Source organism: Dermacentor albipictus, unplaced genomic scaffold (genome assembly GCF_038994185.2).
Source record: "Dermacentor albipictus isolate Rhodes 1998 colony unplaced genomic scaffold, USDA_Dalb.pri_finalv2 scaffold_106, whole genome shotgun sequence".
NCBI lineage: Eukaryota > Metazoa > Arthropoda > Arachnida > Ixodida > Ixodidae > Dermacentor > Dermacentor albipictus.
Genome location: NW_027225660.1, coordinates 21,578 through 165,756, shown reverse-complemented (window position 1 = coordinate 165,756; position 144,179 = coordinate 21,578). Strand labels below are relative to the sequence as shown.

The 144,179-nt window shown below is 47.9% G+C and overlaps 1 protein-coding gene and 1 long non-coding RNA gene across 2 annotated transcripts; one reads left to right on the top strand and one right to left on the bottom strand.

Moving 5' to 3' along the window:
• Window positions 1-49,094: 49,094 nt before the first annotated feature.
• Window positions 49,095-60,146, top strand: LOC139053379 (uncharacterized). The gene is made up of 3 exons (XM_070530389.1): window positions 49,095-49,993; window positions 51,606-52,527; window positions 59,784-60,146. The coding sequence occupies exons 1-3, from the start codon at window positions 49,095-49,097 to the stop codon at window positions 60,144-60,146; spliced, it is 2,184 nt and encodes a 727-aa protein (XP_070386490.1).
• Window positions 60,147-65,577: 5,431 nt separating this feature from the next.
• Window positions 65,578-142,584, bottom strand: LOC139053378 (uncharacterized). Its single transcript, XR_011510448.1, has 3 exons — window positions 142,440-142,584; window positions 105,277-105,416; window positions 65,578-66,256 (listed from the first exon to the last, which is right to left on the bottom strand). It is a non-coding gene; the product is annotated as an uncharacterized lncRNA (long non-coding RNA).
• Window positions 142,585-144,179: the final 1,595 nt, after the last annotated feature.

Here is a 144,179-nt window from a genome sequence, read left to right as displayed (position 1 = left end):
TTCACGGTGCAAACCGGACAACTCGGACGATGCCCTGGCCGCTTTGTTTTTTAATCTGGAGGTCCGGTCTTACGCTAGGCATGCTCTCGGCACCGCACCGACGTCGAGCTACCAGTAGAGTTTCAACGCGGTACATGGTACGAGTGTTTGCAGCAGCGCACGTCCGAGAGCTTTCTTTTTTTCGGGGGACTTTCCGGCACACGGCCACGCGCGCGACCCTTCCAAAACGTTTCTCGACTAATCCGTTAGTGCAGGGCGCATGCGCCGTCGCGCCATGAAAGAGACGGGTCCTTGAAGGGGACGAAGCGGAGCGACTGGTGGCGACTCTCTCTAACAATGGGCCTGTTCTGCCTAAAATTCCTTTGGACGTCCCATTGTCGACAGGACCGAGCCGGACTGGTGCTGACGTCAAACGCGGTGCTTTCTTCTTTCGTCGAAGCAGGAGGCTACATAAAACCGGGCTCCTCGGAAAGGGTCAGCAGATTTGTGGAATTCTGAAGGCTGCCAGTGGATTCGTCGTGGTTAGAGTGCGCTAGAATGGCACACTATAGTAGCGGTGCCCTGTGCCCCAGGGCTACTCAGTGCGACCCACGGAAATGGTTCGCCAGTTTCGTGTTACTTTGCCGGCACTAAGATAACCACTTCAGAAAAACGGGGTGGGGAGGTTGGATGGAGCGCCCGTTGTCTCGATGTAGGCAGGCGCTTCACACTCTGTCTTATCTTTTGAAGGTTATCAGTGGTTCTACTGGACAAGAGTTAACGAGAAGGAAAGTGTGCGTATAAGACCAGGCAGGGCACTGATAGCGCTAGTTGTGTATTTGCGATACACCACCAGAAGTTCTTGCTGAAAGCTTCCGCAAGTGGTGCCTCTCTTTTTTGCAAGCAAGTTAGTCTCGCTCATCCACATTCACGGTCGACGCAGTAGGAGCAGCTAGTCTGACAGCACGAGGCCAAAAGAAGAGTTACTCTCCGTCATTTCGCTCTTGCTTGCCTGGAGTGAAGTGCGTGGATGTTATTTGAGCGTCGCACCGCCTATCAGGAACGACGCCACGTGCAGCTGTGCGAGACCACAACTCAAAGCATCCCGGCACTGTATAAGGTGAGTCAAAGAGTACGTGTTTTGTCGATGCCTTATATTATGGCAACAAATGTTAGGTTGAACTTACCTTTCTCAACGTTTTTTGGAGCGCTCGCGGAACAAGCGTGGATGAATGTTTGGCAAATCACGAAGCTAGTCGTCAGCATAATTGGTTTACCTTGTTAATAACAACTCGTATACACGTCCTTTGCTTCTTTTTTGGTTGTTGAGAGAGAGAGGTTAAACGTTGACGAACCGAAACGGCCGACAGTAGGTCGAACGCCATTGTAAAACTGTAGCGCTGTATGCCAGATCTTGCGTGCTTAAACCAAACATGACTGCATGCACAACATTTCAGCCACGACCGCTGAAAACACGAGTCTGTAATGGATTAGCGGTCGCTTTTCGTCCTCAGCGGTTGATGTCAATGAGGCGGATGTAAAATAACATTACCACAGTATTCACAAGGTCACGACTACCCTGTGCCAGGGTCAGGCGCAGCTGCTGCCTACGCCTTTGAAAACGGCATTTTCATTGCGGCGATTTTGTCCTAATATATGCTGAGAGAGGGGCAAAGCTTCGATAACGCTGACATACTTCAGCACAACTTGCATAAAGTTGGATGGGAACCAAAACACAGGTCGGGCTACTATAGTTGTGTTTTTTTGTAGTTGCTGCAGAACTGCTATAGAAAGGGGGCATATTCTCTTCCTATATTTGCGGTCATACATATAAAGACATATTTCAGTTGCATTGGGCACCTTATATAGTGGACGCGTTCAGAGATACTTTACTATACATGTCGGCATCCCCCTGCACACTTTGATATGTCCGATAATCACACGGAGGTATACCTTTTCTTAAGAATTCGATTATTTATGAGAACAACAGGATAATTAAAAAAAAGATTTGCAAATTTTAGCACTCACCTTGCTCCTGCTATTAGACTACTATACTGCTAAACGTTAGCACCGCTATCAAGGCGTTCGCTCGCAGTTGACAGTATAGAGTGATTTTGTTTGGCACCGTCTATGCCGCTAATTTACGTCTCACGAGAGCTGCTTGAGAAAGTTCATTACGAATGCAGGTTATTGTGTCAGGACCTGCAAAAGCAGCCGTCCTGCACTATAAAACTCCACTCCCAAAGGTGGCGCAACCAATCCTCGCTTCAAATGATGGGTGGAATGCACAGTGTCTATGCCTACATACCCTTGCTATTGACCCCTCTGTAGTCTCACTATTGGCTTTGTCACGCCCTTTTGATTCCAATATTTCAGCTTGCTGTGGTGCTCTTACGAGTTGCTCATGGCGCGCAGCTAAGGCGATTGCAGAAGCCATTACTCGCGACATTGCAACGCCGACGGGGCGGCCGTCTTCACGTATGATTTTCCATGGGTCAAGATGGCGACCGCGAAAGATTTTTGCAACTCGGTCGGCCATATTCGCATCAGGTGGGGGGGGGGGGGGGGCACAGCGCGTGCATACATGACATGAGGGCACAGCACGTGCATACATGACAATATATGACAGGGGCGAGCCGGAGATGAAAGGCGACACTAAAAACTAGTTTTCACCCCACCACGTCGAATGAGCACAATCACCTCTGGTGCCCCCTTGCCGACGCCACGTTCTGCCCTCAGAAGCATTGTAGAAACTGCAGCGCTTCCCTTTCTGCTAAGGTGCGAGTCCAGAGGGGACGTATGCAGATCTGTAAGGAGGAGAACAGGCAGTTCGGATACAAGTGAGGTGGGGGGGGGGGACTTCGGCGAGAAGGTAAGCAAAGCAAACATTACTACTATACCAACTGGATAACATTAGGGTCAAGGTACGGTACCGTACGTTCCTGCTATTTCTCAAAAATAAAAATAGAAATATGTCAAGCGGACAAGCTACGCAGCACGGGCAGAAGCAGGGCCGCATTATTTAAAGCGCACCGCAGAGTCCAGGCGACACCACGAACGCGGTCGACCGTCAAATCAACATAGCCGCCGCGGTAGCTTTGCGGCTATGGCATTACTAGAGGTCGTGGATTTGATCCCAAGCGAGGCAGCCACATTTACACGGGGGCGAAATGGAAAACGCCCGTGCGCTTAGATATCGGACACGTTAACGAACCTCACGGTGTCAAAATTACGCCTAGTCCGCCACTACGGCGTGCCTCATAATCCAATTGTGGTTTTGACACGTTCCAGCAACATAATCCAATTTAAGTTTAATACTTCTGCCACGACGCGATGTGCCATGCGAGGCAATGACTATGCTGAACCCTCTCAGAGGTAATGAAATATGGCGCACAACAACGCCTCAAGCAAACACCTCCCTTTGTGTGCTCTGTGTACTACGCAGACAAAAAGCAGTGGTGCCCGCAAGATAACGTTTAGTATCAACTCGTCCTTCTCGTGTGAGATTAAACGTTGAACAAATTAGGCTTTAGCCATCAATATCACCACTAATTATCTCATATCAAAGCATCCAGCACGGAATCCTTCGCTTACATCGATTGCAACAGGGCGTGGGCCCTACAAAATTTTTTGTCCTCTGTTTCTTTTTATTATTTTTAACTATGTTGCGAGTAAAAGTCGATCCGCCATTCCAAGTTGATGAGCCTAGAATTTACGCTTACGTGCTTTAGTACTGTGATATTCACCATGACAGCCGTCTACGTATGATAATACCTAAAACTTGTCGCACAATTTGCAGACGCTGAGTCTAGCACGAGCTGGAATCTCTTGCCTGTTACTTTGAATGATTGACTGTATGCAAATGACTTGTGCATATGGGTATCTGACTCGAGTACTGCAGCCATTCAGCAAAATCTACAAGCTCCACTAAAGCTAATTAATTTTTTTTTCGAAAGCAGGGGCATGATTATTTCACCCAAGAAGACTGCTGTGCTTCGTTTTAGGAGGATGTGCCTCAATAAGTTGGTAATGTTGTTAAAAGACATGTATTTTGCCCTAAGTGAAAACACACAAAACGAAGACACACAAAGACAACACGGTCGGCACTTCCCACTGATTTAATTTGGGCTGCGACCCCTTGCGGCGAAAAACGTGTCTTTCACCAATCACCAGCAAGGCCAACAAGCAGTTCCGTTGCAACATATTGGTAACGGTGTGTTGTAGTCGCATCTCCCGAGGCGCACGCGAGACACCTCTTGCGTAAGCGTTGGCAGCGAGCGGTTTTCCCGTTTCCTTAAATCAACGGTGAACTCGCGATGAACACCGGCGGCGTCGTATTTACAACCAGGGTTTAATGCTCCGGGTGCACATTGAGCGAAGTCGAGCGCAAGAAAGCGTTTGATTTCTTTTTGAGTCGCCGAGAGGCCAATGTTAATAGCGGCCGTGCAACGTCGACGTCTCCACACTTGAGCTGCCGAACTCATGCGTCAGCACCGCCGTCAACCACTGCGCACCTGGCTTCGCAATCCGGTGGTCAAACCAACATTCTCGATCAAATAGACGGATGGGCGGCCATTTTGTTCTTCTAAGTGGCCACTCCAGCACTGCTGTAAGACTGTCACTTCCAGTAGCACACTCGTTGGAAGTCGGTTGCGGCTCGGCACTACAAGTCTCCCACAAGGCGACCATGTCTGCTTACGGCATTGCGCAATTCACTTCAATGTATGGGGTGTGTAGTCTGAACATTGAGGACACGATTGAGACGTGTCAGTTTCTTGCGGCTCGTTGGAGGCTGTCGATCGTGTGCTCAAGTGCTTAATTTCCGCTTGTTTAGCAGAACCACCTCGTCACGCAGTGTTCTATCCGCAGTACCACTGCGATGCGGAAATGAAAAATCATTGTTTCAATTTGTCAGGTAGAAGCCTTCAACAGCGGTGGCACGCGATAGTGCGACGTACACGAGCCGCAGAGGCTGCCTCTTGCCTCTTATCCTAGTCGTGCATAACGTGGGATTTGTGGATGGTCATTGCATTGGCTTGTAAGATGGGAAAGCTGACCCTCTCGCAAGTAACGTTATCGTGCATGTACGAAGTTACGGTCACATTGCGCCTCTGTATGGGAACGCACGGTGGTCGTATTGCAGGCTGGCGCAGCCTAGCGCGTTTTGCGTTGGCCTTGGCGACGACACCCGCAGATGCACCGAGAAGCTCTCGAGTAACAGGCGTTGTGTGTTTTCGTTCTCGTTATTTCCTATGTAGCTTAGTACAGCCGACATTGCCGCCCACTAAGTCGTCTGTGTTGAGTGTTATAAAGGAACGTTTTGCAATGCTCAGTTTGAGTTCACTGGGCACAGAACACAGAGAGGCATGTCGTACATTCGCTCACTCCTTTACTGAAGAGAGCTGAAGAAAGCATTGCTCATTTGCAAAGGTTTCTCGCGGGGCGTTTTCTTGCCATCGTGTTACGTTAGGTGAACTGCCATGAGCGCCAGAAATTTCACTCGTTTGTTGACCAAGAATCACCCGTTTCTTGACTGCGTCGGACTGATTCGGTTGTACCCCTTCCCTACCTCCTCCCTGAGCAGTCGTTGTTGTCACGCGTGAACACGGAGGCAAGCGTGGCAGCCCCTGCAGTGCTACTGCAGGGTGGGGGAAGTCACGCCTAATTACGGCGTCCAGAGGGCATTGTGGATCCGCTCCGCCAAAGCGTTGTTGAAATCGCCTATCTTGCCTCCAGCTCTTCCCCCCCCCCTTCCCCCCCCCACCGCCTTCAACGCGGCGTGGAAGGCAGCACAGCAGCAGCAGTAGAAAAGATGAAGAGGCAAAAAAAAAAATCTTCAATTTAATACAGCGCTGTTGCGTCCCACATGCAGTACATGTATGAAAACAGAATGCGGCCAGATGGTTGATGAGCTGAATGGCATGCAGTCGTCCATTGTCTGCACTGCCCTACACCACCGTGTTGGTTCTAGCGATTCATGAATGGCTCTCTTGTCACGTTTTGCACGTCGAGGACAAAGTTAACTGTGTTAAAGGTCTCTTGAAGCAAACAACTAAGGCTGTCGGCATTGAATTGGGTAGAAGTTCTACGGCGCCATGCCATCAAAAAGAAAAGGACGGTAGTCTATTTCCTTTTTTTCAACACCCCTAGTACTACGAGAGTTATTGGTGCGCCGTATGACACTGTTTATGCAATTTAACAGCGACAGTAGTCGCGAATACACGTCCTTCGGCCAGCAGCATCAAGATGTAAGCAAGAGAGATTTAGCGAAGCTAGTGAATCAACAAAATAAAAAGTGCTTCTACGAATGAAATAAACAATGCGTTTAGCTTTTCTCGGCGTGTATTATTTCAGCACAATTTTAGTAGAAAAAAATACATATAGGAATTCTACATTCCGTGTGTGAAAGTGAAATACACCCGTTCTGGAGGAGGGCCCGATAAAGGACACCTGCCTAATGACTCTACAATTGTTTAGCCAGAACAACATACTTTCAAGAAAATGAAATCAATTTAAATGATGGGGTTTTGCGTGCCAAAACCTCGATCTGATAATGAGGCACGCCGTAGTGGGGCACTCCGAAATAATTTGGGCCCCCCGGGGGTTCGTTAACGTGCGCCCAAATCTAAGCACCGGGGTGTTTTGCCATATCGCAAGAAAATCAATGAAGCTGATGAATATGACATGCGTTATTCCACTATGTTTGTGTGCTTTATAAACTCCAACGAAACGGCATTGCATCGGGCTATTCTATGTCACGATTTATTGATTTATTACGCTTAACTGCTGCATATGGCGCAGCGTTTGATGGCATATACGCAGTAGTGAACAATCGGGAAGGCAAAATATTTAAATGTTAGGAGAATCACAACTGCCAGTAAAAATGACGAGCACTAATTCCATCAAACATGTCTGTGTCATTTAGAAGCAAGCATACGACGACATTATAAGTACAGGGACTCGCCGTGCGTGCTTTAATTGTTCGAGTAGCCGAAACAAGCTCACGCCGAGCATTTTAATTAGGCGGTCAGTAAATATTCATTGTCCTAAATGCTGCTTTCGTGGAGCCGGCATCATTCACATATGGGAAGAGAAACGAAGAACTCACGCGAAAAGCCGCGGCATTAAACAAAGAAATCTACCAGTATACCGCGTGCAAAGTGGGCAGCTTTGAAATTTCGAGGAAATGCAAACTCTACTTTTATCCTCTGACCAAGAATAGCCAAGAATGGGAGGTGTTGCAACCAGATTAACTACGCTGGAGTCTTTTTGAGCGTTGCATAGTTATACTGAAATAACACAATAGGGAAGTAACACGCACAAACACGCATACCGACACGAAGGCCGATACACGAGCTCGTACTTGCTTAGGCATGTTGGCAACCTTGGGTCCTATAACGTAAAACTATTCTAATCTGCTTTTATACGAATCTCCTGACGTCAAATCTACGTAACCAACGACGCAAGCAGCAGGCAGTGACCTGCAGCGTTGTCTGAAAAGGCCAATAAAGCGTTTGCATTTAGAAGGGGACTTTTGTTTGCCTTCGAAACGAACAACATTGCGTGCATTGAGTGGTTTTTCTTACCTTATTGGCTGACAAGAAGCGAGGAGTACGCTCAAGCAGAGTTGGTTTCGATGGGGCTGAGTCAGCGCCGTGAATATTTTGGAATAGTTTTATGTTATACCGTCCAAGGCCTCCACAGTATGCGAAAGAAAAATTTCTCGCCACCCCGGCACATCGCCTGTCGGTCACGCGATGTCACAAAACCGCGATAGATTCCCATCTGATTTGACGAGCGGAAGCTCATTATGCATGATTACACCGAAACATAACTTTTAACGTAAACTATTCCTTTCGGAACGGGGCAGCCTGCGGCTCTTCAGAATAACCGTATAAGGGCGCTGGTGCTGGCGTCCGCAATTGGTCCGCTTCCCCTTACTTAGCTTGCGATGGCTGGTTGAAAATCGCGGTGGAAGGCTAGGATTGGACTATAGGTTAGGAATGCCGCTAAAACGGATACTCAGCAAAGGGTTGGCAGTGCGATGCCGTACACGTGCCGAAAGGCTCGATAATGTTATACTGTCAAGCAAAAAGCTTTATTAAACGGAAATAAATCCACGCTCTCGGACAGATGCGAGTAGCCATTGCCTGAGCGCTTGGCGAGCAGCCATCTTCTATTCCTTTCGGAACGATGCAGTCTTCGGCTAATCATAAAACAAATTCAGCCATGTTCCGCATATTAATGTTTCTTTAACGCGGTCAGTTTTCGCGGTTTTATGGCGTTGCGTGGCGGACAGGCGAAGTGGGCGCTGCGCGAAAGGGATTTACCAATACCAGAGAACTAACGGCGAAATGGCGTCGAATGAGAAATGACGATTTTTCTTTCGTTCGGTGTAATCATGCATAATGAGCTTCCGCTCGTAATGTCAGATGGGAAGCTATCGCGGTTCTGTGACATCGCGTGACCGACAGGCGATGTGCCGGGGTGGCGAGAAATTTTTCTTTCGCATACTGTGGAGGCCTTGGGCGCTATAACATAAAACTATTCCAAACGTTTCTTTTCCAGTTCTGCAATCAGCCCTCGCGATTTGTCAGAACTTTTTTGGACTACCCCCACTTAACCTGGCTGTCACGCGACGTCACGTAAACCGTGATAGCTCCACATCTGATATGACCTGTACAAACTGATTATGCGTGATTTTGTCGAACAAAAGAAAAACAGTTCTGAATAGCTCGCACCCAAAGCCTTCTGAGTCATTAGTTTTTTCTGATTCGACCCCTTTTCGCCATTAGCCCTCGGCTATTGGTCAAAAGTTTTCGGGCTGCAACCACTTCACCTGCCTGTCACGCGACGTCACAAAACCGCAAAAACGCACGCACCAAGGTGACGTGTATACGCGAGAAAGATGCTGTAATATGCCAAACAAAACTGAATTTTATTCTGCAGAGCCGCAGGCTGCCCCTTTCCGAAAGGAATAAAAGATGTCTGCCACCGATCGCTCAGGCACTGGCGACTCGCACCTGCCAGAGAGCATGGGTTTAATTGCGTATAATAAAACTTCTTGCGTGGCCGTGTAACATTAGCGACTTTTAGCGTGTTCGCTAAATGTGGCGCTAGTGTCTACGGGGTCTCCCGTGAGCGTTGCCTCAAGCTACATGAGAAAGATGGGAAGTACAGGCTTCGGATTGACTTCTGTCTTTAGACTAGTGGAATTTGCTTGCGGCGCAGTAAACGAAGCTATGTCAATATTATGGCGCAAAATCTAATCTTACTTCTACAGCATCTTATATAATATGTACCATAAGTTACATAAACTTTGTATGACTTTGAGATGGAAGCACGGGTTACTCTGGTTTATAACATGGGCACACCAGGGTATGCATTCTTGTGCGATTCTGTTCGCGATTTAAAGCCAGAGAATAATTATTTGTTTATTTTTAGAACAGCAATAACAACCGTTCATGTACTTGCATAAAAATACTCATAAAGTATTTATGGAAATAAAAATGTTGCATTGTGAGAAAGTGTTGCGTCCTTGAGAGAAATGCTACAAGTGTCGTCTGCTACAACGCCTGCTCGCTGCCAACGCGACATTTTTCTCGCAGACGACAGACACTTGCGAACTCTCTCGCTCTATCGTAAAGCTGCCTCGGCTGTCACGATTGCGTCGGCTGTCACGAGGCTGCGTCCGCTGTCACGATTGTCACGTCTTCAAGAATTTAAGCCCATCTGCTGTAGTGCTAACTAGGACGCTGTGGCTTCATTTTATTTTATATTGACGCACCGCTTCCGAAGCGTTATGGCGTGGCGTAATATTTGCACTTACCCATTTTGAAACACTAGACAACAGCCAGGAAGCGGCAACCTTTCCTACCGCAAGTAAGTTTGTGTTCTCAAAGTCCTCAAACACGCATTTCAATAGCACATAGATGAGCAATGCCTAATAAAACCCTTAATAAAATTTGATTGTCAAGCCACTAGAATGTCGTCTATCAGCAGTGCCTTCTTTTTCCTATTCTGAAGTTTCATAAAGAACGTAACGCTACAGCGCCAACCTAACACACTTAAGAAACCAAGGTCCAGTCGATGAAAATGTGTTATTTCAATATTTGCGATACCGTCGCTTTGTCTTCAGGGCTTCGACACGCCCCCGCGACAGAAAAAGCGTCCCAGCCGCTGGCCCAGCGCGCTATCGCCACTTCCAGCGATATAACAAAGGAAGAGAGCTCTGCATTGCACTGTCATATTGCAGCTTATAGCAATTGCGCTCAGCGAAACCAAAACTGCCAAAAAATACTTGTAGGCTAGTTCGCCAGTCAACATAATGCAAATCCGTATCCTGTACTTCCCATCATTCCCATGATGGTTGAACGATCGCAGCGCCAGATTTCCCTCTAGTTCTTCTAATATGGAAATATGGAGCAAACGAAGCGTCTTGTTCTCCGAAGGGAGACAGCACTGGCAATTCAACGCAAACTTGAGGCCGTCGAGCGTGCCGTTGGGAAGGAGGCGATCGAGAATGCGGGCACCAAGGGCAACGTTTTTTCGTGGTTGTGGACTTTTAGGCATTCTATTGCGATAGCAATTATATGGACACTTCCGTATAAAGTCCAAGGGCGATGAAACCGTCGCCGCGTGCCGTATATGCTGTATGTGCGAGTGAAAGCGTGCGAAGCAGAGGCAGCGAACACGGTTCAATTTAGCACCTCGCGTGCGCCAGCGAGGAACGCGAGCCGGAAGCGTGCCCTCTCCTGACGCGCGCGAAGCACGGGGGTCAGAGAGCGTTCTCCGGCGGCTGCTAAGGTGCCTCGATGTCCTCCTCACTCGCCGCTCCATAGAGTGGAGACAACTGTGGCGTCTACTACGGCGTTGGGCACGCGAATGGCGGGCTCCGTAGATGGCGCCCTTGACAGAGGCCGTAGGGACGCGTTCCCGGCGCTCGTGTGTCTTGAAATCGATCTGCGATGTTTGCAGAGTGCGCAGAGTGCCGGTAGCTTGGTATGCGCTGTGCTTTCAACGTTTCGTTAGCGCAGAAGTGACTGATGCATGAAGATCAATTCGCTTGCTGCTGCCGCAATTCCTCACTCCAGTATTTTAACAGCTAGATTTCGCGCTCATGGAGCCAGATGTTCATGTTTATATGTCCGTGCATGCCCTAGTGCTTGTTAATTAAGATAAATCACGTTGACGGGCTTGTTGGTTTCCATCCATAATAGAATGTGCAAGCCCGACTGAACAACGACGTAAAAAGTAGTCGACACACAAAGAATGAGCTGTCTCTGGGTGTCTGCTTCTTTCTACGTCCTCGTTGAGCCAAGCTTACTTATTCTATCATTGTTATTTTCGTTAGTAAACGAATGTTTCAAGTTCATATACGGCTGCTAAAACTACTGTCCTTACTTCGTACAGCTATCCACTAATTTGCTATCATCGGTGCTTCTCCTTTCGGTCGAAACTACGACATTTTTTCAACCTTTGTGGGCGGCTTGGCGTACTTCGAACGTCAGGGCACTCGCCATGGCTTTGGCGGCGTGACACAAATTGTTCATCACATAGGCGAGTAGTAACATAACCCAATCTTCACAGCATTTCTTGCCTTTTAGCTAAATGGCCCAGGGTTGGGGATATCCTTTCTCTTCGTGGTCAAAACATGCTATACAACGGAAGTAACTTCCCTTGAGCGAAACGCGCTGGTCATCTTAAATTGTGAAGCAACAGTTTAGTCACTAAATCTTTTCAGCAACCATATTTTTCTTCTTCAATGCGCAGGTTCTACGTGACACGACTGACGGGCTGCGTTCAGCGGGCAGCACAGCGTTTCGCCAAACAAGTGGCCGGTGAAGCATGTCTGAATCCTCGCAAGCAGTCGTCACCAAACGTGCACCCCACAGGTTCAACACCGACTGGAATGGGCTGAACATTCCGTGTACCAAGAAGGATGGTGCCAGCTGCAGCTTAATGAAACACCGTCGTGATTTGAACAAGGTCCTTCTAGCAGCTTGCCTAGAGCTTGGGGAAGATGGGCGAGGAAAGAGCAGAGGTGCCGTCCTAATCGCGTGTGGTGCGGCATGCCTTTGCGGGTGCGCTGCATACGGCCCGGAGCAAGTCTCGCGCGAAACAAGGGCATTGAATCTCGCCGAGCATCTTCTCGCCGAGCATCGTTGCATCACAGCGATAAAATTCAAGGTCATTTGGATGGGTCGCGCTTCGATGCGGTCAGCGATAAATCGCAATCGCTTTTTGAAAAGCATTACCTTCTGCCCAGCACATACATTATCACCTCGCGACGACCCCATCTTGCTCGAAATGCTCAATCCTATCCCACAGCGTGGAAATGTCGCCTTGAATGTCAACGAGTCCGAGGAGGAATGGGGAGTCAACGTGGCCTTGCCTGGAAGGTCACTCGGCTTAGGCATGGATCATCTGACAGCACTCGACATGTCAGAGGTCCAAATGGCCGGTAATCAGGCGTGTTGGCTGATCCGGGAGCTCACTGAAAACAAGAGCATCACTGAACTCGGTGTCTCACAAGACGTGTTCCACTACCGCGACGAAGCCTCCAATGCGCTCTTCGCCAGATACCTCGCCAAAGAAGACTGCGCGCTCCGCAAACTGACTCTCAAATCGAGCATGTTTGACTACACAGGGTTGCCCCTCAGCGAAATCGTCGACGCAATCTGCAAGATGCATAGCCTTCAGGAACTCTACGCAGACATCGTCACGCCGGGCGAAGCATTGTAAGTAGAGCTTAGAATTGCATTACGAAGCGACGGCACACAAACAGGGCATCTCCCAGCACGTATTACGGGACTTTGGCTGCTTCGCGATGTAATGCCCAACTTGCCATATAAAAACATTTGAAGCGTCATATTTAGCGTCAAATGTAATTTAACGGACAGAACTTAACAGAATGCCTATATTATTATATTTCATGCGCTGTAGCGAGCTTTCGAATTATGGAGAATTCAGTGAACAAATCATGAATTGAATATTTGCCACAGAGATATTGTTTCTTTAAAGTAAAGATTTTTTGAGTTAAATTGGTCTTCATGGCTTGAAATAAAGGGGGACATGTTTTGCATTTCCCTGATGTCGAAGTAAGAATGGAAATTACATGCATATTAAGGCGTTTTACGTCACTGCGAGTTTAGTTATTTTCTTGGACTTTTTACTGTCATTTGTTATGATTGCCATTGGTGTCGTGTATCCAAGCTCCAGTTGTATTCGTCACTCTAGACGACAGCATTGAGTGGTCAATATTTAAAATTGAACTCCCTCCTAAATGGACACGAAAGCGTAATTTAAGTGAGTATGATTACCTATCGTTTTCAAATCATCGTTACTAATTGCGAGGTGAAATGATGAGCACCACCGGAGAAAAGGTCAAACTTGGTTGTGGTTGAATTTTGTGCCGGAAATTCAGCCCCTGATTTCAATGTGAATTCATGGATATGATTATGCTTCCTTTGTTCATTTACGCCGTTTTATTGAAGAGATGGTTGTCGAGATCTTGTGGATCCTATGGACTATAATGTGCAGGGTGTGTAACAATTTGAGATTTACAAATTCCCTGAGTTTTCGAGGTTATCCCTGAGCACCGTTGCGAAATTTCCTTTTGAGCCAGAACATTGCTTTATATCAAGACCGGCTGACACCATTTTCTCGATGCTGTCACTCTCTAGTATGCATTGTAAAGAACGGCGGGTTGCACAACAAGATTGTCACCTTGCCACCCGATTACGACAAGGGGTGCAAGACGCGCACCTCCCGCTCTCCGCCGCTGCAGCTGCGAGGCGTTCAAAGAAGCGACCTTTGCGCTGGAATCCGCCGCCTTTCTCCAGCCCGCTTCGACATTGTGACAAGACGAGTTTGGTGTGTGGACAATGATTCCAGAGTTCCTCAACGCGGCGCTGATCTGACACGCCTGAAGAAGCTACCGCGGGAACGTCTTATTTTTGCGCTCTCACGGTTCAGCATGTTGCAAAACAACGAGCGTCCCTCGAGCGGCGTCGATTTTCCGGAACGGCACCACCTTCAACGCCGTCGCTTGGGCTTCGGAATGTGTGTGCCTTTGTGTCTGAAAACTGGTCTTCAGAGCAGCTGCGAGTTGGTGGTGTGTAAACGAACAGCCGCCGCGTCGTAGGACCAGCGGATCGAGTGTATAAAAACTGTGGTTGTGCGATTGTTGGACACTTCTCTTGAGCAGTCATGTTAGACTGGTTCACTTCTCTCATGCAGTCCTGTTGGACTAATACTATTTTTCTCAAACAGTCATGTTAGACTGAGTTAATTTTCTGTAAATAAACCCCTTTTTCCTCGTTCTCGATGAGAAGCAGTTCTTCACTTCATCAACGATCTCAGCGTAAATAAGTTGGACGACGGCATGGGCCAGCTACCTTCGAATTCATGCCGTACTCCAATCTTGGCAAAGGACCACGGACGAAGGGATTGAGCCCCCAGTCCTGACAACTGGCTGACAGCGGTGAGATGGACTTTGCGACATGGTGCTGTATCTGTGGTGAGTGCTTGGTTTTTGCTTTGACTCTCTAGGCTTCATTTTGTGGTTGTTCTGTTTAGAACAGTAGGGAAGCTAGATTGTTGTGTGTTAGCTAGGTTGTGTTTTCCTAGCTAGATTTAGAGAGCAGAATCAAGGCAGTAAAGCAGCAGTCATGGAGTTAAGGACACTGCTGAGAGACGAGTTGTTGATTGTTGGTGAGGAACTGGGCCTAGATGTACGCAAGGAAATGCTCAAATCGGAATTATTGGAGCTAATTTCCAATCAGGCCAGTGAGCAAGATATTGAAATGGGATTGGAACTTCTCAAAAAGAGAGAGAAACGGGAAAAAGAAAGAGAAGAACGAGACAGAGAAAAACGAGAGAGAGAGGAACGCGATAAAGATCGCGAGATAACAAAAATGCAACTTGAACTTGAAAACAGACGTTTGGAGTTGTCTCAAGGAAGTGAAGGAGCTCTGGGTCGATCAAGTGAGGCAGAATCGTACCGCATGGACAGGCTATTAAAGCCATATGAGGTCGGGACCGACATAGGCTTGTTCCTAAGCAATTTTGAAAGGACTTGCGAAAAGATGAACTTCGGTCCGAGTACATGGCCACAGCGGTTGCTGTCTATGTTGCCGTGTGAGGCGGCGGAAGTAATCGCCAGATTGAGTGTGCAGGATGCATATGATTATGCGAAAGTTAAGGCTAGTCTCCTGAAGAAATACCGCCTTTCAGCCGAAGCTTTTCGGCAAAGGTTTAGGAGCACAGGCAAGAAAGATAGCGAGGGCTATCCGGAGTTTGCATATAGCTTAAAGGCCAACCTAGTCGAGTGGCTTAAAAGCGTGGAAGCATACGACAGCAGAGACATGATCATTGAATGCATGTGTCTAGAGCAGTTTTACAAAACCATCCCCCAAGCTGTGAAACTGTGGGTGCAAGACAGAGGTAATGTAAACACTGTGGAAAGGGCGGCTGAATTAGCCGAAGAGTACGCAACCCGTAGAAAGTTGAACGCCGAGGAGGGAAACTGGGACGGTCGAAATGGACCGCGGAAACCATTTCCGTTCAAAAAGGGTGCGCAAACTAGACGATCGAAGCCTGTAGACATGGCGGAAAAGCCCGCAGAAAAGAGCGAGGAGAAACTTAACGGAGAAACCGCACAAGAACAGAAAAGAAAGTTCGGATCTTTTAGACCAATTCGCTGTTACAAATGCCACAAACTGGGACATATAGCTGTAAACTGCGAGAAGCCAAGCGTAGTTTTTTCCTACGTGGAGGAAAAGGATGAGAATATGGAACTTTTAAGTCCATATCTCCACGACCTGCAAGTTAATGGAAAACCATGCCGAGTGCTAAGAGACAGTGCCGCCACGCTGGACATTGTCCATCCGTCTTACGTGATGGTAGAGGACTTCACCGGAGAAGTAGCATGGATAAAACAGGTTGTAGAAGAACACAGCGTGTGTCTGCCCATGGCCAAAGTCAAAATCAGTGGACCATTCGGGGAGCTAGAGACTGAGGCTGCAGTTTCCAAATTTTTGTCACTGCAGTATCCCTACATCTTTTCGAATCGTTCGAATCAGTTACTGCGTGACAGAGGGCTCAAACTGGGAGAGGGCATAGTACAGGCATTAACCAGAGGCCAAGCTCGTAAGATCGCGGCGCTTTCGGCTGAAAATGCTCAAGCTCCTCCAGCTGAAGCAGAAAAGGGGATAGCTTCAATACCCGAATCCGAGCTAGGCCCGACGGACAAAAGAACAGTTGAGGAGAGCCTGCCAGTTGACCAGCTCAATGAGAGCGTAGCACTAGAGTGTCAGAGTTCTAGCCTGCAGGAAGAGCATGCAGACGCGCTCCCAAGCGAGACAGGGTCGTTATTATCACCGGCCTCAAAGAACTTTGATCAACTCTTACGCGTGGATAGAGAGTCACTGGCAGCTGAGCAAAAGAATGATGAGAGCTTAGCTAAATTACGGGACACAGCTAAAGAAGGCATTGCTAGGCGCAACGTAACGATACATGAGAAAGGAGGATTGTTGTATCGGCATTACAGAGATCGAAAGGGTAGGATTTTAGATCAGTTAGTCATACCTACTAAGTATAGGGAGGACCTTTTGAGTCTTTGTCATGGAAATGGGTGGTCCGGCCACCTAGGCATAAACAAATCAAAGGAAAGATTGCTTATGGAATACTACTGGCCTGGCTGTTTCAAAGATGTAGAAAACTTTGTAAGATCATGCGACGCCTGCCAGCGTTCTGGTAAACCAGGAGAGACTTGGAAAGCCCCACTGAAGGTAGTGCCCTTAATAACAGAGCCTTTCAGACGACTTGTAATAGACACGGTAGGGCCTCTTCCAAAAACAAAATCAGGCTACAGGTACTTGTTTACCATGCTGTGTCCGGCTACCAAGTTTCCAGAAGCAATCCCTTTGAAAGAGCTCAGCTCCACTGAAGTAGTAGACGCGCTTTTGACAGTGTTTGCACGAGTTGGGTTTCCAGCCGAAATTCAGGCAGATCAAGGGTCAGTATTCACGAGCGCACTGACTTCCACATTCTTGCAAAAGTGCGGGGTAAAGTTAATACACAGTTCTGTCTATCACCCTCAGTCAAACAGTGTAGAGAGGTGGCATTCGGTGCTTAAGCGAGTTTTGCGTGCGCTCTGTTACGAGCACAAGGAGGACTGGGAGAACTGTCTGCCGGCAACTTTGTTTGCTTTGCGAACGGTTCCACATGAAGCGACAGGGTTCTCACCAGCAGAACTAGTGTATGGGAGGACACTCCGTTCTCCACTGAGAATGTTAAGAGAGATGTGGGAGGAAAGAGGGGAGAGTCCAACCGTGGTTGAATACGTGCTAAATTTACTGGAACGGCTAAGCGCAACCCAAGAACTAGTCGGAAAGAACATGGCACTAGCTCAAAAGAACGCCAAATTCTATTACGACAGGAATGCGAGGCTTCGTACGTTTAACGCCGGAGACCAGGTAATGATCCTCAAACCTTCAAGAAAGAACAAGCTTGAAGTTCACTGGGACGGGCCCGTTAAAGTGTTGCACAAACTTTCAGAAACTAACTATGCTTTGAGAATGCCCGGTCGCAGGAAGGAAGTGAGGATATATCACTGTAATTTGATGAAGCCGTATGTAGAGCGGAGCGGAGTCGTTAACTATACTGTCAAAGAGCCGGATGGCATTGGTACCAAGTTTAAGGAGGATAGGGCAACCTCCAACTCTGAAATCGGCCTAGAAGAAGTAGTAGAACACTCGGTAAGCTCGCATGCTCTAAGACCCGAGCAGCTAGATGAGCTAAAAGGGGTGTTAGGGGAATATCTCGACAGATTCAGCGATCGGCCGGGTAGAACCGAACTGATAACGCATGAAATTGAGCTGACCTCTGCCGAACCAGTAAGATCAAAACCTTACAGGGTGTCTCCAAGACAGAGAGAGATTATGGAGGCAGAGATACAGCGCATGCTAGAGTTGGGAGTTATTGAGCCCGCTGAGAGTGACTACACGTCACCGCTAATACTCGTAGAAACCCCTAACAAGGACCCTCGTCCGTGTGTTGACTACAGGAAGTTAAATGCGATCACTAGGGATCAGCTGTACCCGATACCCAACATTGAGGAACGAATTGAAAGAGTTAGCGCTGCTAAATACATTTCAACTATAGATCTCGTGCGGGGGTACTGGCAAGTTCCCCTTTCCGAAAGTGCCAGCCGCTATGCCGCATTCATCTCGCCTGTAGGCACTTTTCGCCCTCTCGCACTCAGCTTCGGGCTGAAGAACGCGCCGTTTAGCTTCTCTAAGTTAATGGATATTGTCCTAAAGGACTTGCAGGAGTTCGCCTTACCTTATCTTGATGATGTGGCCATTTTTTCGGACAGCTGGGAACAACACGTATCGCACCTCAAACAGGTGTTCTCACGGTTGAGGGAAGCCGGCTTAACGATGAAAGCGGAAAAGTGTAGGTTTGGTTGTTCGCAGGTTACTTATCTGGGCCATGTTGTTGGTCAGGGCATGAGACGGCCGGCTGAGCTGAAAATAGGTACGATTGGAGATTTTTCTCAGCCGCGCACGAAAACGGACGTTCGTTCATTTTTGGGACTTGTGGGGTACTATCAACGGTACATTCCGAATTACTCACAATTGGCAAGTCCATTAACAGACGCCCTCCGAAAGGGAGCACCGAGTAACGTACACTGGGATAAGGACAAAGAGAACGCTTTTCAAAGTTTGAAAACGCTATTGGTTTCTCGCCCTGTGCTTCGCGCGCCAGACTACACAAAGGAATTCATAGTTCAATGCGACGCAAGCGAAAGAGGTATGGGCGTGGTACTTAGTCAAGTCGGCGACGATAACGAGGAGCATCCTATCCTCTACGCCAGCCGTAAACTAAATGTAAGAGAGGAAGCCTACAGCGCTTCAGAGAAGGAATGCGCTTGTTTGGTTTGGGCCGCCCAGAAGTTGTCGTGTTACTTGTACGGAGCGAAGTTCATCTTCGAGACCGACCACTGTCCTCTGACGTGGCTCAATCAAATGTCACACAAAAACGGCCGCTTGCTCCGATGGAGCCTCACTCTCCAAGAGTACAACTTCTCCGTTAGATATAAGAAGGGAAAGTTGCATAGCAATGCGGATGGTTTGAGCAGGCTAATTTGAATTCTGCGTTTGAGGGTCCCGCCTAAATTTTAGGGTTACTAGTGTTAAATTTATTAAGCGAAGAAGATCCCCTCTCATTTAGCAGGATTCCCTCCATGATTGCTGAATTTGTCAGCAGGAATTTGCTTCAGAAATTGGCATAGTGAAATGCAGCATTTTTTTTGTTTCTGCACTTATGTTGTTGTTGTTTTTTTTGAAGCCTAGCGAGTCTAAAGTGAGAGCCAATGCACGTCATCTCGGCGCAGAGCCGTGTTGTGGGGTTCATTTTGCAGTTGCCTGTCCTTGTTGGATGTTTTGGGGCGGTGACATCAATGCACAAGTGGTCGCTGCGAGCCAAGACATCAATCCCCCCCCTGACCAGCAGCCGTTCTCTTCCTGCCTAGCGGTTGTCAGCGCTAGACAGTCGAGACTTTTGGGGCCATGGAGGCGCTGTAAAGAACGGCGGGTTGCACAACAAGATTGTCACCTTGCCACCCGATTACGACAAGGGGTGCAAGACGCGCACCTCCCGCTCTCCGCCGCTGCAGCTGCGAGGCGTTCAAAGAAGCGACCTTTGCGCTGGAATCCGCCGCCTTTCTCCAGCCCGCTTCGACATTGTGACAAGACGAGTTTGGTGTGTGGACAATGATTCCAGAGTTCCTCAACGCGGCGCTGATCTGACACGCCTGAAGAAGCTACCGCGGGAACGTCTTATTTTTGCGCTCTCACGGTTCAGCATGTTGCAAAACAACGAGCGTCCCTCGAGCGGCGTCGATTTTCCGGAACGGCACCACCTTCAACGCCGTCGCTTGGGCTTCGGAATGTGTGTGCCTTTGTGTCTGAAAACTGGTCTTCAGAGCAGCTGCGAGTTGGTGGTGTGTAAACGAACAGCCGCCGCGTCGTAGGACCAGCGGATCGAGTGTATAAAAACTGTGGTTGTGCGATTGTTGGACACACTTCTCTTGAGCAGTCATGTTAGACTGGTTCACTTCTCTCATGCAGTCCTGTTGGACTAATACTATTTTTCTCAAACAGTCATGTTAGACTGAGTTAATTTTCTGTAAATAAACCCCTTTTTCCTCGTTCTCGATGAGAAGCAGTTCTTCACTTCATCAACGATCTCAGCGTAAATAAGTTGGACGACGGCATGGGCCAGCTACCTTCGAATTCATGCCGTACTCCAATCTTGGCAAAGGACCACGGACGAAGGGATTGAGCCCCCAATCCTGACAGCATGTTAAAACAAAAAGTTGGCTTCATGCAGTTTGAATAATAAGGAGTAATATCTATATTATTTAAAAACAGGGCACACCGAAACAAATCGTAAAGCCCTTTCCAAATTGAGTGGAACATTTTCAAATACGAATGAACAGGAGACGCATGCCTAAGTAACTATTTTTGAATATGAGCTATTTCTATCAACTGATAGCAAGCGCATCGGTGAGAGGCCTGAACTTTGTCAGAACTAAGGTTGTCTCTGAGCAGCTGGAATGTCAACCTCAACTGTCCTGACATATTCTCAGCCCGTACACAATATCTCAGTGTTGGCTTTCCCTGCTTTAAGGAGTTTACTCTGGTTTGAATGAGGGACGTCTGCATCTCGGCTTCAGCCAACACTGTTTTTTGAGCTCAAGGTCCTTCAGAGGTGCGGCGGCACGCTTCCTTTCCCGTTAATTCCTTAGTGCGTTGGGCTTTTCTGTCCTCATCCTCCTTCTGTCACGCGTTTACCCCATGGATCACTTGAAGCACACTCTTGCGCAGTTGTACAGTCAACGTCCGATTTTTCGGATAGGGGCCGCAAAAATATCCGCAAAACCGGGCAGTCATAAAAGAATGAATGCATGTGTTTATTTGCAGTTAAGGGCTTAAACTGCCACAGGCACGTCCGCAAAATCTCTTAAGGCCTGCCAGTGCACTTATTAGATATATCAGTGCTCATACTGTGACAGGAGATGGGGGTGCGCGCACGCGTGTATAATTAAGGAAAACACACTGTGCCCCCTTACAATTGCCCCTTCCGACGCTTGTTATCCTTCACCGCGTAATACTGCTGTACTAAGGCAAAGCTAACCTTCAAAGACTAGCATTACACAACGCAGTGTGCTCTGCGAGCTTCGAAGCCAATCGCTGGGATTACAAAGGCGGAGTCTGTGCCATTGGTGACTGCGGCGAATTCTTTCAATGCAAAACACAGCACCGCACGCAAGAAGCTTAATACAGAAAGTAGAAGCACCAAGGCCTAACGTTGCTGCGGTGGTGGCTACCACGGATCTGCGTGCGAGAGTGCCGGTTCGAGGCGGCGAGATGATCAAAATGGCGGCGGTGGTTGCTTTGATTAACGCCATTTCAGACCTGCAGTCAGGGCAACATACATTGACTATAATGTAGTACGTGGTGGTGCCGTAAAACCGTGCGAATTCTGGGGCATGTTCTTAACATCGGGCGTCTGGAAAATCGGTCCTTAACCACTCAGACATTACCTCGTGCCGATGACACAGCATCAATGACGATTCGCTACAATTTCTCTGTTACTGGAGCCAGCATTAACACGACTTTCTTTCCCTTTCAATGAAATTACAGCTAATTTTCCCTGATAAAAGCAAAAAATTTCCTGAGTTTTCCCTGAGTATTTCGAGACTATTCAAGTTCTCTGAGAATTCCCGGGTTTTCCGGTTAGTAGAAACCCCGAATGTGGTCTTATTTCTTGAAACATAAATTATCTTCCATACATACAGATACTTCGATTTCAGTTTCTTGCACTGATTGTATTGGAGCTCTAAATAGCTTTGTACTTGAGGCATAATTCTTCAAGAAATATTCTTTTTTTTTTTCTCCACATGTGCTTCCAGCATGACTACGGTCACCCTCTTTACCGAAGTCATCACACGGAGTGCCATAATACGGCGGCTGAGGCTGCCTTCGACGTTATGCGAATGTCTTGCATCATCGTGGAATCCAAATCCCCAATTTCCGGATCCCCAAGCCGCGAGGTGCATGGAGTCCTTGTGCCAAGCCCTGCAGAAACAGAACTCGACGCTCAGCTGGCTCTGCATCGACATGCAGAATTTTGGAGAAGGAGAGTGCCACGCCTTCTTCCGTGCAGTTGCGGACAACAAGGCACTCAAGACGGTAGTCGTCGACACCTTGCCCTGCATCGATGGACTCGACAGAGTCTCTAGAACAATCCGGGAGCGGGGACTCGATGACCGCGTTGTCGTGAAGGGACACTGCGGGCACGACAACACAAGGCAGCTGCAGCAGTGCCCGCAAATCTGCAATGCAACCATCAATGCGGAAATTCCAATTGCCAACCTCCCACGCTCGATACTCCCATCTTTACGTGTTGTCAGTGGTTGCGATCAAATAACTTCGTTGCGGGTTGAATGCTTGAGATGCCAACGCAATGAATATTCCGCCTTGGCAGCGTATATAAGGGGCTCTACCGCACTCACTGAGGTAGACATATACCTGAATCCCACGTATGTTCTTTGGCCGAGCTCCGTCCTTCGGAATCTGGAGGGAGCACTGGTGTCAGCTGTCGCTTCTAACATCAAGCTGGTCAGAGTCAATCTCAAGGGTTTGCAGCTGTCCTACGACGACTTGAACGTGCTCGCGCGAGGCTTTAGCAGGAGCGTCAGCCTCACCGAATTTACTGTGACTCCTGCGTGCATCGTTTACAACTGGTCTGATGAAATGGGGTTCAACTGTTCTGTACACGTGGCCGAAGCGTTCCTCGAAGCAGCCGACTACAAGGACGGCGCGCTGGCGGACATCCAGGTATGACTCTGTACTATTTCTTTTTTTGTGTGTGTGTTCGCCAATACAAGGAAAGCGATAGCCTGCTAAAGACAGCACCCGTAGAGAACTGTCCGCATTCAATATTCCAGGAAAGTTACAAGACGGAACTCTTGATTTTCATTAACCTATTCCCTCATATACGCCAGCATTATCCATGATCTGCGCATATGTACACAGACTGATAACATTGCTTTGAAGACTATGAGTACTTACAAATTTATAAAGCTAAATACCGCCATAAAGGTAGGCTACAAGTAGGCGCAGACTAATGTGCCTATTATCCATGATTCACATGTTAGCTGAATGATTAAGTCGCCGGAGTTCCCTGTCGGATACCACGTGACACCTACGGAATTAATCTTGATGCCGATTAATCGGGAAGTAAGCATCGCTTGGTCGTTGACACATGGGTGGTGGCACACTGCGCGTTTCTTTGCCTGCACCTTTTAAACTAATGAAGTGCATCATTAAGTGTCCCACATGTATAGTATTCCCTCCGGCATTTGAAGAAATTGAACTTGCTTTTCGCCTTACGTTCGCGTTAAGTCTCTTGTTCGAGGTATGCGAGTCGAGCATGACCTTAGCACCAGAAAACGTTGCTGCGAGAGCGGTTAAGTACTCGAAACTGGCTGTGGCACAACGATTACTTTTTCTTTCGACGTCCCAAACCACCTCGTAATCCCCATCTTCACCATTTGCCTAAGCGCGAAGAATAAGAAAGTACTACGGATCTCCACAGCTGCCTATGCTGGAATGGGAACTCCGTGCCACAGGAGCAATGTACTTTGCAGAGTGTCGAACGCGCGAACCATTATATAGGAAATCACGGATCATCGGTGCAGGGTAATTAGTGCAGGGCTTCACGCTCCAAGTCGATTCTCAAAGGAGTGCGAAATGTTCATGCATTTCGTAGGCGAGAAGGACCAGCATTGCAGTGTGCGAGGATTACATTACGTGGGAATTGTAAAACAATGTGTTTTTGACAAGATGGAGGTGACCTTTTCGCGATGTTCCACGTTATCACGCTCGTGAAAACAGCGTCGGTGTCACAAAAGAGGCCTTACGTCCCAATGATCATGATAAGCACAATGCGTTGGCGGGCTAGTTGGGGCGAATCCATGAATACTTTGTTTAGCGCAAAACGACACACACAACGTCTTTCTTGTGTGTGTCGTTTTGCGCTAAACAAAGTATTCTTGGATGATGATAATCCTCAAACAGGGTACGTAACCACGATAGAAGATCCCCCGAAATTTAAGGTTGCTGCTGGAAAACAACCTGAATATGCATCGCCAAAGTCGATGCTCGACAGCGCCGTGTAAGCGTCAAACGTCGCACGCATATCTCGTAGGGCTGCACTCCATTATTTCACTTCTGGCATCAGTTGTAGTGAAAGATGTTGGCTCCAAACTCTACTTGAAAGGCTCAGGCGGGAACATCGCCGTAAGTCACCGAGACTTAAACCATGAAGCATTTTAACAGAGCAATGATTCATTCACCGGCGTCCTACATGCTGATACAAAAGCCGAATTAATGAACGATGGAAGGAGACTTCAAATTGGGTAGTCATTTTAAAAGCCACGCTGGGGAGACTAGACGTTGCAATAAGACTTTCTGCTCACGAACAAAGGAAATACGAACTGTGTACTTTTTCCACAAAAGAAATTGAAAAAATACGAGTCAACAAGCTTACCTCAAGTATATTTATATGCTAAGACGTTGAATGGTCGCGAAGAAAACAAAAAGTTACCATTAGCCTTTGCAATAATAATTGCGAATATAATGACCTGCAAAGCCGTACAGCCACAACCTCAGCATTACATATGCGTTGCGCGCGTAAAATATATATATATATATATATATATATATATATATATATATATATATATATATATATATATATATATATTATTTATTTATTCATTTATTTTGGTAATAAAGTTGGTGTACGCCGGGGTTGCATCGGCCTAATGTTTAGTTACACTACCAAGCTATCGTGTCAGCAGATCGTAGTTATCAGCTATAGTGCTTATGAACTACGGCTATCAAGGTGCGACAGCGCACTCGTCATTCACGTCGGATTCTTGCGTCAACTATACACATGCCAAAATTTTATGAAAGAATATATTACGTACATCGATGCAGTCAAGAAATCGGGAAATTGGCAAGCTACATTTGGAATCAGCTCGCACAGCGGTGATTGGAGATCGCTGGGAGAGGCCTTCGTCCTGTAGATGACGTAACAATGGACTGATGATGATGATTATGATGATGATGGTGATCTTCCTGCACCCACAATGGCGTTCACCTGTAATGTTTGTTTGCTCTATTTGAAATCCTGTGGTTGCACTGGATCGCGCTTAACTTCTAAATGTTCAAAATCACGTTGCGTAGACTTCATACCTGCAATCTGTGAGATTATTTCTGCAATGAAGCAAGCTATGCTGCGATCGAGACCTTCAAGTTCCTTATCGATTCCCACGCGCTATCCACTTCAGTCCCGTTTTTGCGTACACTACAGAAGTGCTTGGAACGTTTGACTTTTGCAGGCTTACATTTCTTTGGCTTTCCCAACCATGGCTCATCTCTGTACACGCAGGAAGTGGCCAGGAAGAACGCATCCGCCATCTCGGACGCTGCAGACTTCGTGCTGGGCGAACAAAATGGCGTCAAGGGTGCCCGCGCCATCGAGCTGATGTATGACCACCCGCGGCTCCTCGAAATGCTGATGGAAGGTGCTGACGTCACAAAGGCCGAGGCGAAGAAGAAGATCCGCAGCGCTCTGCTTCGCGTCCGCAGCAGTAGCATTGATGAATTTATGACAATGACAGGCGTCGTCAAGGGGGCGGTGCAGTGCCTGAGTCATCCCGGTGCCAGGAGGCTTCAGCTCACCGACATTGGCCACGACTGCTGGCTCCACATTCGAAGTTTCCTGAAGATAGCGGACATCCTGTCACGTTGAGCAGGTCCAGGTCAGTGAAAACAATCTAGCGGCTTTTCTTTTTTCGCCGTTTACATGGGTTCGGGGCTTGAAGGAGTAGCTCGTTTAACACAGTATGACGAAAGTGAATGTGGCTGTCTATAAACAAAAAATTAAAATACCACGAATGTTTCGTACTTTGCTGAAAAGGAATTCGGCAGTAATACTCCTGTCAAGCGGGCAAGTTAAGTGCACTTACAGGGAGTGCACTTCGGGACCTTGAGTCACACTTTAGGCAACGCGCTTCTTAACGGGAAAACAGGGTGCACTCGCAATAAAAAAAAATGGCGACAGTCTAAGAGCGCGTTTTTAAATACATAAATTAACAAGAGAAAGCTGCTAAAAAGCGATTGTTTTAAGTAGAATTATATATAAAAACAAACTTCATCTATTTGTGTCAACAAAAAACGAAGATGTTTTTATTATATGTGTGTTGCAAGTCAATGCTGGCCAAGACGAGTGCCTAGCCAATCCAAAACAACATGGCGGCGTGCGGCGACGCGGCAGTTGATCCTGCTCATGATCCTGCTAGAACAGAATATGAGTGAGTATATAAGAGCAAAGACGGCGAGTTCGATATTTAGCTACACTGCAAAACGCCACGCACATGGCTCAAAGGACGACCCGCGTTGTCAGCACGCTTTCACACCAAGATAAACACGAACTGAATGAACATGGCAGCGCCGCAGTGCCGCATCATTCTTGCGCCGTTAGTTGCGTATATGATAAATTCGTTTCCTTTTGTGCTGTTTCACTTCTCGCTAAACACAAATTATATTGTTAAAAGCTACTCAATAACTGAAATGAACTTTTGTGTCCTTTTTCTATGCATTACATTTTGCGTCGTTGAAAGCGTTAGTGGCGAGGCTAGGAGTTTGCTTGACACGTGTTGCAACGATGGCGGCGTCCCCATCTATCTTTGCTGACCCTGATTTCAGTCGTGAAAGAAAGCTTGTAGTGTAGTAGAGAAAGTGTTATACGTTTGTTACTAACTTATATTGTTCCTTTTTATTGCAATCATATGCAGCTTTATGTAGCTAATATGTTTCATGACTTTTAGGTTGTGCACATAGCTGCTGTTTTCATTTGTTATTGTTGTTAATTGTATGTACTTGATTGTATGCCCCCCTTACACAATCCCCAAGTAGGGGCCTTGTAAGGTATTTTACAAATAAAATAAATAAAATATATCTCTCTCACCCGATACTATGTGCAGCTGTTGTTTGAATTTGCATTGTGCACATCGGAGCGAGTGATTTGAGGCACTTATTAGGCGCTAGTGTCATGCAAAGTAATGTCCATGGTTTTATTGCGGTAATTCAATAAAGCGAACGTGCGTCTTGCAGCGTGTCGACCACCATGTTTTCTAGTTCCGAGACTATTCCTGTACTTTTGTATTACTCTGTCCGTAAAGCGTCAGCTGTCAGTGTTGTACGGTGCATTGTAATCGTTATGCCTGCTGAAAGTAAGAAATAATCCATGCGTGTTTCTGCAGTGGAGCCCCAGCTAGCATTTAGAGCTGGAATCATTTCGCCACACGCATTGAATGTGAGAGACTCCAGACGAGAACTCGAACCTATTTGAATTGAACGTGACGCAGTTTTGTTGATTTCCATCAACGGATTCTCATTCCCTTTTAAAGCATTGTATTTAAGTTACTTTTTATACCGGGGAAACGTTAAGTATACAGTACCCCGCACTCGACATAAACTGTAAGGTAGAGTTATAGTATCGCACTTATTACCTTGGTATGTAATGCCTCATCGACAGTCAGAAGGCGTTTCTTGAAATAGAAATGTAACAGTATGTATAAATCTGATCTCTAACCACGTGTTGATGCTACTGTGGTGGAACTCAACGGACACAATATGCTTCCCATACCGAAAACAGAAGTGATGTTAGGATTAGCCATGTATATAGATTGCCTAACTCCCTTACGATGACATGTTGACACAGCAGATGTTGACGGCATGTAAACGGGCGGCGTAGGGCAGTGAATGACTAGGCACAGTGACAATTTCTATTATTTTTACCTCCATAAAGTGAGCTTCATTCATGCAGAAACTACTCACCTTGTGTTAGCAGCAGAATGTCATAGCCACAGTGGCACGTCAATAAACAGAACAAGCTCGTTGTCGACAGATTTGTGTTTTTTGTTGCCTGTAAGAAAAGATTGCAATAAATGAGCGTGTCACGGCAAAGGGACTGTTTGTGGCCTTTTATTGAATACAGTGCATTCTGTTTATACTAGAAATGCAGAAATTTAACACTCCCAGGGTTAGTTTAGTACAGACACCCGAGATGGTAAATAGGAAAACGGCGCCGCCGTAGCTCAAATGGTAAGAGTATCGCTTGATCCACTTTCATGTCCATTGATTTATCATTTCTTTAATTGAATTAGTAAGTAAAAGAGATTTACCCTATGTCGTCCTTGGTGCCTTTGTATGTTGGTTTCTTATGATATGGTTAATAAATAAAATGGCTGTGGCTTAGCTAAGGTTAAGCCCAGGATGCGAAGCATACTAGCCTTTATTTTAGTTGTTCAACCACTGTTTAGCCTGGTTCAACCACTGTTTAGCCTGGTGAACTGCTGTTGCTTGGCTATATTTGGTTCGGTTAGACAAAGAAACAGCTCATGCGTTACTCTGCTTCGCCTTCAAGAGTGGAATGCGACAGCGTTCCCGTCGACCCGCCAAGGGATGTAAGACAATGGGCTACGGCGCAGCGACTACGCGCCCCGCATTGGACGCGGTGAGCGTCGAGCAACGCAGCGTTCGGCGCGGCAACGAAATGTGCGCCTGAGCAAGCGACGCACGTCTGAGCCTTAGAAACAGCTCGTTTCTAAGGCAATACCGCATTCACTAGAGGCGCTTTTGTACCGCTTTGAAGCATCGTACTCGTAGCTCAGTGGTAGCGTCTCCGTCTCACACTCCGGAGACCCTGGTTCGATTCCCACCCAGCCCATCTTGCAAGAGTTGAGCCAAAGCCACCTAGAAAATCAGTCTCTGTAGCACGCCGCAACCTTCGCTTCTCATTCCAACGAGCAGCTCTGTCTCCAGGAAGCATCTCACCTCGTGAGTGTCTAGCAGAGGCAAGCGCAGCTGCTTATATGACGCCGCGAGCGACGGCGTGAGTTGGAGCCCCGTTTCTCCTCTATCGTGACGTCACGGTGTCACGTGGTATTGAAGGCGACACCGCCGCGCCTGAGGACATAGAGTCTCTCACTACATTGCCTAGAGGGAAATCTGGCGCTGCTGCGCTGTGGTATGCATGGGAATGCCGGTATATTGTGGATTCGGATTGTCATCGTCCTCGTAGACACAGGACACCTTGAAGAAGCGCTTGGCAAGTACCATTCCGTCTGTCACAATGATTCATTTTTTACTTGAACAGCACGTGAAAAGCTGTTTTAGCTTTATTATTACGCGAAAACATGTTTTATTTAACTATGCGAACTTGTTATTGTGTGTACGACAACATGTTACGTAAAAAGTATCAGCGGGCCGCCAATGTTGGAAGACAGACGACAAGGTTCGCGCTCGCTTTGAAACAGTTGGTCGTCTGTTCTTGCTTTTCTTCGCTTGGTCATGCATCGTGGGTGAGTAAAGATGTAATATGCGTGAATGGCAACATTTTATTAAGATTTTACTTTGAGAACGCGTTATTGGCGTAGCCATATCCACGTTTTAGACGAAGCCTCTTACAACACCAGCCAACACGAGCCTCGCAGACACATATACCGTCATTCCCATGACGGCATGGTGCCCCCTTGAAACTGCCATAGACGGTGGCGCCAGATTACCCTCTAGGTGTTATAGTGAGAAACTCTATGCCTGAGGAGCTGGGTTGAGCTCTCGTAATATGCTTCGCATAAAATTGGCCCCCTCGGTTCCCTTTCTTCTCGTTGATTACATTACGAGGGTCTCAAAATCCGGCAACATTGATGCCTTGATTTAACTTGTGGGCGTTTATTGAACGGTTGCTGTCGCCCAAATAGATCATGGACTCGTGACGCCTGAGACAAAACGGATGTTCCAAATCCGACGCCTAGGTTCGTGAGTGGTGGCGCTGGCTAACACTCCCAGGGTGAGTTCTAGAAGTAAACAGCATTGAGTGAATGGTAAACCGGGGTCGCCGCAGTAGCTCAATTGGCAAGAGCATGGTAGGCGTGATGCGAGCATGTCGGCTCGTATATAACCTGCGGCCAGTTCATCACTTTCATTTCCATTAGTTTCTCATTGTTTTGATTATTAAGGGTGTAGTTGTCCCTACGTTGCTCTTGGTGTGCGTGTTTGTTTGCTTATGATATGGTCAACAAAATAGGGCCCCTCGGTTCCCTTTCTTCTGGTTATATATATATATATATATATATATATATATATATATATATATATATATATATATATATATATATATATATATATATATATATATATATATATATATATATATATATATATATATATGTATGTATAGACGTGAAGAAGAGGGAGGAGTGGTAGATTCCGGCAAGGACCCCCTCCCGAAATAAAGTTCTCGCTACGCCACTGCCTTCGTCACCGAGAGCCGCACTTGTCGTCGCCTTCCCACTAATGCCAGCGTGTCATCGTTATCGCACTCTGATATCCCTGTTTCCAGCAAGTTGAATCAGCACGACAAGATCGTCAAGGCATATCGCATTACCACTATGTGATTGGGCACTTAGTGCAGTAAGTTCACCGTTGCACTAAAACAACGGGTACCATAAAAATTCTTTGTCAGCCCCTTTAAATCAACGTTTTCAATCTTTTCAGAGCACTGTTGAGGCAACCGAATGAGTTTCGTAATATCGCAATTTCGAAGCGAGGGCCAAGCAATGAATGCGGTAGGCATGATTACACGAAGTACAATGTTCGTAGCTGTGCTGGCAGTATGAATTGGAGTAAACGTAAACAACATATGTAAAAATGAACTATCGCGTTAGACGACCTCTTTTTGAATGCTGCCATCGGACAATCTCATTTCATTTATTTTTTTAAATTTTATTTCATTATAAACTAAAGGCCCTCCGTTGGAAGGTATTACATAAGGGGGAAATGCAACATCGCTAAAGATAACATTTAACAGGGGACAACAATATGAAAAACAATATAAAAGTGAAAGCCAATGTCTTTCTTGGCGAACACCATTTTTCTGCATCGGGTATGTTTCAAATCACTTTTCCGGGTCGATCCGGAGGTAGGTCAAATCCGGGCTAAGAAAATTAGCTTAATTTTCAGGTTTCAGCTTTGTTATTTTTTCGCCCTCCTAAAATTTAAGTCTCATATGAGTTATGCATGCACTGTCGTTGTTTTGCTTCAAGGCATTTGTTTGTGGGCTGCCATTCTCAAAATTCTGAGGAATAACTTTGTCAAGAATGTAAACCCTGAAGTGAGCATCTCTCTGCCAGGGTCTGAGCATGCCTGATGGTGTCCTATTAAGGAAGGCATCAGGCTTCTCAGGTATCGGGTGAGAACAGCTGTGAAGATATTGTAGTCAACGTTGAAAAGCCTGATTGACCTCCATTCGTCTGGGCAAACAGAACATGGATCGTCCTTAAGAATCAGCACAATGCGACTGTCGCGAAAACTAGAAGAGTATTCAAGGTTCTCAAAGCAGCGGCTGATAACCGATACGAAAGTGGCACCAATATCTTCCCAGAACGTTGGATAAAACTGAACGGGTAACCCGTCCGGCCCTGGGGCCGAGCCACGCTTCATGGAAGATTGGGCTCCCTTCTATGTATCCGCTGATGGTCGTGCACAAAGACGGTCAGCTCCCTCAGGTGGAGGCTACGGCGGCCGCATTTCGATGGGGACGAAATGCCAAAACACCCGTGTACTTAGATTTAGGTGCACGTTAAATAATCCCAGGTGGTCGAAATTTCCGGAGTCCTCCACTACGGCGTGCCTCATAATCGGAGAGTGGTTTTGGCACTTACAACCATATAAATAAATTTTTTTACCTCAGGTGGAACCTGAGGCAGCCCACTAAGTATTGTACGAAATTCTCGAAAGTAAAAATCTATTTGCATACTCGTACGGGCCATGCTTTCGTAATGCGTTACAATGAGCGAGTAATCACACGAGGGAAAAGACGTAACACAATCTGCTCTTGCGGCTGCCGAACCGAATGCATTCGCCTGCCCAAAAAGCGAGTTTCTTGCAAACCGCAGAACTACAGGGTGTGCAAAAGGATTACGTCTGCATCGCCAAGCAGCAGCTGCCAAAGAGGACGCTGCGATGAGGTGTTGGAAGCGGCGCCGTAGCTCACGCTGCCATGACCGCATCAGCGGAGTCAGTTTATTGACCCTAAGGGCAATCAACTGGAGCTTCGTGCCAGTATCCGCCAGGTCTTCTGACAAACATCGTCTGAGTGCACGTCCGTTAACTGAACAATGCAGACGCCACTGCACCTTGAGCGCGTCCCATGACTCTGGGTCAGATCTAGAAATAGAGGCGTGCAAAACTCTTGACAAACAACAGCGCGAGTGCGCGTGTAGAAAGTGCATGTCTAGACGAGAAGAACTTGCTGATGAGAAAGTCGGGAAGACAGTTTCAAGCATAACTGGTCTGTGATTGGAAATATAAACAGGGGATGAAGGTAAAGTTGTCACATCAGATCGGGTGACATACTGCCCTAAAGTGCTTGGCACATACGTATGGTCTAACCTGCTTTACGACGCGCCGCGTCGCCACGTCCAGGCAGATCAAGAACCACGAAAAAGATGATGTGAATCCAGAAATGAAAATTGCTGTACGAGGGGACGCAACTCCCGTGCGTTCCAATCAGGGCAACACCAGGCCGGGGCCTTGCACATCTGCTCACGTGTCTAAGACGTAGTTAAAACCCCAAGAAGCACCACCTGATGACTAACCTGGATATACACGTCGAGATGACGAAAAAAATCAATGGACTTATGGCCTGCGCGGGTCCATATATGGACAAAATCCGTAACCTAAATGCAGATAATCCACAGTCAAATGCCGATATCCGCCCTGTCCCATCATAAGATACATGATGATCTCGCAAGCGAGTTCTGTTAAAAAGAATAATCCCGACTCCACTGGAGCGTGATGCCTTTAAGAAGAAAAAACAGTCAAAACTATGTACTCGCAATGCATTTGAAATGTTAACAGAGCAGATTGAATGGGTACAGTTCAACATAGGGCTCCTTGCTATCAGCAACATCTATGGCACAAGCGTTCTGTTGAATTTTTTGAAATGATGCATTTAAACGGACAAATATTTTTGGCGATAAGAGAGGAGAAGGCTATTTGTAGGCAGCAAACGTCACACCCTATTTCAAAGTCGCGAATTTAGATAATTTAATTTGTTTAAAGCACATTTCTCACCGCAGCTACTGCAACAATGTTCTACACTGGCGTCTTTGACCTCAAATTTCGCATCCCACTTTGTGAAGGGACTGAGAGCTGCCCGTAGTGTCTTGTGAGAAGTTGATGGAAATGAAATGACCGTGATTCAAAGTGATATAATCCTGTTCGCGATTAAGGTAGCAATTACAATTTTATAATCCGCTCGAGTTCCCTCTCATCGACGGTCGGCCGTCTTTCCGAGAAAGTATGCCTTCCAACAACTGGGAATCAACCATCGTGGGCGTCAGGCTCTTTCCACGTAAATAAGAGGCTCCGGATAGGAGCTATGCCGCTTCAAAGTATAACCTGGGGCCTGGCGGACCAACCAACTGAGCCATCTTTACGGCCAACATCCTGGGGTCACGAGTTCATATCACCGTTTTTTTCCTTTCTTTCATTTTTTTCTTTCTTTTCTTCTAGATTATCATTATAACAGGGAATTACATATCTTCGCCATGACCGTCAACAAGGGGACCCTCTTAATTTTTTTTCTTGATACACTTGTAATTTTCTTTCTTCTATTATTTATGGCAACTAACGTGCATGTCATAAGCTACCCGGTTTCTCCAGTTCAGTGCCATGTGTGCGGTTTAACCGAGCTCAGATAGGTCGGCCTTGACTGATCGAAGAAGGCATCACTGTAGGTTAAATGAGGCACACAACTGCCGTCTTCCTAGTGCTTAGGATCGCTGCCTTCCCAGAAAAAAAGTAGGTCAGTTACCTCCCCCCCCTCTCCCCCCCAACATTCCGTCCTTGTCATTAGCCCTAGTATAATCACGGTCCAAAGCTGTAGAAAGGGTGAAGACACCACCGAGAGCCGTCAAGGCCGCCTGCTTTGTGCGAATCTCAGCGCGATAGTGCGACTGAACATTCTGAATAGTCACCCGGAAACGCGGGTGTTCGGACGACAAGAGGCAAGCGGACGCGACGAGCGGATCATACGACACTCGGAGCCTCTTGGTAAGCGCTGAAAAACTTCCCTGTTTTATTTTTGCACACAAGTGTTAAGCGCTGTTCAAATCTAGCAAAAACGTATCGTGTACCTAGGCGCGGCCAAGTCCGCGTGCATGCGTAAGATACGGGAAACAAGAGACTACGGCAACCGAGAATTAACACTATGTCGTGCAACCTATAGCGATAAACAAAACCACGCAAAGGGCGGACAAATTAGCGCATCTCTTACGCATGAAGGGCCCTCTGGGCCATACTTGGCGGCGACAAGGTAGCCTAGCCGCCTACGGCATTATCTTATTGAGCTATGTCTTATGCTGGGTTGCGGTAGTCGGAAGTTCAAATCCGCCCCCTATTTCCTTTTCTGTCTTCTTTTTCTTTTTTTTAACGGTGGTGTATCTGCGTATGACATCCTCCACTGCACTACATCTGCAGGCTTGGAGTGGCGCCTGAAACCGGCGAAAGATGCCGAGAGCGAATGGGGCTATACTAATCAAGGTACAACCAAATTAGGAAGGCCGACTAAGCTTCAACAAAGACACTCCCTCACCAGAACACCAATTGGCCTACCTGGTGCAGTATTCGCCCACAACCTCCCTAACGAAATGATCTCCTCAATGAAATGGCCCTCAGTCCCCAGTGGCTGCGGAGCACCTGACCAACGCGGCGGTCAGACTTGCAACGCAGCAGAGGGTGCTAAGAATATCTTGGTCCGGACAGGTCGCCAATGGAAACTGACCCTTGCAACCTTTAACACCCGAACCCTCACGAGTGGGGCAAGCTTAGCAGTACTTTCTTCGAAGAACTATCAGACATTGTTGAGGATATAATCGGCCTTAGTGAGATAAGAAGACCTGGTGAGGCTTACTCATTGCAGAAGAACGGCCATGTCCTCTCCTATATATTTCTCCAGGATAAGAAGCAATACGGGGTGGGATTCCTTATCCATAAAGGCATAGCGGGCAACATTGACGAATTCCACAGCATCAACGATAGCGTAGCAGAAATCGTAATCAAACTCAACAGACATTTTCATTGTAGGAGGAAAGGGTACGCGGCGTGCATTTCCTTCTCTCTGGTTTGTACGATCCAGTGCGGCGCTGCTTGAAATTATTGCTTTTGCGTGCTGCGGAACGATTTCGAGAAGTTTTAGATCGTACTTGGCGAAATTTACGCAATGGCCGTTCATATAAGGTCGTCAGGGGAGCTTTTCGGCGCATCGGTAACTACAGTACGGGGAAATATCTCTTGGGGATCGCAAACATGTGACGCGCATTGTCGGCGGCGGTATGTGTATGTGTTGTGACCTGTTTTGCGTATATCGGTTTTGATTCAACTAAGATAACCGGCGTCTCTGTATTACCAGCATGAAATGGTAAACTGCTCACTATCTGATCGCTTGGCGTAAGGACTAAAACTAGATCGCCTGCTCGTGTAAGGCCAACCTAAGGCAACAATGAAACACCTAAGCGGCAGACGCAATCACATATTTGTGATACACCGGCGTCGTTCTCGCGACGATTCAACTCTAGTAGGCATGAAATCACTACATGTCTACGCTAGACTCCTGCATGAGGCCGATGGCGCTGTACAACACAGTGATCGTTACGGTTGGCGGACCAGCATGATACATATGAATAAGCTATGTGCTTTGGCATTGTCTTTTTGCCCTGTAATGCCATAATATCCGAGATGAATCCCATAAAAAGAATGCGATGGCTATTTTAAGGACAAAACAGATATGCCACTCTATGCACCCAGCAGTCGGTGAGTGCTGCATGGTTTCTAGGAACTACGTACGGACTCGAAGAAGCCATTAATGATGATTCGCGATCCACGAAACGCACAACCGAAGTGCACTCAACTTGGACGCAGGTGCACAAATGAACCGGCGAAAGCCCCGGGATCCTTTCAAAACGTTTTCAGCGCCGTGCGGCATGCGGCAGCACAGGAAAATAAAAAAGGCGGATTGCGACCCGGGTCAGCTGGTGGCGACTCTGTCTCTCTCACAATGGGCCGGTTCTGCGGAATATTCCTTTGGACGTCCCATCGTGGACCGGACGGGGCAGGTTCGGTGTTGATGTCAACGGCGTCGTTTGCTTCTTTCGTGGAAGTACAAGTCCAAGTTGGATAAAACCGGTCTCCAAGGCAAGGGTCAGCAGATCTGTGGAATTTCGCAGGCTGTCAATAGATTCGTCCTGGTGCTCTTTGGCCCCCGACTATTCAGTTCGACCCACGGAAGCGTTCGGCAGTTTCGTGGAACGTTACCGGCACAAAGGGCAACCACTTCAGAAGAACCGGGCGGGGAGAGTGGAGGGTGATTTTCTCCTTCCTTAGAATCACAATATACGTTTGTTATACAAAACCAGACGTCCTTGTTGAAAGTGTCCAAAAGTGGTGCCTCTCTTTTCGGCAAGCAATTTGGTCTCGCTCATCAACAGCTGCGCTCGACTCACTAGGAGCAGGCTAGCCTGATAGCACGAGGCCAAAGGAAGAGTTGCGCTCTGTCATTTCACTCTTGCTTGCCTGGAGTGAAGTGCGTGGATATCATTTCAGCGGTCGCATCGCCTATCAGGACCGACGCCACGTGCAGTCGTGCGGTACCACAATTCAAAGCATCCGGCACAGGTGAGTCTAGAACTCGAGTTTTGTGGATGTATTATCTTACGGCAGAAATTTCATGTCGAAATTATATTCTACAACGTTTTTTAAGCGCTCTCGCAACAAGCGTGGACCAATGCTTGGACGATGACGAAGCTAGTCGTCAACGGAAGCTGTTTACCTTGTTAATAAGAACTCGCATACACGGCCTTTGCTTCTTTTTGGGTTGTTGATAGAGAGAGAGAGATTAACCATTGACAAACCCAAACGGCCGACAGTTGGACGAACGTAGTTGTTCCTTAACGCAGTAAGGCAAAATTCTAGCTCTGTGTGCCAGATTTGCGCACTTAAACAAAACATAACTACATGCACAACATTTCAGCGACAACCGCTCAAAACACACCGAGTCCGTAATGGCGAGAGAGAGCGTAAACTTTATTTTAAAATCAGTAAGAATTTGAGTCCGACGTCTTTTTAGTAGGTCTGGGCACCCGCCACGGACGTGGTTCCGAGACCGTGTCTCGAAGCGGCTTCCTCGGCTCGCTGGATGGCCCAGAGTTGTGCTGTCAGCGGTAGAAGAGATGGAGGGGTGGGCACTACCCGATTGTTTGTTAAGTGCTGACATTCCTATAACATGTGATTAAGTGTGGCAACCTCACCACACGATGTGCATCTGTTTGTAGTGTATATGTCTGGATACATGGCGTGCATGAGTCTGGGGCTTCTGTAAGAATCCATTTGTAATTGTCTGAAGTGTACTGCTTGCGTCCTGTCTAACCTTGCGCAAGGGAATGGGTATACGCGTCTTTGTAACTGCTAGTGTAATACCGTAATGGCGAAGCAGTTGTTTTCTATCCTCCCTGGTTGATGCCAGTGAGGCGCATGTAAAATAACGTTAACACAATTTTGAGAAGGTCACTACTACGAGGGCCAGGCGCCGCTGTCGCCTAGGCCTTTGGAAACGGTATTTTCATTGCGGCGCTTTTGTTTCAATTGATGCCGGGAGAGGGGCAAAGCTTTGAAAATGTTGAAATATTTAAGCACACTTCCAAGTGATAAACATGGATGGGAATTAAAACACTGACGACGCACATAATCGTTTTCGCTGTTTCTCAAGGCAAGTCGGGCTGTTATAGTTGTGTTTATTAACGTTGCTGTAGAACTGCTACAGAAAGGGGGCATATTGTCTTCCTATATTTGCTGTCCTATGTATAGACATTTCAGTTGCATTGGGCACCTTATACAGTGGATGCATTGAGAAATACATTACTATATATGTCGGTATCCCCCTGTACACTTTGATATCTAATACAATCTCAGGTGGTATACCTTTTCTCGAGAAAACGGCTATTTGTGAGGACGACATGATAAATAAAAGAAATATTTGCAATTTGCACTATACTGCTGAAAGCTAGCCGCCTTTATGACGGCATGCGCTCGCCGTTGTGGGTATAGATTGACGGCATATCGTCTGTCCCTATACGGGAATTTGTTTAGCACCGTCTGCGCAGCTAATTTACGTCTAAAGTCAGCTGCGTGCGAAAGTTCTTTACGAATGCAGGTTATTGTGTCAGAACCTGCAAGAGCAGCCGTCCTGCAGTATAAAAATCCACGCCCTACGGTGTCGCAACCAGTCCTCGCTTCAAATGATAGGTGCAATGCACAGTGTGTGCGCCTGCGTATAGCTTCTGCAGACGCCTGCTTCCCACAGTTACAGGCCGCTTTGTAGTAAATTTATCGGCTTTGTCACGTCCTTACGATTCCAATGTCTCCGCTTGCTGTGGCGCTCTAACGAGCTGCTTCTGGCGCACAGCTAAGGATATTGCTGAAACCATTACTCGCGACATTGCAACGACGATGGTGTGGCCGGCTTCGTGCATGAATTTTCATGGGCCAAGAAGCGGCCGCGAAAAACTTTTGCAACTCGGTCAGCCAGATTAGGCTCTAAAGTCATGCGGGAAAGCCACACGCCTTGAGAATAGGAGCGCGCGGCGGAGAAGAAACGCGAAGTTAAAACTAGTTTTCCCCTGACCTCGCCGAATGTGCACAATGCTCTCTGGAGCTCCCTGTCCATCGCTACATTAGCCTCTTGACAGCTGTTTCTATGCGTGACTCACCTCAGAAGCATTGCCGAAACTGCAGCTGCAGCGCATTCCTTTCTACTAACGTGCGAGTCCGGAGGGGACGTAGTTACAACTGTAGAGAGGAGGAAGGAGAAGAGGCATTTCCCATACAAGGGAGGTGGGGGGGGGGAGGTTCTGAGAGAAGGCAAGCAAACCCTGCTACTATACGAACTGGATGAGCTTAGGTTCAATGTACGGTACAGTATGTTGCTACGATTTCTGAAAAATAAACACCTTGCAAATATCTCAAGCGGACAAATTACCCAGGGCGCAGAAGCAGAGCCGCATTAATTAAAGCGCACTGCAACGTCCAGGCAACACTAGCGAAGCAGTCGACCATGAAATGAACATTTCAACAAAGCCGCATTTCGTCGGGGGCGAAATAGAAAACGCACGTGCACTTAGATTTTGGGAGATCTTAAAGGACATTACAGTATAAAAATTAATCCGGAGTCTGCCACTAAGGCGTGCCTCCTAATCCAATTGTGGTTTTGGCACGTACAGCCACATGAACCAATTCAAGTTTAATACTTCTGCCACAATGCGATGTGCTATGCGAGGCAATGCGTGTACTCAACCCTGTCAGAGGTTATGAAATATGGCGCACAACAACGCCTCAAGCAAACACCTCTCCCTGTGTGTTCTGTCTACTAAGCAGTCAAACAGCAGAGGTGCACGCAAGGTAACGTTTGATACCAACTCATCAGTCTCGTGTTAGACTAAACTTCGCAAGCTCGCATACAGCGAAAACTTCATAGCAGACTCAGACGCGAAAGCCCGATTGCCGCCACTTCTTCGTGACTCTATCTCAGTCGCTCCAATACCTCGCAACATGCATGCAACATACCACAAAGACAGAAGACAAGCAAGAGTGAGAGCGCTGAGCAAGAAATACTCAAAGAACCCGAACACGAGATATACAGATGCGGCAAAATACCCAGGTAGAAGAGCTTACGCAATCACCGTGACCAACAATCAAGGGAAGGAGCTAATCGCTGCCACCATACCGGCCAGAAATCCAGAAACGGCGGAGGAAGTGGCCATCGTCCTCGGCATCGCCACATGCAAAGATACAGCAATCATCTTGAGCGACTCGCAAACGGCATGTAGAAACCTACGAAAAGGCCGCATTTCTGCCGCAGCAGTGAAGATTCTAAAAGAAATAACAAGACGCCAAGAACTACCCGACACCTACGTCGCATGGACCCCAGGCCACGAACACCTGGCAGGAAACGAAGCAGCACATGCTGCTGCCCGAGAGCATACCAGCCGGGATTTCCTGCCGCATGGTCTCCGGAAAGCGACGAGGGTGGAGGACATTCCCATCAACTACGCCGTAATATTGCAACATTACCGACTGGAAAGAAGACAATATCCTCCACCTGATCCAAAATTAACCAAGGAAGAAGCCACCGCCCTCCGCAGACTACAAACAAATACGTATGTACACGGAATTATCATGCACCGAATGCACCCCACCAAATTCTCATACCTATGCCGGTATTGTGACGTTCCAGACACGCTCCCACACATGGTGTTGGTGTGCCCGCACCGCGAGAAAAACAGTGATGATGATGCCTCAGAACCGCTACAAGCGATCGAAGAAACGTGGGAGGCAATGTTAAAGGCACAGAGCCTGAACGATAAGCGAAGTATGGTGGACCGGGCCCGGGCTGCAGCATTAGCCAACGGCTTTCTGGACTGAGAGAGACGCCCACCTAGGGCGAAGAAAGGACACTTTCTCGCTGTTTCTTAAAATAAACGTTCATTCCTCCTCCTCCTTTAGCCATCAACTTCGGCACTAAATATCGTCAATCAAAGCATCTAGTACGGAAGGCTTCGCATACATCTATTCCCACAGTGCGTGGGATAGCATAATGTTTACGTTCTCTTCATTTCTTTTCGTTATTTTTTAACTATGTGGCGAGTAAAAGTCGATAAGTCATTCGAAGTTGTCGAGCCTATACTTTACGCTTTCCTGCCTCAGTACTGTGATACTACCTATGATAGCAATCTACCTATGATAATACCCAAGAACTTGGGTTGTCGCACAATTGTCAGACGCTGAGAGTGTAGCACGAGCTAGAATCTCTTCCTGGCTACCTTAAATGATTCACCATGTGCAGTCGACTTGTGCATATCGGCATCTGATTCGAGTAGTCAGGACATTTAGCGAAATCTCCAAGCTGGCCTAATGCTAATTAATGGTACTTTTTAGAACCAGAGGCATACATATTTCACATGAGAAAACTGCTGTATTTCCTTTTACGAGGAAATGCCTCTATAAGTTGGTGATAGTGCGTTGTAGTCGCATTTCCCGAGGAACACACGGAATGCCTCTTGCATAAACGTTAGCAGCCAGCGGTTTTCACGTTTCCTCAAGTGAACGGTGAAATCGCGATGAACACCGGTGGCGTCGTATTTTCGCTGGTGCTTTCACAACCAGGGTTCAGTGCCCCGGGTGCATATTGAGCGAAGCCGAGCGCAAGGACGCGTTTGATTTCTTTTTGCGTCACCGAGAGGCCGGTGTTAACAGCGGCCAGTGCAACGTGGACACCCTCGCACTTGAGTTGCAGAACGCATGCGCCAGCAACGCCGTCACCCATTGCGCACCTGGCTTGGCAATGCGGTGGTCAGGACAACATTATCGGCCCAATGGACGAACGGGCGGCCATTTCCTTCTTGTATGTGGCCACTCCAGTGCACGTGACAGACTGTCGCTTCTGTAGCACACTCGCTGGAAGCCGGTTCCGGGTGGGCACTTCAAGTATCCGCCAAAGCGATGATGTCGGCTTTCGGCATTGCACAATCCAATTCAATGTCTGGGGCGTGTAGCCTGACCATTGAAGGACACGATTGAGACGTGTCAGTTTCTTGCGCCTTGTTGCAGCCTGTCGATCGAGTGATCAAGTGCATAATTTCCGCTTGTTTAGGAGAACCATCTCTCCACGCCGTGTTCCATCCGTAGTATGGCTGCGATGCTGAAATGAAAATTCATTGCTTCAATTTGTTAGGTAGAAGCCTTCAACAGCGGTGGCACGTGGTAGTGCGACGTACACGAGCCGCAGAGGCTGCCTCTTATCCTAGTCGTGCACAGCCTGTGATTTGTGGATGGGCATTGCATTGGCTTGCACGAGAGGAAAGGTGACCCTCTCGCAAGTAACGTTATCGCGCATGTACGAAGTTATTACGGTCACATTGCGCCTGCCTATGGGAACCCACTGGGGTCGTATTGCATGCTGGCGCACTCTAGCGTGTTTTGCCTTGGCCTTTGCGATGACACCCGCAGATGCACCCGGAAACTCTCTAGTCACATACGTTGTGGATAGTCGTTCTCGTAATTTCCTATGTAGCTTAGTACAGCCGGCTTTGCCGCGGACTAATTCGTCTTTGTTGAATGTTACAATGTATGTTTCCAAACGCTCAATTTGACTTCTCTCAGCACAGAACACGCAGCGGCATGTCGTTGATTCACTCACTCCTTTACTGAAGAGGGCTGAAGGAAGCATTGTTCATTTGCAAAGGTTTTTGGCGGCGCAATTTCTTGCCACAGTGTCACGTTAGATGAACTGCCATGAGCGCCAGAACTGTAAGGTCAATCACCCGTTTCTTGACTGCGTCGGTTTGACTGTGCCGGCCTGATTCAGTTGTACCCTTTCCCTACCTCCTCCCTGGGCAGTCGTTGCTGTCACGTGTGAACACGGAGGCAAACGCGGCAGCCCCTGCAATGCTTCTGCAGGGGGAGGGAGGGCACTCACACCTAATTACAGCGTCCAGAAGCCATTGTAGATCCGCTCTACCCAAACGTGGTAGACGTCGCCGATCTCTCCTCCCGCACCCCTGCCGTGAGCTTAACCTCCCCCCCCCCCCCGGCCTTGAACGCGGCGTGCAAGGCAGCACAGCAGCAGCAGTAGAAAAGAGGCAAAAAAAAGCTTGTTTTTCAAACAGCGCTATCGAGTCCCACATTCCTTGCCGTTAATGCATGAAAACAGAATACGGCCCAGGTGTATGACGAGCTGAATGACATACGGTCGTACAATTTCTTCATTGCCCTGCACCACCGTGTTTGTTCTCGCGATTCCAGTGTGGCTCTCTTGTCACGTTTTTCACGTCGGGGACAAAGTTAACCGTGTTATAGGTCTGTTCAAGCAGAAAACTAAGGCTGCCGGCATTGAATGGGACTTAACTTCTTCAGCGCCATGCTAAGACAAGAAAAAAACACTCTTTTATTACCTTTTTTTAACACCCGTAAGACAGCAAGAGTTATCGGTGCTTCGTATGACACTGTTTATGCAATTTAACCGCGACAGCACTTGCGGATACATATCTTTCGGCCAGCAGAAGCGAGAAGTAAGCCCGAGAGATTTTAGCGGAGCTACTCATAGAGCAGAAAATAAAGTGCTTCTACGAATGAAATAAAGAATGTGTTTAGGATTTCTCGGCGTGTATTATTTAAGCACAATTTTAACGCAATAGAAGAAATACATATAGGAATTCTACATTGCATGTGTGAATTCTGGAATAGGGCCCGATAATGGACACATGCCTACTGACCCTTAAATTGAATTATTGAATTATGGGATTTACCGTGCCAAAACCACTTTCTGATTATGCAGCACGCCGTAGTGGAAGACTCCGGAAATTTCGACCACCTGGGGCTCTTTAACGTGCACCTAAATCTAAGTACACCGGCGTTTTCGCATTTCGCCCCCATTGAAATGCGGCCGCCGTGGCCGGGATTCGGTGCCGCGACCTCGTGCTCAGCAGCCCAACACCATAGCCATTGGGGAACCACAGTGGGTGACCCTTAAATTGTTTAACCACCATAACATACCTTCAAGAAAATAAAATCAATTTAAATTAGGCGGTTTTACGTGCCAAAAACACGATCTGATTAAGGGGCACGCCATAGTACGGGACTCGGGAATAATTTGGGCCTCCTGGGGTTCTTTAACGTGCGCCTAAATTTAAGCACTGCGGCATATGGCGCAGCATTTGTTAGCATATACAGAGTAAGCGAACAATCTGGAAGGCAAAATATTTGAATGTTAGGAGAATCACAACTGCCGGTAAGAATGATGAGCAATATCTCCGTCAAACATGTCTGTGTCATTTGGAAGCACGTATAGGACGATATTATAAGTAGCGTGATTCTGTGTGCATGGTTTCTTGTTCGAGTACGCAAAACAAGCTCACTCGCGTTTTGATCATTCGATCAGTGAACAATCAGTGTCCTAAATGCTCCTTTCGTGGAGCCAACATCTTTCACATATGAGAAGAGAAACCAAGAGCTCATGCGAAAAGCCGCGACATTAATCAAAGAAGACTTCGCTTTAATATTCACCCAACTACGTTTTCTTTTAATTTGTTTGCAGTATACCAGCATACCGCGCGCAAAGTGAGCCGCTTACAAATTTCAGGGATACGCATACTCTACTTTTCTGGTGGGACCAGAAAGAGCGATTTCGGCCAAGAATAAAAAATGTTGCCACCAAAGTAATTGCGCTGATGCCCTCTTCAGCCTTTCATGGTTAAATAAAAATATCATAAAATATAAGCAACAAGCACAAACACGCGTCATAGTTTGGTTAGCTACCGCTACACAGATGTCGGCGTAATTTCGAGGCCGATACACGAGGTCGCACTTGCTTAGGCTTGTTGGCAACCTTGGGTCCTATAGCGTGCAACTATTCCAATTTGCTTTTATTCCAATCTCCTGACGTAAAATTTACGTAACCAATGACGTAAGCATCAGGCGGTGACCTGCAGCATTGTCTGAAAAGGCCAATCTAAAGTTTGTATATAGGAGCTCTTTTTCTTTTGTCTTCAAAACTAATAACATTGCCTGCATTGGGCGGTTTTTCTGATCTAATTGGCTGTCAAGAAGCGAGGAGTATGCTCAAGCAGAGAGGGTTTCGAAGGGGCCAAGCCAGCGCAGTGAATATAGATAACCACGTAAGGGCGCTGGAGTCCGCGATTGGTCCGATTCCCCTTACTTGTCTTGAGCTAGGTGGCTGGTCGAAAATCGCGGTGGCGTGCAACGGAAGGCTAGGATTGGACAATATTTTAAATATACCGCTAAAACAGATACTCAACAAACACTTGCCAATGCGATGCCGTATACGTAGCGAAAGTCTCAAAAATGTTGTACTATCAGCCAAAAAGATTTATTATGCGGAAATAAATCCACGCTCTTCGAAAGGTGCGAGTAGCCAGTGCCTGAGCGCTCGGCGCGCAGCCATCTTTTATTCCTTTCGGAACGGGGCAGTCTCCGGCTATTGAGAAAGCCAATTCAGTTTTCTTCTGCATATTAATGCATGTTTAACGCGGTCAGTTTTCGCGGTTTTATGACGTTGCGTGGCAGACAGGCAAAGTGGGCGCTGCGCCAAAGCGTTTGCACAATAGCAGACGGCTAACGGCAAAATGGCGTCGAATAAGAAATTATGATTTTTCATTCGTTCGGTGTAATCACCCATCATTAGCGTGCGCTCGTCATATCAGATGGGGAGCTATCGCGGTTTTGTGACGTCGCGTGACCGACAGGTGTCGTGAGAGTGGTCCGAAGATGACTTGACCAATGGTGGAAGGCTGACTGCACAATTTGAATGGAAACGTTTGCAATAGCTTTACGTTATAGCGTCGCTTATTGCGATCTTACTAGACTCCTGGTAGCTTTTCTCTCCGCTTCATCTACGCGGTCTAGATGCGTGTACCCCTGCTTATGAGGCTGGCGCAATGAATACCGGCCCAGTGGAATGAACGCTATAGCTGAACAATAAGACGCGCCGTTTCTTTTAAAACGTTCATAGACTGAGGCCAACGCTGTACGGTAGTGTTGCTTGGTTTTATACTGGAGGCAAAAAATATGTAAGTGTAGAATCAGCTCCGGTACTTATCTGAATGATGCGTACGCATTTCGTAGTAACGTCGTGGTGTTGCGTGGTCGTGCACTGGTGCGCTTAGTACAATCGCGAGAACAACCGCGAGAGAATCGCGAAAGGGACAAGCGTGGTTTCAACACCGAACTCTTGAGTGACACCCTGCACGAGAAGACGCAGGAGAGGCGAGTGTAGAAGCAATGTTCACTCGTGTTATGGAGAGCCCACAGGGGATGTGGACGTGTGGCGAACTGATGAGGGAGACGTAGGAAATGAAGAAAATGCATGCAGCTTAGCCTGGAACGTCGGCATGGCATCGTTCTCGTTGCTGCTTGAGTTTGGCAGCGTGTTGCTGTAGTGACCCGGTCTGCGCAACGTCGTTCATTTGTTTCTGGCGTAACCTGTGTTCACGCCGGTACTCTGCGTTCCTGGGTTTCCGTTCTTCTTCACTAAGTGGCTCCGCTCTTGTTGGCACCATTACGGTAAATGTGACAGCGCTACGGCGACAAGAACTGCCGCGGAATGCGGCGCCACGTGACTAATGAGGCAAGCAAACTACTGCAAGTGGTTGCTCAACAGTTCTGGTGCGTGACGGAATGTGCTCGTCACGTGATCACAGAGACACGCTCGTGCCGCTGATGGCGCGATCGTCGTGCCGGGTGCGTTTGTCGCGTTAGGTTACGTTGGCGGCGCCAGTGCGTCGAACCATCGGTCGCAGAATAGACGCAGTTGTTCTCGTCAACGTGCCGTAACGTGTGCGCGCGTTCACGCTACGTCGAAATATTTTTAGCCTTATAAAGGGCAACTCCGCTGTTTTCAAAACCAGATAAGACAGTTGTCATTTTCAAACGGTATTGACCATCCTGTCCCCGGTAGGGTGGTGCAATTTGCATACAAATTGAACAATATTATTAAGTAACCCTTAAATGAGATACCCAAACCGAAAGGGTTGTCTGCCTTGTGGAACGTCACGATGAGTCGATGACGCGAGATCATACACTACCGCAGTGTAAACACGCATGGCACAGTGTAAACGCGTGCTAGACACGCAATAGGCGTGGCGGTAACGACAAAGAAGCGGAGCTAATGGCTGATGATACTTCTTGATGACACAAGTAGATTCTGCAATTCTTCCGGACTAGACAGCGTCGATTTCAGGCAGCATTTCAACAACAGTGGCGGCGTAGTCTCTGACGTCGGACAAACAGGCTGGCTAGTAAAAAGACGTAACTAGAGAAATAATATTTGGGGTTTTACGTGCCAAAACGACTTTCTGATTATGAGGCACGCCGTAGTGGAGGACTCCGGAAATTTGGACCACCTGCATGGGGTTCTTTAACGTGCACCTAAATCTAAGCACACGGGTGTTTTCGCATTTCGCCCCCGTCGAAATGCGGCCGCCGTGGCCGGGATTCGATCCCGCGACCTCGTGCTCAGCAGCCCAACACCATAGCCACTGAGCAACCACGGCGGGTTAACTAGAGAATTAGCAACAAACATTTAAAGTTCATTTTCAGCACACCTAAATCTCTTGCAGCCTTACAGTTTGGCACCGGTCGATAACCAGAGTGCAAAATCGAGCGTATATTGGAGCTTTTATTAATATCAGTGGACACTGAGAAATCGCCAGAGTTGCCCTTTAAGGTTTTCCAACCGCCACTGCCGCAGCAGACGCAAAGGCCGACGCACGCATAGACACCACCGGCGACTGCCACGGCGAGGAGGAAGGGAAGGAGGGAATGCGCACACGAAGCGTCTTGCTCGGCGAAGCGCAGACAGCACTGGAGAGCGCACGCCAACCTGAGGCCGTCGAACGCGCGGTGGGTGACGACGCGAGAATGCGCGCACAAAGGCCAACGTCTTTTCGCGGTTGCGGCCTTCTAAGGGTTTTATTGCGACAGCAATTATATGGGCACTCCAGGCGCATAACTGCCGTAGCCCAGAGGTTCCGAATATAGTCCAAGGGCGATAAAACCGTCGCTGCGCGCCGTATGCTGTATGTGCGAACGAAAGCGTTCGAGGGTGAGCAGGCGAACGCGGTTCAATCCAGCACCTCGCGTGCGCCAGCGAGGAACGCGAGCCGGAAGCGTGCCCTCTCCTGATGCGCGCGATGCACGGGGGTCAGGCGAGGGAGGGGTGGCTGATCTCCGGCGGCTACTAGGGTGCGTCGATGTCCTCCTCACTCTCCGCTCTGAAGAGTGGAGACAACCGCGGCGTCTACTACGGCGTTAGTCACGTGAATGGCGAACGCCATAGTCGACGCCTTTGACGGAAGCCGTAGGGACGCGTTGCCGGCGCTCGTTTGTCTTGAAAGCGATCTGCGACGTAGCGCAAGTGGGCGCCTGCACGGGCCTCACCTTCAAAGCGATCTTTGATGTTTGTAGTTTGCGCGTAGTGCCGGTAGCTTGGTATGCGCTGTGCTTTCGACGTTTTGTTCCCGCTGGAAGCAACAGATGCATGAAGATAAATTCGTTTGCTGCTGCCCCGATCCCCACTCCAGCATTTTGACAGCGAGTTTCCGCGCTAATCGAGCGAGATGTGTACATGTTTACCTTTGCGCGCGTGACACCGTGCTTGTTAATTTAGATAAATCACGTTGACGGGCTTGTTGGATTCAAACCATGATAGAATGTGTAAGCGCGACTCAACAACGACGTAGAAAGCAGTCGACGCATAAAGACAGAGCTGCCTTTGGATGTCTGCTTCTTTCTACGTCCTCATTGAGTCAGGCTTACATATTCTGCCATTGTTATTTTCGACAGTGAGTGAATGTTTACAGTTTACATACGGTTGCTAAAACTACTATCCTTACCTGGTACAGCTATCCACTAATTTGCTATCGCAATCGGTGCTTCGCCTTTCGGACGAAACTGCGACATTTCTTTCAACCGTTGTGGGCGGCTTGGCGTACTTCGAACGTCAGCCCGTGGCTTTGGCGACGTGACACAAGTTGTTCATCACATAGGCGAATAGTAACATCGCCCAATCTTCGCAGCATTTCTTGCCTCTTACATAAATGGCCAATGGTTGGCGATATTATTTCCCTTTGGGGTCAAAACACGCTATACAACGCAACTAACATCCCTTGAGCGAAACGCGCTGCTCATCTTTAATAGGCAAGCACCTGTTTAGTCACTAAATCTTTGGCGCACCTTTTTTTTTGCTTCTACGCGCAGGTTCTACGTGAGACAACTGAAGTCTGCGTTCAGGTCTGCGTCTGCACAGCGTTTCGCCAACCAAGTGGCCGGTGAAGCATGTCTGAATTCTCGCAAGCTTTCGTCACCAAACGTGCACCCGACCGGGTCAGCATCGACTGGGACTCACTGAACATCCCGTGCACTAAGAAGGATGGTGCCAGCTGCAGCCTAATGAAACATCGTAATGATTTGAACCAAGTCTTTCGAGGTGCGTGCCTAGAGCTTGGGGAAGATAGGCGAGGAGAGAGCAGAGGTGCCGTCCTAATCGAGTGGGGCCAGGCACGCGCGTGCGCGTTCGCTCAACACGGCCCGGAGCAAGTCTCGCGCGAAGCGAGGGCACTGGATCTCCTCGAGCGTCTACTCGCCAAGCATCGCTGCATCACAGCGATAAAATTGAGCCCCATTTGGATTGGTCGTGCCTCGATGCGTTCAGCAATAAATCGCAATCGCTTCTTGAAAAGCATTACCATCTGCCAAACAATTATATCATCACCTAGCGATGACGGTATTTTCCTCGAAATGCTCAATCCTATTTCACAGCGTGGAAATGTGGCCCTCAAGGTCAACGAGGTTGACGAGGAACGGGCAGTCGACGTGACCATGCCTGGAAAGTCACTCGGCTTAGGCATGGATCATCTCACAACACTCGACATGTCAGATGTTCACATGACCGACACCCATGCACGTTGGCTGATCCGGGATCTTACTGAAAACAAGAGCATCACTGAACTCGGTGTCTCACACTGTGTGTTCGCCTATCGCGACGAAGCCTCCGACGCACTGTTCGCCAGATACCTCGCCAAAGAAGACTGCGCGCTGCGAAAACTGACTCTGAAATCGACTATTATTTACGGCAGACGGTTGCACCTGGCCCTGACGGAAATCATCGATGCACTCTGCAAGATGAATACTTTAGAGGAACTCAACGTAGTTATCGTCTTGGCGCCCGTAAGATTGTGAGTATTGCTTATAATTGCACCACGAACCGACGGTACACCAACAGGGCATCTCGAAGCACGTATTACGTGCTACGCAGCACGTATTCGCCCTGTAATGCCGAAAATGTCATTAGGAACATTAGAACTATCATATACTTAGTGTCAAATGTAATTTAATGGACGCAACTTAACGTAATGCCTATAATATTGTATTTCATGCGCTGTAGCTCGCTTTTGAATTGTGGAGAGTTCAGCGAACAAATCATTATTTGAATATTTGGCCCACAGACCGAGTTTATTTAGGATATCAGAGATTTCTTTCAGCAAAATCGGTCCTCATGGCTTCAAATAGAAGCGCACATGTTTAATACAGGGTGCTTCAGCAAACACTTTCAAAATTCTTTAGAAGTTGCCTGTAGCTGACAACAAAATTCTAGTTTATGAGCCGGTCTACTCGAAGTGGCGGAAACTATTTGCACAAAAGATTGAAATCCAAAATCCACTTATTAGGAATTCACTGATTATCTTTCTAGCCGAATATCTTATGAACCGTATTGCAATTTACAACTTGTAGCAGTGGACTTCGCAAGGCGGGTCCACTTGGACCGAATTCTCAGGACGACACCAGTTTCGAGATATAAATCGGAGAAATGAAAAAAATGCATTGCGGAGAAATGCATTTGGCATCCCAGTTACTTGTGTGCTTCAGTGCAAGAAACGACGTTTCCTTAAGAATTTAACTGGAATGCCAATGCGTGCCAATGACTGGTGTCATCTCGAAAATTCGTTCCAAGTGGTTGCGCTTTGCGAACTCCACGGCTAGAATTTGTAAATTGCACTGGGGGCCGAAAATTGTAATTAGTTAAAAACTTCATTAGTGAATTCTTATTACTTAGTCTGTCTTGCACCCCAATTTCTTGTGCAATTATTGTCCGCCGTAGACCAGCTCATGAACTAAAGCTGCGATATCTGCCAAAGGCATCGTTTAAATATATTTGAAAGTGTTCGCGTGAAACATCCTGCATCTCCTTCTTGTCGAACTACGATTGGAAATTACGCGCCTATGAACGCGATTTACGTCGCTCCGAGTTAGTTGTTTTCTTGGAATTTGTATTGTCATTAGTTGAGATTGCCATTGGTGTCGTGTATTCAAGCTCCTGTTTTATTCGTCACTCTAGGGGACAGCAGTGAATGGTCATTAGACAAAATTGAAGTTGCTCTTAAAGAAACACGAAAACGCTCTTTTAAGTGAGTAGAATTAGGTATCGTTTTCAATTGACTACTAGTAATTGCGAAGGGAAATGGTCAACACTGCCAGGGAAGAGGCCAAACTTGCTTCTAGTTGAATTTTGTGCCGGAACCTCAGCCCCTCATTTCGATATGGCCGCTTGGATATCAAATTCCTTTTATTTTAATTTACGCTGCTTCATTGACGCGATAGTTATCGACACCTTGTGGATCTTTTGGAATATAGCATGGTCCTCATTTGTTGAAACATAAGTTCTCTTCTACACCTTAAGAAACGTCGATTTCTGTTTCTTGTATTAGAATGCACTGGATCTCTCAAGAGCTTTTTACTTGAGGAATAATTTTTTAACAAATAGCTTTTTTTATCCCCATGTGTTTCCAGCATGAGCACGGTCACCCACATCGCCGAAGTCATCACACGGAGTGCCACACTACGGCGGCTGAGATTACCTTCAACGTATTGCGAATGTCTTGCGCATGAATTGGATGTATATATCCAGATTCCGGATCCCCAAGCCGAGAGGTGCATGGAGTCCTTGTGCCAAGCCCTGCAGAAACCGAACTCGACGCTCGGCCGGCTCTGCATCGACATGCGGACTTTCGGAGAAGCAGAGTGCCACGCCTTCTTCAATGCAGTCGCGAACAACAAGACACTGAAGACAGTGGTCGTCAACACCTTGCCCTGCATCGACGGACTCGACAGAGTCTCCAGAACTATCCGGGAGCGGGGACTCGATGACCGCGTTGTCGTCAAGGGACAACGTACGCACGGCAACACAAGGCAGCTGCAGCAATGCCCACAAATCTGCAATGCAACCATCAATACGCTGCTCCCAATCGCCAACATCCCGCACTCAATTATCCCATCTTTACGCGTTGTCAGTGGTTACCATCACATAACTTCACTGCAGGTTCATTGCTTTAGCTGCAAACCCAATGAATATTCCGCCTTGGCAGCATGTATAAGGGGCTCTACCGCGCTCACTGAAGTAGACATGCACCTGATTCCCACGCGTGTCCTTAAGACAAGCCCGGCGCTTCGGGAAGTGGAGGGAGAACTGGTGTCAGCTCTCGCTTCTAACATCAAGCTAGTCAGCGTCCACCTCATGGGCTTGCAGCTGACCTACGACGACTTGAACGTGCTCGCTCGAGGCGCTAGGAGGAGCCTCAGCCTCACCGAATTCATCATGAGTCCTGATTGCATCCTTTACAAGAGGTGTGATAGAGAGAGCTGTTCTGTACACGTGACCCAAGCGTCCCTCGAAGCATCCGAGCACACGGACGGCGCGCTGGCAGACATCCTGGTATGAATCTGCACTTTTTCTTTTTTTGTCTGTTCGCCATAACAAGGAAAGTGATAACCTACTAAAGACAGCGCCCGCAGAAGACTGTCCACATTGAATATTCTAGAAAAATTACTAGGTGGAACTCTTGATTGTCATTAGCATATTGCGTGATAAACGCGACCATTATCCATGATCTGCGCATGTGCACTGTGACAAATATGTCTGCTTAGAAGACAGTGAGTACTTCCAAATTTAGAAAGCGAAAAGCTGTCATTAAAGGTGTCTCAAGAATGCTCAACGCCACAAGAAGGCGTAGACAAATGTACCTATTATGCATGATTGACCCGTTAGCTGACTGATGAACTCGCCAGAGTGCCCCGCGGGATACTCCGTAAGACTTACGAAATTAATCTTGGTGCCGACTAGTCGTACAGTAAGCTTCGCTGGGTCGTTGACACATAGACTGCGACACACTGCGCCTTTCTTTGCCTGCAACTTTTAAACTAATGAAATGCATCGTTAAGTCTCCCACATGTTAAATAAACCTTCGATATTTCATGAAATTGAACTTGATTTTCCCCTTACGTTCACGTAAAGACGCTTACTCTAGCTATGCGAGTCGAGCATGACCGAACCACCAGAAAACGTTACTTCGCGAGAGTGGTCAAGTGCTCGAAGTTGGGTGCGGCAGTACGATTATTTTTGATGCGAAAAGCTTCGCTACGTTAGTCAACACCACGCTTCGCACGAGCCGGGCTATGTCGGAATTGGCTCCGATGGTGGATCCACACGACGGACGAAATCCCTCTTTTTCGCGACGGACTGCGCATCACGTGACTACGCGTTACGGATTTGTGCCGTCCGCGAGTCGTCCGCGACCCCCACGGATGGAAAATGCCGAGCTATTTTTCGCATCCGGATTTTGGGCGTCGAATATTGCGGATTTAGCCTAGCATGCTCTACAGTCTGGCAACAAGCGTGGCTTTGGGATCTTTCTGAAACAGCTTCATCGGTACTGACACTATTCGTGTCCAATTCGGACAAAACAACACCCATTGCGGCCAACCGTCGTTTCCTTTCGATCTCCATTTTCATTTAGAGTGAAAACACCTATGACAAAGTCTTTGTTACACCGATGGCGCCATCTAGAATGAGTAGAAACAAGCAATCATGTTAACTCACGGCCACTGAGATCCGCCCGGGCCGCCGCAACATCTTCGAGGCCATGTTCAGCCAATACAGCCACTCTAAGCCTACACGCCGAGAACCTGAGTATCGCTTTCGGAAACGGTGCCGCTCATCACAAATACATTGCTGTCGATGCTTCTGGACACAAATTTAAATCAAACACAATCCTCAGATTGAATGTTACGGGCCACACAGTGGACGACGACGACTTGACAGGTTCGAGGCGGACGGTAGTCGCTTCGGGCGTAGCCGCCATCTTTTTTTTTTCCGGCGCGGTCGTCTGCTCAGTCCGTCCGTCGTCTGGATGCGCTTCGCAGCAGGACGGGTGGCGGAATAAGCATCCGCGGCACAGATTTGCGCGGAGCCGTCCGTCGTGTGGATATGGTGTATTACGGGGAAGGTGGCCGCCGCGGGCTCCGTCACCTGACCTTTCGCCGCTGCCACTTGTGACGTCACGCTCGGCGCAGGTGGCCACTGCCGCGCTCTATGCGTCATCGTTTGACGTTCGCCGCAAGCGCGTGTTTATCGCGGACGCCGACTATATAACACCTTGCCAGAAAATAGGCCTCCGCATTGAACATGGAAGGACGAGAGAGTGATACCACCGATACAGAGAGCTGTGTTTATGGCTGTACCGAAATCGCAAGACAATGTGCCCAACAATGATGAATAAAGAAGTTTAATAATGCTGCATAACTTATGGTATATATATTTGATAAGCAATTTGCATAACTACACAAGGCACACGTATAGCATATCCATAAGTTAAACCGTACCGATCATACTGGAATCTTAACTCCGTGCCACTGGAGCAATGTATATTGCAGAGTCGAACGCGCTAACCACTAAGTAATCGCGGAACATCGATGCTGGATAATTAGCGCAAGACTTCACGCTGATTCGCCAAGAAGTGAAAAGGGGTTATGCATTTCGTAGGCGAGAAGGAGCAGCATTGCAGTGCACGAGGATCAGATTTCGGGGCATTGGAAAACAATGTGTTCTTGACAAGATGGCGGTGGTGTCCTTCTCGCGATTTTCCTCGTTATCATGCGCATGAAAATGGCAGCGGCGGCATAAAAGAGGCTCTACATGACAGTGATGATGATAAACTTCCCACAAGGTACACAACCACGATAGAAGATCCGCCGAAATTTAAGGTTGTTGGCGGAAAACAACCTGGATATGAATCGTCAAAGTCGATGCTCGACAGCGACGTCTGATCGTCAAATATCTCACGCATATCTCGTATTTCACTCCTGGCATCATTTGTTGTCAAAGATGTTTGTTGTCAAAGAAGCGTTTTATCAGCGCAACGATTCCTTCACCGGCCTCCTACATGCTGATCCAAACGCTGAATTAGTGAAACGATGGAAGGATTCTCCAAATTGACCATTCATTTAGAAAAACACACTGGGGTGACAAGACGTTGCACTAAGACTTTCTGCTAACGAACGAAGGAAATGCGAACTGTGCATGTTTTACACAAAACGAGTAAAAAAATACGTTATCTTATAGAAAAAAAACAATATATTTGCAGATAGCTCGAATTTAATGACATGTTCAGCGTCACGTAACACCTGATCTTAGGTGAGCAGGCACGTGGCTAATAAACTTTCGCACGCTACCTAATGAGATGAATGTTGGCAGATTCGAGACCCTCGACAATGGGCAAAAAAAAAGGATGTTAAACATCCGTACACAATAAGTCCCGCTGGCTAACACACCTATGGCCGTAGATCTAGTAAATATGGATAGCCAACTTAGTAACCAGATTGATAACCGTGGCTGTATAACAATTGGTAGTACAACGCCCGCGTAATGCTGGCGTTGTGGGTCCAGCTACCAACGGCGAAAAGTTACTGTTGCCACCGTTTTCATTTCCCTTTTTCTTGATTATTGTGCACAATTCAAAGGTTAATTTTCCCAATGCTTTCGCCTGCCTAATATATGTATGTATGTATATATATATATATATATATATATATATATATATATATATATATATATATATATATATATATATATATATATATAGTTGAATAAACGAAGGAGCACACTCACGAAAATTGCAGTTTTGATGTTTTAACGTTTCGGCCGTGGGACGGCCTTCGTCAGAATACACCTTTATGTTTGACATGGCTGCTTTTAAAATGCAGATATCGCTGTCGGTCAGTGGGCTTTCTGTAAAGATTTGTCGTCTAGTTACCATTGCTCAGAGATACCGAGACGTCAAGAAAGTTTATGCTGAGTGATGAATAGGAATGGGAAAAGGAAATGGACGGTACGGCGTTGTTAAAATCAGTAATGAAGGAAAGTAATGCAGCTTCACCATGGTGCCAAATTAAGAAAATGTCATCAATACATAACTAACCGCATTTTCGAATCTGGCACTTTTCCTCTATGTCTAAAGAAGGCTAAGCTTATTCCCGTATTTAAGAAAGGTGCCAAAGACCTAATTTCTAACTACAGACCAATAGCTATTCTTTCGTCTTTAAGTAAGATTATTGAGTATTTATTAGTTAAACGTTTAAATAACTACCTTGAAAAATTTAGTTTAATTAATCCCTGTCAGTTTGGTTTCCGTTCCGGTAGTTCTACTTGCTTAGCATTGCTCTCTTTAGCCGATTTTATTAAGAAATCTATAGACTGTGGTAAAGTCGTTGGCTCTGTCTTTTTGGATTTCACCAAAGCTTTTGACACGATTAACCACAGCATTTTGTTCACTAAACTTGAAGCATACGGCATTACTGGTCCCGCCTTAAATCTATTAAAAAGCTATTTGTTGGATAGGCAGTATGTGGTTTCTGTAGCGGGTGCCCTTTCTCAAACTAAAATAATTAACTTAGGTGTACCCCAGGGGTCCATTCTCGGTCCATTACTATTTATTATATACATTAATGACTTACCAAACCTTTTACATTCATCTCACTGCGTTTTATACGCCGATGACACCACCATATCATTATCAGACACGTCGTTAATCTCATTAACATCAAAGTTAAATGCTGCGCTAACTGACGTTATAGAATGGTGTCTCAGTAATTACCTAATTATTAATCCAGAGAAAACTAAATATATTATATTCAATAGCGGTCACAGGGTCCTAACTTCTCCACAAGCATTAACACTTGGTGCTCATCAAATACCAGCCGGTGACCTGGTTCTATTCCTCGGTGTTCTCCTGGATGCTAACCTCAAATTTGACTCCCACGTTAACAACATTAAGAAAAAAACGGCATTTGGCATTCGTGCTCTAATAAAAGCACGCGCCTTCTTTTCTCGCAAGGCTCTTTTATGACTTTACTTTGCTTTTATCCATAGTCATATTAACTATGGAATCGCTGCCTGGGGCAACACGTACAATTGCCACCTGTCATCAGTTCAGCATTTACAAAATCAAGCCATTCGTATCATTACTAGCAGTCCTCGTCAGTCAAATGCATCCATTTTGCTCCGTCAAAACCTCATTTTAACGACCGTGAACTTGTTTCAATATAATTTAACAATCTTATTTTTTAAGTTACTTAACAACCAATTGCTTTACGAATTCGTTGACCTAAATGATTTACATAACCACAATAGAACTAGGTTTGCCTTTAACAGAAATTTTTTACTGCCTCGTGTCCGTACCAACTATGGTAAACTAACATCATCTTTCGCTGGCATATCTTTATGGAATCATTTACCATCAAACATAAAATCACTCACATCATTCTATGCCTTTAAAAAATCCCTTAAAGAGTTCCTTTTGGCGCAGTGACGCAATTAAGGTTCCAAATGTATTATTTATTACCCTATTTCTCTTATGTTTTGTTGTTCACATGCTTGCTGTTGCCTTTAGTCGTTTTGCTCATAATGCTTTTTTATGTATTCTCATGTTTTTTGTGTCTGTTAAAATTTTGTATATGTATATTTCTAGCACACTTATATTTTTAGTTCATGTTCATCTCGGCCTGCCGATCATATTTTTCTCTATTTCGTTCTGTTCCTTCTTTACATAATTTAAAGGTTCTGTTGTACGCCAATATTATTTTTATTTTTTGTTAGTATTACGATACATTGTAATCACTTTTCTGTTGTTGCACTACAGTTCTTCGTTTCTGTTAGTGTACATTGTATAAGTTTTATTTCTGTCCTGCCACCTATGTAATTTTTTTTTCTTATAATTACCCACCGAGGGTCCCGGTTACAGTCTTCGACTTTGGGACCCTCGTCTGTAAAACAAAAATGTAACCGTTTCTTTGTTTGTAATGAATAAACTTGATTTGATTTGATTTGATTTGATTTGAATGAGGCGTTTGTAATAGAATGGTTTGAGGTAACGAGTAGCGAGGAAATTCTTTTCTAGCATGCCCATAAAAATGTTAGCATAATTGGGACCTATTTTTGTACCCGTGGAAGTGCCACTAGTTTGAACAGAATGTTCGCCGTCGAATTCAAAGTTGTTAAGTTCAAGGATTAGTGTTAGAATTATGCCAAGGGTAGAATCGTCAATGGGTTTGTCATCTACAGAGTCGTTATATGCCCGGAGTACAGACTGAATCCCATCTGTATGGAGAATGTTCGTGTACAACGACGCCACGTCTAGTGTGACTAGAAGAGCATCGCTAGGAACACGCAAGTCCGCGATATCATACAGGAAGTGCTTAGTATCTTTGATATAAGAAGAAAATTTAGGAGGAATTGAACTGATAAGGTTATCTACATAGCGGGACAAATTCTCTGTGACGGTACCTATTCCTGAAACTATTGGTCGCCCTGGGTTGTATTCCTTATGAATTTTAGAGAGGAGATAAAATTTATCAGCTACCGGGCTTAGGGGGACTAATGACTTAACTACAGATTTTTAAATCTTGTTTTCTTTGACGAGATTGTCTAAAGTTCCCTTTACCGTGGTTTTGAACTGGTCGGTAGGGTCGTAACTTAGGTGCCTGTAGAATGACTGATCGTTAAGATGTCTGTGAGCCTCACTTAGGTAACTAGCTTTGTCCATAATGACTACTGCACCACCTTTATCCGCAAGTTTGATGATGTCGTCACGGTTAGCCAATGTCTCCGTTGCATCCCTTTCTTTAGTGCTAAGGTTACGACGGAACGGTAATCGCATTTTGTGCATTCTGACGAAGGCCGTGCCACGGCCGAAACGTTAAAACATAAAAATGCTATTTTCGTGGGTGTGCTCCTTCGTTTCTTCAACTACCTATGCACCGGACCTACAGAACTTTTCGTTCAATTATATATATATATATATATATATATATATATATATATATATATATATATATATATATAAATGTCTGTGAGTGTGTGGAGAGATAGGATACGCGCTAGGCAAGAGCAGTACCCACCCTTTGGAGACACGATTCATGACAAGTGCTTTTTACTAAACGGCGAATGCTTAAAGTTACGTGGGTCTTGACCAGGGTTGCACCGGATTAACGTTTAATTACACTAGCAAGCTATCGTGTCAACAAAAGCCGAGTCCCACGGCCCAGTGCATTTGCAACGAGGCTTGTGTTACGCACTACGGCTATCACGATGTGACAACACGCTCGTCAATCACGTCGGATGCTTGCGTCATCTATACACATGCCAAAATTTTGTGAACGAATGTATTACGTACTTTGTTAGTGAACAAATCGGGAAATTTGCAAGCAACACTTGGTATCTGCTCGCACAGCGGTGATTGGAGATCGCTGGGAGAGGCCTTCGTACTGCAGATGACGTAAAAATAGACTGATGATGATGATGATGAAAGTGGTCTTTCTGTTCCCACAACGGCGTTCGCCTGTAATGTTTGTTTTCTCTATGTGAAATTCTATGGTTGCACTGGATGGCGCTTAAAGTTTATATGCTCATTCTCACGTTGCGTAGACTTCATATCGGCATTGTACGAGATTATTTCTGCGACGATGCAAGCGCTGCTATGATCGAGACGGCGCGTCATGTTTTCTTAGTGTATGCACGGCTACCTTGAATTTCCTTACCGATTTTCGCGTACACTACAGAAGTGCTTCGAATGGTTGACTTTCGCAGGCTTATATTTCTTTCGCTTTACCAACCGTGGCTCATCTCTATACACGCAGGATGTGGCCAGAAAGAACGCGTCCGCCGTCTCGGACGCTGCAGACTTCGTGCTGGGCGAACAAGATGGAGTCGAGGGTGCCCGCGCCGTCGAGCTGATGCGTGACCACCCGCGTCTCCTCGAAATGGTGATGGAAGGTGCTGACGTCACTAAGGCTGAAGCCAAGAAGAGAATCCGCAGGGCCCTGCTTCGTGTCCGCAGCAGTAGTATTGACGAATTTATGAGAGTGACTGGCGTCGTCAAGGAGTCGGTGCAGTGCCTCAGTCATCCCGGTGCCAGGAGGCTTCAGCTCACCGACATTGACCACGACTGCTGGCTCCACATTCGAAGTTTTCTGAAGATAGCGGACGTCGTGTCACGTTAAGCCAGTCCAGGTCAGTGAAAACAATCTGGTGTCTTTTTTTTTTGCCGTTTGCATGGGGTCGGGGCTTGAAGGAATAGCTCGTTTAACACAGCCTGACGAAAACGAATGTGGCCGTCTATAAAATAAGATGCAAATAATACGAATTTATCGTATATTGCTATCGTATCGTATTAAAATGAATTTGTTAAGTTCGTCAGATTCCTGCTACGATCGTCATTAGTCTTATGACTCAATTGCAAAACTCATATTAATTTTTCTATGTGCCACATAATACCTTTATAGTATAAAACGCACAACCTCAGAAGCCACATCAGGCACGTACCCAGGGGGGGGACCGGGGGGGCCCGGGCCCCCCCCCCCCCGAAATCCAGTGGCATACCCCCCCCCCCCTCCTCACCCACGCCACCACTCCTCACACATTCCTAAAGCGCCGCCGGATCAATGTTAAGACTTCGCAGCTGTTCATCGGTCAGCATTATGCTGCCTTTTTCACTCCTTTTAGATGGCGGTATAGTTAACGGCATATCTTGTAATGTGAAGGACAGTTTTCTCGTAGATTCCGCACCCGCGCGATTATCTCGAGATGCGTTCAGTTGTCACCATCTATTCAACCGTCACGCGCATAGCTGTTGCTTTTGTTAGTTCAACCTTCTTTGTTTAGGCTGATCCTGGGACCATGAGAGGGATGTGGCTATTACTCAGCTGGTCTGTACTCTCATGGAACGAGTTGCGGCCGGAGAAAACGTCAATTGCGTTTAACTTATCCCTTTGCTTCATTGTTTCCTTGAGTTACGGCTCACCCCGACGCTGACAGATGCCCGGAACCATATACACGTGATATGGGTTAGATAAGGTGAGAAATAAAATAATGTGAAAGAGCGTCCATCATGAAACCCTGCAATAACCCTTAAACCCATAAGCTGTCACCCGTTACCTCGTCTGTTTTTCCCTAACTGTATAGCACATTTCGTGCAAAATTGGCAACTGGAAACAAAAATCGCAAGGAGTTGAGAAATTAAGCGATCTACTAAGGGAGAGAGCCAAGGCAACAACCAAACTGCAAGCAAAAGCGAATAATTAAATAGTTAACCGTTGTTTATGAGAGTATTTATGGATCAACATCTTTTTATTTAAAAAGGAAGTAGAGAAAATGCCGCCGGAAGTGGAGAACAATTACTTGTTTTGAATGACGCTTCTACAGTTATTGGTCGAACCACCTCACGTAGCGACTTTTCTGCTGTGCTTATGTGGGTGTTTTTCTAACCTTTCGCAGTGAGCGCAGTACGTCTAGAACCGGAGAGTCCTGCGCTCTACGCGGTTGTATGGGACTGGCGGCCGCACAGTGCTACGCATTTCGCGGAACTGTCAAAACTGATCAACAAGGCGAAAATAATTGATATCCAAAACTATAACATGAGAAAGACTGAAGAATCCGTAAAAAAATGGACGCAGCCTGAAATCAGTAAAAAAGAAACCTGGCATACGACAAACCATGATGTATGCACTAAAAGATAAGGAGGATATTATCATCAGCAATCTCGAAGATATAGTAAAAGCAACGGAAAATTCTAAGCTGACCTGTATACAGTACCCACAGGAGTCACGATAGTTCAGTTAGAAACAGCAATGAACAGGATACAGAAACTCTCATATAACTAGCGATGAGGCCAGAAGGGCCCTGCAAGACATGAAACGATGAAGAGCGGGAGGATAAGATGGAATAACAGTCGATTTAATCAAAGATGAAGGAGACATAATGCTTGGAAAACTGGCAGCTCTTTATACGACGTGTCTATCGACTGCAAGGGTCCTAGAAAACTGGAAGAATGCAGACATTATACTACTCCACAAAAAAAGGAGACGTTAAAAAATTGAACAATTATGGGACCATTAGCTTGCTCCCAGTATTATATAAAATATTTACCAAAATAATCTCCAATAGAATAAGGGCAACACTAGATTTTGTCAACCAAGGGAACAGGCTGGCTTCAGGAAGACATACTTCACACTGGATCACATCCATGTTATCAATCAGGTTACCGCAAAATCTGCAGAGTACAATAAGCCTCTCTATGTGGCTTATATAGATTACGAAAAGGCATATGATTCAGTAGAGATACAAGCAATCGTAGAGGCACTACGTAATCAAGGAGTACAGAACTCTTACGTAAAAAGCTTGGAAAATATTGCTACATGCGTGAGGTATTTGTTTGTTTGAACGGGGCGCGAAGGCGCCATCACTCCAGAAAAGAGGAGGAAGAACGAACTGGGCTCGCGCTGTGAATCTAACCGGTCAGCGCATCAACCGTTGTTGTAAATATAATCTGTAAATAGTTTCTCGTCTTACTGACTCGTCTTTCGCGTTAGAATATCTACGAGGTTCTACAGCTACCTTAATTCTACACAAGGAAAGCAGGGGTCCGACAGGGAGACACAATTTCTCCGAAGCTATTTTCTGTGTGCTTAGAAGAATTCAAGCTATTAAACTGGGAAGGCTTAGGAGTAAAGATCGGCGGCAAATATCGCGGCAACCTTCGGTTTGCCGATGACATTGTTGTATTCAAAAACAATGCAGACGAGTTACAACAAATGATTGCAGACCTTAACAGAGAGACTGTAAGAGTGGGGTTGAATATTATTATGCGGAAGATGAAGATACTGATAAATAGCCGGGCAAAGGAACAAGAGATCAGGATGGCCAGTCGGCCACTAGAGACTGTGAAGGAGTACGTTTACCTAGGTCAATTAATCAGAAGGAACACTGATCATGAGAAGGAAATTCACAGAAGAATAAAAATAGGTTGGATCGCATACAGCTGAGATTGCCAGCTCCTGACTGGAAGCTTACCATTATTATTGAAAAGTAAAGTGTGCAATCAATACATTTTGCCAGTGGAATATGTCCAGTGCGAATGCATTTGCCAGTGCATTTCCCAGTGCATTTTGCCAGTGCATATGGGGCAGAGACTTGAGAGCAAGTTAAGGACCACGCAAAGAGCGATCGAACGAAGATTGCTAGGCATAACGTTAAGAGCGAAAGAGAGTGGTTTGGATCAGAGAGCGAACGGGCATAGAATATTCTAATTGACATCAAGAGGAAAATATGTAGCTGGGCAGGTCATGTAATGCGCCATTTAGATAACCGTTGGACCATTAGGGTTACAGAATGGGTACCAAGAGAAGGGAAATGCAATCGAGGACGACAAAACACTAGGTGGAGCGATGAAATTAGGAAATTCGCGGTCGCTAGTTGGAATCGGTTGGCGCAGGTGAGGGGTAATTGGAGATCGCAGGGAGAGGCCTTCGTCCTGCAGTGGACATAAAACAGGCTGATGATGATGATGATGATGATGATGATGATGATGATGATGGAGGAGGAGGAGGAGGAGGAGGAGGAGGAGGAGGTGGTGGCCCCCCCCCCCCGAAAAAAAATCCTGGGTACGTGCCTGAGCCACATATATCGTAAATATTGAATATCTTCTTGGATAGCATTTCTGTCACATGGGGGACCAAGAAAAATTACCGTATTATTTATACCTTTACTTTTTTTCCATACATAACAATAAATTTATAGCGACATCACTGACAATCTGATTGGTCGTCAGTGATGGTTGTTGGGCCTTCTTATTCATCGATAGCTGTACAGGCGAGAGAGTTTTTGAAAGGTGAACATGCTGTCCCGGTTATGCCGGCCTTGTTAGCTCGTTTAGTGAGAATAAAATATTATCACGAGGAATAGAATTAAGGGGAAATTTTTTAGATAAACGAGCGTGACACTTGAGATTCCGTGTAGCATTTACCAATTGTTTTTTTTTTCGTATATATATATATATATATATATATATATATATATATATATATATATATATATATATATATATATATATATATGAAGGAAAATTGTCATGCCACTTCATCTAGCAGTCTGTTGCATTAAACGAATGTCTTCGGCATTTACAATATAAAAACATACCAATAGCGCTAAACGAACCTAGAACATGTTTATACTAGCTGGTCTGCAGACTACATTTCCTTTCATTTATCGGGAGGTCTGTGTATCGCGATGACATAGTACGGAAAATCGTCACACGGGATGCAAACATCTATCTCTCGGTGCTCTGCTGTGCTACCAAACAGAGCCGCGCAGTGAGTGGCTGTGTAGGACATAACTAAGCATTTTACTGGACGGAATTAATTTATTTCCATAAATTGACCTGCTAATTGCCTTCTCCTTTTCTTAACGCCTTTATTTCCAAGGCCCGCAAGCTACCACAAGTTAGAGGAATAAAATAGCGCTGAAAAGGGCCACTTGGTGGTCGTTCATAGTTTCATCTTGCTCTATGTGTATAGTACAAAAAACCGAGACCCCAAGTTATCATGCGCAAACTTCAACTACTCTCAATACTGTAATGACACAGAGACGCAAACGGAACATATAAGGTCCAATTGACTGAAAGATTACACTTCTGCAACAGATATTTTATTCGTAACTGAAACAGACCTTTTATAAACTAGCAAGTGATGAAATATCACGACCTCTCATTTTGAATGAGTTGACATGCACGAATGCTTTTATTTTCTAGACACCCAGCAGTGTGACACCGAGTCTACTAAGGGTGTTCACACATTTGTATGATTATTGCTTCCTTGTTGTGTTGTTAATGCTTATCAGTAAATTTTACCAATATCTCCTTCATTCTGCAGTCTTCGGCAGCAGAGTTTGGCAGCCCGAGGGGAGAAGAAACCAAGGTGGCTCCTCCTGCTGGCGTCGAAGTAAGGCTGTAAATAGTGGCTGTTACGTTTCAACTAGCAGGGCTCGTTCACGCACCTCTTGACTTTTCACGTCCTTTACATCGCCGACCCAGGAAGCTGTTAAGAAGCCACTGAACATTGTTTGCTATCGTCGATCCGGAATTGTTCCAGCGCGTATTCATTGTGTGGTGGCGTTGAAGCAGTGGAGGAGGCGTCCTGTCCTTTTCCTCGTGTTACTTCAGGTGACATTAATGGCGATTGAAGTTTGCTTGACATGTGCCAATTTTGCAACTATAGTGGCGTGCCCATCTTTCTTTATTGACCCTGATTTCAGTCCTGAAACAAAGCTTAGATGTATATCTATCTCACCCGATACTATGTGCAGCTGTTGTTTTAAGTTGCATTGTGCACGTCGGAGGGAGTGATTTAAGGCACTTATTAGGCGCTAGTGTTCTGCAAAGTAATGTCTATGGTTTTATTGCGGTAATTAGAAACATGCAATAACGCGGACATGCGTCTTCCAGCGTGTCTAAAACCATGTGCTCGAGTGCCCAGAACATTCTTGTGCTTTTGTATTAATCTCTCCGTAAAGTGTAAACTATCAGTTTTGTACTGTGCATTGTAACCGTCATGCCTGGCGAAAGTAAGAAATACCCTATGCGTGTTTCTGCAGTGGAGCCTGAGCAAGCATTTAGAGCTGGAATCAGTTCGCTACAACCATTGAATGTAAGAGACTAGCGACGAGAACTCGAACGAAGTTGAACTTGAACGTGACAGAGTTTCGGTTATTTCCTTCAACGGATTCTCATTCCCCTTTAAGGCATTTTATTTAGGTTTCTTTTTACACAGAGGAAAAGTCAAGTATACATTACCACACATTCGACATAAACTGTCAGGCATAGTTATATTATCGCACTTATCGCACTCGGTATGAAATGGTACATCGACAGTCAGAAGGCACTTCATTCTTAGACTACATTTATCAGAGTACGTATAGTTCTGATTGCAAACCACGCGTTGATACTACGGTGGTGAAACTCAAAGGACACAATAAGCTTCTCAAACCAAGAACAGTAGTGAAGTTAGGATTAGCCATGTATATATATTGCCTAACTGTATTGCGATCAGATAATGACACAGTAGATGTGGACGGCATGTAAATGGGGGGGGGGGAGGAGCAGTGAAGGACTAAAGGACTACGCGCAATGACAATTTCTAGTGATTTTGACTCCATAAAGCGAGTTTCATTCACGCAGGAACCACTCAGCTTGTGTTGGCAGCAGATTGTCGTAACCACAGTGGCAGGTGAATGAACTGGAGAACAAGTTCGTTGTCGACAGATTTGCGTTTCTTGTTGCCTGTAAGTAAAGATTGCAATAACTGAGCGTGCCATGGCAAAAAGACTGTTTGTGGCCATTCATTAAATAAAGTGCATGCTGTATATAGAAGAAATGCCGAAATTTAACACTCCCAAGGTTAGTTTAGTAGTAAAGTACAGATACCCCAGATTGTGGATGGCAAAACGGCGCCGCGGTATCTCAAATGGTAAGAATACCGCTTGATCCACTTTCATCTCCATTAATTTATCATTTCTTTAATTCGATTTGTAAGTACAAATAATTTACCTTATGATGTTTTTCTTGGTGCCCTTGTTTGTTGGTTTCTTATGACATGGTTAATAAAAATCGGGCCCCTCGGCGGCCTTTCTTCTCGATCATTAAATTACGAGAGTCTCGAACCCGGCAACATTGATGCCTTGAGTTACGTTGTGTGCGTTTATCGACCAGTTGCCGTCCCCCAAATAGATCACGGACTCGTGACGCCTGCGACAAAAAAGGTGTTTCACATTCGACGCCTAGGTTCGTGAGGGGTGGCGCTGGCTAACCCTCCCAGGGATAGTCCCTGCAGTAAGCCGCATAGAGTGAATGGTAAACCGGGGTCGCCGCAGTAGCTTAATCGGCAAGAGAATCGCATGTTTGATGCGAGCACGTCGGTTCGTATATCACCTGCCGCCAGTTCTTCATTCATTTTCATTTCGATTTGTTTCTCATTTTTATTTATTGTGTAATTTCCCCTCCGTTGCTCTAGGTGTCCTTGTTTGTTGTCTTATGATATGGTCAACAAAAATGGGGCCCCTCGGTTCCCTTTCGTCTGGTTCGTGATATATATATATATATACACATATGTATATATGTGTTTGTGTGTGTGTGTGTGTGTGTGTGTGTGTGTGTGCGTGTCTGTGTGTGTGTGTCTGTGCGTGCGTGTCTCTCTGTGTGTGTGCGTGTGTGTGTGTGCGTGTCTGTGTGTGTGCGTGCGTGTCTGTGTGTGTATGTGTGTGCGTGCGTGTCTGTGTGTGTGTGTCTCTGTGTGTGTGTGTGTGTGTGTGTGTGCGTGCGTGTCTCTCTGTGTGTGTGTCTGTGTGTGTGTGCGTGTGTGTGTGTGTGTGTGTGTGTGTGTGTGTGTGTGTGTGTGTGTGTGTGTGTGTGTGTGTGTGTGTGTGTGTGCGTGCGTGCGTGCGTGTGTGTGTGTGTGTGTGTGTGTGTGTGGAGAGAGACGTGAAGAAGAGGGAGAAATGGTAGTTTTTGGCAATGAACCCCCCCTCCCCAAATATGTTTCTCGCTACGCCACTACCTTCTTAGTCACCTTGAGCCGCACACGTCGGCTTCCCACTAATGCCAGCGTATCTTCGATATCGCACTCTCCTATCCCTGTATCCAACATGTTTAGTCAGCACGACAAGATTGTTAAAGCATATCGGAAAATTTTCACTAAGTATGTGCCGCGCCGTTTTACGCGTTACCACTATGTGATTGGGCACTCAGTGCAGTAAGATTCCCTTTGCACTACAACAACGGGTACCACAGCAATTAGTTGTCAGCCCCTTTAAATCTTCGTTTTCAATCTTTTCAGAGACTGTTAAGCTGCACGAGTGACTTTCGTAATTCGTAAAAGAAAAAAAAATATCAGTTTCGACGTGAGGGCCAATCAATGAATGTGATGGGCATGATTAAATGAAGTGCAATGTTCGTAGGTGTAGTGGCAGTACCAATTGGAGCAAACGTAAGCAGCCTATGTATAAACGAGCTGTTGCGTTAGACAACCTCTGTTTGAATCCTTTCATCGGACAATCTCATTTTATTTATTTTTAAATTTTATTTCAGTACAAACTCAAGGCCCTCCGTTTGAAGGTATTACATAGAGGGGAAATGCAACATCGCTAAAGGTAGCATGTAACAGGTGACAACAATATGGAAAACAATATAAAAATGAAAGCCAATGTCTTTCTTTGCGAACGGCACTTTTCCGTATCGGTTATGTTTCAAATCTCCTATCTGGGCCAATCCCGCAAATAGTGGAAATCTGGGCTGATAAAATTACATTACTGTCAGGTTTCAGCTCTGTTACTGTTTCGCACTTCTCAAATTTATGTCACAGAGAAATTATGCATGCGGTGTCGTTGTTTTGTTTCCTGGCATTTGTTTGTGGGCCGCCATTCTCAAAATTCTGAGGAATAATTTTGTCAAGAATGTAATCCCTGGTCTGAGCATCTCTCTGTCAGGGACTGAGCATGCCTGATAGTGTCCTATTAAGGAAGGCATCAGGCTTCGCAAGCGCCGGGTAACAACATCTGTGAAAGTATTGTAGTCAACGATCAAAAGCGTCATTGTCTTCCATGATGATGATGGATGGTGGTTAGGTATCAGCACAATGCGACCGTAGCGAAAACTACATGGGAATTTAAAGTCCTCAAAGCGGTGGTTCATAATAGATACGAAAGTGGCACCAATATATTCTCAGAACGCTAGATAAAACTGAACGTGTAACCAGTCTGGCTCTTGGGCCGAGCCAGGCTTGCGGGAAGGTAATGCTCCCTTCGCTTCATCAGCTGACGGTCATGCACAAAGATGGTCAGCTACCTCACGTGGAACCTGAGGGAGCCCACTAAGCACTGTACGAAATCCTCGCGAGCCAAAATCTATTTGCATAGTCGTACGCGCCATGTTTTCAAAATACCTTACAATGAGCGATTAATCAAGAAAGGGACGCTACGTAACAGGAAGTGCTCTTTGGGCCGCCGAACCGAATGCATTCGCCTGTCTAAATAGCGAGTTTCTTTCAAACATGAGAACTACAGGGTGTGCACGCGGATTACGTCTGCGTCGCCGAGCAGCAGCTGACAAAGAGGACGGTGCGATGAGGTGTTGGAAACGGCTCCGTAGCTCACGCTGCCATGACCGCATCCACGGAGTCAGTTGATTGACCCGAAGGGCAACACGGAGCTTCATGGCAGTATCCGCGTGGTCTTTTGACATGCGTAGTCTGAGTGCACGTCCTTCAACTGAACAAGGCAGACAGACACCACTACGCCTTGAGCGCGTCCCATGACTCTGGGGCAGATCTAGAAACAGAGGCGTGCCAGACTTTTGACAAACAAGAGCGCGAGCACGCGTCTTGTAGAACGCGGATGTCTAGACGCCAAGAATTTGCTCATGAGAAAGTTGGGAAGCGAGTTTCAAGCATAACTGGCCTGTGATTGGCAATATAAACAGGGGATGAATCTGAAGTTATCACATCAGATCGGGTGACGTACTGCGCTAAAGTGCTTGGCACATACCTATGGTCTAACCTGCTTCTCGACGCGCCGCGTCGCCATGTCCAGGCAAATCAAGAACCATTAAAAATACGATGTGAATCCAGCAACGAAAAGTGCTGGACGAGGGGACGCAACTCCCGTGCGTTCCAATCAAGGCGACCCCAGCCTGGCCTTGCACATCTGCTCGCGTGTCTAAGACGCAGTTAAAATCCCCAACGAACACCACCTGATGGCCATCCTGGATATACACGTCAAGGCGACGAAAAAAATCAATGCACTTAATGGCCTGCGCCGGTCCATATATACACAGAATACGTCACCTAAATGAAGATAGCCCACAATCAAATGCCGATATCCGCCCTTGCCCCATCATAAGATACATGAAGATTTCACAACCGAGTTCTGTTTAAAATAATAATACCGACTCCACCAGAGCGTGATGCCGCTAAGGTGAAAAAACTGTCAAAGCCATGTATACTCACAATGCATTTGAAATGTTAACAGAGCAGATTGAATGGGTACAGTTCAACATAGGACTCTTTGGTATCAGCAATATCTAAGGCACACGCATTCTGTTGAATTTCGTTTGATATTATGCACCTAAACTGACAAATATTATTCGCGATAAGAAAGGAGAAGGCTACCTTTTAGGCAGGAAAACGTCACACCTTATATCAAACTCGCGAATTTAGAGAATTGAATTTGGTTAAAGCACAGTTGTCACCGCAGCAACTGCAACAGTCTTCTACATTAGTGTCTTTGACCTCAATTTTCGCATCGCACTTTGTGAAGGGACTAAGAGCTGGCCAGAATGTGTTGTGAGAAGCTGATGGAAGTGAAATGACTCTAATTCATAGTGATAGAAACCAGCACGCGGTTCGGGATTTAAGTAGGAATTATAATTTTATAATTTTGTACGAGCAGCATTCCTCGGGATAGTTATTCGGGCGAGTTTCCCACGCTAAGGCGCTAAGCGTGCGGCGCTCGCCTCGCACATGCTTAAAGGGCCCCTGAAACGGTTCGGATAAATTTTGTAGGCGCGTAGGGTACAGCTTAAGTAGAACATTCGCACCACACTTTAAGTGAAGCGTTACGTATAAATGGAGCTGCAAGCGATTAGAAGTTACCCTCCTCCCTAGGTATGCTTTTCCTCCTCAACTCGCTCGCCGAGCGAGCGGCGCTAAGCTCCGCCTTCACTGGTTCAGCGTCACGATGCGACGTCACATCGCTCACTTCCGGTTGTTTAGGAGCACGCCCCCTCCCGCGCGAGACCTCTCCGCTAGCCGCTTGGCCGTCGACCGAGAGCTATCGAAGCAGCGTGCGTTGCGAGCATTCTGTCGTATCGCCGAACGTGTCCGGTACTCCGCTAAAAACAGGCAAGCTGGTCATTTCGGCAAATGACTGGAGGCATAAACTCAAGCTGATGAAGACACTTTAGCGTAGACGTACGTGAGCAGCCTGATCGGTCTGCACGGTCCAGACACTTGCTGGCGCAGCGCTTAACCAGTCAAACAAATCGCTAATATTGCTCTAACCAAGTGTAAAGCATTTTAAACATTTATAAATCAACGTGTTGATGATTGCACTCCTGCAAAAAATACACACCAGCAGCAAAGAATACAATTCGTTGCTGCTACTGTGTATGGTTGAGCTCTGTGCCACCAGGTGGCTGCACCGTGCAGACCGTTCACATTTGCCCTTCTGCTCATCTCGTGGCTCATGCCGGCACAGTCAAGCGGCCAGACCGTGTCCCCTTGCGCTTGCGTTTGCCCTAATACTGGACTTGCGGTTTGCAGGTCGCTAGGTTTGCAGTCCACAAGGCAACAAAATCGAATCATAGTGCTCGCGAAAAGACTGAGACTGACTCTGACAGCGGAGCTCTCGTCAAAATGGAGTACGTTGTAACACAAGCAGACGACACTTGCTGTGTGCCGGAAGTGCTCAAGTGTACTAAAAAACTATTCTTGTGTATTCTCTTTAAGTTATTTTCTTTTTAGAAAACCAAAGTAACTAACATTCCAACTGTTACGAGCATCATTTGTTCACCATAAAGTTGGAAAAATTATCGACCACGCGCCCTGGTCAGCCAATCAGATAGCTCGCCCATGTGACGTAATATGGGGTATTTGCATCATATGGATAGGGGCGGCTTAAAATTCCGCCGAGCAGTGCGCTGCGATCGGCAGCGATGGGTATTTTTAAAACCTTATAATCAATTACACGCTTTACGCAGAGCACTTAGATGCATCAATTAATCATCAGAAGAACCTACTCTAACGACTTGGTACGTTTGTAGAAAACCGCCAAAATCGTTTCAGGGTCCCTTTAAGCTTTTCCTGTAGTCTCTAGAGCCGCTAGAGCTACCTCTCAATCTTTTTTTTCTAGTTTATCAACATAAGAGGGAATTACATATCTTCTCCACGACCGCCCGGAGGGGACCCTCTTAATTTTTTTTTCTTGAAACACTTGTGATTTTGTTTCCTCTATTATTTATGGCCACTAACATGCAGGTCATAAACTACCCGGCTTCTCTAGTTGAGTGCCATGCGTGCTGTTTAACCGAGCTCAGATTGGTCGGCCTTCACTGATCGATGAAGGCACCAGTGTAGGTTAAATGAGGCACACAACTCCCCTCTCCCCAGCGCTTAGGATCGCTGCGTTCCCAGAAAAAATACGAGGTCAGTCACCCCCCCCCCTTTTCGCCCTTCTCATTAGCTCTAGTATAATCACTGTCCAAAGCTGTAGAAAGGGTGAAGACACCACCGAGAGCCGTAAAGGCCGCCTGCTTTGTGCGAGTCTCAGCGCGATAGTGCGACTGAACATTCTGAATTGCCACCCGGGAACGCGGGTGTTCGGACGACAAGAGACAAGGAGACGCGGCGAGCGGATCATAAGACACTCGGAGCCGCTTGGTAAGCGCCGAAAAACTTCCCTGTTTTATTTTTGCACACAAGTGCTAAGCGCTGTTCAAATTTTAAAAAAAATAAATCGTGTACCTAGGCGCGGTCAAGTCCGCGTGCATACGTAAGATGCCAGAAACAAGAGGTTAGGGCAACCGAGAATTGACACTATGTCGTGCAACCTATATCGATAAATGAAAACAAGCAAAAGGCGGACAAATTAACGGATCTCTTACGCATTAAGGGCCATCAGGGCGGTACTTGTCGGCGACAAGGTAGCCTAGCCACCTGCTGCATTATCTTACTGAGCTACGTCTTATGGTCGGTTCTGGTAGTCGGAAGTAAAAATGCGCCCCCTATTTATTTTTCTCTGTTTTTTTCTTCTTTTTTTTAAACGATGGTGTATATGTGTATGATCTCCTCCAGTGCGCTACATCTGCAGGCTTGGAGTGGCACCTGACACCGGCGACAGATGCCGAAAGCGAGTGGGGCTACCCTAGTCAAGGCACAACCCAATTAGGAAGGCCCACTAAGCTTGAACAAGCACACTCCCTCACCAGAACAGCAATTGGCCTCCCTGGTGCATTATTCGGCCACAACCTTACTAATGAAATGATCTCCTCAATAAAATGGCCCTCAGTCTCCAGTGGCTGCGGAGCACCTGACCAAGGCGGCGGTCAGACTTGCAACGCAGGAGAGGATAAGAATATCTGGCTCCGGACAGGCCGCCAATGGAAACTGACCCTTGCAAAGTTTAACGCCCGAACCCTCACGAGTGGGGCAAGCTCAGCAGGACTCTTCGAAGAACTATCAGACATTGTTTGGGATATTATCGGCCTTAGAGAGATTAAAACTGGTGAGGCTTACAGATTGCTGAATAACGGCCATGTCCTCTCCTATAGAGGTCCCCCGGATAAGAAGCAACACGGGCTGGGATTCCTAATCCATAAAGACATAGCGGGCAACGTTGACGAATTCTACAGCATCAACGAGATGGTAGCAGTTGTCGTAATCAAACTCATTAGACTTTTTCATTGGACGAGGAGCGAAGTGCCGTCTGCTTGTTGCGCTGCGTGGCAGACGATCGAGCAGTGTTTTCTGCCATTTGCTGTTGGGAAACCCTTCCACCATTGTATGCGCCACAGCGCATACAATGGCGGATTACGTGCCACAGCGTGCCAAATTACAGGGCAAATTACGTAGCACAGCGCAACCTGTGTTCTAATGTGAGCGAATTCAGCAGAAAAGAAAGAAAGAAAGAGCACGGACAGCGGATAAAGGGAGCCAACACGTGCACAATTTACGCTATGTAGGCTGGTGACTTAGAGAAAAAAAGACTCATTCTTTCCGCTCATGTCCTTTTGTTAATCACGCTGACCTGCTCTACAGAAACCCAAAGCGCACGCTGCGTACGGCTTCTTTTCAGTTATCTGAAGGCTCGCTAAATAACCTATCGCTTCCCTAACACTCTCCCATGTCTTTTTTAATCTCCGGCCACCTTCCCACTCACCCGTCGCCATCCCCTCGTCCGTCAAGCTACAGCGCTTAATTTAATGCGAAGCTTTTTTTGCCTCTTGCTTCGACTTTCCCACTGGTGCTGCTACTTTTGCTGGTGCTGTCTCTGGTACACCGGCTAGGGGGGTGGGTCTCAGAGGGTGTGTACGCGTGACAGAAGCACGGCAGAGAGGAAAGCGACTGGCGAAATCAACTCGTTAGGACCTTTCCCTCCCTACGCACGTGCACAATACCCTCTGAATCTCCCTCGGCGTTGCTAAATTAACCTTCTGACAGCTGTAATTATCCGTTACCACAAGCTAAAGCATTGCAGAAACTGCCGCGCTTACTTCTCTGTTAACGTGCAAGACCAGAGGGAACGAGGAGAAAGGGCGTTAACCTAGGGGCCCGATTTTTATTAATCATATCATGAGAAGCCAACAAACAAAGACACAAAAAAAAAGACAGGGGAATTACTTGTGCTAATGAATTGAATTAAAGAAATGTTAAATTCATGGCAATAAAAGTGGATGAAAAGCTAATTTCTGCAGGTGCGGAATGATCCCATGTCTTCGTATTCTGGGTGCGATGCTCGAAGACGTGGGTTCGTTCCCCACCTGCGGCAAGTTCCTTTTTCATCCATTTTCACGGGCATTATTTTATCATTTCTTTAATTCAGCTAGTAAGTACAAGTATTGTCCCGTATGTTTTCCTTGCTGCTTTTTTGGCTACTCATGATAAGACCAGAGGGAAGACAGATAGAATGGCAGACAGGAGGGGGGAGAGAGGGCAGAGAATGGGTAGAACCAACACAGTTGCGAAAGGAGGGAATAACGGCCTTGCAACTCTTCGCTCGCTGTTTCAATACAAGAGGGAGGGAGGGAGACAGATAGGGAGAGGGTGATGGGAGAAGGCAAGGAAGCGCTACTACTATAGACACGAATGTGTTTGCAGGCAAACGGTATAAATTTAAGTTCAAGCTACGACAAGGTATAGGTTTCTGCTATCTCTGAAAGATAAACACGGTATAAACGCCAGATTTTTCAGGCGGACAACTTACGGAGGCCGTACAAACGCAGAGTCTGATTAAAGCGCACCGTACGGTCTATAGCTAGGCGACATTACGTAAGCGGTCGCAGGTCCAATCAGCACTATATATATATATATATATATATGTATATATATAAATATATATATAAATATATATATATATATATATATATATATATATATATATATATATATATATATATATATATATATATATATATATATATATATATATATATATATGCGGCTATGCGATTTCTAGAGGTCGAGGGTCTGATGCTGGTCGCGCCAGCCGCGCTTTAGACGAGGGCGAATTAAAAAAAAAGAACTCACGTGCACTTAGAATAAGGAACACGTTCAACAACATCACAGTGTTAAAATTGATCCGCAGTACGCCACAACTGCGTTCCTAATAACCCGATTGCGGTTTTGGCACGTGCAGCTCCGTAATACAAATAAAGTTATATACTCGTGACACGATTTGATGTGCCATTCGGGGAAATGACAAGGCTCAATCCACTCAGAGGTTATTAAAGGGCCCCTGAAACGGTTCAGACAAATTTTGTAGGCGCGTAGGGTACAGCTTAAGTAGAACATTCGCACCACAATTTAAGTGAAGCGTTACGTATTAATGCAGCTGCAAGCGATTAGAAGTTACCCTCCTCCCTAGCTATGCTTTTCCTCCTCAACTCGCTCGCCGAGCGAGCGGCGCAAAGCTCCGCCTTCACTGGTTCAGCGTCACGATGCAACGTCAGATCGTTCACTTCCGGTTGTTTAGGAGCACGCCCCCTCCCGCGCGAGTCCTCTCCACTAGCCGCTTGGCCGTCGACCGAGAGCTATCGAAGCAGCGTGCGTTGCGAGCATTCTGTCGAAGCGCCGAACGTGTCCAGTACTCCGCTAAAAACAGGCAAGCTGGTCATTTCGGCAAATGACTGGAGGCATAAACTCAAGCTGATGAAGGAACTTTAGCGTAGACGTACGTGAGCAGCCTGATCGGTCTGCACGGTCCAGACACTTCCTGGCGCAGCGCTTAACCAGTCAAACAAAGCGCTAATATTGCTATAACCAAGTGTAAAGCATTTTAAACATTTATAAATCAACGTGTTGATTATTACACTCCTGCGAAAAATACACACCAGCAGCAAAGAATACAATTCGTTGCTGCTACTGTGTATGGTTGAGCTCTGTGCCACCAGGTGGCTGCACCGTGCAGACCGTTCACATTTGCCCTTCTGCTCATATCGTGGCTCATCCCGGCACAGTCAAGCGACCAGACCCTGTCCCCTTGCGCTTGCGTTTGCCCTAATACTGGACTCGCGGTTTGCAGGTCGCTAGGTTTGCAGTCCACAAGGCAACAAAGTCGAATCATAGTGCTCGCGAAAAGACTGAGACCGACTCTGACGGCGGAGCTATCGTCAAAATGGAGTACGTTGTAACACAAGCAGACGACACTTGCTGTGTGCCGGAAGTGCTGAAGTGAACTAAAAAACTATTCTTGTGTATTCTCTTTAAGTTATTTTCTTTTTACAAAAACAAACTAACTAACATTCCAACTATTACGAGCATCATTTGTTCCCCATAAAGTTGGAAAAATTGTCGACCACGCGCCCTAGTCAGCCAATCAGATAGCTCGCCCATGTGACGTAATATGGTTTCTTTGCATCTTATGGGTAGGGGCGGCTTAAAATTCCGCCGAGCAGTGCGCTGCGATCGGCAGCGATGTGTATTTTTAAAACCTTATAATAAATTACACGCTTTCACGGAGTAAGACATATAGGAGGTGAAACTTCCGTCAGCGCGAGCGAGCGCGGGCGACCAGATAAAGTCACAATTGTTGCATGCGCCGACGCTGCCGACGCTACCCTATGCAGTGGCGGCACCATGCGGCGCGTCGTAGAAGCCGCAGGCTTCTACGACGCGCCGGTCAAAAAAAATTACCGACGATTACGTTACTTCCTAATGCGAAATTTGAGCGCAGCAAATAAGCTGTTTCACCTTTTCGATAGATTGAGGCAAAGAAATCGAGCAACACATGTATGCGCTATCACAGAATTTTTTTTTATTTTTCACACGTATTCTTTTAACAAAGACTCCATTAACAGTTCTTGACAGTCATGAAGGGAGCTTTGTGGTCGGAGAAATAGACTGATATATGTTCGACTTGGTACACCAATGCTTGATTCTCAAAGACGAGATCTATACAAGTGCCTCGCGAGGTTGTCACAGCCGTGGGACGCGTTACGAGCGAGAGGAACGGGATGTTCTCCCGCATAAGTGTTAGGAAATTGCTGTTTGTCTTTATGTCAACATTAAAGTCCCCCACTACTAAAATCGGTGTGGATCGATGGACGGTTAATGCGAGTTGCAGGAAGTGCACGACGTCTTTCGTGAGTGCGGTAGCGGACTCACGAAAGCGGTATCAGTCGGTCGCTGCTAGCGCTGGGGGGATGAAAGGGGGGCGGAGCTGGTTATGAGGCCGACGACAACGCGAAACCCAGGAACGGACGCCAAAGAGCCATTTGTGTAGCCAGCCCTCCTCCACAGTCTCTCCTCCTCCCTTCCATTATCCTCCCTCGCCCGGAGAGCCGACAGCGCGCATGCGCGGCGGCGGAGCAGCGGCGCATGCGCGGCGGCGGAGCGCGGCGGCGGAGGCGAGCTGGTTACGAGGCCGACGACAACGCCGACAACGCCGCCGACGACGACGACGACGACGACGCGAAACCCAGGAACGGACGCCAAAGAGCTGCGCTCTAAAACAAAAAGGTCAGGTCAAAAAAAAGCAGCGCCCGGCAGGCGGTTCGGCAGCTCCGGCGCTCACTCCGGCGGCGCCCGCTCAAAGCAGACGACAAGCAGACGACACGGGTGTTTGCTTCAGCGGGCACGCCGTAACCGAACTGCGTAGGTGCGCGCACTCAATAAAACTGTTTTGTTGTGTGCCGATCAAAAAAAAGCAACACGTGTGGCAAACTTCCGCTAATCTTCCTATTATCGCCAAGCAGCTAGGGCAACTAGTTTTCGCGAGTCTTATAAAAAAGAAATGGAACGGAAACACATGCGCGGCGGCATCCTTCCTAAGTGCACCCCTGTGAGCACTAGAGCGAGAAACAAGCGGTCGTCCTTTGAGCGATTAGGAACGATATAGCCATCAGTTTCGCAAGCGCAAAAAGCCGAAAACCGCCCGCCACGGAGCAAGATAGCCCTGGCTACAACCAGAAGCTACGTATCATCTGATAGCTGTCATGGAAAACGCGTTTTATTTTTTACTGTGCTCAAATGGCTGAAGCGTAGCAGCAGTTGCTTTTCGGGCTACAAGCGGTAAAGAAGCGCGCGAGAGTGCCCTCAGTAGAAGTCAGGCGCGCGCGGCCGAACGGGAGCAACACTCGACCGGTTGCCCTGGCAACCGAAACAGCGGTAATTTCTTCCTATGCCGCCAGGTGCCGCCAGCATGAAAATATATACGCGGGCTTGTGACCTTTTCTGGTCGCCGCAAACAGCGGAGTTTCCACTCCTATATTTCTTGCTCCGTGCACGCTTTACACAGAGCACTTAGATGCATCAATTAATGATCAGAAGAACCTACTCTAACGACTCAGTACGTTTGTAGAAAATCGCCAAAATCGTTTCAGGGTCCCTTTAAGAATGGAGCGCCACAACGCCTCAAGCAAACACCTCTTCCTGTGTGCTCCATTTAGTACGCATACAAACAGAAGTGTTGCCCCTAAGGTAAGGCTTGACATCAACTCACGACTCCCGTAATGAACCAAACGTTGAATAAATTAAACGTCTCCGTCAACATCGCCACAAATTATGGTCAATCAAAGCAAACAGCAAAGCAAGCTTCGCTTACATCTATTGCCACAGTGCGCGGGATCCGCACATGTTTTTTTTTTCTTTTTATGTTTCTTGATCTACAGCCGAGAGCGACCTCACGTGACCTCACCTTAATAACCTGATCTAACCTGCCGAGGATGACAAGGCCACCTTTGTCGAAGGTAGACCCTCCTATCCAAATGTCATCCCGCCTTTCTGAGGCGCTTTATGCCTATTTATAACTTTTATACCAAAGCGTAGCACTAAATCTGTCGCCTCCTTGATATTGAAGCAGTGAGCAGTATTATTGAACCGTTCCGCAAACGGGTGAAAGTATTGGAAATTTATTATAACTTAAGTTCACGATACTCATTTTTTTTTTCATGTGTACTTTCGCTCCTAACGCACTCTTTTCCCCCCTGAGTTTGTTACAGCTGTGACGAAGAAGTGCGCTGTGCGAGCTACGCATCACCAGCGCTACGCAAGTGGGGCTCGTGCTCGGCGTGCTTCCTGGTGCGTGACTGGCTAAGCCTACGCTGAGGAGTCTTCCTCTTGGCGTCAGTCGTGTCTTGCACAGCCGTGTCAGACTTCTTTCTCATAATTGGTGCAGGTTTGCTGCGTATCGTGCAAGTATGGAATTCAACCCGCAGCCGGACTCTCCATGTTATTGCTTTGTTGCTTTACTCCAGTTATATTGTACATTGCTTTAGGTTGGGATTTCCTCTCCTGTCGCGAAACTGTCATTGATTTCTATCGTGCAGAAGTCGCCATTTCTTCGCTTGACAATGCCATATTTGACGACGTTCACATACCTCCGCATATACATCCGTTGTGGCACCTGTGCCCTGTTCAGTTGCCCCCGACTCTACCGTACTCTTCACACCTTCCACTGCTTTCGTTCATCGCCACCTCTCATCACACCGAACTGGGATGCTTGTCCTTCAAGCTGGTGCGACTCACCTTCCTGTAATATACAACCACTTCCCTTTCCCGATTACGTTGCTTCGCTGTGAATCTCTCGGCACTGTGACGCCTTACGACAACCGTACCACGTTGAAACTTGCTGTTGCATACACAAAAGTCAACAGCCTCTACTGTAGTGCTATAACAGCCACATCACCTGAATACGTTTACAGCCACATCATCGACGACGCCTTAAATCTGCTCCTTCTCATCCAAAAATTTCTCCCTGTTTTTGACAGCCACAGCACTTCTCTGGGCCGAACGAAGACTGCATGTCACCGGATTGACACCGGTGCTCACTTTCTGCTAATGCAGAGACCATACCGAGGCCTCAAATGGAACACGTGGTAGTGTTATTTGGGTGATGTAGTAGTGTTCGCGCCAGATTTTCCTACTCCCCATCGTCACTTGTAGCCGGTATTGCGTTGTCTCAGTGACGTTGGCCCCCAAATAAACTCTAAAGAAAAATCCCTTTGGTGCGCACAAGCTCACCATTCACGGACATGTCATGCCGAAGGAAGGGGTTCATCCCTGATGCCGCCAAGCTGCGTACTGTTAAAGAATTCCCGAGATCCACGTCTCAAAAGTACTTCCCCGTTTTCATTGCCCTCTGTTGATACTTCCGCCGCCACATTCGAAATTTCGCTTCGATTATGGCACCATTGACAGAGCTTCTACGGAGAGTCCTCAATCTTTCGGCGTGGTCCCCGCCTTGCGACGATGCCTTAGCCATACGTCGCCTGCTCACAACACCACCGATAATGCGCCAATTCGATCCAGCTGTTCCCACGGAAATCCATACGGATACCAGCGGTGTTGGTCGTGGTGTTTCGCACGCCCAGCGAAAGCCCGGCTACAATGAACATGTTGTTGCTTACACGAGCCGCACTGTCACGAAAGCTGAAGTCGATTATTCAGTCACGCAAAAAGAATGTCTAGCGATTACCTGGTCGATAACGAAATCTCGTCCATAGCTGTACGGCCCGTCCTTCGTTGTCGTTACCGATCACCACGACCTGAGCTGGTTGTCGTCCCTCAAAGATCCGTGCGGTCGCCTATAGCGCGGTGAAAACTGAGCCTCCAAGAGTACGACATCCGCTTCGTCTACCGCTCAGGCAAGGAGGACGCCGTTGCCGATGCTCTTTCGCACTCGCCTACCCACGCTGAAATCATCAGTGTCTACATCCTAGATGAACCACCTGATCCTTTAGCGTTCGTCAAGATGACTTTGGAGCAGCCAAGGACTCCAGTATATCATCTTTGATAGATTTCGCCTATGATACGCCTGCACGCCCGCCATTCCGAGCGCTACGCCGATAAGCATCGCATTTCGCCATGCGCGACAAAATGGTTGGTATAGTACTACTACGGCATCTCCGCGCTGATGTATGCGCCGCTATTCCCCGCCAGTCGTTTGTGCGCAAACGCTGGTATCTTCACGCCGTACGCCAGACTACTTCATAGGCTTTATTGGCGCGGTAGGTATACGCAATTGTGCAAACGTACATTCGCTCCTGCACAGAATGTCAACGCTGCAAGCCTTATCCTTGTCGCTTCTCTGGACCAATGCAGACTTTGCAGTGCCTTTCGCGACCCTCTGACGGGGTTGTGATAGACATATACGGGACTCTGACATACACAGCTGCTGGCATTCACTGGGTCATCGTGCCTATAGACCACCTCACGAGGTATGCAGAAACGGCCGCTTTGCCAGCTGCGACGGCTCGTGACGTAGCCTCCACCTTGCTTCAACGGTTGGTTCTACGTCTCCGACACTTCATGCGAACTCCTCAGCGACCGAGGCCGCGTCTGTCTCGCCGATCTCATTCGAGAACTTTCCGTTGAATGCCGCATTATTCGTCGCTGTGCCACCGCATATCGCCCGCAAACAAACGGCTTGAGAAAGCGCTTTACCCGAACTCTTGGCGACATGCTTTCGATGTATGTCGACTCCAACCACACCGACTGGGACTTCGTCCGTCACCGAGTCACGTACGCCTACAATACGGCACCCCAGGCAAAGACGGGCTTTTCTCCCTTCTTTCTACTACACGGCCGAGAACCGTCGTTCCCCATTGACACTATTCTTACTTACCGTCGCGAATTGTCAAAGGGTGCAATGGTTTCCGAAGCCTCCCGATATACAGAAGAAAGTCGACCATTAGCATACTCACTTACAAGGCAAGAACAGGCGCTGCAGAAATTGACGGTTTGCAAAAATGCTGTTGTTTATGCTCGAACACGCCTGTCACGTGCGCCCTATATAGCTGCCATCCACAATTCGCCTTTTTCATGGCGCGACAGCGCATGACCTCTGTCCAAGCGGATTAGTCGCGAAAACACTTGTAAGGGTCGAGTGCGTGGCCGGACGTCGGTAAGTCACCCGAAAAAAAAAAACGCGCTCGGACGCGCGCTGCTAAAGCACTCGTGTCGTGTACGGTGTTGAAATTCTACTGGTAGCTCGACGTCGGTGCGGTGCCGAAAACATGCGAAGCATGAGACTGCAACTAATCCGGCAGGGCTTCGTCCGAGTCATCCGGTCTGCACCGTGAGTCGGGTAGTTGCCGTCTTTCATTGATGGCTAACAAATTTAACGAAAAAGCCGTGCGTTACACTTGGACGACAGTTAATTAGATCAAGCCGCTTAGGAAGCATTCTTGCAACGTCGGTCCTCACTTGCTGGTGGTGGCTGCGCGTACCTGACTTCACGTACTCTGTTAGGAATGGCCGTACGGGGTGGCAACGTGCCAGCTTTCAGCCCACTGCACGTGTTCCAATCCAACCAGACGAGGTGCACTTCAGAGAACTGCGGACGACCGGCAGCCACGTGGCGCGCGGTCAGCTCAGGTATGTGGTACTCGGCCGCGCCACCTGGGACAAAGCAGAGTTCTACGAAGCCCTCTGACGTCAGCTCCGGACATTTGCACCTGTGTGTGTGTGTGACACGAGTATTGAGCCCGCCTCCTCGAAAAGGTCGGGTCATCTTCGGTGACGTCGAACGATTGCTGGACGAACGTTTCCGTTCGCTTGGAACCAAGAGCTTATAAGCAGCGTTTGCCGGCTGCTAGAGTGTGCTGATCGTCCGGAGCTGAGTACTCGTTGTCATGCTAGAAATGTACTAGTGAGCTGTGTGCTCGTAAGCTGTTTGCTGTATGTTGGTCTTGCAGGCTCCAAATGGGAGTCGCGCTAGGCTGCCAATGTATGTTGCTTAAAATGTAAATAATGTAAATAAATCCTGTTCACCGAGTTCCTCTCTATGACCTTCAACTCCTTCAAATGGTAGCAGCGGCGAGGTCGTCCGACGACTACTACATCTGGTTGACAGCGGTGGGATCACCCGACGAATCTAATAACTCGTAAGGCGCGGTAACACAGGATCGATACGCGACCGACAAGACGCTCATGCCAAGGATTGACCGACTATTGTGGGTCGCCGAAACGGTCTGATCATACCAGGCCTACAGCGACGCAACCAACGAGCGCTAATTGTCGTATTGCGACGCGCTTTCTTGTCGACGGCCCCGGCAAAATCAGCGTGCCGACCATCGCTCGACCGAACCCCGCGCGATCGCCCGTCGAACCGACAATAACAATAGCGACAGCGTCTTCGCTTGTATGCATAAATATTCGTACTGAAAATCAACCAAAGACGCCTGCCAAGTTTAAATGCACAAGCTTCAACCATATCAAGCCGTGCCCACGAAGTTTGAGCAATGTCGATCCTGTTCAGCGAAGGCAAAGCCTGCAACCGTCGAGTTCGTTGACCCTCTAACAGTGGACCTGAACTGAACTGTAGGCAGTTAGGTCGAACGAAATTGCTTATAAAGCGATGTTCTGGCCTTAGCGATTTGAAATCAACTATACTTCACTTCGCATGACGCGCACACAATGAGCGGCTAGTGGCGATACAGCGCTGAGCCAACATCTGTGATATATGTATCTCGATCACAGCTGCCATTGCTTAAGTGGTTCGGCCGCTCATATTAACGCCTCTCAGAGTGTTACAACACCGCACATAGGCACAGATATGTAGGTTTTGAGGAGGAGGAGGAGGAATAAACTTTTATTGCAGAACCAGCACTTTATGATGGCCGGGCCTACGCCTCCCACGAAGGGACGTCGAGGGCTTGCCTCGCCGCCGCCTCGCGGGCGTGCTGGGTCGCCCAGGTTTGGTCGTCGAGGGTGGAGCTCCGCAGAGCCTCATGCAACCTCGACGAGAGAGTCGTGGTGTTAGTCTGTGCGTACTGTGCTGGGCACTCCCATAGCATATGCGAAAGCGTAGCCGGGTGAATTCCACAGCACCGGCAGTTGAGGGTAGTGTAGACGTCCGGAAATATAAGGTGGAGGCGGGCGGGTGAAGGGTACGTGTTTGTTTGTAGTAGACGCAGGGTGGTAGCCTGCGCCCGGCTGAACTTTGGGTGAGGCGGGGGGAAGATTCGGCGACTCAGGTAAAAGGTCTTAACAAGATCGTTATAAGTTGTCAGACTGTCCCTGGTGTCCAACTCATCTCCAGTGACTCCGGCGCGGTTGACAAGGCCTCGCGCAATGGAGTGGGTGACCTCGTTGAGATTGGGGAGGTGTGGGTGGACAGGGCCCGCATGGGCCGGGATCCATGTTAGGGAGATGATGCTGTCTTTAGAATGTGGTGCCTGGCAGAGGATGCGAAGAGCTTGGGGACAAATACGCCCTTTGCTGAAGTTAATAACGGCTGAGCGAGAGTCGCACACTATGGTGTGACAGGTGGGATCTAAAGTGGCCAGGGCGATGGCCACTTCTTCAGCCGTCTTTGCAGTGGGGGTAGTGACGCTGCAGGCATGGTGTAGGGCTCCATCACGTGTGGCAACGGCCACAAATCGTGTGCCATGGGAGTATCGGGCTGCATCAACAAATGTGACGCCAGGTACGTTGGCAAGGGCTTTTATGATAGCTCCGGCCCGAGCTTGGCGCCGGGCCCTGTTATATTCAGGGTGCATATTCCTAGGGATAGGGTCTATGTAGATCCAGCTACGGATGTCGGTCGGGATCGGTTGTTTGGGGCCCTGTTGCTGATGGTAGGTGAAGCCAAGCGTGGACAGAATAAAGCGCCCCGTTTCAGTATGGGTGAGCCGCTCAAGCTGAGAGCGTTGTTGGGCTTCAATGAGTTCGGAAAGTTTGGTTGAACTCCCAGTTGGTTGAAGAGTTCAGTGCTGGTGCAATGTGGGAGACCAAGTGCTTGCTTGTAGACCCCTCGTATGAGGGTGTCAAGCTTGTTCTGCTCAGCCCGGTACCAGTTGAGGTACGCAGCAACGTAGGTGATGTGGCATATGACAAAGGATTGGACGAGTCGGAGAAGGCTTTCTTCTTTGAGTCCTCCTCGACGGTTAGATATACGTTTAAGAAGTCGTAGGGTGTTTTGAGATTGGGCACAGATCTTGTTGAGAGCCTAGGCGTTGGAGCCGTTGGTAGAGATGGTGAGACCAAGAACCCGGATACTAGGGACGTTTGGGATAGGACTGCCATCTTGAAGGCGCAGGGTGATGGCGTCACAGGGTCGGTGATCAGATTGGTGTTTGGGAGGGCGACCCCGCTGAATGGGCTTGTATAACAGAAGCTCCAATTTAGCCGGCGAACATTGCAGTCCAGTCCCTTGGAGATAGGCTTCAACCGTGTCAATCGCCGTTTGGAGGGCCGATTCCACTTGACCATCACTGCCTCGGTACGACCAGATGGTGATGTCGTCGGCGTAGATGGTATGGTTGATATTGTCGACTTGCTGTAGCTGCTTGTGTCATAATATATGGTACGCGGGAGTGCGAAGCATAAACACATGAAGACAGTGCGCCGTGCGGTGGCGAAGAGGACCATCATCATCATCGACATCAACTTGGGAGCGCCGGCAGTGGCGCCTCAAAAAGCGTGGCGCGAGAGTGTGGCCCGTGGCCCGTGGCGTGAGCAGTGCGCGAGGCTCGGCGGTCGACGGAAAGCAGCTTCCTCGCTGGGCGTCTGGCCCATAGGAGCTATCGCCGACCGCGCCAATACGCCACGCCCGGCTGTCGCCCGCTGTCGCCCGCTGGGAGGTTACCTCGCCCCACTCTTCCGCTGGGCACTGGTCCAGGAGGGCTGGCGGTCCGGAACCAGGGCACTCGAGCGTTCGGGTGAGCGGCCACAGGGCTACCCCGCCAGCTGTGGACGCGACCCGGTGACTGCGGCCGGCTACCTGAGTGCCGCGAGGCGGTCCGACCCGGCCGTCCAACCCGGCCGTCCGACCCGGCCGTCCGACCCGGCCGTCCAACCCGGCCGTCCGACCCGGCCGACCGTCCCGGCCGTCCGACCCAGCTGTCCGACCCGGCCGTCCTACACGGCTGTCCGACCCAGCTGTCCGACCCGGCCGTCCTACACGGCTGTCCGACCCGCCGACCGGCACGGTTGTCCGACCCCGCTGGCCGGTACCAGTTCAACGAGGCCCCAGACACGGCGACACACGCTTACGCCGGAACTGTAGGCCAAACATAATCCACCGCCCCATAGATAGAGTGCATGTCGCCTATGAGGCATTTTGATACATTGTCACGTGTGTGTGCCGTTATCTGAGTTGTGTGCGTCAATACATGTCTGATGTGTGTTTTTTGCTTTGGCGTGCTGCTTCTCCCTTTTTCTGGAGTGATCCGGCCCAATAACATCACAAACTGGCGAGCTTGCCAGGATTCACTCGTGAATACAGTGAAAGGGGGCAGTTTCGCTTGAGCGCAGACACACATTAGTAGACGGCACCATGGATTTAGAGAAAATCACGGCTATAGGACTCCAAATAGGATTGTCAGGCGCAGAACTTCGCAGATGGATTGAGGCCGAACAGGCAAAACAAAGGGACGAGAGAGCTGCGGAGCGAGAGGCAGCGAAAGAAGCTGCTGAATTAGCGCGCTTAGCTGACGAGAGGCAGCGTGAGATCCTCCAGCTAAAGCTGCAGCTTCAGAAAGGAGCTCGCAATGTGCCGGCAGCTGCTTCTGAAATTTTGACTGCGCCCAGCACCTCCTCGTCATCCCTCAATCCACAGAAGTTACTTGCTTTGTTCGACGAGAAACGCGATGACTTACACGCGTATATACAGCGATTTCAGCGCGTAGCGACAGGGCAGGACTGGCCACAAGAAAAATGGGCTCTTGCTTTGAGCATGTGTCTGTCTGGGGAAGCGCTAACTGTGATCGGTCGGATGACTGCCACCGATTCATTAGATTACCCAAAGGTAAAGAAAGCTTTGCTACAAAGGTTTGAATTCACGGCTCAAGGCTACCAAGAGAAGTTTCGTAAAACACGAGCAGTAGAGGGCGAAACTGGAAGACAGTTAGCAGCAAGAATTTCAGCCTATTTTGACCACTGGATTGAGATGGCTAATGTGCCTAAAACATATGAAGGTCTACGAGATCACATGATCTCTGAACAGTTTCTGCGTTGTTGTGAGCCAAAGCTAGTAATTTTCTTGAAGGAGCGAGAGTGCAAATCCCTTGACGAACTTGCTAGCTTGACGGATCGCTTTCTTGAAGCGCAGAACTGGACAAACCTAGGAAAGGGTCCCGATAACGCAAAGGATTCTGGTGGAAAGAACATTGAAGCTCCGAGGAAACCGCAACTTATGTGCACCCTTTGTCATCGGTTTGGACATTTGGCTCCTGACTGCTTTGCCCCACCTAAGCGTATGCTGAAGTGTGAGTTGTGTGACAGAACGGGACATACAGCTGAAAATTGCCGAACTGGGTACGGGGACAACAAACCAAGTTCAGCGTGTGCACTCGCCAAAACTCAACCAGTCCCAACTCGTCCAGTGAATGGATCAAAGCGTCCAGGAAAGAAGACTCGCCGATCAAGCGACAGCGATGACAAGAACCCTGGGACTGCTATAACTTTCCTCATTGACGGGATGCCAGTGGTTGAAGGCCGGCTGCTAGGAAGAAGTGTTCGTGTATTACGAGACACCGGTTGTAATACCGCAATTGTAAGACGAGAACTCGTTCCAGAGGTGTATATGACGACAAGAACGAGCAAAGTTGTTCTTCTGGACGGCTCAACAAGCCACCTACCGGAAGCTGTCGTACAAATGAACACGCCGTACTTTACAGGAGAATTAACCGTGGCATGTATGGACGAGCCCCTCTACGACGTAATTCTGGGAAATCTTCCAGGCGTCAGAGGACCATACGATCCAGACTCTGACTGGAAGCACCCCGCTGCTCCCAACGCTGAGTCGTCGTCGATAGGGATGAAGCGTAATAAGGCGCCTAGGAAGCCTCACCATGTATCGAGCGTGGCTGAAGCAAATATTGAAGAACAAGAACAAGGCAAGATTCGTCCCTTGTGCGTTCCAACGATTGTCTTACGTGACGTAACAAAAGACGAACTCATTGAAGAACAGCGGAAAGACCCGACGCTGAAACATATTTTTGCAAAAGTAAGCAAGTCGTTTAACTCGGGAAAGGGCCACAGCTACGAGTTCGTGGAAGAAAAAGGATTGTTGTATCGCCTTTACCACCGGGCCACTGGCAGAACCTTTAAGCAGGTGGTCATACCAAAAGCATTTAGATCTCGCATATTAGAAGGGGCACATGGAAACATCATAGAAGGGCATAAAGGTATCAGGAGAACAACCAATCGTATCCTACAAGAATATTATTGGCCAGATGTACACAAAGACGTAAAACGCTTTGTGAAGTCGTGCGACAAGTGCCAAAGGACAACAGCTAAAGGGAAAGTACAGGCCGCTCCATTTCCTCGTCAATGTGTGCTTGTGTGTGCGTGCAAGAATACAAGTTCGTTCGGTCCTGAAGTCTTAGAAGCGCCGACACAAAACCCTCCGAAGTCGAGAAAGCGCCGGGGACCAGGCCACCGGAAACAAGCCCACAGAGGAGCGCGCCAGGCACGTCAACAGAGTGTTGCGTGGGAGTCTCCTTTTGCAGGAGTATTCTTTTACTGTCAAATACATAAAAGATTGTGACAATGTCGGAGCTGACTACTTGAGTCGAGTCGCGCGTAATCACCTGTTTATATATCAAAATGTGATTAGACATTGCGACATCTCAAGTGTTTAGTATTTAGTTGAAAGCGAACAGACTTGTGCGTTCGTTCTTTGACTGGGTGCAATGCCCTGTGAGCAAGATGTGTCGTGTACTCATATGAACAATTGGACAGACGTACATGACAATTTTCCTTCTTCTTTTTTTTTTCATCCCGCGTCCATGTGTTAGAATAGTTGTAAACAACTTTCTTGAAAAGGGGGGTATTGTCATAATATATGGTACGCGGGAGTGCGAAGCATAAACACATGAAGACAGTGCGCCGTGCGGTGGCGAAGAGGACCATCATCATCATCGACATCAACTTGGGAGCGCCGGCAGTGGCGCCTCAAAAAGCGTGGCGCGAGAGTGTGGCCCGTGGCCCGTGGCGTGAGCAGTGCGCGAGGCTCGGCGGTCGACGGAAAGCAGCTTCCTCGCTGGGCGTCTGGCCCATAGGAGCTATCGCCGACCGCGCCAATACGCCACGCCCGGCTGTCGCCCGCTGTCGCCCGCTGGGAGGTTACCTCGCCCCACTCTTCCGCTGGGCACTGGTCCAGGAGGGCTGGCGGTCCGGAACCAGGGCACTCGAGCGTTCGGGTGAGCGGCCACAGGGCTACCCCGCCAGCTGTGGACGCGACCCGGTGACTGCGGCCGGCTACCTGAGTGCCGCGAGGCGGTCCGACCCGGCCGTCCAACCCGGCCGTCCGACCCGGCCGTCCGACCCGGCCGTCCAACCCGGCCGTCCGACCCGGCCGACCGTCCCGGCCGTCCGACCCAGCTGTCCGACCCGGCCGTCCTACACGGCTGTCCGACCCAGCTGTCCGACCCGGCCGTCCTACACGGCTGTCCGACCCGCCGACCGGCACGGTTGTCCGACCCCGCTGGCCGGTACCAGTTCAACGAGGCCCCAGACACGGCGACACACGCTTACGCCGGAACTGTAGGCCAAACATAATCCACCGCCCCATAGATAGAGTGCATGTCGCCTATGAGGCATTTTGATACATTGTCACGTGTGTGTGCCGTTATCTGAGTTGTGTGCGTCAATACATGTCTGATGTGTGTTTTTTGCTTTGGCGTGCTGCTTCTCCCTTTTTCTGGAGTGATCCGGCCCAATAACATCACAAACTGGCGAGCTTGCCAGGATTCACTCGTGAATACAGTGAAAGGGGGCAGTTTCGCTTGAGCGCAGACACACATTAGTAGACGGCACCATGGATTTAGAGAAAATCACGGCTATAGGACTCCAAATAGGATTGTCAGGCGCAGAACTTCGCAGATGGATTGAGGCCGAACAGGCAAAACAAAGGGACGAGAGAGCTGCGGAGCGAGAGGCAGCGAAAGAAGCTGCTGAATTAGCGCGCTTAGCTGACGAGAGGCAGCGTGAGATCCTCCAGCTAAAGCTGCAGCTTCAGAAAGGAGCTCGCAATGTGCCGGCAGCTGCTTCTGAAATTTTGACTGCGCCCAGCACCTCCTCGTCATCCCTCAATCCACAGAAGTTACTTGCTTTGTTCGACGAGAAACGCGATGACTTACACGCGTATATACAGCGATTTCAGCGCGTAGCGACAGGGCAGGACTGGCCACAAGAAAAATGGGCTCTTGCTTTGAGCATGTGTCTGTCTGGGGAAGCGCTAACTGTGATCGGTCGGATGACTGCCACCGATTCATTAGATTACCCAAAGGTAAAGAAAGCTTTGCTACAAAGGTTTGAATTCACGGCTCAAGGCTACCAAGAGAAGTTTCGTAAAACACGAGCAGTAGAGGGCGAAACTGGAAGACAGTTAGCAGCAAGAATTTCAGCCTATTTTGACCACTGGATTGAGATGGCTAATGTGCCTAAAACATATGAAGGTCTACGAGATCACATGATCTCTGAACAGTTTCTGCGTTGTTGTGAGCCAAAGCTAGTAATTTTCTTGAAGGAGCGAGAGTGCAAATCCCTTGACGAACTTGCTAGCTTGACGGATCGCTTTCTTGAAGCGCAGAACTGGACAAACCTAGGAAAGGGTCCCGATAACGCAAAGGATTCTGGTGGAAAGAACATTGAAGCTCCGAGGAAACCGCAACTTATGTGCACCCTTTGTCATCGGTTTGGACATTTGGCTCCTGACTGCTTTGCCCCACCTAAGCGTATGCTGAAGTGTGAGTTGTGTGACAGAACGGGACATACAGCTGAAAATTGCCGAACTGGGTACGGGGACAACAAACCAAGTTCAGCGTGTGCACTCGCCAAAACTCAACCAGTCCCAACTCGTCCAGTGAATGGATCAAAGCGTCCAGGAAAGAAGACTCGCCGATCAAGCGACAGCGATGACAAGAACCCTGGGACTGCTATAACTTTCCTCATTGACGGGATGCCAGTGGTTGAAGGCCGGCTGCTAGGAAGAAGTGTTCGTGTATTACGAGACACCGGTTGTAATACCGCAATTGTAAGACGAGAACTCGTTCCAGAGGTGTATATGACGACAAGAACGAGCAAAGTTGTTCTTCTGGACGGCTCAACAAGCCACCTACCGGAAGCTGTCGTACAAATGAACACGCCGTACTTTACAGGAGAATTAACCGTGGCATGTATGGACGAGCCCCTCTACGACGTAATTCTGGGAAATCTTCCAGGCGTCAGAGGACCATACGATCCAGACTCTGACTGGAAGCACCCCGCTGCTCCCAACGCTGAGTCGTCGTCGATAGGGATGAAGCGTAATAAGGCGCCTAGGAAGCCTCACCATGTATCGAGCGTGGCTGAAGCAAATATTGAAGAACAAGAACAAGGCAAGATTCGTCCCTTGTGCGTTCCAACGATTGTCTTACGTGACGTAACAAAAGACGAACTCATTGAAGAACAGCGGAAAGACCCGACGCTGAAACATATTTTTGCAAAAGTAAGCAAGTCGTTTAACTCGGGAAAGGGCCACAGCTACGAGTTCGTGGAAGAAAAAGGATTGTTGTATCGCCTTTACCACCGGGCCACTGGCAGAACCTTTAAGCAGGTGGTCATACCAAAAGCATTTAGATCTCGCATATTAGAAGGGGCACATGGAAACATCATAGAAGGGCACAAAGGTATCAGGAGAACAACCAATCGTATCCTACAAGAATATTATTGGCCAGATGTACACAAAGACGTAAAACGCTTTGTGAAGTCGTGCGACAAGTGCCAAAGGACAACAGCTAAAGGGAAAGTACAGGCCGCTCCATTTCCTCGTCAATGTGTGCTTGTGTGTGCGTGCAAGAATACAAGTTCGTTCGGTCCTGAAGTCTTAGAAGCGCCGACACAAAACCCTCCGAAGTCGAGAAAGCGCCGGGGACCAGGCCACCGGAAACAAGCCCACAGAGGAGCGCGCCAGGCACGTCAACAGAGTGTTGCGTGGGAGTCTCCTTTTGCAGGAGTATTCTTTTACTGTCAAATACATAAAAGATTGTGACAATGTCGGAGCTGACTACTTGAGTCGAGTCGCGCGTAATCACCTGTTTATATATCAAAATGTGATTAGACATTGCGACATCTCAAGTGTTTAGTATTTAGTTGAAAGCGAACAGACTTGTGCGTTCGTTCTTTGACTGGGTGCAATGCCCTGTGAGCAAGATGTGTCGTGTACTCATATGAACAATTGGACAGACGTACATGACAATTTTCCTTCTTCTTTTTTTTTTCATCCCGCGTCCATGTGTTAGAATAGTTGTAAACAACTTTCTTGAAAAGGGGGGTATTGTCATAATATATGGTACGCGGGAGTGCGAAGCATAAACACATGAAGACAGTGCGCCGTGCGGTGGCGAAGAGGACCATCATCATCATCGACATCAACTTGGGAGCGCCGGCAGTGGCGCCTCAAAAAGCGTGGCGCGAGAGTGTGGCCCGTGGCCCGTGGCGTGAGCAGTGCGCGAGGCTCGGCGGTCGACGGAAAGCAGCTTCCTCGCTGGGCGTCTGGCCCATAGGAGCTATCGCCGACCGCGCCAATACGCCACGCCCGGCTGTCGCCCGCTGTCGCCCGCTGGGAGGTTACCTCGCCCCACTCTTCCGCTGGGCACTGGTCCAGGAGGGCTGGCGGTCCGGAACCAGGGCACTCGAGCGTTCGGGTGAGCGGCCACAGGGCTACCCCGCCAGCTGTGGACGCGACCCGGTGACTGCGGCCGGCTACCTGAGTGCCGCGAGGCGGTCCGACCCGGCCGTCCAACCCGGCCGTCCGACCCGGCCGTCCGACCCGGCCGTCCAACCCGGCCGTCCGACCCGGCCGACCGTCCCGGCCGTCCGACCCAGCTGTCCGACCCGGCCGTCCTACAGGGCTGTCCGACCCAGCTGTCCGACCCGGCCGTCCTACACGGCTGTCCGACCCGCCGACCGGCACGGTTGTCCGACCCCGCTGGCCGGTACCAGTTCAACGAGGCCCCAGACACGGCGACACACGCTTACGCCGGAACTGTAGGCCAAACATAATCCACCGCCCCATAGATAGAGTGCATGTCGCCTATGAGGCATTTTGATACATTGTCACGTGTGTGTGCCGTTATCTGAGTTGTGTGCGTCAATACATGTCTGATGTGTGTTTTTTGCTTTGGCGTGCTGCTTCTCCCTTTTTCTGGAGTGATCCGGCCCAATAACATCACAGCTTGGCAAGGCCAATCATGACTAAGTTAAAGAGCATGGGAGAGATAACGGAACCTTGCGGGGTGCCTTTGCTGCCAAGGGGAAGCTGGTCTGATCGTAAATCCCCGGCCGAGAGGGTAGCCGTGCGATTGGAGAGAAAGTCACGGATGTAATTGTAGGCTCGCTCTCCCAGCTGGAGGTTGGAGACCTGATCAAGGATAGCTGCATGGGAAATGTTATCAAAGGCTTGAGTGAGGTCGAGTCCGAGAATGGCTTTCATGTTACGAGAACGATCGTTGAGCAATTGATGTTTGAGCTGCAACATAGCGTCTTGAGTAGAAAGGTGAGGGCGAAATCCAATGATGGTGTGGGGATAGAGAGAGTTGTCCTCGAGGTGACTGTTGATGCGTGCTAAGAAGGCGTGTTCCATCACCTTGCCTACGCATGAAGTGAGGGAGATGGGCCTTAAGTTATTGAGGCTAGATGGTTTGCCAGGCTTTGGGATTAAGATAACGTTGGCAGTCTTCCAGGCGGCTGGAAGGGCACCACTGCGCCAGCAATCGTTGATGTAGTCAGTCAGATGGGACACGGACTCGTCATCGAGATTGCGAAGGCTTTTGTTAGTGACCCCGTCTGGCCCTGGAGCAGAACGACCGTTAAGCTTGCGTAGAGCGGCGTGTATTTCAGATACGCTGAAATCGGCGTCTAGTGTTGGGTTGGGTCTACCGATGTAATTGCTGTGTGGACTGACTTGTCCCCTGGAGATATATCTGGTGCAGAGGTAGTTAAGCACCTGTTGTGGACCTTGTTTAAGGGTCTCCGTATAAAGGAGCTTCTGCAGCCGATCCTGTTGGGTGGTGCGGGTGGTGGTATTATCAAGCAGATGTTTGAGGAGTTGCCACGAGGAAGGGCGATGAAGTTGTCCATCCACCGTGTTACACAGCTCAGTCCATTGTTGCCGGCTGAGGATTTGACAATGCTCCTCGATGGCTGTGTTCAGTTTCGAGATCTTGCTTCTGAGGCGACGGTTTAGGCGCTGCCCCTTCCATCGAGCTAGGATGGAGGCTTTAGCCTCCAGAAGATGGGCGAGGCGGCTATCCATGCGTTCAACTGAGGCATCTGTAGTTACCACCCGAGTGGCCATTTGAACATCAGTGCGTAGAGCTTGCATCCAGGTGTTAATGTCGGTAATGCCTTCTGCTGAGGTAGAACCTATGCGTATTTTTCGAAAAACATCCCAGTCGGTAATGGTGAATTCTTTAGTGGGGGCAGGGGCGGAAGCGAGTTGGGGTAAAGAGAGAGCAAGGATATAATGGTCGCTGCCCAGGTCTTGCTGGGTATTGGTCCAGTGTGCATAGGTGATATGTTTGATGAAGGTGAGGTCGGGGGTAGAGTCCCGGGTAGTGGAAGTACCGAGGCGTGTAGGAAAGGAGGGATCCGTGATGAGCGTAAGGCCTAAGTCATGGTAATCTTGCCAGAGGTTGCGAGCTGCAGCTTCCGTACGAACGTAGCCCCAGCCTGTATGGGCGAGGTTGAAATCACCGCCGATGAGTAGGGGGTGCACTCCAGCTACGTGAAGAGCCTTCTTAAAGAGGGTGAGGAAGCGACACCTTGCTTTATCCTTGGGGCTATTGTATATGTTCAGAAGGAAGATGCATTCTTTCCGTTTACGATTGGGAATTAATTCAAGGAATAGATGTTCGATGTGAGGACTATTGAGATCATGTTCAATAACAGGAATACGACGCCGTACTAAGGTGGAGACCCGGCGAAGAGGGTGGGTGGTATGGAAGGTTTGATAACCGGGGAGCGTGGTCGGGGCGTTGTTGGTTTCTTGAAGTAGGATAGCATCCGGGCGGCGGGTATGTTGGCGTAGGTATTGATTGAGCACTGGTTGTTTTTGATGAAAGCCTCGGCAGTTCCACTGCCAAATGAGGGCGTCTTGATTAGTGTGAGCCATGGTGGGAGATGGTGGATGTCGCCATCGGCGTACCGGAAGGGTCGCAGACGGGGGCGGCATGGCTAGGAGGCGTGAGAATATGAGTTTCCAGGTTGGTCACGCGTTGGACAATACCAATGAAGGCTTGCTGGATGGAGTCCAGAGCATGTTGGAAAGTGCTAATAGTTGTTTGAAGTGAGATGAGCATGTCTTTAACTTCAGAGCGGACCTGTCCCGTGGCTCCATCTTGCAGGGCTCTCTTCTTGGAGGCGGGAGTCGAGGGGGCCTCCTGACTAGCGGCAGGGACGTTCTGTGCGATAGGTGTAGGGGCTGGTGTTTGGGACTGTTTGAGGTCTCTTACCTCCTGCGAGAGTTTAGTTAGGAGATCGCGTAGGATGGCGTTCTCGCGCTTAAGCTGAGCTATTTCTGGGTTTTCTGGTGAAAGAGGAGGGTAGGTGACTTGTGTGTTGTCGATCTTACGACCCTCTCGCGAGGTGCCCATGAGAGCGTCTGCGAAGCTCACCTTGCTGTTGGTAGATGTGATGCGTGAAGCCGATGCAGGTTTTGATACGTCTTGACATTATTTCATGTTAGCGATGCACCTTTTCCACAATATTTGACTATAACAACGATCTGCGGATGTAGATGTCGATGTGAACAAGTGCACCGCTTTGATAAATCCGACGCAGAAGGCTGCGCTCGAAGCCTTCTTGAAAAAGCGAAATGTCTTAATACTGCGTAAATAGAATACAAAAAGCGATGCACCAGTGCTGAATTTAGCGACAAATTCCAATGCAGTCGCATCACCCACCGGAACTAGCCGTGCCTTTACCGGCCGCACTGTTTGCAGAACAGCGCACTCAGGCCTGCTCACCAGCCATATTGTTTCTCACTATATTACCTAGAGGAAAATCTGGCGCTGCTGCGCTAGAGTACACTCTAACTGCGCTTTGGTATGCATGGGAGTGCCGGTATATTGTGACTTCGCATTGGCATCGTTCTTCAAGAGCCAGGGAAACACAGTCCCGTCCATCACGATGATTATTTTTTTTACTAATAGAGCATGTAAAAATCTCATATCTTTATCATTACACAAAAACATATTTTGTTTAACTATGAAATCTTGTTATTGCATGTACATATGTGCAATGTAAAAAGTATCAGCGGGCCGCAAAAGTTGTCACCTTTCGTCGTGTGTTTTCTTTTCTTCGCTTGATTATGAATTGCAGGTGAGTGAACGTCAATGGAAGATGTAATATACGTGAATTGAAACATTTTATGAAGATCTCACATTAGGAATGCATTATTTGTGAAGCCGAATCCAAGTTTTAGACGAAGCCTCTTACAACACCAGCCAAAACATGCCTCGCAGACACGTACACCGTCATTCCCATGACGGCACAGGGCCCCTTAGTAAACTCCCATAGACCGTGGCGCCAGATTTGCCTCTAGCTGCTATAGTAAGAAACTCTATGCACCCAGCAGTCGGTGAGCGCTACGTGGTTTCCAGGAAATACATGCGGTCCCGAAGAAGCCACTAATAAAGATTCGCGCTCCACGAAGCGCACAACCGACGCGCACTCAACGTGGGCGCAGGTACACAAATCTACCCGCGAAAGCCCCGGGATCCTTCCAAAAAGTTTTCAGCGGCATGCGGCATGGGGCAGCGCAGGAAAATGAAAAAGGTGAATTGCGACAATGGGCCGGTTCCGCTTACTTATCCCTTTACGTGTCCCATCGAGGACAGGACGGGGCAGGTCCGGTGCTGATCTCAACCGCGTCCCTTTCCTTTTTCGTGGAAGCAGAAGGCCAAGCTGCGTGAAATTGGCCCCCACGGCAAGGGTCAGCAGATCTCTTGAATTCTGAATACTGCCAATGGATTCGTCGTGGTGCTCTGTGGCCCCAGCCGGTTCAGTTCGGAAGGTTTCGGCAGTTTCTTGGAACGTTGCCTGCACCAAAGGCAACCACTTCAGAAGAACGGGGTGGAGAGAGTGCAGCTTCATTTCCTCCTTCTTTCAAATCACTACATATATTTGTAAGGGGTCACGAGAATTTCTTGTTGAAAGTGTCCACAGGTGGTGCTTCTCTATTCGGAAAGCAATTTAGTCTGGCTCGTCCACAATCGCGTTCGACTCAGTAGGAGCAAGCTAGCCTGAGAGCACGAGACCAAAGGAAGAGTTGCTCTCTGTCATTTCGCTCTTGCTTGCCTGGAGTGCGTGGATATTATTTGAGTGGTCGCATCGCCTATCAAGACCGACGCCACGTGCAGCCGTGCGGGACCACAACTCGAAGCATCCCAGCACTCGTATAAGGTGAGTGAGTAAATAACTGTCTTTTGTCGATGCATTATATTACGGCAACGAATTTTAGGTCGACATTATATTTTGCAACGTTTTTGTGAGCGCTCGCGCAACAAGTGTGGTGGAATGTTTGGGAAATGACGAAGCCAGTCGTCAAAGTAAGCGGTTTGAATTGTTAACGAGAAATCGTGTACATGGCCTTTGCTTCTTCTTTGGTTGTTGAGAGAGACATTTTGTCGCCGAACCGAAACGGCCGAGAGTTGGACGAACGTCGTTGCTCCTTAACGCAGTAAGGTAAAACTAGCGCTGCATGCCAGATCTTGCGTGCGCATGCACGACATTTCAATGACGACCGCTGAAAACACTGGTCCGTAATTGCGAAGCGGTCGCTTTTTTTCCTCAGTGGTTGACGTCAGTGAGGCGCATGTAAAATAACACTATCTTGACAAGGTCGCTACTACCAGGGCCAGGCGCAGGGTTCGCCCAAGCATTTGAAGACGGTATTTTCATTGCGGCGCTTTTGTCCTAATAGATGATGAGATAGGGACAATGCTTCGATAACGCTGAAATATTTCAGCATACCTCGAAGTGATAAACTTAGATGGGAAGTAAAAGACGGGGCGACACACGTAATCGTTTCGGCTGTTTCTCAAGGCAAGTCGGGCTGTTATAGATGTGTTTATTCACGTTGCTGTAGAACTGCTACAGGAAGGGCGCATATTCTCTGCCAATATTTGCTGCAATACATATAAAGACAATTCAGTTGCATTAGGTACCCTATACAGTGCACGCGTTCAGAAATACTTTATTATACATGTCGGCGTCCCCCTGCACACTATGATATCTAAAATAATCACACGGAGCTATGTCTTTTCTTGAGATAACGGATATTTGTGGGACGACACCATAAGTAAAAACAAAATATATGCAAATTTCAACACTCGCCGTTCGCCTGCTATTAGTTTACTATACTGCTAAACGCTAGGCGCCGCTATGAAGGCATACATAGCGGCACAGACTGACGGCATATCGTCTGTAGCTATACCGGAATTTGTTTATCACTGTATATGCCGATAATTTACGTCTCACATGAGCTGCTTGAGAAAGTTGTTTACGAATGCAGCTTACTTTGCCGGGACCTGCAAAAGCAGCGGTTCTGCGCTATAAAAATTTACGCCCAACAGTGACGCAACAAGTAGTCGCTGCAAATGATAGGTGCGATGCAAAGCGTCTGCGCCTGCATACCACTGCTACAGACCCCTTTGTAGTCTCTCTATCGGCTTTGTCACGCCCTTATGATTCCTTGCTGTGGCATTCTTACGAGCAGGTCCTAGCACGCAGCTGAGGCAATCGCAGAAGCCATTGCTCGCGACATTGCAACGACGACGGGGCGGCCGCCTTCGTGCATGAATTTTCACGGGTCAAGATGGCGGCCGCGAAATACTTTTGCTAGAGTGTACCAGCAAGGTTTCGAGTGGGCCGAATAACCGGCTCCGCGCTTGCTAGGAGGTGAGGCGCTCCGCGTTGAAAATGCTGCGGTGGCGCTGCGGTCGAAGTGGATTGGGTTGCGCCGGAGCAGACGAAGCGTCAGGAATGTTCTCGAGCAGCTAGCGGCGGCGGTTTTCTTTGCGTAGCTCGTTCTTTTGTGATCACTGTTTTATCCTGCTGTTACCATCGAAGTGTATGGCATGCCTAATCGAAGGCATCGTCACTGCTACGCACCGGGATGTCGCACCGGCTACGCGAGCGTCCCAGCCGAGAAGAAGCTGTCGTTGTCCAGCGTCCCGAAAGATGCGGTTCGAAGGAAAGCCTGGGAGCGGAACCTCCATCGCGCTGACAAGCCTCTGGATGAGAACTGCGCAGTTTGTGAGCTGCACTTTGAAGAACGGTGCATACTTCGTGACTACGTGCACGTAGTGGCCGGCAAAAAAGTGAGAATCGCACGCGGAGTGCCCGCGCTCACACCGGAAGCAGTGCCCACGCTTTTGCGCAATACGCCGAAGTATTTGAGCTCAAAGGCACCCCCGAAACGTGCACCACGCAAGCGTGGCACGTCTACCGTGCTCGAAAGCCTGGGCTGCAAAAGGAAGAAAGCCTGCACGAGTGTACCTACGGCCGTGCACGACAGTGGAAACTGCGACGACGAGTCGGCAGTGGAGTGCACGCAATGGCCAGCTCTTGACTCAAACAATCTCAGGGACCTGAAGACCCCTTCAGCGTACTGGTCAGTGCATAATTTTTCCGACTACGAAGGCACTGTTTATGCACTGTCAAGCTTGGAAGCAAGTTCTGTCACGGTGACCTCTGAAAGGGCTGTTCTGTTCAGCCTGAGTGCGACCGAGATTACGTACAGAACATTCCTCAAGCGAAAACTCGTTGCTGAAGGTGCTGCGAAGACTGCGAGTGCAAGGTTGTGAAGTTTTATATTGTAACACGGCTCCACTTCCTGATTAAGGGCCTAAACAAATCAAATGATGAAAGGCGTCAAAGGATGAAGCACCTAAAAGTGCGCAGGTGTCTGTGACACTGACAAGCAGTACTGCTGGTTGCTTTCGCGAAATAAATGTTGACATATTTTGCATTTGAGTTGCACGTGCCATCAGTGGTTTATAATATACATCATTCCTGTCCAATTATTGGAATGTTTCACGGCCTTTTATTGCCATAACCAAAAATGTATTCATCTTTGTGCAACACCAAGAAAATATTTTGCTTGTACAACAGAACTTTGGTCACTGATAGCCTGCCTGCTCACAACGAAAAGGTTCAGAGAGAAGTAAACTGAGCGCTGAGTGGTGTTCGAATCCCAGTCTTGCACTCAGCTGTTGCGATTTGCGTACGCGGGGGCCCTTGAGCGCTCCGAATTTGTAACATTTCTCGACTTTGCGATTCCAGACTTTCATTTGGAATCGCGCCCGAACGCATTCCTGCGCTTTATTTTTGTGCGCGTCCATGCATTCCGCGTAAATCTATTTCGTTCTCGCACTGACAGCATGCTTTCGCGATTCCACTGCCTAATACACATCGTCTGGTTAAGGACTTTTTTTTATTACCTTTGCATGACGACGGATATTTCATCAGTATTCGAAGAACAAAAGTTATGGTAGACTCCGTGTAAGCTGCCAGGCCAGACATACACGCGAACTTGTGGAGTGCGCGGCAGTTGGAACTCGCCTGACGCGCACACGGAGGGGACGGTCAAGCGACTACAAGCTCTCCGAAACACCTCGGGGCCTATCTTGTGCCGTACTGCGCCAATGACCCCTGTTTGAATAAAAAGAATCAACCCGTACAGCCAAGACGCCGCAGAAGGGGCCGCAGCGCACAGCTTGCGCCGCGTCTGCCGGCGCGCCCAGCCAATCCACTTCGATCACAGCGCCCTCTATTCTCTCGACAGCCAGCGCCTCGCTTTGAGCGTCTCATTCGTGTCACTCAGATGTTCTAGTACACTCTCTACTTTTGCAACACAGTCGGCCAGATTTGCTACAAAGTTATGCGGGAAAGCCACACGCCTGAGAATAGGAGCGCGCGGCATTGACAGCAGTGTATTCAAGCGAAGCACACCGCGTCGTGGGAGGGGGGGGGGGGTCACTCGGTGTGCATACATGACAGGAAGGAGTCCGCGAAGAAACGCGACGCTAAAAAATAGTTTTCCCCCCACCGCATCGAATGTGCACAATGCCCTCTGGAGCTCCCTGGCCATCGCTACATTACCCTCTTGACAGCTGTAATTATGCGTGATTCCCCTCAGAAGCTGCAGCTGCAGCGCTTCCCTTTTTACTAAGGTGCGAGTCCAGTGGGGACGTAGATATAACTGTAGAGTGGAGGGAAGACAAGATGCAGTTCCTATACAAGGTAAGTGGGAGGTCCGGATGGAAGGCAAGCAAGCCTATTACTATACGAGCGGGATACGCTTGGGTTCAAGGTACGGTACAGGATGTTGCTGCTATTTCTGAAAAATAAGCACCTTCCAAATATCTCAAGTGGACAAACTACGCAGCGCACGCACCAGCAGAGGCGAAATAATTAAAGCGCACTGCAACGTCCACACAACACTAGCGAAGCAGTCGACAGTTAAATTAACATTTCTGTGCCCGCCGGGGTAGCTTTGCTGATATTTCATTCCTAGAGGTCGGGGATTTTATCTCAACCGCGGCAGTCGCATTTCGGCGGGGACGAAATAGGAAACGCACTTGCACTTAGATTTTGGGACACGTTCAAGAGACCCTGAAACGATTTTGACAATTTTCTACAAACGTACTGGGTCGTTAGAGTGGGTCCTTCTGGTCATTATTTGACGCATATAAGTGCTGCGCGTACAGCGTGTAATTTATTATAAAGTGTTAAAGATACACATCGCGTCTGATCGCAGCACACTGCGCAGTGGAATTTTAAGCCACCCCTACCCATATGGTGCAAATCACCTCAATGAGGTCAGGGGGCGAGCTATCCGATTGGCTGACCAAGGCGCGTGATAGATAATTTTTCCAACTTAATGGAAAAGATGCAGTTCCTATACAAGGTAAGTGGGAGGTCCGGATGGAAGGCAAGCAAGCCTATTACTATACGAGCGGGATACGCTTGGGTTCAAGGTACGGTACAGGATGTTGCTGCTATTTCTGAAAAATAAGCACCTTCCAAATATCTCAAGTGGACAAACTACGCAGCGCACGCACCAGCAGAGGCGAAATAATTAAAGCGCACTGCAACGTCCACACAACACTAGCGAAGCAGTCGACAGTTAAATTAACATTTCTGTGCCCGCCGGGGTAGCTTTGCTGATATTTCATTCCTAGAGGTCGGGGATTTTATCTCAACCGCGGCAGTCGCATTTCGGCGGGGACGAAATAGGAAACGCACTTGCACTTAGATTTTGGGACACGTTCAAGAGACCCTGAAACGATTTTGACAATTTTCTACAAACGTACTGGGTCGTTAGAGTGGGTCCTTCTGGTCATTATTTGACGCATATAAGTGCTGCGCGTACAGCGTGTAATTTATTATAAAGTGTTAAAGATACACATCGCGTCTGATCGCAGCACACTGCGCAGTGGAATTTTAAGCCACCCCTACCCATATGGTGCAAATCACCTCAATGAGGTCAGGGGGCGAGCTATCCGATTGGCTGACCAAGGCGCGTGATAGATAATTTTTCCAACTTAATGGAAAAAAATATGATGTTCGTAGTGGTTGGAATGTTAGTTAATTTGTTTTTATGAAAAGAATGTAACACAAAGAGAGCGCACAAAAAAGTTTTCTGCAAACTTAAGCACTTCCTGCAGCCAGCAAGTGTCGTCTGCTTGTATTACAATGTGCTCCGTCTTTGACGAGAACTCCGCCGTCAGTGTCGGTCTGTTTTTTCGCGAGCGCTATGATTCGACTTTGTTGCGTTGTGGACCGCAAACGTAGCGGCTGGCAACATGTCAAGCTGCTACATCGTGTCCCTCTGTTAGCAAGTAGACGAGCGGACTGACTGTAGTGCATCGGACTGCCGCTATCCGATCGGCGCAAGGATTTGCGCGATTGCAGCTACCTAAGATTACAAACGCAATAGCGTTTCGCGAGTCACGTATTAGGATAAACGCAACCGCAAAGGGGACAGGGCCTGGCCGTGTCCCCTTGCGTGTCGTTTCAGAGGCTGAAGAGAAGTGCAAATGTGAATGGTCTGCATGGTGAAGCCACCTGGTTGCATAGAGCTCAACCAGACACTGTAGCAGTAACAAACTGTATTCTTTGCTGCTGGTGTAAAGTTTTCGCAGGAGTGTAATTGTTTACACGTTGTGTTTGTAAATGTTCAAAATGTTTCACACTTGGTTAGAGCAATATCAGCTCTTTGGCTGGTTAAGCTCTGCGCCCACGGGTGGCTGGACCGTGGAGACCAATCAGGCAGCTGACGTACATCTACGGTTCATCAGTTCCTTCATCAGCTTGAATTTATGCTTCCACCGTTCTGTCGAAACGTTCCGCTAGTGTGCGTTTAACTGAATACCAGAAACATTTGGCGCTGCGACAGAATGCTCGCAACGAACGCTGCTTCGACAGCTCTCGCTTGGGGTTGATGGCCAACCGGCTAGCGGAGAGGTTTCGCGCAAACGGGGGGGGGGGGGGGGGGGGCTCGAACATATTAACCTGAAGTGGACGATGTGACGTCGAATCGTGACGCTGGACCAGAGAAGGCGAAGCTTAGCCGCGATGGCTAGGCGAGCGAGTTGAGGAGGAACAGAATGTCAAGGGAGGAGGTTACCTTGTAATCACTTGTAGCTCCATTAATAAGTAACGCTTCGCTTAAATTGTGGTGCGAATGTTCCACTTAAGCTGCACCCTACGCCTCTGCAAAATTTGTCTGAACCGCTTCAGGGGCCCTTTAAAGGACATTAGAGTGTCAAAATTAACCCGGAGTCTGCCACTACGGCGTGCCTCATAATCCAATTGTGGTTTTGGCATGTAAAGCGCTATAAACCAATTAAAGTTTAATACCTCTTCCACAATGCGATGTGCCATGCGAGGCAATGCCTGTGGTCAAACCTCTCAGAGGTTATGAAATATGGCACACAAAATGCCTCAAGCAAACATCTCTCCATGTGTCTTCTGTGTACTACAAAGACAAACAGTAATGGTGCACGGAAGGTAACGTTTAATACCAACTAATCAGTCTCGTGTTAGGCTAAACGTTGCCGATATTAAGCTTTAGCCATGAACATCGGCGCTAATCGTCAATCAAACTATCCAGCACGAAATGCTTCGCCTACATCTATTGCCACAGTGCGTGGATATGCTATAATTTTTAGTAGTTGCTTTCTTTTCTCTATTTTGTAACTAGCCTGCGAGTAAAACTCAATCCGTCATCCGAAATTGCCGTGACTAGACTTTACGCTTTCGTGACTTAGTACTGTGATAGTACCTATGATAGCCGTCTACCTATGATAATAACCAAGAACCTGCGTAATCGCAAAAGTTGCAGACGCTGAGTCTAGCACGAACTGGAATCTCTTGCCTGATGCCTTGAATGATTCACTATATGGAGGCGATTTGTGCATATGGGCATCTGACTCGAGTACTCAAGCCGTTCATTAAAATCTACAAGCTGGCCTAACACAAATTATTTCTTTTTGTTAGAAGGAAAGGTATAATTATTTCACATGAGACAACTGCTTCATTTCCTTTTAGAAGGAAATGCCTCAATAAGTTTGTGAATGTTGCATAAATGTCTTGCATAAATGTTGGCAGCCAGCGGTTTTCGCGTTTCCTCAAATGAACGGTGAAATCGCGATGAACACCGGTGTCGTCATATTTACGCTGGTGCTTTCACGACCAGGGTTCAGTGCCCCAGGTGCATATTGAGCGAAGCAGAGCGCAAGGAAGCATTTGATTTTTTTTTTTTTGCGTCACCGAGAGGCCAATGTTAACAGCGGCCACTGCAACGTCGACGTCCCCGCACTTGAGTTAAAGAACGCATGCGTCAGCAACGCCGTCAACAATTCTGCTTCTGGCTTGGAATTCCGGTGGTCAGGACAACATTCTCGGCCCAATGGATGGACGGGCGGCCAATTTGTTGTTGTAAGTGGCCACACGGCGCACTTGAACGACTGTCGCTTCCAGTAGGACACTCGTTGGAAGTCGGTTGCGGCTCTGCACTGCAAGTCTCCGCCAAAGCGATGATCTCTGCTTTCGGCATTGCACAATCCAATTCAATGTCTGGGGCATGTAGGCTTACCATTGAAGGACACGATTGACACGTGTCAGTTTCTTGCGGCTTGTTGCAGCCTGTCGATGGCGTGATCAATTTCATAACTTCCGCTTGTTTAGGAGAACCATTTCGCCACGCAGTGTTCGATCCGTGGTATGGCTGCGATGCTGAAATGAAAAGTCATTGTTTCAATTTGTTAGCTAGAAGGTTTCAACAGCGGTTGCACGCGGTAGTGCGACGTACACGAGCCGGAGAGGCTGCCTCTTATCCTAGTCGTGCATAGCCTGTGATTCGGAGCCGCGTAACAGGTTTACTACATCGAAATCGCTACCTTTTACCAATGTCAGTTACATTGATCATTTATAATGCCCTATTTGCCTCGCATGCAAATTATTGCCATCTTGTATGGGGCACGACATCAGCTTCCAATCACTCTAAGATACTATTGATGCAAAAAAAGATAATACGCGCTATCGCAAATGTGCCATACAACTCACACACTGAGCATCTTTCTACCAAGTAAAACATAACAAAAAGTCATCATCTCGACAAACAAACCCTCCTACGCACCTATTAGTTTCAGGTAAAAAATAGAAGCAACCTAATTACAAATATAGCAAACTTACGGTCATCAAATTACGGACGAATTACGGCCATCAAATGGTCGCAAATACCTTGCCACGGCTAATAAATTCTTACCTAGAAGCCGGCATTGACATCCATGCCCTGACACCATCGGAGCTCATCTGTCTGGTGAAAACTACCATTTAAATCGCCGTGATTCCATAAAACCATATGCATTCAATGAAAGAAATGTAATTCATTTTGACGTAACCCACTGTTCTTTATTTTTTTTCATTTCTGAAAGTGTTCTTTGCCACCGTTCTACGAATATGTAAAGGGGGCCAGGGACCACTCAAGCTGCCAATAAGCAGCTTTTACCTTGGCCCCCTCCATTTGCTAGTAAATGGGCACAAATAAAATGAAATGAAATCAAATGAAATTTGTGGATGGTCATTGCATTGGCTTGTAAGAGGGGAAATCTGACTCTCTCGTAAATACCGTTATCGCGCATGTGCGAAGTTACGGTAACATTGCGCCTGCCTATGGGTACCCACTGGGGTCGCACTGCAGGCTGGCGCCCTCTAGCGTGTTTTGCCTTGTCCTTTGCGACGACACCTGCCGATGCATGGTGTATCCACACGACGGACGGCTCCTCGCAAATCTGTGCCGCGGACGCTTATTCCGCCGCCCGTCCGGCTGCGAAGCGCATCCAGACGACGGACGGACTGAGTAGGCGACCGCGCCGGAAAAATAAAGATGGCGGCTACGCCCGAAGCGACTGCCGTCCGCCTCGAACCTGTAAAGTCGTCGTCGTACACTGTGAGGCCCGTAACTTTCAAACTGAGGATTGTATTTGGTTTAAATTTGTGTCCAGAAGCTTCGACAGCAATATATTTGTGATGAGTGGGCACCGTTTCCGAAAGCGATACTCAGATTCTCGGCGTGTAGGCTTAGAGCGGCTGTATTGGCTGAACATGGCCTCGAAGATGTTGCGGCGGCCTGGGCGGATCTCAGTGGCCGCAAGTTAACATGATTGCTTGTTTCTACTCACTCTAGATGGCGCCATCGGTGTAACAAACACTTTGTCATAGGTGTTTTTCACTTTGAATGAAAATAGAGATCGAAAGGAAACGACGGTTGGCCGCAATGGCTGTTGTTTTGTCCGAATTGAACACGAATGGTGTTAGCAGCGATGAAACTGTTTCAGAAATATACCAAAGCAGCGCTTGTTGCCAGACTGTAGAGCATGCTAGGCTAAATCCGCAGCATTTGAACCCCAAAATCCGGATGCGAAAAATAGCTCGGCATTTTCCGTCCGTGGGGGTCGCGGACGACGCGCGGACGGCACAAATCCGTGACGCGTCGTCACGTGATGCGCAGTCCGTCGCGGAAAAGACGGATTTCGTCCGTCGTGTGGATCCACCATAAACTCCCGAGTCACAGACGCTGTGCATAGTCGTTCTCGTTATTTCCGATGTTGCTTAGTACAGCCGACTTTGCTGCGGACTAAGTCGTCTTTGTTGACTCTTAACAATGGTACGTTCTCCAATGCAAGATTTGAGGTCTCTGGGCACAGAACACGCACAGGCATGTCGTTCATTTACTCACTCCCCTGGCGATGAGAGCGAAAGAAAGCATTGCTCATTTGCAAAGGTTTCTGGCGGGGATATTTCTTGCGATCGTGTTTCGTTACGGGAACTGCCATGAGCGCCAGAAGTGTAAGGTCAATCACCCGTTTCTTGACTGTGTCGGTTTGAGTGTGTCGGACTGATTCGGTTGTAGCCTTTCCTCACCTCCTCCCTGGGCAGTCCATGCAATGCTTCTGTAGGGGGAGGGAGGGGAGTCACACCTAATTACGGCGTCCTAATTGCGTCCTAATTACACCTAATTGCTGCTGCGCTGCGTTGCAGCAGCAGCAGTAGAAAAGGTGAAGAGGCAAAAAAAAAGCTTAGTTTTAAAGCAGCGCTGTCGCGTCCCAAATTTTTGCGGTTAATGAATGAAAACAGAATACGGCCGAGGTGGATGACGAGCTGAATGGCATGCAGTCGTACATTGTCTGCATTGCCCTGCACCACCGTGTTGGTTCTAGCCATTCCAGTATGGCTCTCTTGTCACGTTGTTCACGTCGAGGGCAAAGTTAACCGTGTTAAAGATCTCTAGAAGCAGACAACTAAGGCTGCCAGCCTTGAATTCGATTCAATCTCAGTAGCGCCATGCTAAAATTAAAAAAAACCTGTCTTTTCTTCCCTTTTTTAACACATGTAAGACTACAAGAGCTATTGGTGCGTCGTATGAAACTGTTTATGCAATTTAAAAGCGACAGCACTTGCAAATGCATATTTTTCGGCCAGCAGCATCGAGAATTAAACACGAGAGATTTCATTGGAGTTAGTCAATGAGCGAAAAATAAAGTGCTTCTACGAATGAAATAAAGGATTTGTTTAGCTTTTCTCGGCGTCTATTATTTCAGCACAATTTCCACGTAATAGAAGAAATACATATAGGAATTCTAAATTGCGTGTGTGAGTTCTGGAACAGGGTCCGATCATGGGCACAAGCCTACAGACCCTTAGATTGTGTAGCCAACATAACATACTTTCAAGAAAATAAACTGAATTTAAATTAGGCGGTTTTACGTGCCAAAAACACGATCTGATTTAGGGGCACGTCGTCGTGGGAGACTTCGGAATTATTTGTGACACCTAGGGCTCTTTAACATGCGCCTAAATAAGCAGCCGGGTATTTTCGCATATCGCAAGAAAATCTAAGAAGCTGATCAATATAATCTGCGTTATTCCACTAGGTTTGTGTGCTTTATAAGCACCAACGAAACGGTATTGCATCGGGCCATTATGCGTCACCATTTATTGATTTATTACGCTTAACTGCGGGTTATGGCGCAGCATCTGTTAGCATATACAGACTAAGCGAACAATCGGGAAAGCAAAATATTTGAATATTAGGAGAATCACAACTGCCAGTAAAAATGAGCAAAAATGAGCCAAGGAGAAAAAAATGTTCCTACCAATTAAATTAATTGCGCTGAAGCCTTTTTGATAGTTTCATAGTTAAACCAAAATAACATAAAATGTAAGTAACATCCACAAACACGCATCAGAGTTTAGTTATCTACCGCCAAACAGATGTCGCCGCAATTTCGAAGCCGATACACGTGCTTGAACTTGCTCAGGCATGTTGGCAACATGGTCCAATAGCGTAAAACTATACCAATCTCCTGACGTCAAATTTTCGTAACCGAGGACGTAAGCATCAGGCGGTAACCTGCAGCGTTGTCTGAAAGGGCCAATCACACATTTGTATATAGGGGTTCATTTTCGTTTGCCTTCAAAACGAATAACACTGTCTACATTGAGCGGTTTTTCTTATATAATGGGCTGTCAAGAAGCGAGGAGTATGCTCAAGCAGAGCGGGTTTCGATGGGGCCGAGCCAGCGCAGTGAATATCGATGACCGCGTAAGCGCGTTGGACTCCGCTATTGGTCCGCTTCCCCTTACTTGGCTTGAGGTGGCTGGTCGAAAATCGCGGTGGCCTGCAACGGAAGGCTAGGATTGTACCATAGGTTAGGACTGTCGCAAAAACGGATACTTAACAAGGAGTTGCCAGTGCGATGCCGTATACGTGCCGAAAGGCTAAATAATGTTATACTATCAGGCAAGAAGATGTAATATACGGAAATAAATTCACGCTCTCCGAAAGATGCGAGTAGCCAGCGCCTGAGGCCTCGGCGAGCAGCCATCTTCCATTCCTCTCGGAACGAGGTAGTCGTCGGCTAATCATAAAACAAATTCAGTTGTGTTGCGCATATTAATGCATCTTTAGCGCGGTCAGTTTTCGCGGTTTTATGACGTTGTGTGACAGACAGGCGAAATGGGCGCTGCGCGAAAGCGTTTGCCCAATAGCAGAGGGCCTACGGTGAAATGGCATCGAATGAGAAATGACAACGTTTCTTTCGTTCGGTGTAATCATGCATAATTAGCGTGTGCTTTTCATATCAGATGGGGAGCTATCGCGGCTTTTTAACGCCGCCTGACTGACAGGCGAAGTCCAGGTGTCCCGAAAATGCCTTGACCAATTGTGGAGGGCTGAGTGCACAATTGGAATAGAAACGTTTGGAATATTGCCATATTGTGAATGATGTGTCAATTGATGTCTTTGTTGCGAACGTTGAATCTTTCTTTGAAAATGCTTTTATCAATGTGTTGTAGTCACAGCGTTCTTGATTATAAGTCATGAATTGTATGATTCCACAGCTAGCTGCACACTTTGATTCTATTATTTATATAAATTATGTATCTTTTCATTCATCTTCCGGAACACCAAACCTGTTGTACCACTTATTGTACATTCCACTCCTGTCAGAGCCTGAGAAAGGGTCACAGTATTATGAAAAAAATAAATAAATAATAAATAATAGCTTTACGTTGTAGCGCCGCTTATTGCGAGTTAACTAGACGCCTTGTAGCATTGCTTTCCGCTTGATCTACGCGGTCTAGATGCCTGTAACCGTGCTTATCTGGCTGGCGCGATGTGCACCGGCACAGTGGAATTAACGCTATAGCTGTACGTTAAGATACACCGCTTTTTAAGAACGTTCAAAAAAAGACAGAGGCCAACGCTGTACGCTAGTGTTGCTTCGTTTTACAGTGGAGCCAAAAAAAATTTGTACGTGCAGAATATGCTGCGGGAGTTATATGAATAATGCGTACGCATTTCGCAGTAACGACGTGGTGTCGTGGGGTCTTGCGCTGGTGCGTTTGGTACAATCGCGAAAACGACCGCGAGAGAATCGCGAAAGGGAGAAGCGCGTTTTTAACACCGAACTGTTGAGTGACACCCTACTCGAGACGCCGCAGGAGAGGCGAGTGTAGAAGCAAAGTTCACTCGTGTTATGGAGAGCCCACAGTGGATGTGGACGTGTGGTGAACTGATGAGGGAGACGTAGGAAATGAAGCAAATGCATGCAGCTTGGCCTGGAACGTCGGCATGGCGTCGTTCTCGTTGTTGCTTGAGTTCGGGAGCGTGTTGCTGTAGTCACCCACTCTGCGAAGAGTCGTTCATTTGTTTCTGGTGTAATCTGTATTCATGCCGATACTCTGCTTTCCCGGGTTTCCGCTCTTCTTCACTAAGTGGCTCCACTCTTGTTGGCGCCATTACAATAAATACGACAGCGCTGCGGCGATACGAACTGCTGCGCAAAGAGGCGCCACGTGACTAATGAGGCAAGCAAACTACTGCAAGTGGCTGCTCCACAGTCCTGGTGGTCACAGAGACGCGCTCGTGCCACCGATCACACGGTCGTCAATTCGGGCACGTTGGTCGCGTCAGGTTACGTTGGCGGCGCCAGTGCGTCGAACCATCGGTCGTAGAATAGACGCAGGTTGTTCTCAACAACGTGACGTAACGTGTGCGCGCGCTCACGCTACGTCGGAATATATTTAGCCTTATAAAGGGCAACTCCGCTGTTTTTAAAACCAGAGAAGGCGGTTGTCATTTTCAAACGGTATTGAATGTCCTGTGACCGGTAGGGTGGTGCAATTTGGATACAAATTGAACATTAACTTTAAGTAACCCATATACAAGATATCATAGGATACCGAAACCGAAAGGGGTGTCTGTCTTTTGTAGCGTCACGATGAGTCGATGGCGTGAGACCCTACAATACCACAGTGTAAGCACGCATAACACAGTGTGAACGCGTGCTAGACACGTAATAGACGTGGCGGTAACGACAAAGAAGCGCAGCTGATGGCTGATGATATCTCTTGATTACACAGGTCGCTTCTGCAGTTTTGCAGGAGTAGACAGCGTCCATTTCAGGCAGGATTTCAGTGACAGTGACGGCGTAGTCTCTGATATCCGAAACATCGGATGGCTAGTAAAAAGACATAAGTAGAGAACCCGCAACAAACATTTAAAATTCATTTTCAGCAAACCGAAATGTCTTGCAGCAATACAATTTGGCACCGGTCCATAGCCAGAGTGCAAACGCAACCGTATATTGAAGCTTTTATTAACGTCAGTGCACATCGAGAAATCGCAAGAGTTGTCCTTTAAGGTTTCCCAACCGCCACTGTCGCAGCAGAGGGAAAGGCCGACGCACGCACAGACACCGCCGGTGACTGCCTCAGCGAGGAGGAAGAGAAGGAGGGAATGCGCACACGAAGCGTCTTGCTCGCCGAAAGAAGACAGCACTGGCGAGCCCACGCCAACCTGAGGCGGTCGAGCTCGCGATGGGGAACGAGGCGAGATTGCGCACACAAAGGATAACGTCTTTTCACAGATGCGGCCATCTAAGCGTTTTATTGCGACAGCAATTATACGGGCTCTCCAGGCGCACTCCTGCCGTAGCCCAGGGGTTCCGAATAAAGTCCACGGGCGATAAAACAATCGCCTAGCGCCGTATGCTGTATATGCGAAACAAAGCGTGCGAGGGCGAGCAGGCGAACGCGGTTCAATCCAGCACCTCGCGTGCGCCAGCGAGGAACGCGAGCCGGAAGCGTGCCCTCTCCTGATGCGCGCGATGCACGGGGGTCAGGCGAGGGAGGGGTGGCTATTTTCCGGCGGCTGCTAGGGTGCGTCGATGTCCTCCTCGCTCACCGCTCCGAAGAGTGGAGACAACCGCGCCGTCTACTACGGCGGTACTCAGGCGAATGGCGGACGCCATAGTCGGCGCCTTTGATGGAAGCCGTAGGGACGCATTGCCGGCGCTCGTATGTCTTGAAAACGATCGGCGACGTGGCGAAAGTGCGCGACCACGCAGGTCTCATATTCAAAGCGATCTTTGAGGTTTGTAGAGTGCGCGTAGTGCCGGTAGCTTGGTATGCGCTGGGCTTTCGAAGTTTTGTTCAAGCTGAAGCGATAGATGCACAAAGATAAGTTCGTTTGCTGCTCCCGCAATTCCCCACTCCAGCATTTTGACAGCGAGTTTCCCCGCTCGTCGAGAGAGATGTGTTCATGTTTCCCTGTGCGCGCGTGACACCTTGCTTGTTAACATGATTAAAACATGTTGGCCGGCTTGTTGGTTTATATCCATGATAGAATGTGTACGCGCGACTAACAACGACGCAGAAAGCTGTCGACACACAAAGAAAGAGCTGTCTAAGGATGTCTGCTTCTTTCTACATCCTCGTTGAGTCACTGCAGGCTTAGATATTCTATTATTGTTATTTTCCTTAGTGAGCTAATGTTTAAAGTTTATATGCGGTTGCTCAAGCTACTATCCTCACTTCGTACAGCTTTCCACTATTTTGTTATCGCAATCGGTGCTTCGCCTTGTCGAAAGTGCGACATTCTTTCAACCGTTGTGGGCGGCTTGGCGTACTTCGAACGTCAGGGCACTCGCCGTGGGTTTGGCGGCGTGACACAACTTGTTCATCATATAGGCGAGTAGCAACGTCGCCAAATCTCCACAGCGTTTCTTGCCTTTTACATAAATGGCCAATGGTTCGCGATATTCTTTCCCTTCGTGGTCAAAACATGCTATACAACAGAACTAACATCCCTTGAGCGAAACGCGCTGGTCATCTTTAATAGTGAAGCAACTGTTTAGTCGCTAAATCTTTGGCGCACCTTTTTTTTAATCTTCTACGCGCAGGTTCCACGTGCGACGACTGAAGGACAGCGTTCAGTGGGCAGCACACCGTTTCGCCAAACAAGTGGCCGGTGAAGCATGTCTGAATCCTCTCAAGCTCTCGTCACCAAACGTGCACCCGACCGGGACAGCATTGACTGGGACGCACTGAACATCCCATGCACTAAGAAGGATGGTGCCACCTGCAGCCTAATGAAACACCGTCGTGATTTGAATAAGGTCCTTCGACGTGCTCGCCTTGAGCTTGCGGATGATGGGCGAAGAGAGAGAGGAGGTGACGTCCTAGTTGAGTGCAGCCGGACACGCGCTTACCGGTACGCTGCATGGGGCGCTGAGCAAGTCTCGCGCGAAGCGAGGGCACTGGATCTCGCCGTGCGTCTACTTGCCGAGCATCGCTGCATCACAGCGATAAAATTCGATGCCATTTGGATGCTTCGCGCCTCGATGCTTTCAGCAATAAATCGCAATCGCTTTTTGACAAGCATTACCATCTGCCCAACAACATTATCATCACCTCGCGATGACGGTATCTTCCTCGAAATGCTCAATCCTATTCCACAGCGTGGAAATGTGGCCCTCAAGGTCAACGAGTTTAACGAGGAAGGTGGAGTCGACGTGGCCATGCCTGGAAGGTCACTCGGCTTAGGCATTGATCATCTCACAACACTCGACATGTCAGATGTTCACATGACCGATACCCATGCGTGTTGGCTGATCCGGGATCTCACTGAAAACAAGAGCATCACTGAACTCGGTGTCTCACACTGCGTGTTCGGCTATCGCGACGAAGCCTCCAACGCGCTGTTCGCCAGATACCTCGCCAAAGAAGACTGCGTGCTGCGAAAACTGACTCTGAAATCGACGAGCCTTTACCGCAGAGGGTTGGACCTGGCCCTGCGGGAAATCGTCGATGCACTCCGCAAGATGAATACTGTGGAGGAACTCAACGCAGAGATTGTCGTGGCGCCCGTAATATTGTAAGTATTGCTTACATAATTGCACGACGAACCGACGGTACACCAACAGGGCATATCGAAGAACGTATTACGTGCTACACAGCACGTATTCCTTCTGTAATGCCCAAAATGTCATTAACAACATTATATGCATCATAGTTAATGTCAATTGTTCTCTAATGGACAAAACTTAACGTAATGCTTAAGTTATTGTATTTCATGCACTGTAGCGAGCTTTAGAATTGTGGAGAGTTCAGCGAACAAAGCATTATTTGTATATTTCGCCCATAGATAGAGTTTATTGAGCATAACAGATTTTTTTCAACAATATCGCTCCTCATGGCTTGCAATAAAAGCCCACATGGGTGCTTCAGCGAACACTCACAAAATTGTTTAAAGGTTGCCTGTAGCAGATAACTCAATTCTAGTTTATCAGCCGGTCTACTCGAAGCGGCGGGAACTACTTGCACAAAAGATTGAAATCCAAAATCGACTTATTAAGAATTCACTGATTATCTTTCTAGCCTATTATCTTGTGACCCATATTGCAATTTACAAATTCTAGCAGGGGACTTCTCAAGGCGGGTCCACTTGGAACGAATTCTCAGGACGACACTAGTTTCGAGATATAAATCGAAGAAATGGAGAAATGCATTTGGCGTTGCAGTTACTTGTGTGCTTCAGTGCAAGAAACGACGTTTCGTTAAGAATTTAACTGGTATGCCAATGCATTTGCTCGCAAAGTTCGGCAATTTATATCTTTAGTCTGGTGTCATCTTGAAAATTCGTTGCAAGTACTTGCGCCTTGCGAACTTCACGGCTAGAATTTGTATATTGCACTAGGGGCCATGATGTTATTAGTTAAAAACTTAATTAGTTAATTCTTACTAATTAGCATGTCTTGCACCTCAACTTCTTGTGCAATTATTGTCCGCCGTTTCGAGTAGACCAACTCATGAACTAATATTGTGATATCTGACAAAGGCAACTCTTAAATATTTTTGACAGTATTCGCGTGAAACATCCTGCATCTCCTTGATGTCGAAATACGGTTGGAAATTACGTGTCTATGAACGCGATTTACGTCACTGCAAGTTTAGTCATTTTCTTGGATTTTGTCATTTCTTAAAATAGCCATTGGTGTCGTGTAATAAAGCTCCTGTTTTATTCGTCTCTCTAGACGACAGCAGTGAACAGTCGTTAGAATAAATTTAGTTTGCTCTTAAAGGGACACGAAAACGCCCTTTTTAAGTGAGTATGATGACGTATCTACGTATCGTTTTCAAATGACTGCTAGTAATCGCGAAAGGAAATACGAGCACCGCTAGAGAAACGGCCAAACTTGTTTCTGGTTGAATTTTGTGCCGGAACCTCAGCCTCTCATTTCGATATGACCTCATGGAATCAAATTGCTTTTTTTTTCATTTACGCGGTTTTATTGACGTGATAGTTATCAACACCTTGTGGATCTTTTGGAATCTAGTGTGGTCCTCATATTTTGAAACATAAGTTCTCTTCTACACCTTCAGAAACGTCGATTTCTGTTTCTTGCACTAGAATGCATTGGAGCTCTAAATAGATTTTGACTTGTGGCATAATTTTTAAACAAATATATTTTTCTCCTTATGTGCTTCCAGCATGACTGCGGTCACCCTCTTCGCCGAAGTCATCACATGGAGTGCCACACTACGGCGGCTGAGACTACCGTCAACGTATTGCGAACGTCATGCGCATAAATTGGGTCTATATATCCAGCTTCCGGATCCCCAAGCCAAGAAGTGCATGGAGTCCTTGTGCCAAGCCCTACAGAAACCGAACTCGACGCTCAGCCGGCTCCGCATCGACATGCGGACTTTCGGGGAAGCAGAGTGCCATGACCTCTTCCGTGCAGTTGCGGACAACACGGCACTGACAACGGTGGTCGTCGACACCTTGCCCTGCATCGACGGACTCGACAAAGTCTCCACAACTATCCGGGAGCGGGGACTCGATGAGCGCGTTGTCATCAAGAGACAATGCGAGCACGACAGCACAAGGCAGCTGCAGCAGTGCCCGCAAATCTGCAATGCAACCATCAATGCAGAGATTCCAATTGCCAACGTCCCGCGCTCGATAGTCCCATCCTTACGTGCTCTCAGTGGTTGCCATCACATAACTTCGCTGCGGGTTGTATGCTATAGCTGCAAACGCAATGAATATTCCGCCTTGGCAGCATATATAAGGGGAGCTACCGCGCTCACTGAGGTAGACATAGAGCTGATTCCCACGGGTGACCTTTGGACAAGCCCGGAGCCTTTGGAAGCCGAGGGAGAACTGGTGTCGGCTCTCGCCTCTAACACCAAGCTAGTCAGAGTCCGCCTCGAGGGTTTGCAGCTGTCCTACGACGACTTGGACGTGCTCGCGCGAGGCGCTAGCAGGAGCCTCAGCCTGACCGAATTCACCGTGAGCCCTGGTTGCTTCGTTTACGAGTGGTTTCAAGTCTTGGGGCGCAACTGTTCTGTAGACGTCACCGATGCGCTCCTCGAAGCAGCCGACGACATGGAAGGTGCACTGGCGGACATCATGGTATGACTCCGTCTTAACTATTTTTTTTGTCTGTTCGCCATAACAAGGAAAGCGATAACCTACTAGACAGCGCAAGCAGAGGACTGTCCACATGCATAATTCTATGATAATTGCGAGGCGGAAATCTTGATTTTCACTAACATAGCGCGTCATAAACGCCAACATCCTCCCTGGTTTGCGCATATGTACAGAGACTGACAAGATTGGTTTGAACACTGGGAGTACTTACAAATTTAGAACGGTAAATGTTGTCATAAAAGACGTCACAAGGATCCTCAAGGCTACAAAAAGGCGCAGACAAATGCACCTATTATCCATGATTCACATGTTAGCTGAATGATGAACTCGCCGGAGTTCCCAGTGGGCGACTCCATGCGATTTAACGGAATTTATCTTGGTGCCGACTAATCGGACAGTAAGCTTTGCTTGGTCGTTGCCGCGTAGACTGCAGCCCACCGCGCGTCTCTTTGCCTGCACCTTTAAACTAATGAAGTGCATCGTTAAGTCTCCCATATGTAAAATATTCCTTCCGGCACTTCATAATATTGAACTTGATTTTCCCCGTTCGTTCACGTAAAGACGCTTCTTCGAGGTATGCGAGAAGGAAGCTGGAATAATGGAAGCTCGGTGTGGTACAACGATTATTTTTTCTTTCGACGTCCAGAGCCACATCGTAATCCCCAGCTTCACCATTTGCCTAAGCGCGCAGAAAAAAAAAAACATTACTACGGATCTCCACAGCTGACCACAAGGGACTCGCGGAACATCGGTGATGGGTAATTAGTGCAAGGGTTCACGCTCCAGGCTGATTCTCAAGGGAGTGCAAAATGCTCATGTATTTCGTAGGCGAGAAGGAGCAGCAGTGCAGTGTGCGAGGATTACATTACGTGGGCACTGGAAAACAATGTGTTCTTGACAAGATGGCGGTGTCCTTTTCACGATGTTCCTAGTTGTCGTGCTCGTGAAAACAGCATCGGTGTCACAAAAGAGGTCCTATGTGACACTGATGATGATAAGCCTCAAACAAGGTAATGTCACCACGATTGAATATCCGCCGAAATTTAAAGTTGGTGGAAAACAACCTGAATATGCACCGCCAACGTCGATGCCAACGTCGAGGGAGTCACCGAGCCTTAAAACCATGAAGCGTTTGAAGAGCGCAACGATTCCTTCACCGGCGTGCTACACGCTGATACAAAAGCCAAATTATTGAAGCGATGGAAGGAGATTTAAAGCTGGTAAGACGTTTCAAAAGCCACGTTGGGGCAACTTGACGTTGCACTAAGACTTTCTTCTAACGAACGAAGGAAATACGAACGGTGTCTCTTTTACACAAAACAAATGAGAAAAAAAACGATTCACCAAATTTACCTGAAGTATATTTAAATACTAAAACGTTGAATGGTCGCGAACAAAAAGAAGGTTACCGTTAGCCTTTGGAATGATAACGGCGAATATAAAGCTCTCGAAAGCCATGCAGTTTACTAAATAAACGTAGGCTACTTCGACAAGGGGAGTCTGAGAATGCTAAAGTCTGTGAGCGAAGGTAGTTCGAATTTAATAACATGTTCAGCGTCACGTAACACCTGATCTTAGGTGAGTAGGCACGTGACTAATAAACCTTCGCACGCTACCTAATGACAGCAATACTGCGAGATTCGGGACCCTCGCCATCGGGCAAGGAAGAAAGTGGGGGGGATGTTACACATCCGGGCACCACGAGTGGTGCTGGCTAACACTCCAACGGCCCTAGATCTTAGTAAATATGGTTACCCAAGTTAGTGGCTGGTTTGATAACCGTGGCAGTAGCACAATTGCTAGTCCAACGCACGCGTAATGCTGGCGTTGTGGATCCGCCGACAAGCTACAGCTCATGTACTCTAATGTTGCAGCTAATGTACCCAAAGCACTCCTTGGCTTCGTTGTCTGTTGTACATACTTATATATATAATATGCGTGTGTGTCTGTGGACAGTGAAACGGGACACACAATAGGCAAGAGCAGTAACCGCTCGCTGCAGACACGATTCATGACAAATATGTTCCACTTAACTGTGGATATCCTTCGAATTACGTTGGCGTTGACCGGTGTTGCATCTGCTTAATGTTTAATCACATTAGCAAACTATCGTGTCAGCAGATGCCAAGTCTCACGGCCCATTGCATTTCCGAGCAGGCATGTGTAACGCACTACGGCCATCACGATGTGGTAGGACGCTCGTCAACGACGTCGGACGCTTGCGTCAACTGCACACATGCCAAAACTTTGGGAACGAATATATTGCGTACTTTGGTGGATTGCAGAAATCGGGAAATTTGTAAGCTACACTTGGAATCAGCTCGCACAGCGGTGAATGGGGATCGCTGTGAGAGGCCTTCATCCTGCAGATCACGTAACAATAGACTGATGATGATGATTATAATGATGCTGGATGATGACGAAGGTGCTGTTTCTGCACCCACAATGGCGTTCGCCTGTAATTTTTGTTTGCTCTATGTGAAATCATGTGGTTGCACTGAATCGCGATTAATTTCAAAATGCTCCAAATCACGTTGCGCAGACTTCGTATCGGTAATCTACGAGATTATTTCTGCGACGAAGCAAGCGATGATATGATCGAGACGTCGCGTTATGTTTTAATAGTATATGCACGGCTACCTCCAATTTCCTTATGGATTCCACGCGCTATCCACTTCAGTTCCGTTTTCGGGTAGACTATAGAAATGCTTGGAGCGTTTGACTTTCGCAGGCTTACATTTCTTTCGCTTTACCAACCGTGGCTCATCTCTATACACGCAGGATGTGGCCAGAAAGAACGCGTCCGCCGTCTCGGACGCTGCAGACTTCGTGCTGGGCGAACAAGATGGAGTCGAGGGTGCCCGCGCCATCGAGCTGATGCGTGACCACCCGCGTCTCCTCGAAATGGTGATGGAAGGTGCTGACGTCACTAAGACCGAAGCCAAGAAGAGGATCCGCAGCGCCCTGCTTCGCGTCCGCAGGAGCAGCATTGACGAATTTATGACAATGACTGGCGTCGTCAAGGAGGCGGTGCAGTGCCTCAGTCATCCCGGTGCCAGGAGGCTTCAGCTCACCGACATTGACCATGACTGCTGGCTCCACATTCGGAGTTTCCTGAAGATAGCCGACGTCCTGTCACGTTGAGCCAGTCCAGGTCAGTGAAAACAATTTATCGGCTTTTTTTTTCGCCGTTTGCATGGGGTCGGGGCTTCAAGGAATAGCTCGTTTAACTCAGCATGACGAACTTGAATGTGACTTACTTATTCCTGGCACGATCGTCATTAGCCTTCTGATGACTCAATCACAAAGCTCAGATTCATTTTTCTATGTGCCACATAATTCCTTTGATAGTATAAAACCCACAACCTCAGAAGGCTCATATATCGTAAATATTCAATATCTTCTTGGATAGCATTTCAGTTACATGGTGGATAAAAAAAAATACCGTCTTATTTATACCTTTACTTTTTTTTCCATACATAACAATAAATTTCTAGCGACGTCACTGACAACCTGATTGGTCGTCAGTGATGGTTGTTGGGCTTTCTTATGGCGTTTTTCACTGGTCGATCTGGAGCGGCCGCCGAAATTCTCGAGCGAGCGCTCGGGTTTCACAAATCCGAATCACCTAGCGGAGCGCAAAAACGCTCTGCGGTGGATCAGAGAGGAAGTCTGCGTACACGTCGCACAAACCGGTTCCGAAAACCATGCCCTACTTCCGTTCTTTACGTTTCCACGGCAACCAAACTCGCCGTCCCCCGTGTGTAATTTGACCGTGGCAGTCGCATAGTCCGTCATTTCCATGTCGCGCCCGTAAGGATTGTGCATGGACAACGTGCCTAAAAGTCTTCGTGCAGCACGTGCGTCGCTTCGTAATCGCTGTCGTCCGCGCTCTCATCGCTAAACGCGAGCGCTGCAGCAGCACCGAACGCAGCCATGTTGCAAAGCAACACAATGGTGTGCGTACCAACCACGGAGGGTACCAACCGATTTAGCTTGAAGGCGGAAGTGACGCGAACTATTTCCGCCTGAATCCGCGCCGCAGCGGCGGAGCAAGTGAGAGCGATCTGGCGCGGAGCGAGTTGATCCGAAACGACCAGCGGAACGCGCGAACCCGCTCCAGATCGACCAGTGAAATTCGGATTCGTTGCCACGGAGCAAGAAATCTTGCTCCGAATCGACCAGGGAGAAACGCCATTATTCATCGATAGCTGTACAGGCGAGAGAGTATTTGAAAGGTGAACATGCTGTCCCGGTAATACCGGCCTTGTTAGCTCTTTTAGTGAGAATAAAATATTATCACGAGGAATAGAATTAAGGGGAAAATTTTTAAATAAACGAGCTTGACACTTGAGATTCCGTGTAGCATTTACCAATTGTTTTTTGTATAGATATATAAAGCAAAAATGACATGGCATTTCATCTAGCAATATCTTGCATTAAACGAATGCCTTCGGCATGTAGTATATAAACATACCAATAGCGCTACACGAACCTAGAACATATTTCGTACTAGCTGGTGTACAGACTACATTTTGCTTCATTTATCGGGAGATCTGTGTATTGCGATGTCATAATGCGGAAAATGGGCACAAGGGATGCAAACATCTATCTCTCGGTGCTCTACTGTGCTACCAAACAAGGCCACACAGTGAGTAACCGTGTAGGACATCAGTATGCACATTACTTGACGTAATTTATTTTTCATTAGTATACCTGCCAATGGCCGTCTCCTTTTCTTAACGCCTTTACTTCCAAGGCACACCAATTACACAAGATAGAGGAATAAAATGGCAGTGAAAAGGGCTAGTTGGCGGTCGGTCATACTTTTTTTCTTGTTCTATGTATATAGTACAAAAAATGAGAGACCCCAAATTCTAATACCCAAGCTTAAACTACAGTCAATACTGTCCTTACACAGCGACACAAACGGAACATACAAGGTTCAAGTGGTTGAAAGATTAGACTTCTGCAATACATATTTTATTCGTAATTAAAACAGAGCGTTGATAAACTAGAAAATGATGAGATATCACGACCTTTTATTTTGAATGAGTTGGCATGCACGAATGCTTTTCTTTTCTACACAACCTGCAGTGTGAGACTGAGACGACTAAGAGTGTCGACACATTTGTATAGTTATCACTTCCTCGTTGTGTTGTTAATGCTAATCAATAAATTTTTCCAATATCTGCTTCATTCTGCAGTCTTCGGCAGCAGAGGTTGGCAGCCCCAGGGGAGAAGAAACTAAGGTGGCTCCTCCTGCTGGCGTCGAAGTACGTCTATAAATAGGAGCTCTTAAGTTTCAGCTAATAGGGCTCGGTTGTGCGCCTCTTGACTTTTCCCATTCGTTACGTCGCCGACACAGGAAGCTGTTAGGAAGCAACTGAACACCGTTTGCCATCGCCGATCCGGAAGTGTTCAACGTGAATTCACTGTGTGGTGGCGTTGAAGCAGTGGAGGAGGCGTCCTGTCGTTTTCCTCGTGTTACTTCACGTGACATGAACGGCGATTGGAGTTTGCTTGACACGCGCCAATTTCGCAAGGATAGCGACATGCCCATCGTTCTTTATTCACCCTGATTTCATAACTGAAACAAAGTTAGATGTATATCTGTCTCACCCGACACTATGTGCAGCTGTTGTTTCATTTGCATTGTGCACTTCAGAGAGAGTGGTTTGAGGCACTTACTAGGCGCTAGTATTCTGCAAAGTAATGTACATTCTTTTATTGCGGTAATTAGTAGCATGCAATAAAGCACACGTGCTACTTCGAGCGTGTCTAAGACCATGTGTTCGAGTGCCGAGACCATTCTTCTACTTTTGTGTTACTCTGTCCGTAAAGTGTCAACTGTAAGAGTTGTACTGTGCATTGTAATCGTCATGCCTTACGAAAGTAAGAAATGATCCATGCGTGTTTCTGCAGTGGAGCCCGAGGTAGCATTTGGAGCTGCAATCGGTTCGCTGCAAGCATTGAATGTGAGAGACTAGAGATGAGAACTCGAACGTATTTGAATTGAATGTGACGGAGTTTTGTTTATTTCCATCAACGGATTCTCATTCCCTTATGAAGCACTGCATTTACGTTACTTTTTAGACAGGGGAAAGTCAAGTATATAGTGCCACGCACTCCACATAAACCGTCAGGTATAGCTACATTATCGCCCTTAATACCTCGGTATCTAATGCTACATCGACAGTCAGAAGGCGTTTTATTCTTCAACTACATGTATCACAATATGTATAGTTCTGATCTCTAACCACGCGTTGATAATACTGTGGTGGAACTGAACGCACACAATTAGCTTCCAAAACCGAAAACAGTAGTGACACAGTAGATGTTGACGGCATGTAAATGGGGGCCGGAGGGCAGTGAATGACTTGGCGCAGTGACAATTTCTAGTAATTTTGCTACCGTAGAATGAGTTTCATTCACGCAGGAACCACTCACCTTGTGTTAGCAGCAGAATGTCATAGCCACAGTGGCACGTCAATAACGTGGAGAAAAAGTTCGTTGTACAGATTTGTGTTTTTTGTTGCCTGTAAGTAAGAATTGCAATAAATGAGCGTGTCATGGCATAAAGACTGTTTGTGGCCTTTTCTTGAATACAGTGCATGGTGTGTGAACAAGAAATGCAGAAATTAAACACTCCCAGAGTTAATTTAGTAGCAAAGTACAGATGCCCCAGATGGTGGATGGCAAAACTGCACCGCGGTAGCTCAAATGGTAAGAGTATATGTCGCTTGATGCACTTTCATGTCCATTAATTTATCATTTCGTTAATTCAATTAGTACATGCAAGTGATTTACCCTGTGTCGTCCTTAGTGCCTTTGTTTGTTGGCTTCTTATGATATGGTTAATAAAAATCGGGCGTCTCGGTTCCCGTTCTTCTCGATCATTGCAATACAACGGTCTCGAATCCGGCGACATTGATGCCTTTAGGTAGCTTGCGTGCGCTTATAGGCCGGTTGCCGTCACCCAAATAGACAACGTGCTCATGACGCCTGCGACAAAAAAAAAAAAAGATCTTCCACATCCGACGCCTAGGTTCGTGAGTGGTGGCGCTGGCTAACACTCCCAGGTTTAGTTCTAGCAGTAAACCACACAGAGGGAATGGCAAACCGGGGCCACCGCAGTAGTTCGATTGGCAAGAACATCGCACGCAATGCGAGCACGTCGGTTGGTATAGCACCTACTGCCAGTTCTTCATTCACGATCATTTCCATTAGTTTTCTCGTTTTAAGTGTGTAATTTTTCCTACGTTGCTCTTGCTGTCCTTGTTTGTTGGCTTATGGTGTGGTCTTCAACAATGGCAGAACCGAGGGCCCCAACGACCTTCTTCTTTACCTAGAGGTGCACTTGTCGTCGGCTTCCCACTAATGCCAGCGTATCATCGATATCGCACTCTCCTATTCCTGTTTCCAGCATATTTAATCAGCACGACAAATAGCCTAGGCATATCGGCAAATTTTCACTAAAAAATGTGCCACGGCGTTTTGCGCGTTGCCGCTATGTGATTGGACACTCAGTGCAGTAAGGCTCCCGTTGCGCTAAAGCAACGCGTACCATAGAGATTGGTTGCGTGTCCCTTCAGATCGTCGTTTTCAATCTTTTCAGAGGACTTTTGAGGCAAACGAGTGACTTTCGTAATTCGTGGAAAAAAATACCACAATTTCGACATGAGCGCCACGCAATGAATGCGGTGGCTATGATTACAAGAAGTGCGATGTTCATAGCTGTAGTGGCAGTACCAATTGGAGTAAACGTAAACAGCCTATTTAAAAACGAGCTGTTGCGTAAGTCGACCTCTGTTTGAAACCTGCCATCGGACAATCTCGATTTATTTATTCTTTTAAATTTAATTTATGTAAACCCTAAAGGCCCTCCGTTGGAAGGTATTACATAGGGGAGAAATGCAACATCGCTAAAGGTAACATGTAACAGGTGACAACAACATGAAAAACAATATAAAAATGAAAGCCACTGTCTTTCTTGGCGAACACCATTTTTCCGTATCGGGTATGTTTCAAATATTTTCTGGGCTGATCCCGAAGGTAGTGCAAATCCGGGCTAATAAAATTACCATAGTTTTCATGTTTAAGCTCTGTTATTGTTTCGCACTTCTAAAATTTAAGTCGCGATCAAAGGAATTATGCATGCGGTGTCGTTGTTTTGTTTCATGGCATTTGTTTGTCGGCTGCCATTCGCAAAATTCTGAGGAATAACTTTGTCGAGAAAGTAATCTCTGGTGTGAGCATCTCTCTGCCAGGGAGTGAGCATGCCTGATAGTGTTCTATTAAGGAAGGCATCAGGCTTCGCAAGCGCCGGGTAACAACATCTGTGAAGGTATTGTAGTCAACGATCAAAAGTGTGATTGTCTTCCATGATGATGAAGGATGTTGGTTAGGTATCAGCACAATGCGACCGTAGCAAAAACTACATGGGAATTCAATGTGCTCAAAGCTGCGGTTCTATAACATGCGAAAGTGGCACCTATATCTTCCCAGAACGCTAGGTAAAACCCAGCGTGTAACCATTCTGGCTCTTGGGCCGAGCCAGGCTTGCTGGAAGATCATGCTCCCTTCGCTTCATCAGCTGACGGTCATGCACAAAGATGGTCCGCAACCTCAGGTGGAAGATGGAGCAGCCCACGAAGCATTGTATGAGATCCTCGAGAGCCCAAATCTATTTGCATAGTCGTACGGGCCATGTTTTCAAAATGTCTTACAATGAGCGATTAATCACGCGAGGGAGGCGAAGTAACAGGAAATGCTCTTTGGGCCGCCGAACCGAATGCATTCGCGTGTCTAAATAGCGAGTTTCTTTCAAACATGAGAACTACAGGGTGTGCACACGGATTACGTCTGCGTCGCCGAGCAGCATTTGACAACGAGGACGCTGCGATGAGGCGTTGGAAACGGCTCCGTAGCTCACGCTGCCATGACCGCATCAACGGAGTCACTTGAATGACCGGAAGGGCAATCAACTGGAGCTTCGTGGCAATATCCGTGTGGTCTTTTGACATGCGTCGTCTGAGTGCACGTCCTTCAACTGAACAAGGCAGACGCCACTACGGATTGAGCACGTCCCATGACTCTGGGTCAGATGTAGAAACAGAGGCGTGCCAGACTTTTGACAAACAAGAAAGCGAGCACGCGTATTGTAGAAGGCGGATGTCTATACGCCAAGGTTTTGCTGATAAGAAAGTTGGGAAGCGAGTTTCAAGCATAACTGGCCTGTGATTGGAAATATAAACTTGGAATGAAGGTAAAATTATCACATTAGATCCGGTGACATACTGAGCTAAGTTGCTTGGCACGTACGGACGGGCTAACCTGCTAACCTGCGCCACGTCCTAACCTGCGCCACGTCCAGGCAAATCAAGAACCATGAAAAAGACGATGTGAATCCAGCAACGAAAATGGCTGGACGAGGGGACGGAACTCCCGTGCGTTCAAATCAGGGTGACCCCAGCCTGGGCCTTGGACATCTGCTCGCGTGTCTAAGACGCAGTTAAAATCCCGAACAAGCACCACGTGATGACCGTCCTGGATACACACGTCAAGGTTACGAAAAAAATCAATGTACTCAATGGCCTGCGCCGGTCCTTTTATGCACAAAATCCGTAAGCTAAATGAAAATAGTCTACAATCCAATGTTGATATCCGCCCTGCCCCATCATAAGATACATGATGATCTCGCAAGCTAGTTCTGTTGAAAATAATAATACCGATTCCACCAGAGCGTGATGCCGCGAAGGAGAAAAAACTGTCAAAACCATGTATACTCAAAATGCGTTTGAAATGTTAACAGAGCAGATTGAATGGGTACAGTTCAACATAGGACTCTTTGGTATCAGCAATATCTATGGCACACGCATTCTGTTGAATTTCGTTTGATATTATGCATCTAAACTGACAAAAATTATTCGCGATAAGAAAAGAGAAGGCTACATTTTAATCAGGAAAACGTAACACCTCATTTCAAACTCACGAATTTAGAAAATTGCATTGGTTTAAAGCACAGTTGTCACCGCAGCAACTGCAACAGTCTTCTACATTGGTGTCTTTGACCTCAGTTATCGCCTCGCACTTTCTGAAGGCACTGAGAACTGGCCAGAATGTGTTGTGAGATATTGATGGAAATGAAATGACTCTGATTCATAGTCATAGAATCCAGCACACTGTTCGCGAATTAAGTAGGAATTATAATTTTATAATTTTGTGCGAGCGGAATTCCTTGGAATAGTTATTCGGGCGAGTTTCCCACGCTAAGGCGCCAAGCGTGCGGCGCTCGCCTCGCACCTGCTTAAGCTTTTCGTAGTCTCGAGAGCCACTCGAGTTTCCTCTTACCGACGGTGGCCATTTTTCCAAGAAAGTATGCCTTCCACTGGGAATCAACCATCGCCGACAACGCCAGCCCCTTTCCAAGTAAGTACGAGGCTCTGGAGAGGAGCTATGCCGCTTCAAAGTAACCTGGGGCATGCCGGACCAACCGAGTGAGTCATCTTTCCGGCCAACATCTAGGGGTCAGGAGTTCTAATCTCCGATTTCTTTCCTTTCTTTATCTCTTTTCTTCTAGAATATTACTATAAGAGGGAATTACATATCTTCGCCACGACCGCCCCCACGGGGACCCTCTTACATTTTTTTTTTTCTTGGAACACTTGCGATTTTCTTTCCTCTAATATTTATGGCCACTAACGTGCAGGTCATAAACTACCCGGTTTCTCTAGTTGAGTGCCATGCGTGCAGTTTGATCGAGGTCAGATTGGTCGGCCTTGACTGGTCGAATATGGCACCAGTGTAGGTTAAATGAGGCATAGAACTCCCCTCTTCCTAGTGTTCAGGATCACTGTGTTCCCAGAAAAACTTCGAGGTCAGCTATCTCCTCCCCCCCTTCCGTCCTCCTCATTAGCTCTAGTATAATCACTGTCCAACGCTGTAGAAAGGGTGAAGACACCACTGAGAGCCGTCAAGGTCGCCTCCTTTGGGCGAATCTCAGCGCGATAGTGCGACTGAACATTCTGAATAGCCACCAAGGAACGCGGGTGTTCGGACGACAAGAGACAAGCACACGCGACGAACGCATCATACGACACTCGGAGCCTCTTGGTAAGCGCTGAAAAACTTACCTGTTTTATTTTTGTATACAAGTGTTAAGCGCTATTCAAATTTAGCAAAAATGTATCGTGTACCTAGGCGTGGTCAACTCCGCGTGCATTCGTAAGATGCGGGAAACAATCAAGAGGCTAGGGCAACCGAGAATTCACACTATGTCGTGCAACCTATAGCGATCAGCAAAAACCCGCAAAGGGCGGACAAATTAGTGGATCTCTTAGTCACGAAGGGTCTTTGGGCCGTTGTTGTCGGCGGCAAGGTAGCCTAGCCACCTGCGGCATTACCTTACTGAGCTACATCTTATGCTCGGTTGCGGTAGTCAGAAGTGTTAATGCGCCCCCTATTTTTTTCTGTGTTTCTTTTTTTAAACGACGGTGTATCTGCGCATGACATCCTCCAGTGCACATCTGCAGGCTTGGAGTGGCGCTTGACACCGGCGAAAAATGCCGAGAACGAGTGGGGCTGCACTGGTCAATGTACAACCAAATTAGGAAGGTCCACTAAGTTCCTGACAAGACTGAACGAATCCGACGCGGGACGGAACGCGCAGTACGCAGCGGTTAACACCCATCTCACGGCCATGAATAAGCGAATCGAAAATCTGCAACGCTGGACGATGCAGCTGAAGCAACAGCAACATGACCACCATCTGCCTGGAAAGGCCAGGGTACCATCGTCACAAGCGCTAAACGCACCAGTCATCCTCGCCAGCGGCAACAATGCCAACACCACCCGCACCGGGGTAGGAGGGACGCACGGACACTTGCGTCCCCCCAACACCTCTGCATAACAATCATGGCTGTTTCCCGCAAGTCCGACAACAGACGCATAGTCTGGCAGTGGAATTGCAGGGGCTTCAAAAACAAGAAAGCAACGATGGTGCAATGTATGAAAACGCTTGCCAATAAAAAACTTCCTGTCGTGATTGCCGTACAAGAACCTTTCGAGTGGGCCCAGCTCCCGGGGTATGTGATGTGCGGTCCCCCCTACGAATGCATGGGGAGGGACGTCAGGGTGTGCACCCTGGTTAAGCACCGGACGGCCTTCATCGAACACGAAATCGTGCACCATGAAGAACCGGACATAGACCACGTACTGATCGAAGTCATGTTAAGAATCGCAAGTAGAAAAGCCAGCCTTTTCGTGCTCAACGTATATAGCTTCCCCTCGCAAAGATTCCACACTCACACTTTCGACGCCCTCTTTCGCGAAGCGATGGCCAAGGCCGCCTCCAGTCCCTTGCTGATATGTGGAGACTTCAATGCGCCGCACACGCAATGGGGATACGGAACCGACTCACCGAAAGAAAGAGGCTAGCCGGACTCATGGACGAGCTCGGCCTGACTGTACCCAATGAACCGGCTTCGCACACCAGGATAGCACAAAGAGTGTGCCGCGACACATCCCCCGACCTCTCCGTCTGGTCAGGCGCGGACGTGGTCACTTGGTCGAACTCCTTCGAGGACCTGTCGAGTGACCACAGGATCCTGTGCGTGACCATGCGACCGGATGAAAGCGAACAGGACGTCTGCCGAAAGGCCAGAATCGTAGACGGACAGATTTCGAAAAAAATAGAGAACAAGACAAGAAGGAGGGCCCGATCGAAGACATAAGCGAATGGTGCAGAGTACTGCTCATGAACGTAGAGAAAGCCACCGATGAGATTTAATGGACGGACTGGCAACAAGAACTAACGAAAGCAGTGGCAGACAGATCCCGCGGAGCCGTGGACAACGGCGCTCCCCAACCATAGAGTGGACAGCCGGCTGGCACATCTCGTTGCGGCCAAGAAATCCATGCAACGGAGAGCGAGCAGGCAAAACCTCAACAGGAAGATACGCAAGAAGATAGCCGAAATCAACCGGGAGATCGAGACGCATTGCGCCCGCCTGTGCGAGCATGAATGGCAGGACCTGTGCGACACGATGACCGGGAACATGAGCGCTGGACGCACTTGGAAGATTCTCAGGCACCTGCTCGACCCGGCAAGCACCAGAACGGCGACCCGTACAGAGATGGCCAAGCTGTGACACAAATACAAGGACGACCCTCAGGCTTTCGCGGAAGAGATCGTGCAGACGCACCTCGCACATCCGGAAGGGCAGAGTCACCCAGAGTACCGCGGGGCCCCCAATGAGGAGCTCGACGCGGATTTTTCCGTGCAGGAAATTAGAACGGTCCTCCAGCTACTGAAGACCAACTCGGCGCCCAGTCCTGACAGGATCACCAACAAAATCCTAAGGAACCTGAACGACGACGCCATCGAGAAGCTTTGGGAGTACATCAATGCATGCTAGAAGGAGGGCGGAATTCCGCAAGAGTGGAAAACCGCGGACGTTATACTGATACCAAAGCCGGGCAAACCGCTAGAGGTCCGAAACATGAGGACGATCTCTCTCCCGTCCTGCGTCCGGAAAGTGATGGAGCATGCCTGCCTTAACAGGGTGACGACGCTGCTCGAGAAGCGGGACGCCTTCGGCACCCACATCATCGATTTCCGGAAGGGACTTTTCACGCTGGATGCCATGCTGCAGATCATTGAACAGATCGTGAACGCTCTGAGCACGCACGTGCGCGCCCTACTCGGGCTAGACCTCAAGAGCGCCTTCGACACCGTGAAGCACATGGCCATACTGATAAAGTTCAGCCTACTCAATCTCGGGGTGAGGTTCCACCAATATGTCAGCAGCTTCCTGAATGGGCGCGAGGCGACAGTCAAGATCGAGGGGGCCCGCCACGAACGGTCCGAATGGGTGGTGCGGGAGCGCCGCCGGGCTCCGTACTCTCTCCCATGCTTTTCAACCTCGTCATGATTGGCCTGCCGGAGCGCCTTGACGCGATAGAGGGCGTCAATCATACGATAGACGCAGATGACGTGACGGTGTGGACCACGGAGAACACGAGCGTCGGCGAATTGCAAGACCGAGTGCAGCGGGCCATCCGGGAGGTGGAGCGGCACCTCGAAGACACGGGACTGGTCTGCTCACCCGACAAGTCGTAGATCCTGCTTCACAGGCCGCGCAAGAAAGGACCTCTTCCGAAAGGCGTGCTAGACACCCGTCGTTTGGGAGTCCGTGTCACGGCGAGGGTGGGGACCCGAATAACGACGGTGTCCAAGTTACGCGTGCTCGGCCTGTGGCTGGAAGAGAACGGTGCCAAGCGCGAGCTGGTTGCCCGACTTAAGAAGTAGGTGGCCGCCGCCACACACCTCGTGTGGCGGGTCGTGAACAAGAGGAAAAGAATGAAGGAACACAACGTTAGGAGGCTGATACAGGCGTACGCGCTGAGCCACATAGCGTACGTCGCCGCGTACGCCGACTGGAACAGGAGCGAAACCGACAAGCTGAACGTGGCCATCTGCAGGGCCTTCAAGACCGCCCTGGGAGCACCCCAGTACAGGCCAACCCACAGGCTCCTCGAGTTGGGCGTACACAACACGCTCGAGGAGATCGCCGAGGCGCAGAGAATCGCGCAGCTGGAGAGGCTGTCGAGCACCGTAACGGGAAGACGAACCCTAGACTTGCTCGGGATTCGATATCACGAGGCGCGTGGACTGAAGCAATCACTGCTACCGGAAGTCAGGGACGCCGTGCAGACGGAAAACATGCCGAAGAATATGCACCCATACGCAGGGCGGTAGCAATCCTCGAGAAGCATCGAAGACGGTAAGGCGTCCTCTTCGTCGATGGAGCCAGGTACCCGCGGCCAGTCGGTGACTTTGATGGCAACGAGGGACGTCGACCACCACCGCCGCTACAAGGGAATGTGCGAGACGAACCGCAGTTACCAGCACCACCATCACTACTACTATTAGGACAAAAACGACAGGAGCAACAGCGGCAACATCGACACGACCAGTCGACGGCAGCGGCGCCCGCCTTCTCCGTGGCAGCCGTAGATGCAAAGGGAAGGATCCGAGTCACGGCATCAGCGAGGCTGCCGTCGGCCGAAGGAGCGGAAGAGATGGTTATCCTCCACGGAGGTGCGGAGGATAACCTGATTATCAGCGACTCTAAATCAGCGATTCGGAACTACACCAAAGATTGGGTGTCCGCGGATGTGGCGCGCATGCTCAACGCCCTGGCCGGGGACTTCGGATCCGGCACGATTACAAACAAGTGCCTCAAGTGGTTCCCCGCGCACGTCGGGGAGCTTGGCAATAACAACAACAGCCGCAACAATAATGACAACAACAATGCTAACGGCCGAAGACGCACCGACACTCTACCCAACCACAACGAGCGCGCCCACCTCGTCGCGGTAGGTCGCGGTCCCCCAGCGGGCAGCCGCTGCCGTTATTGTGCGGGACCCCAGCAGAGGAGTGACGGCGACAGCGGCGGCCACCCCATCTGGCGCGGCCGTTGTAGTTGCCAACACAACACAAATCGCGGCGGACGGAGCTGGGGATCCCGCGGACGCCGACTGCGATGTCAAGGAGTTTCCGGCAACGTACAGAGAGGTGCTTGGCCTCGATAAGAAAGAACGAAGAAAATATCCACAACCCCACGGGCGCCTAGGCAGGTGCCAGGCGGTCGACCTGAGTCGGTTGCAGACGGGCACTTTCACCAACCCCTACCAACTGTACCGCCTGAGGCCCGCGCTGCACCCGTCGTCCGGCTGCCCCTGGTGCGAGCACGAACGGGCCGCTATGGCCTATGTGCTTTGGGAATGCCAACGCCATGAGGAAGAAGGACAAGGAGGAAGGAAGAAGACATCAGGACCCTCTGAAGCGGGGCGCCTCAGTGAGAGATGGCAAGCCGCCTTCCTGCGCGAGGCAACCGAAGACCAGGAGTGGGCCGTCCAGCGGGCCAGGGCCGTTGCCGAGGATCTCGAAAGCTCTTCCTCGGGCGATGGACCCCTGGCAGCCTAGCCCCGGGCACCAACATCAATAAACGTTGGACAAATAAATTTTATTCCTATCCTATCCACTAAGCTTGAACAAACACACTCCCTCACCAGAACAGCAAGTGGCCTCCCTGGTGCAGTATTCGGCCACTACCTCCACATGATCTCGTCAATGAAATGGCCATCGGTCCCCAGTGGCTGCGGAGCACCTGACCAAGGCGGTATAAGTGCGTCGTATAGAGAACGGATCGAACACAACCAAAAAAAAAAGTCGGTTATCATAACCTTTCTCGGAAAAGAAAGAGAACGGGCTAACGCCGCAGTACGAACTCGTATAGTCACGCCGCACAACGCTTATAGAGCTATAAACGTTGATGGCGTATGCTTGGACCTTGCGCTCTATAGAACAAAGATATCTGTAATCCAGTACCTACCACTGGTTAGGACAATCGCGCAGATCGTGAACGGTCGCTTTGTTGGAAAAGTATAGTTCACGCTGTAAGGTATGTTGTTATTACTAACCAAAACTATTTCATTCATCGGTGGAAACTTCGTCTGCCGAACCAAGTAGTCATGGAATGCAATGTGCAACGAATAGTTTGAACGCATGTCAAAGTATAACAGCACAGCTCCTATCGTAGCAGAACGGTATCCACGCTTCTACGATCATCGCGTATGTTTCATTGCTCCTAAACCACAGCATAGAAGTCGAGGATAATACTGCAGTAAAGGCCAAATTAGTGAATGGAACTTTCATAAATACACAGTTGATGTTCGAGGCTGATTGTAGGCTCAAATATGCGCGCACACATCGCGCTGCGTGCTCCGTCCGCCTCAACGCGAGCAGAAAGTCCGGCCATACCAACCTATACCACTTCAGTACGCCTCATAGAACCGTTTCCCGCGTAGAAGACGCCACGTCATACTCAATAGACCCCACGAGCACGAAAAGAAACGCCAAAAAACTACCGCCGAGCGTATGCCTGCCATGCAAAACGGAGCGCACGCCCTAGCCAGCATGCCGACTGCCCATAGATGGCGCCACTGCGTGCAATATGGTGGCGCCCATGAAAAAACGGTCTATAATACGTACAGTATAAAGATAGTACAAACCTACGCTCCAACGTCCAGTCACGACGATGAGGAAGTAGGTCAGTTTTATGAAGATGTTGAATTAGCGATGAGAAAAGTGCAAACGCAGTATGCAGTTGTAATAGGGGACTTCAATGCAAAAGTGGCGGGAAAGCAGGCGGGTGAACGGGCAATTGGTAACTACGGTGTCGATTCTAGAAACGCTAGAGGTGAGATGCTGGTAGAATTCGCATAAATGAATAAGCTGAGAATAATGAACACTTCTTTCAGGAAACGCAGCAACAGAATATGCACCTGGAAAAGCCCTAATGGTGAAACAAGAAATGAAGTTGAGTTAATACTTTCTGCCGATCCCAGCATATCGTAGGATGTCCAAGTAATAGGTAGGGTAAAATGTAATGATCATAGGTTAGTAAGGGCCAGGATCCGCCTGAATTTAAACACAGAAAGAGTAAAATTTGTCAAGAAAGAACAGGTCAACTTAGAGGCACTAAGTGAAAGAGCAGACAAATTTAGGCTGGAACTTGCAAACAAATATGCAGCCTTAGAACAGAGAGAAGATGATGATGACATAGAGGTAATGAATGAAACCGTAACGAGGCTGGCTTCAGAGGCAGCTTCTGAAGTGGGAGGCAAGGCACCAGGGCAACCAGTAGGCAAGCTCTCCCAAGTAACAAATGACCTAATAAAGAAACGACAAAGAATTAGAACAGACAAAACGGATAAAAAAGGCGAAAGTAAGTGATATTTGAAACTATAACGTGAGAAAGTCAGAAGAAGCTGTAAAAAATAGACGCAGCCTGAAATCAGTGAGAAGTAAACTTGGCATTGGACAAACCAAGATGCATGCACTAAATGATAAGCAGGGAAATATCATCAGCAATCTCAAAAATATAATAAAAGAAGTGCATGATGATGATGAAAACGCTGTATTTAAAGGAAAAGGGGAGGGGAGTTAGGAGAAGGGTCGTCGGATTCTTATTCCGGAATTCCGTTGGCTAATTAGCCGCCGCCCTAGCTCTTTCCACGAGGGCTCGCTGGTCGTTGAGGGTTGAGCTGGACAGGGCTGCCTCCCGTCCTTCCCACGTTGGCTGTTTTATAGTTTCTAAGGCACTATTAGCCTGGCAGGCCCATACCAAATGGTACAAATCTGCTTTCTGCCCGCAGAATTTACACTCGGCCGAAAATGATTGTGGCTCAATAGCATATAGATTGACTGGATTATTAAATGACATCGTTTGGTATCTTCGTAAATGACATTCTTCTGATTTGTCTAATCACTTAATTGGGCCCGGGTATTTTCGTCGCGATAAGCGCAAGTGTTGCAATACGTCTGTATAAGTTAATAATATCACTGGGAAGTCCGAGTCTTCGGGGAGGGAGGAGCGGAAGAATTTTATACCGACCTTTACAGTACCCATTCGACTAAAGAGCGCTCTATCCAAAACAATTATGAACATTATACAGAAACTCCTCCCATAACTAGAGATGAGGTCAGAAAGGCCTTGCAAGGCATGAAACGGGAAAAGCGGCAGGAAAGGATGGAATAACAGTCGATTAATTCAAAGATGGAGGAGACATAATGTTAAGAAAACTGGCGGCTCTCAATACGAAGTGCCTATCGACTGCAAGGGTCCCAGAAAGCTGGAAAAATGCAAACATCATACTAATCCACGGAAAAGGGCGATGTTAAAGAACTAAAAATTATAGGGCCATTAGCTTACTCCCAGTATTATATAAAATATCTACGCAAATAATCTCCGACAGAATAACGACAACACAGGAACTTAGTCAACCAAGGGAGCAGGCTAGCTTCAGGAAAGGTTCCTCTACAATGAATCACATCCATGTCATCACCCAGTTATAAAAAAAATGGCTGTGGCTTAGGTAAGGTTAAGCCCAGGATGCGAAGCATACTAGCCTTTATTTTAGTTGTTGAACCACTGTTTAGCCTGGTGAACTGCTGTTGCTTGGCTATATTTGGTTCGGCTAGACGAAGAAACAACTCATGCATTACTGCTTCGCCTTCAAGAGTGGAACGCGACAGCGTTCCCGTCGACCCGCCAAGGGGTGTAAGACAATGGGCTACAGGGCAGCGACTACGAGCCCCGCATTGGACGCGGTGAGCGTCGAGCAAAGCAGCGTTCGGCGCGGCAACGAAATGTGCGCCTGAGCAAGAGACGCACGCCTTAGAAACAGCTAGTTTCTAAGGCAACACCGCATTCACTAGAGGCGCTTTTGTACCGCTTTGAAGCATCGTACTCGTGGCTCAGTGGTAGCGTCTCCGTCCCACACTCCAGAGACCCTGGTTCGATTCCCACCCAGCCCGTCTTGCAAGAGTTGAGCCAAAGCCACTTCTCCTCTGTCGTGACGTCACAGTGTCACGTGGTTTCAAGGCGACACCGCCGCGCCTGAGGAGCTGGGTTGAGCTCTCGTAATATGGTTCGCATAAAAATCCGCAGAGTACAATAAACCTCTCCATAAGGCTTTCATAGATTATGAAAAAGCCTTTGCTTCAGTAGAGATACCAGCAGTCATAGAGGCATTGCGTAATCAAGGAGTACAGACCGCTTACGTAAATACCCTAGAAAATATCTGCAGAGATTCCACAGCCACCTTAATTCTACAGAAGAAAAGTAGGAAGATACCTATAAACCAAGGGTTCCGACAAGGAGACACAATCTCTCCAAAGCTGTTCACTGCGTGCTTAGAAGAAGCATTCAAGCTAACAAACTAGGAAGGCTGAGGAGTAAAGATCGACGGCGAATACCTCAACAACTATCGGTTTGGCGATGACATTGCTCTATTCAGCAACAATGCAGACGAGTTACAACAAATGGTTGGGAACCTTAAGAGGGAAAGTGTAAGAGTGGATTGAAGATTAATATGCATAAGACAAAGATAATGATAAATAACCTGGCAAGGGAACAAGGTTTCAAGATCGCAAGTCAGCCTCCAGAGTCGGTGGAGGAGTACGTTTACCTAGTACAACTAATCACACGGAATCCGGACCATGAGAAGGAAATGCACAGAAGAATAAAAATGGGTTGGATTGCCTACGGCAGACATCGTGAGCTCCTGAATGGGAGCTTACCGTTATCATTGAAAAGAAAAGTATAAAATCAGGGCATTTTACCGGTGCTGAAATACGGCGCAGAGACTTGGAGGCTGACAAAGAAGCTTGAGAACAAGTTAAGGACCGCGCAAAGAGTAATGGAACGAAGAATTCTAGGGATAACTTTAAGAGACAGAAAGAGAGCAGTTTGGATCAGAAAGCAAACTGGCATAGACGATATTCTAATAGACATTAAGAGAAAAAAATGGCGCTGGGCAGGTCATGTAATGCGCAGACTAGATAACCTTTGGACCATTGGGGTAAAAGAATATACCAAGAGAAGGGAAGCGCAGTAGAGGACGGCAGAAGACTATAAAAAAAGCCAAAAAACATAAAAAAATGATGGAGTGTCTAAATTAGGAAATTTGCGCGTGCTATTTGGAATCGCTTGGCGCAGGACAGGGGTAATTGCAGATCGCAGAGGCCTTCGTGCTGCAGTGGACATGAATAGGCTGATAATGTTGATGATGAATGATAATTTTAAATTTACAAACAAAGTCTCAAAAACCAGGAGATGGTTCGGCATGGCAGTGAAGTTGTGGTATACTTCGGTTGTAGTGTATGAGATTATTGCACGTTAGTCGGCCGTTATTAAGTACAGCATACTTATTGCTTAAACACGTACGCGTTTCTAAGTTGCAAACCAAAATTTTGAGGTCTCCGTGATATGCAAAACCCCATCGACGAATCGTGCAGCGAATGAATGGCAGCATTGTAATAATGCTGCTGGCATCAGTGGCATAGCCAGAAACTTTGTTCGGGAAGTCGGGGCTCACATTGCAGTACCGCGTCCCCCTTGTAGCCCTTGTCGAGGGAGCAAATACATGAATAATAACTGCATTGCCATTGCCAAAGATGCTGCAAACGAATTATTGAACGCTGCGCACTGTCAAAACAAGTAAAATAAGTTATTTTTATCGGAAGAATATACTCGTATGTGCCAAAAATTGTGCCCGAAAATCCTTCCATGCGTTTTTGTCTATTTATAGGTACAAAAAATATCGCGCGAACGTAGAAATATATCAGTTCGAAACCAGCAAAGCACTGCATGCCACTGACAATTGACAAGAACTTATCGAAGTGTCCCGAGAAATGTGATAGGGGGTATCAAGGTTCCCCAATCAAGTTGGTGGCTCCGGCCACAACGGTACCGGGAGGTGGTGACCATCTGCGACGTCGCGGGCCCTCTGGATGGCGTGTAGTTGGTGCGTGAATTCCGAGCTCTTAAACAAGGCGTCCTACTTGGACTTGTAAGGAAGTTCGGAGCCTGCGTTGTACGGCCAAAGCCAGAGCATGCGGTCGAAGGAGGAGCAAGCATGCATGACAACATTTGGAGCACGACTGCGGGAAGTTGGGATCTATCCAACTAAGCACTGTGGGGTGATGTACGATCTCGTCTTTAAGAGCCTGAAAGTAACGGCCTCAGTCCCGTTAAGTTCGGGGCTGGGGGGAAGGAATTTCCCCGTTTTTTGTCTGTAATGCGACGTAATTTCGTGATACTTGGCAAAAAGATCTTTGAAGAGGTAATCCTGTGAGAGAACCCGACTGTTAGATCGGGCGCGGTTCGTGAATCCTGGAGCCAGGAAGTTGGCCCGTTCGTTAGGGCTGCAGCCCGCTTGGTAAGTAATATCGTACACGTGTGCCTGATATGAAAAATGTAGAGGTCATTAAATGAACAATTTGAGGACAAATATTTTAAAGAAACTTTGTCATTCAAGAACCTCTTTTACAGTTTTGTACATGTGCAACGGCCAGGTGAAAATCTCAGTGACGCTGTCCTTTGTTCTAATGCATTCCGCAGAAACAGCTGTCAGCGGTCGTGCCTGGTGAGTAATGGCAGCAAAATTATAGCCTCAACAGAGAGCATATATAGAAAGCAGCAGTTCTGCAAGTTATACGAACGCAAGGCAAGTGAAAGTGAGCCAATGCGAATATATGACAAACGGGGTGGTTTATTTAAAGGTAGCCTCCATGAGGACTTAGAACTTTGTCCCACTGACTAACGAGTCGCATGATTCCCGTTTCATAAAACACTGTTTCTTCTTCAAAAAAGTCTGCAAATGACTATTTCACGTCATCGCCCGTCACGAATCAAGTTCCCTTGAGCTGTTTTCTCCCCCAAAATGCGAAAGTTCCAAGGCGAAAGGTTTGGGTGGTATGGTGGATGTTTCAGTGTATCCCACCTGAACTTTGCCAGTCTTGTGTTAATCCCATCAGCAACGTGGGGACGGGCGTTCTCTTGGAGCAAGATGACCCCATTCGTCAATTTTCCATGTCCTTTCTTCTTGACAGCGACACGCAGCCGATCCGGCGTTTGCCAATACCGGAATCGATTGACACCCTCTCCAGGTTTTGCAAATTGGATCAGTAGTGATCCTTGACGAACAAAGAAAAACAAAACAGCAGCTTTGTGGCGGAAATGACGGCCTTTCATTTCTTTGGGGGCGGTGAATTCGATTGTTTCCGCTGTAAGCTTGCCATCGTTTTTCAGGCTCGTAGTAGGGGCACCATGATTCCTCCCCGGTTACAATTGCAGACAAGAAGTCGTCATCCTCATTGTGATACCAGATCAGATGAGCCAAGGCAATGCCGTAGCTGTCCATTTTCTGGCGGTGGTTCAAAATCATGGGCATCCATTGCGCACACAATAGCGGATGACCGAGATGTTCATGAATTATGGTGTGAACCAAACGGGAAATGATGTTCACACACTGCCATTTCATCGATGCTTAAAGGGACCCTGAAACGCTTTTGACCATTTTCTACAAACGTACTCAGTCGTTAGAGTAGGTCCTTCTGATCATTAATTGACAGATCTAAGTGCTCTGCGTAAAGCGTGTAATTTATTATAAGGTTTTAAAAATGCACATCGCTGCCGATCGCAGCGCACTGCTCGGCGGAATTTTAAGCCGCCCCTACCCATATGACCGAAATCACCCATATGACATCAGTGGGGCGAGCTATCCGATTGGCTGACCAAGGTGCGTGATCGATAATTTTTCCAACTTCATGGTAAACAAATGATTTTCGTAATAGTTGGAATGTTAGTTAATTTCTTTTTATAAAAAGAAAGTAACATGAAGAGAATGCACAAGAACAATTTTTCAGTACACTTAAGCACTTCCGGCAGACAGCAAGTGTCGTCTGCTTGTGTTACAACGTACTCCATTTTGACGACAGCTCCGCGGTCAGAGTTGGCCTCAGTCTTTTCGCGAGCTCTATGATTCGACTTTGTTGCCTTGTGGACTGCAAACGTAGCGACTGGCAATATGTCAAGCTGCGACATCATGTCCCTCTGCAAGGCAGCGTACCAGCGAACCGGCTGCTGCGCATCGGACTGCAGCTATCCGATCGGCGGCAGGATTTGCGCGTTTGTGGCCGTCACTTTACACCGGAAGATTACTAACGCAATAGCGTTTCGCGAGTCCCGTATTAGGGCAAACGTAAGCGCAAGGGGACAGGGTCTGGCCGCTTGACTGTGCCCTAACGGGATGAGCCGAGATGAGCAGAAGGGTAATTTCGAATGGTCTGCACGGTGCAGCCCCCTGGTGGCATGGAGCTCAACCATACGCAGTAGCAGCAACGAAGCGTATTCTTCTTTACTGCTGGTGCGTATTTCTCGCAGGAGTGTGATCATGAACACGTGGTTTTTATAAATGTTTAAAATGTTTTACACTTGCTTACAGCAATATTAGCGCTTTGTTTGGCTGGTTAAGCGCTGCGCCAACAAGTGTCTGGATCGTGCAGACCGATCAGGCTGCTCACGTACGTCTACGCCAAAGATCCTTCATCAGCTTCAGTTTAGGCCTCCAGTCATTCGCCGAAATGGCCAGCTTGCCTGTGGTTACCGGAATACCAGACACGTTCGGAGCTACGACAGAATGCTCGCAACGCACGCTGCTTCGATAGCTCTCGCTTGGGGTCGACAGCCAAGCGGCTAGCGGAGAAATTTCGCGCGGGCGGGGGCGGGCTCCAAACAACCGAAAGTGGACGATGTGACGTCGCATCGTGACGCAGGACCAGTAAAGGCGGAGCTTAGCCCCGCTCACTCGGCGAACGAGTTGAGGAGGAAAAGCGTGGCTAGGGAGGAGGGTAACTTCTAATCGCTTGTAGCTCCATTAATACGTAACGCTTCACTTAAATTGTGGTGCGAATGTTCTACTTAAGCTGTACCCTACGCGTCTACAAAATTTGTCCGAACCGTTTCAGGGGCCCTTTAACCTTCGTTCTGGCCTAATCAAGTAATCAACTTTTGCAGTTGTGTTGGGGGTGATTTCACGGTGGCTTTGGCTCAGCCTTGGGTCGTCTTTGCAACTTTCACGTCCACCTTTGAACCGTTTGCTCCAACGATTCACGGTGGTCAATAAAATACAATGTTCAACGTAAAAGGCAGCCACTGGGCTACTAACTTATTATTGGGAACCACCTGCAGCTGTCAAAAACCTGACGACGCCACCTTGTTCAACTTCTGGAGCGTCCATTATGTCATGTAACCATGTTCAAGGAAGTGTATCGGAGCATTAAAGAAAATTTATCCTCGCACTTGCGCATCACTTTTGCAAATGAGTGATGCCTGTATTCTGCGCCCTGTATTCTGCGCACATGCCTGGAATAATGGACCGAACCATTATTGCGCAGGGTGGGTCGGCTCATTTTCATTTGACTCGCCCTCGTACATTCGAAATGCAAAGATACAATGGAACATACAAATGCGAAGAGACGGCTTGCTAAATGGCAAAAGAGTGTCCCTAGAACAAAGTTCACTGCATGGTATACACAAAACCTCGCAACAACAAAATTGAATATAGGTATAGGTCTGCAATAAATCTAGGCATGTAAGGAAATGTCACTGTTTTTAATGCTTCAAACATGGCAAATAAACATTCTGCGAAATCACAGATTCACAGATCACAGAATCCTAAGCCCGCTCACGCAAAACGGGAGGCGGCGCGCTTCCTCCCCGCTTTTCTCCCTTGCACACTCAAGGCCGAGCCACCACCTTCGGAACCCATGCAACTCCACCTCCAGCCCCCCCTCCCCCCCCCCCAGCTTTCACTCGCACATACAGCATGCGGCACGCGATCACGATGTTACTGCCCTCGGACTTTACACGGAACATGAGGGAGACGGGGACGGCACGAATGCACCTGGAGGGTAGAAAAAGCACACAAACAAACAATGAAAGCGCCGCGCACGGTGCGTCATGAGCGCATGCCAGCTAGCGGGCATGACAAGCTGTTGTGCCATTGTGCCTAGGAGAAGTGCAGTTAAGTAAGATGCCAGAAACTTCATAGCTGCTCACTTTTGTGCCCAAGTGACTGTGGAAGCGGTCTTGAAGTTCGCAGGTAACGTGCCCTCACCATCTTCTACAGTTTCCGGGCCGCTACGACGATATCTGGAAACTTGCATTCCCCACGCGGAGAGGCACTACCTGTTTGTCGGGGTAACTTGCTGGCCCTGTTCTACGCGACGGCGGTTAAACGCCAGGATTAGCAGCAAATATTGAGCGAGCCCTTATTCCCCCAATTGAAGCGGAAAGTGCACATGGCTGCGTGACTTGCAACATTTCAAGCTGCGCATAACACACTGAATGTCGTCTGTTCCGAAGCCCAATGATCTCTTGAAACACGTGATTTTCAGTATGTGTCGTTCTCGCACAAAGATATATCGTATTTACGTGCGCAATCATCGCTCTCGCATAATGTTCGAAGCCCCAACTTGCCCACTTTCTTTTTGGACGAATCGTCGTACTTTCGAAAATTATCGCAGTGATTGCCGTCTGCTTGCTGCGCTGCGTGGCAGACGATTGAGCAGAGTTTTCTGCCATTTATTGTTGCGAAGCCCTTCGGCCATTGCATGCGCCACAGCGCACCTGCGCCCTAATGTCGACGAGTTCAGCAGAAAAAGAAAGAAAGAATGAGCACGGACAGCGGATAAAGGGAGAAAACACGTGCACAGTTTGCGCTATGTAGCCTGATCACCCTGAAAAAAGTCTCAAGTCATTCTTTCTACTCATTTCCCTTTTGTTAATCACGCTCACCGGCTCTTCTAAAACCCAGAAGGCATGCTGCCTACGGCTTCTATTCAGCTATCCGAAAGCTTGCAAAATAACCTATCGCCCCCCTAACACTCTCCCATGTCTTCCTTTTTTAATATCCTGCCACCTTCTCACTCACCCGCCCTTGTCCCCTCGTCCGTCAAGCTAGATCGCTCAATTCAAAGCGAAGCTGTCTTTGCCTCTTACTTCGACTTTCCCACTGCTGCTGCTGCTTTTGCTGCTGCTGTTTCTGACAGACCGAGTTAGGAGGGTGGAGGGGGGGGGGGTGTTTAGAGCTTGTCTACGCATGATAGAGGCACGGCAGAGAGGAACGCGATGAGAGAAAGTTAGTCGTACGGGCCTTTGCATCCCGTCGCATGTGCACAATGCCCTCTGAAGCTCCCTCGTCGTCGCTACGTTAGCGTGCTGGCAGCTGCAATTATGCTTTGCCATAAGCAAAAGTAAGGCAGAAACAGCCGAGCTTACCTGAAACTGCCGAGCTTAGAAAGGGGCCCGATTAACGGAGGGGCCCGATTTTTATAAATCATATAATGAGAAGCCAAGAAACAAACACACCAAGGAAAACATAAGGGAAATTACTTGCACTTACGAATTAAATTAAGAAAATGTAAATAAATGGCCATGAAAGTGGATGAAAGAGCAACTTGCCGCAGGTGGGGAACGATCCCATGTATATGCATTATGCGTGCGATGCTCGAAGACGTGGGTTCGTTCCCCCCCCCCCCCCCCCCCCCGCGGCAAGTTGCTCTTTCATCCACTTTCATGGGCATTATTTTATCATTTCTTCAATTCAATTAGTAAGTACGAGTAATTTCCCCTATGTTTTCCTTGGTGTCATTTTTGGTTTGTCATGATAAGACCAGAGGGAAGCCAGATATAATGGCACACAGGATGAGGGAGAGAGGGCAGAGAATGGGAAGAACCGACACAGTCGCGAAAGAAGTGAATAACAGCCTTGCAACTCTTCGCTCGCTGTTCCAATAC

Excerpts from the sequence above, each read along its gene's own strand:
- LOC139053379 (XM_070530389.1), top strand. The coding sequence starts at position 49,095 with ATGTCTGAATTCTCGCAAGCTTTCGTCACCAAACGTGCACCCGACCGG. Across the intron at positions 49,994-51,605 it reads GTCTTGGCGCCCGTAAGATT|CATGAGCACGGTCACCCACA; the intron begins GTGAGTATTGCT and ends ATGTGTTTCCAG. Across the intron at positions 52,528-59,783 it reads GCGCGCTGGCAGACATCCTG|GATGTGGCCAGAAAGAACGC; the intron begins GTATGAATCTGC and ends CTATACACGCAG.